The sequence below is a fragment of the Lytechinus variegatus genome, chromosome 6 (genome assembly GCF_018143015.1).
Source record: "Lytechinus variegatus isolate NC3 chromosome 6, Lvar_3.0, whole genome shotgun sequence".
NCBI lineage: Eukaryota > Metazoa > Echinodermata > Echinoidea > Temnopleuroida > Toxopneustidae > Lytechinus > Lytechinus variegatus.
In genome coordinates this window covers 40,220,687-40,364,865 of record NC_054745.1, presented here as the reverse complement: position 1 = coordinate 40,364,865, position 144,179 = coordinate 40,220,687, and the positions used below count along the sequence as shown (strand labels likewise).

Below are 144,179 nucleotides of genomic sequence, written 5' to 3'. Positions count from 1 at the left end.
TTTCATTTTTTCACATCAGTGCAATTCAATAGATAGCTATTTGTGACGTATGCATTGTACATGTTGTAAGCAGACCGAAAACTATTTTGTGCCTCTATTATAAACAAGCTGGCGTACAAATATTGGGATCTAGAGCAAAAAAAAATGCAAAATTAGTTGAAGGAACAAACCATTAGAAGTATACGATAGTTTCCTAACTCGAATGACGCAAAATGTGAGCGTGTGCAGATGTGCAGATGGAGATGAGGTGGGTGTTTCATAAAGCTGTTCGTAAGTTAAGAGCGACTTAAAGAACGACTGGTGATCCTTTCTTGTGGTAAATGATATATTCATGGGCGATGGTTAAGGACGTACGATAGGAATTACCAGTCGTTCTTAAAGTCGCTCTTAACCTACAAACAGCTTGATAAAACGGTCCCCAGCAGTGGTTGCAAGACAATGAGCTTTTCCTTTTCTTCTTTTTTTTGTTGAGTTGGCAAACAGTAAAAAATACTACTTTCAGCCTCTAAGACGCTAGTCTTAATCTCAACGTTAGAAATTATTTGTTTAGAAACCCCTACCTCAGTCCTCTTTGAGAGAGGACTGATGTAGGGATTTCCAAATAAATAATTACTAACGTCCAGATCTAGACTACTAATGTGGCGATCCGATGACATCAATGCGCATTTTTTATCTTATCCGACATATTTACCATGGCAACAGGCATCTCAGCCATCAAAATTAAACCAACGATATCAGACATCTAAAAGGATGCGAAATGTATATTCTGATATTTAACCCAACTTCTTCTTTCAGATCTGCAATGCAATGTCGAAAAATATGATATAAAATGTACAAGCCCGATTACAATGATATGACCAAATAAAACAATATAAAGAGAGATTTGCAATTTGAATGAAGGCTTTAATTGTATAAATAATAAAAAAAATAAGCAGCTCGTTTCGCTGTCCTTATTTCTCATAGCGTTAAAACTCCAATTTCCAATCGGGTCATAAATAGAAGAAAAAGATTACACCTTATGAGAGTGTATATCAACATTCAGGCCGTCCCTCAACCTCTGGCTTTTTGCCGCCTATTCCCTAGGATTTTAGATGATTCCACCTATGTCGAGCAAAAAGAAAGGCAATGGACAGGAACACCAATTCGAAATGAAATTAAGGTCGCCAACTACCCCCTGGCTTTTTGCCACCTCTTCCCTAGGATTTTAGACGAGTCCATCTATGTCGAGCAACAAGGAAGGCTATGGTAAGGAACACTACTAGACAGTTAATAAATCCAAGGGTCAGGAAGACTGACGTGTAGGATCCCGTCTTGTCTTTGATCGCACCTGCAAAAACGACAGAAACACATCCATATAGTTAGCTAGGTAATATGTGAATAGGTAATACTTGGAAACTGTTTTTTCAAACGTTTGAATATTTCGTCGGCGTTCATCCGAACTGTCGTATCAGTCAATTTTGGTCAAACAATCGATTTTGAGATTTTTGCAGAAAATGAATGTACACGTCCTATCCTATTCGGAACTAAATTTCTAGACAGCAATCTATTTTAGTTTCTTAGATATGAGAGGATTTTCACTGCGATGCCGTACAAACCTATTGATTCATTTTATCTATTAATTCATATATTCATTCGATATCTTTCTGTTTTGATTTTATTGAACATATATTTGACCTACCATCCCCAAACCATGAATTACTCGCCAGGTATAAGGTTGTCTGTAAGTAGCCAAAATAGAAATTGAGTCTAAAAAATGGCAACAAAAGCTTTTCTGGAGGAGCAATTCCAAGGGTATGAAGAAGAACTTCATACTGTGGAAAGTCGTAAAGTTGAATAAAAAAAAAAAGATACAAGAGTTTCTTGGACACTACTTTTTTCGGACTGCTTGTAACTGTCACTGAGATTACACAGTATGCGCATCTCATGCTTGAGTGTACCCTAAACTTAAAAACCTATTTCCCCCCCTTATTTTCCAACTTCTAGCTGAACTTCTTCTGCATTCAATCAAGTGCCTGTAATGGTCATTGTTGTTCAATTTTAACATATTGTATATCCTTTTAGAGCATAGGGAATTAATTTTCAAGCTCAGTAAAAATATCAATATTCATTTTGGTCGAATTATTCTTGGTTTTTGGATGGCAGGTAACATATGAATAAGAATAAGAACAGGATCAGTATTGTTTTTCAATCTCGTGTAGATGCAACAGCACAAAAACATGCAAAATTTTAATAATTATGAAGTAGTCATCAATAGCACACTGAATAATAATTTAAATTGTATGGAAATGAAATATTAGAAAATATGCAAATTTAGTAGTATTGAGAATAGTTTGAATTATGTGTCTAATTAAGTACTAATAGTGTCATCATGGTTACATTTTTTAAAATTATCTTTTCAATTTAGGTTCGTGGTCAGCCATCGAATTCGCCCCCAATTAAAACACACCAGATTAGTAATATCATTAAGAAAACCTTAAAGATCCAGACCGGACCCCAAAATTAAACTGACAAATTATATACCAATCGAAAGCTTATAAGCTACTAAATACAGAAAGGTATGCTTTATGCATTTTCACCGCTTCCCAGCTGAGTATTTTGCTTAAGAATATTCCAATTATCGGGCTTCGAACCCCGTTTAGAAAATAGGCTTTATTGTGCTTTTCACCTGCCTCGAGACCGTGACGTCACGTTGTGTAATAAGCGTCGTGATTCCATAGGTTTGTACACAAAAAAACCGGGTGATTTTTTTTGCTTTCCAGATAACAGATGGATATCACATATATTTTTTCCCACAAGCTTGAATTGATAAAATCTACAATTTTGAACTAGTTTTTGCCATATTTTATATCCTGCTTATTTTGCGCAGATTTCAATTCTATCTGCATTTAGATTATGTATAACAACTTTTCCTGACATAGCAATTTAGGCCCAATAAGAGCCAAACAAAGAAATAAAAAAGGTAGTGAATAGTTGTAGGTTTAGAACAATTTGAACAGTGAATAATTTTGAGTTCCATTTTCATCTGAAAACGAAAAAAAATGGATTCATAACATGGAAATGGAAGAAATACCCAATGCTTTTGTACACAAACCTATGGAATCACAACTCTTCAGACACAACGTGACGTCATCATTTCCAGGCGACGTGGGGGTGCTAAATCGAAGCGTAATTTGAGGAGCTGTTTCTTTGATTTTTATTAAATATTTGTCAGAAATGGAAGGAGATATATGTAATACCTTTGGTATATTTGTATGGTATGAATCATTACCTTTATTTTGATATACGATTGTTTTTACACCGGTCAGGGTCTTTAAGAAACAAGTTGACGATGTTACCGGAATAGTTATTTCTCTGATTTATTCGTGCTCCATATATGTCTCACCTGACATTAGACTCCCGAGGTTGCCACCAAGACCTGCAACAAAACCAAAGATTCCAGAGCCAACCGTAAAGTTCTCATTGGAGACGGAACCCTTGAGGAGTGCAGCGTAAGAAATCACGAAGTTGAAGATACATACTCCCTGAAGGAAGGCAGCGACGCACATGACAGAGAATGACGTCAACAGTGGATCGAGTAAGAAAACAATTGTTGAAATCGATGCGATGATCATAAAAACTATGATGAAGTCAATTTTGAAAAAGAGAGCTATAATGGAGATTATCCGTCCGATGAACCCTCCTGCGCCGGCTAGAGATGATAGTAAGACGGCCTTTGAGACAGGTATTCCATGCCATACTGCCCGAGGAACAAGGAATAGAATCCAGGAATTAACAACAACTGCTGAGAGTAGAAGGCACGGTAATGACAGTAATAGGGGCGGTTCTTGGACGATAATGCATCCTTGAAGCGAATGCCAAAATTGAACCACCCGACTCTGCTTTCGTTGATTTTGCAGATCGTCTGTTTGTGGTAGAATGCTGCATGATTGTTCATCGTCGGTTGAAATCACCTCAATGCTCTCACGATCGCTGTCATCACCATCGACTAAAGGTTTTTGGCAAGAGTCGGTTGTCTCTGCCATCTTTACAGATGTCTGTCGGCCATGTTCAGTGGCTCTTGTGGACTGTCTAGGAGAAACAGGGGTTCTTTTCGCGCTCTTTGTGGATGTCTCAGAACCCTCTCTAATTGCTCCTGCGGACTGTCCGAAATAGACTCTGCTCTTCTTCGCAGTGCTTGTAGATGTCTCTGTAACCGTTCGCACTGCTCTTCTAGTCTGCTTGAGATAAACACTGGCAGGAATGGCATGCATGCTGATACCCCCAAGAATAAGCATGGCACCGCTGAATCCATATGCACACAGCGCCCTCTCGACGATGAATGGTACGACCAGGGCACCTACCGTGCTTCCGAGATGGCCTATCGTATTCACAAGAACGAAATTATCCGGAAAGTGGTCGTTGAGTAAGACTTTGACTGTTATGTATACCATTGAGAGTCCTAATCCTAAGATTGAGATTGGCAGAAAAAAAAATAAAGAGATATAAATATATCAATTTAAGAAGGTTAAAGTAATGAACATTGTATTTGTAAACATTGTTTACAAAACGCTGAAATGGAATACAAGGTTTGGGACAGTGGTCTCATTCTTTCTATTCGTAATCATTATGGAAATAGCGATCTCATTTTATAAATGTTTATAACTGACATTTGAAAAAAAATACTGAAGGGGAAATGCTACAAGATTTCTGTAAGAAAAATATCTGAAATCATAAGATTCGGAATGAATATTCGATTGAGGTTAGATTTGTTGTTGTTATTTTCAATCAAAATTCGGGATTGGTCCCTCGTATCAATCTGAACAAGTTAAAATATCAAAAGTGTTCTTATATATATATATATCTGTTTCCGTATTTACCTGTTATCGAAAGGGAGAATCCCAGAGCAAATACAGAAGTCAGATAACCAGAAATTATGATTCCTAAAGACGATGTAAAAGCTCCCGTAACAGCCATCGCTCGAGGTGAGACAAATGAACTCTTCAGTACATATGCCATTGGTAGAGCTGCAATACGTGAAATGAGAAATCAGAAGTGTCGATGCCAAAACACCCTTAACACCATATTTTTCCGCATCGCCTGCGCGCTAAAAGGTCAAGTCCACCTCAGAAAATTGTTGATTTGAATCAATAGGGAAAAATCAGACAAGCACAATGCTGAAAATTTCTTCACAATCGGATGTAAAATAAGAAAGTTATGACATTTCAAAGCTTCGCTTAGTTAAAAAAAAATACATGTAGTTATATGAACGAGCCAGTTACATCGAAATGAGAGAGTCGATGATGTCACTCACTATTTCTTTTCGTTTTTATCGTTTGAATAACGCAATATTTCAATTTTTAAGAATTTGATGATTAGGACCTCCTTGCCTGAAGCACAAAATTTTATATAATGAAATTCCACGTGTTCAGGGAGGAATGAAACTTCATTTCACATGACAATGACGAGAAAATCAAAATATTTCATATCAAAAAATACAAAATAAATAGTGAGTGATTGCTGTCATCAGTTCCCTCTTTTCCTTACCGAACAAGATGTGCATATAACTGTGTTGTGAAATGAAGCAAAACTTTGAAATGCTATAAGTTTCTTTTTTTACATCCGATTTTGATGAAATTTTCAGTGTTATGCTTGTTGATTTTTTCTCTTTTTATTCAAATAAAGTTTCTGTTGGGGTGGACTTGTCCTTTAAACCCCCATGGCAGCAGGCAATGTATTCGGTCATTGCGTAAATTCGTTTCTGCACCAATGGGGTGCACGTAAACCTTTTGATAATGGCGTTTTGCACCGACCTGAAGGTTATTAGGATAATAATAATAATAATGATGATAATAATTATGATGATGATAATGATAACGACAACAACAACAATAATGATGATGATATAATAATATGTATTTGCATAGGGCCATCTATCTAGAAATAATATATTCTGCGGCGCATTGTTGTTATTATAATTATTATTTTTAATATTATCCCGGCCTAGACTCGAGCTGCCTTTCAGGGCTCGTGCATTCAAGAAATTAATCCTGCTGGGTACCCATTCACATCACCTGGGTCGAGTGCAGATAGATTTACTGCTGACGGAAAACACGCAATGGCTAGGATTCGAACCCACGACTCTCTGGCTGAAAGGCGACAGTCAGAACCACTAGACCACGAGGCGCCCATATAGGAGTAGAAGTCAGGAATTGATTTACCGGGAGGAGAGATATTCACCCCAAGTACATTTCACATTCCATTTCATTACTAAACCATATTAATGCATGAGCTCCTAAACGGTTGTGCTGTGAAGAGAAATAAACTAAAACTATGTTTTATTGGATAAATTTACCGAGTTCAGATTAAAATTAAATGTGATCGGGCGCCCGAGCACAAGTGTATTCTTATTTTTGTCTTGTTCATAAGTACAGCGTTCATAAGTGGAGCGTTGTGGCCCAGTGGATTAGTCTTCGGACTTTGAAACAGAGGGTCGTGGGTTCGAATCTCAGCCATGGCGTAATTTCCTTGAGCAAGAAACTGATCCACGATGTGCTGCACTCGACCCAGGTGAGGTAAATGGGTACCGGTAGGAAGTAATTCCTTAAGAAGCTGTGTGCGCTATGAACGCCTAGCTTAGCCGGGTAATATAGGAGCGCCTTGAGCACCTAACAAGGTGGAAATGTGCGCAATATAAATATCCTATATTATTATTATTACATGTACGACCTTCTCAAGCATTGGATTGCTAAAAATTCGGGATGTTTTCAGTAAATATCTGATATATAATATAAAGTGGTTGTTAGATTTAAAATCTAAATCATAAAATTGTTTGAGTAAATGAAAATTCCAAAGTAAACTAGACTTGATATTTTGAAATGAGCTATCACTTTTTTTTTAATTTCACTTGCATCGAAATGCCATCATAAAAGCGGGCATGCTACGCGCTACGCCCAATGACGAAAAATGGTAAATGCGAATTCAAATACGTTAAATAACTAAAAGTTTCGAACAATGCCATGCAGAGTTGAACATTTGAAACGCTTTATTTCGAATATCTGTTTCCTTTTGTTTTTTAAATAATGATAATAATGGTTATATGCAAAATTTATAAAGAGATGTATGATACGATGTTTATAATCGCTGCGTACTGCCGTTAACACGTCCTTATTATTAATAGCACAGTTACTCTTATTGGGCGCTAGAGCATTTATGAAAATTTGCCTACCATGTACCCATACTACACCGAATGACCGAGTGGCAAATGTATATCAGGTACGACTTATACATCCCTCAATCTTTGTAACCATTGTTGCAAGTCACTAGTTTTCCAATGCGTTTGTCTTTGATTTCTTTTACATTAACTTTTTTGCTTTGTTTTGTAGGTTTGTATCTATCTGCAATGTTTACTCTTCTTTGTACTGACAGGCTGTTACGCTATGTTTAGCATAGTTCATGTCATCATTTGGTGTTTTGTGTGCTAGTGTGTATGAAGTATTTGTGAGTTTGGTGTGCTTGCAATGTGTGCTTTTGCTTGAATAATACTTGCTGTGCTTTCAACTATGATATCATTTATGTAAGTCTCTGTGTTATCCACAGTACTTTCTGTTGGGTAAACGGACAATATTTGCATGGTGATGTAAATGTTTAGTAGACGATTGTACCTTAAATGTAAATTCATTATAAATATTTTCTGATACACGTCAATGTTATGAATTCATTTTGTTCAATTATATGGTAGTGGTGGCAATAGAAAATCAATAGTTGGTTGTGTGTACAGACAACTGATTGGCAACAGTGTCTACACCACTTACCAGGCTACCCTGGATAAAGAAGACAAATAAATTAAAATAAAACATGTAGATAAGTTTCTTGCTGAAGGAAATTACGCCATGGTTGGGATTCGAGCCCAACACCCTTTGTTCCAAAATCAGAAGACTAATCCACTGGGCCACAACGCTCCACAGAGATATAGCTAGGGTTGTTCCTGCTAAAAAAATGATTAGAGGATGAAGAACATCCTTCATTACGACCTTTATTTGTTTGTTAATATTGTCAACGATTTAGGAGAGAATACAGTGTAAAAACATATTGGGCAAGGTGTTCACCACCACGCATTATGTGTCCAAACAATTTGTGGCAGTAGTTACCCAATACGCGAAACATATTGTCGAGGAAGGTTAAAAAATAAGCAGCAATTACTTTAGAATGGGCATAATTTTCATTACACTGGATGAAATAAGGATACCCAAAAGAAATGCCCAATGTTTGGTGGACACATAATTACCCTCGTGGACCACTCATACCCAATATACTAGCGTTATCCCTCAATTAGCACTTTGGTTTCCGTAAACACTTTTCTGCTAAAATGGGTGTTTTCAACTTATTGATGTTGCATGGGCCTAATCACACAGGCAAAAGATATTCATTCGACCCAACCGATTGCTCAATTTTTTAATTTGATATTTCTGATTGACAAAAATTAATGAATATGACTGATAATCTAACACTGATTCTAGGGAGGGAAAGATATATCACCGCTATGGAACTATATTTTTACTGGCGGAAGAATTAGAGTCATTTTACTCTCTCAAGTGATAAATTCTACCCCCGCATCCCCTCATGTGTAGTCCTCATAAATGCTGATCTATTTTTAAAATGAGCCGGTCGAGGTACCCTTCTCTGGTCAGATATGGAATGTCAGACATTTATCCTATCCACTGGTAGTAATCATTCAACCCTCGAATTTCGTCCTTATGTTTTATCAATTCTTTTTAAGTGCCAATTTAACTCACGAATCTATGGGAAATGAATATAAGGCATGTGAGCCCTTGATTACTATTATATAATCATGTTATGATGGTAACTTTCCCTTGGAATTTCCCTTGTCCAGGGCATTTGCCACAATTGACCACGTCATTTTTTCTAGTAATCTTGAACACTATGTAGTACGCGGAGGAGCATTGGCTTGTTTCCAAATCTACCTACGACAGTACGAGATCGTATATGGCATGGTTCATGGTCTTAAACTGTTAAATCGCAATTTGGCATCATTCACTAGGTGTGCAAACAGGTTCGTTACTTGGTCCTCTGCTTTTTAATCTATAATTTCAATCAACTATATCATTAACTCACCAAATTTGTTTTTGTATTATTTGTTTGGTGATGACACTAGCCTAGTCTGTTGGGCAAACCCTTCCCACGAGTTAAGGGTCTGAATGTGCAGCCTACTCATGCCTTGTGTACTGAAGAACAGCAAGTTTTGTATGTGCTAGTCTTTGCGTGGATGCACACTTGTTGATCAAAGTTCCAATTAGTGCCTGAAGCCTAACACTAGTCTGCTCATGTCTCATACAAAATATTGAAACACTAATGCCAGTCACGAATGTCAAAAAAATCAAAAAGTTGCCAGCATTGTTTTGTTGTAACAAACTTTCGTTGAATTAAAAAATAGGATATATATATCTTTTCGATCAAGAGGCAAGATTATTTTTAAAATGTCGGTATTCTCGATGTTCTATTCCTTAGAATATTTATCGATGAGCATTTGACTTGTAAACCTCATTGAGGGTAAGTGTGTACAAAGTTTTATCGAGGTGTAGGTGACCTATGTAAATTAAGATTAAGTTTTACATGAGGCTATTCAGAGAACTTTATGTAGCAACATTTTGCTTCCCTACATTACTTACTGTAATGTTGAAGACTTGCATTGGCAAACTAATAGTTTTACAAAACAAAAAATTGAGTCTTTTTGCCAAATTGAATTTGAGACATCCTAGTAAACCCTAAATAATTCAGTTAAAGTTGCTTTACTTGATGAACAAGTTGCACTTAATAGTTTGATTTTCATGTTGATCTTTGTTTTTGCTCCAAAATTTTCCACGTAAAAGTCATTTTTCCTTTTAACTGCCAGATGCATAATTACTATACACGTCAACAAAACCTCCACCGGCCTTAGTAAAAAAAATAAATGTTTCCTTGAACTTTTTCATAGCAACTTGTATTAAGCAGTGAACAAATTTCCTGTTGAAATTAGCAACAGTACAACTCTTAATTGGATTGAAGTGCAATATAAAATATACCTCTTTGATAATACTCTTCCAAGCTAAGAATTTTAGCGTAGTTGGCCAGCCTAGATATGTTTTTTTTTTTACTCATTGTTAAAATGAGTACCCGAATAATGCCTATGTGTATAGTGTTTATTTGTATAAATAAGTTGTTTTGTTATACTTTGTTTTGATTTTGTTTTTGTTTTGTTTTGACAAAAAGACTATTTTGTTTTTGTTTATCTGTTTATATATATATTTTCTTGTTTTGAAGAAAATGTTGGCTTTTGCCAGTGACGTTCTGTAATAAATCTAATTCAATTCAATTCATGTATGCTTGCGTGTGCGTAGGTGTCTGTTGCATAATTTTTTTGATACGTATCTGTATTGGTTGTCTTTGCTTTTTATGTATATATGTTCCTTCATTGTTAACCTTCATACAATTATGACAATAAGGGTAAACAAAACGTATAACTATCTCGATTTAACATCTGCAAGGTTGTTTCTATTTATATTTTAAGTTGAGGAAATTGAGGGATCCACTGAATAGCGTGACCTGTCAAATGTGGACTTAAGTTAAGTTAAACTTAACTTAACTTAATTAATATCATTTAATATATAAACCCATGATTGTTTCATTGTGTGCTGAATAAAACAATGATAATTCACCCCACATGAGTAAGTTAAGAATTAATGAATTAATGAAGAGATTTGAGGTTCAAGCCCTGCCTAGCTGGGTCACATCTTTCGGATATCATGTTGATGTTCGGTTCAGACGTAAATTCTAGCACCCTTTTCTTGATTCATTTCAGATGTGATATCGGTTCAGATCAAAGCCTCAGAAGACCTACCATACAATTCATACACACACTTACACACCCACACTCAGATTCTTATGAGCAGCCACAGAGACAAATGTAGATAAACGCCTTGCCAAAACACGCGAGTGCTGCGTTGGGATTCGAATCTCGAACCTTGTGATTCAAAGTCCTGAAACATATCCACTGAGTCACAACACCGCCACAACACCTCTACCGAAACCTTGAAATAGCTTACATCCCCCGGTGGGCCACTTACATTGACCAGTGGATACCATGCGCGACCCAAAAAACACGTAAAAAGGATGTCCTTTTCACGATAGGGCGCGTTACGTACGTAACGTGAAAAGGGTGTCAAAAACACAAAAATAATGAAAAAAGGGTATCTATTTCGCTAGGAAAATTACGTGTTTAGGGTCGAATTTGCGAGGATGATAAAACAAAATTAAAATGTTTTATAAAGGATGTCCTTTTTGCCCCAACACTACGTGTTTAGAGTCGTATTTGCGCGAGGTGTAGAAGGTGGGGTCGTACTAAACCAAAAAGGTAAAGCCGACAACCAAAGGACCCGTAACAATAAAACATTCCTGTACTTGTTTAGGGGTTCATTTCAGGGAATATTTGCCAAGAGTATCGTTTTGTTTCCAATACTTGCTAAGGGTAGGGTTTCACACGCCAATACTTGTTATAAGGGGTGCATTTTCAGAATATGGAAATTACGTGTTTAGGGTGCTTTTCGAGACCCCATGGTCGCGCATGGTATCCACTCGTGAATGGAAGTGGCCTCCGTTACATCCAAACGCCGTCATGGCAGCTGGCATGCTACACGCGAGTCCCACTGACGAGGCATCAAGCCCCAGTCACATATAAACACGGATCCTCACGGATCAACACGGCAATGCCGGCATGATCCGGGGAGGTCCTGGATAGTTTTGCCCCGGATGACTGTAAACACGGCATCAACACGGCAGCTTCACACGGATCTACACGGACCATGCCGGCAGAGCACGTCGTCAACACGGACCAACACGTCAGCAACACGGACCAGCACGTCAGCTACACGGACCAACACGTCAGTAAACACGGACCAGCACGTCAGCGACAAGGACCAACACGTCAGCAACACGGACCTACACGTCAGCCACACGGACCAACACGTCAGCTACACGGATCAACACGTCAGCTACACGGACCAACACGTCAGCTCAAGGATGAACACGTCAGCTCAAGGATCAACACTGCAGTTATATTGACCAGCATGGCAAATTAATTTTTGCTCATAATAATGAGCTGATATTTATTTATTTGTTCATTCATTTTTTTCTCATCCTTGTCGCAATATTATATTATGTTTTTAAAAAATGATATAAAAACTCCTTAACCAGTAAAACACTGTTCTTTACGCAACACAGTTTAGTGTTTTAACAGTATAGAGTGTGAAGTACTTCAAATCTTGAACGCCAAATTTAATTTCGATTTGATTTACTCACCTACGGGGGGGGGGGGGCAGAGGGGGCTGTCTGCCCCCTGACGAGCCACCACCCATATTTGTGATTGAAAACCTTTTTTTTTGCATGTCAATTTTTTTTCGGGTGCGAAATCCTTTATTTGTGATTGAAAACCGTTTTTTAATTTTTATTTTTTGGCTTGTCAAATTTTTTGGCGGACGATTTCCCCCCCCCGTGGAAAATCCGAGGTACGCCACTGATTTGATATCACTTTATTGAAATCACAATAAAGGAAAGAAATTTACAAAGTCAATAGAAAACATAATAAAAATTAAGATAGGCCCAGGTCATGACACATAACTGTCGATGAAGGGCAGTAGTATAAAACTTAAAGGTATTGTTTAACTTTGTGAGCAGCCGATTTAAAAAATTATCAAACCAAGATGAAACATGTGTTACAAGTGCATGTATTAGAACTAATAAACCCTGAAAACAACCATTATTGAGAGTAAAAAGCTAAAACTACAAGGCAAATCCCTATTTTGTAAATAGGCGTTTTATAGACACCTAAATAGTACACATAAGTGTATGGGATGAAATTAAGATGGTGTTTCCGGTCACTTTATATTTCAATTTTTGAAGCACTAAATAATCATTTTCGAACACAATTTTTTCTGGGCTTCATTTTCAGAACATATCACAGACACAGGTGACAAGTGTGACCTAGCTCAGACCAATGTTAACCAATCACTTTAGTGTACAATTTCGATGCAACAGGTACATAACATACACATATTTAAAAAAATGAAATGTGAAATAATAATAACAAAGTTGGGGTGAATATTAGAAAAAAGAGAAAACTAATTATTCATACATGCACTAAGTTTACAAATATTAGGTTGGGGCCAATCTCCAAAGCGTAAGAAAAAGCCTGAATCATTTAATCATCCGTTAATCATAAATAAATTAAGCGTGGTTGTGTCAACTGTTTGACAACTAATGAAAAGTTCATAAAATAAATAGCGTTGTAATGATATGATGGGGAAAAAGAACACGGACTGCCAAGGATACTCCAGGCAGCCACACGGACCTACACGGCAGCCACACGGACCTACACGGATGGCTTTGCCAACCCGGCAGTCCAGGGATGACGCCGGATGTTTTTGACAGTCAAAAACTGCCGTGTTGGCCTCCCGGACGTTCAAGGACCAACACGGACCACCCCGGACCTCCAAGGATGCCCAAGGCGCCAACACGGATCTCTCCCCGGACCACCCCGGATCAGATCCGGGATGGTCCGGGCTCTATATGTGACTGGGGCTTCAGTTGAGAACACAACCAACATGGTCGGGATCAATACCCCGAACGACTTCATTGTGGCTACCTCAACCATCTGGACGACGAATTTAGTCAATACGACCATGTACTTCCGTTTATCTTGTGACTCTCGTTTATACTCCATCTAAACAATATTCACCTCTGCTAAAGTGCAGCACGTTTGCTCATGGAAATATAAAACTATTCTTGAATTGCAGCGGAAAGGTTACATGTATATCTACCGTAAATGAGGTATTTCATCCACACCGAGTGTCTCCGCTTCAATACATTGCCGTGGCGAAACTATCAAAGCATTGTATCGTGACATTGGTTGTTTTGTAAAAAGTCTTCAATGATGATGAAAATATATGCTTCTCGCATACCCAATAGACCATCCATACAGGGCCCTGTGAACAATTTTCTGTTCTCATTGGGGGTGCTGACCTGTGCTGAAATCTCTCTTCAAAGATTGGAGGGGGAGCACAAGTTGAGTTTTCCGCTGTTCTTTTATATACAATCACACATGCAAGGATCCCCCCCCCCCTTTAGCACACAAACACACATAAATGCATATAAACTTCTCAAAAAAATTGGAAATATAATTTTGATCGTTAATCACTCTTCGGATTTAGTACATGTTAATGCGTGATTGATACCAATAAATAGATCGTTTAATTTTCTTTAAAATGATACCATACATGATATAATGATGGTTCACAAGGAGGTACGGGTCTACATTGAGAAGTTGCAAAATGACGCAATATTTGAAGACAATGTTGTTTTTCCAGTGGTGATGAGTGAGTTTCTAAGCGGTTTCATTTAATTTCATGCACCTTAACATTAACATGTATATGGAATCAAACACACCTCTGCACAAGCAAACACACAACAAACAAACAAACATGCATGTGTATTTAAAACCACGATTCAAAGCATGTTATCTCACAGAACCTTTATCATTTGAGCACGTTTTGAATAAATAATCATCATAATAATAAAAATCAAGTTGCGTATCTGAAAAATCATGCGCGTGCGTGTTTAAATATATATCTAGAATCTTGGCATTCTAAATACCATTTTATTATAAGAATCAATGCGAGAGCAAAGGAAAATATTTGATATTCCGATCTGGAAAAAAGTAAATTTAAGCACTCTTTCAAACATTTTGTACGAATACTTTGAAGGGAAATTCCTTCAAAATCGTTGTTAATTTTCAGCATCCCACTTCACAGGTCCATGTATTCATGCCACTGATGGACTCAGCGGGGTGAACAAAACAACCCTACTTTGTCAAAAGTGGAGCAATTTTATAATAACCAAAATATTTTTAGGGCTTGCACGCTGATAAATCAATAAACGCAGGTTTGACCCTTGTCTAAACTAAATTCTTAAACCTAACTTCTTCGTGTGGTGATTCTTCCGTATCCGTAGATAATTAACCAAGTAATTCATTTAAAGTTTGTTATATTTTCGATTTTCCAGTGATTCCAATTTCATGACACAGATATTTTGGAAAAAAATATTGCTGTAGGACTGAATGAGGTTTTTTTTACAACTGGCACTCTATAAATGTGTGTAATAAAACAAAAAAAAAATATCAAAACTGTCCTTTGTGCATGTTCAAATTTTCATTGGTCTTTATGTTTTTTATGTTGAACTTTAAATTCAGAAACCAACCGATGTGAGAGGATATAGCCCTCCCCCTGAAAATGACCCTTGACCTTACCATGTGGCCTCTGACTGCAGCATAACATGCAGGTCCCCCAAGTTCATCTACCAACAGTTTGGGTGAAAAGTGACTTGCGTTTGCAATTTTATGTGTCATATGTTTCTTGCACGTAAAATTTAACGTCGATCTGAAAATGACATTTTACCTTACCATTTTGACCTCCCACTGCATAATATGCAGGTCCCCCGAGTAAGAGAGTATTACATGTAAACTTGAAACGTTGACCTTAAAATGACCTTTGAACTTCCCATGTGACCTCCGACTATTACATAACATGCGCATCCCCTAAGTACATCTACCATCCAAGTTTAGTTGAAAAGTGATTTACGGTTGCAATTTTATGTGTCATATGTGTCTTGCACGTAAAATTTAACGTTGATCTGAAAATGACATTTTACCTTACCATTTTGACCCCCCACTGCATGCAGCATAATATGCAGGTCCCCCGAGTACAGGTGTCGTAGAGATTGCATGTATCCGACTGCAGCATAACAGCAGGTCTCCCAAGTACATCTACCATCCAAGTTTGGTTGCAAAAAGTGGCTTACGGTGGCGGAGTAAGGTGACAAAAGAGAGTCTTGCATGTAAACTTTAACGTTGACCTGAAAAAGTCCTTTGACCAAATCATGTGACCTCGATCTGTTACATAACATTTACGTCCCCTAAGTACATCTACCATCCAATTTTGGTTGAAAAGTAAGTTACCATTGCGGAGTTATGTGTCATAAGGTTTGCTACGGACGAAGTCTCGCCTTCACCTCTGGTGGGCGAGACAAAAGTAACCTTAAAGGGGAATCCAACCCAAATAAAACCTTGTTTTTATAAGAAAAAGGAAAATCAGACACGTTGATAGGTGAAATTTTGAACAATATTGGACAAATAACAAGAAAATTATGATTTTTTAAAGTTGTAAATATTGGTAATCACTATACCCATTGAGACTTCAAATTGGCCGCTTATGTGATGTCATAGTGATGTAAGGCAAGGACTACTCTTCCATGTACTCCAATACATATTATGGCTAAAATTTCATTTTCCCCAAAAGTTTTATTTCAAATTATATTTATCTTTCATGAGGACATTAAACAATATACTACCTGGGTTATATTTAGAATACTGCCCCAGGGGAATGGGTACTTAGGAGAAAACCACAAATCCCTGATAATAAAGTACATGGCCTATGGGAAAGTTGTCCTTGCCCCTTGTCATAATTTACTTACCCAGTTGCCAATTTGAAATCTACATGCCTTAGTGATCTCAATTTTAAAGCAGTTATATTTTTCTTATTGCTTGTCCGATTTCTTTCAAACTTTCACCATTCTGTTAAATTAATTTTTATCCTTCCCAACACAACATTCTATGGCCAAGGCTGAATTATGAAGAACACAGGAACTTTAGTTAGCCTTGCCAAAAACACTTCACACAGTGCCATTTCCCACACCCCCTTCTCCCACACCCAGGCAGCCACAAATGTGTGGTCTTCGCCTGATCAAACGTATCTGTTGCGTTCAGTATAACAGCATAGACAATAACTGCAGCCTCCGCCTCGATTACAGGGTAACTTAGATCTTGAGTCTACTCCTTACCTCTAACATGTCTGAGCTAACGTTAGAATATCACGACAAAATTACCTAACGTTGTAGTTTGTCATGCCTAACGAGTAGTCTAGACTCTAACATCACTTAGATCTATAAGTCTAGTTTAGAAAGTTCAGTGACCGTCTTATTTTTTTTATCCGACTCGCCTTTTGCGACCATGCATTTGAACTGCAACAAGACTTGATGATTAATACAACCGTTATGCCCTTAATAAGTTAGTCTTCTTTTCAATAATGCCATGATATTTTAACAGGAATAAACATGCATAAATCAAAGATGGGCATCGTTCCATCGATATGTCATACAAGTTGCGCGCACGTGCGCAATAAGTGCGTAATTGCCCGAAATGTCTAATACTTTCGATCATATTGCGCGGATATTTATGGTATCCGCAATCACCACAGAAAATAATATTTTGCATGCATTAAAATGGGGATCTCAGCCAAACGGGCCAAACTATGCCCGTTGATGAAATTTTCGGCATTTTGCTAAGTGAATTCTACTCTACTGATTAAGCCATTCATACTTTCAGCCTGGTCCATCCCTTTAAACGGAATAACTAACGTTAGATCCGAAGAAGTTAGATATAACGCTATACTCTAGATCTTGATCTACTCCATTATTAGTCATAACATTCCCTTATGTAACTTAGATCTACCCGAACTCAAATTTTGCGAGCATAATATGACTTGAACAACTATAACACGGCTTGATGGTTAAATGATTTGATTCAGTTTTATGCAAGAATGGATATAGAAAAGATTGTCACTCGTCCAACCTTTCTATTCTTGATTAATGATATTAAAAAGAGTGTAGGTCCCATATTTCAAATGGCGAACAATGAATAGGTTCGAGGTTCTAACTCTAGCTGGTTCAAGTCTTTCCGTGAAGTTAAAGGTCGGCCCAGACGTAAATCATTTATATCTGATTGATATGATGTCGGGTCAGATTGTAGCCTGTGAAAACCTAATATACGATACACAAAAAATGTAGACAAACACCTTGCCAAAGCAAGTGAGTACTGCGGTAGGATTCGAACTCCAAACCATTTGGTTCAAAGTCCGAGACTTTTCACTGAATCACAACAACTCTACAAAGACCTCTAGATAACTTACCTCCAAACGCCATCATGGAAACCGGCATGCTACACGCTAGGCCTAGTGACATGAGTGACGAGGTATCAGTTGAGAACACATCTAACATCGTCGGGATCAACACTCCGAACGACTTTATTGTCGCTACCTCAACGAACTGGACGACGAATTTACTCAAAACGATCAGATACTTCCATTTATCTTGTTCCTTAAGATTATCCCCCATCTCAAACAACAATCACCTTTTCCAAGCAACCTTGGCACGTTTGCTCTTGAGAAATACAAAATGAATTTTTAATTGCAGAGGAATTATATATATATTATATGTGTCTACCCGCACTTAGATATTGGTCACACAATCAATGTTTCCGCTTTGAAATATGGCCCTGAGCTTCTGAGCTATAAACGTTTGATATCACGTATATTGACACAAGCCTTTTATATATTATTAATCTTTTGATGAATTGAATATTTCATACGTTTTTTTAGAAAGCCTATTCACTGAACCCTGTTATGCTTTGATGATTCACGAATCCAGAATAACGGCCATTTATTCCACTCAGGGGCACAGTGGGGTGAACTTAACAGCCCTACGTTGGCAAAAGGGGGTCAGGTTCATGATGACCAAAATTATTTTAGGGCTTGGTTGCTGATAATTGAACCTTTATCAAACTCAAGTACGAAATAAAATCTTAGATGAAGTTACATCAAACCTCTGCGAAAACATGCGTGTCATATTTCTTCCTTATTCATTTCATAGTTTTCAAAGTGACTGATTTGAAATCCTTCATATTTTCCTATTTTCGAATCATTCCCATTTAAAGGCAAAAATTAATGAAGAGGTCACTTGCAAAACGGGTTAGGTCAATTTTTCATCGATTTTTTTTTGTCTTAATGTAGCTGTATAAGATGATACCAAAGATTAGTTGAAATTCCAATAAAAAAATGATCTAAAATGGCAAAGAAAGATCACTTTTTCTCAAAAGAGGTTAGGTCCATTTCAGTTTAGTTGCAAAAGGGTTTAGGTCCACACAATTTTTTTGGGGGAAACGAATGTTTTAAAAAATATGAAGACAGGTAGATTTCTTTTTTACCAAATGTTATGTTCTCATGGTGGAACATCATAAAAATGAATACTCTTCCATTTAATGCAATACATAAAATGACTAAGTGTCATTTTTATAAAGTTTTACTTAAAATTGTATTTTTTATTTCATGAGGAGATAAAGTAATATACTACTTGAGTTATATTTAGACTACCGCCCCAGATAAATGGGTAAATAGGAGAAACCACAAATCGCCTATGGGAAAGTTGTCCTTGCCCCTTCTCTAATTTACTTACCCAGTAGCCAGTTTGAAACCTACATAGTCATTGGGATCTCAATCGTAACCCTAAAAAGACTGGGGGGGGGGCTGATTCAGCCCCCCCTCGACATTTTTCATGATAAATCCGCCGTGCAAATTTTTTTGACCGCGTTGCTCGCTGACTTTTTACTTTCAAGTCTCGCACAACTTTTGAAACCAAAATTGTGACCCCTGGGTACGTGGTTACGAAATTACGCAACATTTCGTAAGTGCATGCAGACCCCAAAATACTCAAAAACATGAATTTGTGTACAAATCCAATGCTAATAGTGTTTTTAGCAAAAATTCATAAATGTATCATTATTTTTCCTTTTACTGCTTAAATTCAATTAATTTTATCTTTTTTATGGTCAAAATGAAGTCCCCGACAATGTCCATTGAAAAAACAATAAAAAACAATAAGTCAAAAAACAAAGAAATACATAAGAATTTAAAAAAACAATAGAATACATTAGAAAAAAAATGTGATGTTGAAATGTTTTTGAGATGAATTTTATCAGATGCCTATATAGAGCATGTGAAACAAAAATTAGCATTTCAGGGGCATTATTTTATGAATTAGGGCAAATTTATGAGTTTACGCATAAATTAGCATAATTAATGAGACGTGAGATATTTTGCAGAATTTGATGTCATAGTTTTGTAGATAATGCCATGGTTAATGCGTGTGCCAATTTTCGTCGCGGTCGCGCAATCTACGGCCGAGATCATAAGGGGGGGGGGGGCTGAATCAGCCCCCCCCAGTCTTTTTAGGCGTCAAAATAGCCCAGTCTATTTAGGGTTAAAGCAGTCATAATTTTCTTATTACTTGTCCGGTTTCTTTCAAACTTCACCATTTATATTTCTCCTTTCCCACAAAACACTTTATGGCCAAGGCTGGATTCCCCATTAAAATCATTACCTCCCCCACCCCCACCTTTCCCTTCCCATTCGCTTTCATCACATGAACACTATCGTGTATCTTTACCTATCTCCCAATTAAAACGTTTATGATGAATAATATTGTAGTACACCTTACATCAAATTTCTCGAATTGTTTTCCCCTGCACAAGCAGCCATTTACTTTCATAATACACAACCATTTCCAACATATCATTTACTAGTACATTACCACAATCCCCCGCCTTTACAAATAACCTTAATCTCTCCATGGCACAATCAATTTTAATCTGAAAGTGAATAAAGTAAGTATATCTTATTTTAGTTTAATTTCTGCATCCAGCAATAACTGTGAACACAGAGACACATTGAGTGCTAGAGAAAAAAAAGTAAGTAGTTTTTTTACCGATACGACACCTGTATAACAGTACATTGTTGTTGCTTTTTAAGTAGATCGAAAGTCATTTATATGATACAAAGAATAAATTTACTGTCTACATTTATCACCATGAATGAAAAGTAACTCTAAATAAAAACATAAAAATAATGGATTGAAAAAAGCATAATACCACAAGCAATTCGTGAAATATTTTTCTGAAAAAAATTAGAGAAGGATGATTCAATCATAATAATAGTATTATTAAACAAAAGTATATCTAAGTGCCTTTGAAAAAGGCTGAAAAATAAAAGGATATTCACCAAAATGAAATCATATGATTTAAATTTGACGCATATGGAGCTGCATAAAGGCAAATGCCTATTTAATGAACAAATAGGTCTTAAAATTGAAATCATGATGATTTAAACATAGACTTGAATAATAAGAATGACCTAAGTCATTCTCTTGATAAAAATGGTTAAGCATGATAAGATTCGTGCTTATCAGCCCATTCTGTGTGTCATTTATATCCCGGAATTCCCACCCAGAAGTACCAAACATATTATACATACCAAAATATTGTGAACTTGGGTTTTAAAAAGCAAGATGGTCATTGATCACTATTAAAATACAGAAAAGCATGTATTAGATCTTGTGTTTCATTTTCCTAAAAATTTTCTTAATACGCAGCTTAAACTGACTTGAGAACTGAAACAACAAGTTTATATGTAAGTCTTGTGAGAAACCCATTAGGGTCTACGCATGCAGACTAACCTTAGAAACACTGCGATCCACCTAGGCTATATAAGAAAGAGGCATACGTATAATTTGACAAGTATCTATAAAAATACATAATATTATCATAACATGCAAAAGATAAAAACGACTCAAACATGATAGGATAAACCCATGAAAGCAAGAGGCCCTGTCTCATCGTTCCGTGCAAGCATTGCGGTTGAGTTGCGGACAAATATCTTCCAGCCCGCAACAAAGTTTCTGCGGGGCAAACAACAATTTTCAAAAGTTCTACCGGCGGGATTTTACTTACTTACTGCAATTTACTTTCGACTTGCGTGCATTGCGTTGGCCCTGCGGGCGAGGCGAGAGGATAGCGCGTGCATGCTTCTGTGTAAATTTTGACGACATGCGTGTCCTGCGTGTCATTCACTGCTAGCCTACGTCTAGTCTGCGAGTTACTTGCGTGCAAGTTGCGAGTGGGTTGCCTGGTGATATGACCATCTCGATTGCCAGAGGTATTCAACAAACGTAATTATCTTGGCCGTAATTGACCCGCAACTGACCAGTAGAGAGGCAATAGGTCACCCTCAACATACACACGATTTCCACGCGCCCTTTCCGCAGAATTCACCAGCGACACTTATGATGGCAGTATCATGATCGTTCCTTGCCAGTAACTCCCCCTTATTTTGCACGCAGAATGACGGCAGATGGCACCCCTTTTCAGCGCATAGCCAGTGATCCATCGACAATTTGCATACTTTAAGCGGGTTAAATGCTTGTGACTTGCTGGTCTCTGACTGGTGCTCTGCGTGGAACTTGCGAACAATAACCAGCAACTCACCCGGGACAATTTTTGAGCATGTGCAAAACTTTTCTGCGGGAAGATTAGACTTACGTGTGTTCATATGGGCAATATGCCTATACGAGGTAGTGCTAATGCGGATGACTTGTGGGTAGCAAAAATAGTTACCCGCAAGGCTTGCATGTAACGTTGCGTCAGGGCCTTAAAACGTTTATTTCCAATCGGGTCATAAATAGAAGAAAAAGAAAACCATAAGAATATGCATTGCAAAGCATCATAAAAATTGATTTGAAATAACACTCAAGTCGTCCCCGAACCCCTAGGATTTTGCCTCCTCTTCTCTAGTATTTTAGATGATTCCACTTATGTCGAGAAACAAGGAAGGCAATGGCCAGGAACATCAATTTGTAATCAAATTGAAGTCATGAACTACCCCCTGCCTTATTGCCTTCTCTTCTCTAGATTATGTCGAGCAACAAGAAAGGCAATGGTCAGAAACATCAATTTTGAATAAAATTCAGGCCGTCCCCCAACCACTGGCTTTTTGCCTCCCTTTCTGCAGTATTTTTAGATGATTCCACTTATGTCGAGTAAGAAAGACAATGGCCAGAAATATCAACTTGTAATCGTATTGAATTCGTCAACTACCCCTCGCTCTTTGCCTCCTCTTCTCTAGGACTTCAGATGTGTATGTCGAGCAACAAGAAAGGCGATGGCCAGGAACATCATTTTGAAATAAAATTTAGGCTGTCCCCCAACCCTTTTTTTCCTCCTCTTCCCTAGTATTTTACATGATTCCACCTATGTCGAGTAACAAGAAAGGAAACGGCCAAGATTTTCAATTTGAAATAAAATTAAAGGTATTGTTTAACTTTGTGAGCAGCCGATTAAAAAATTCTCAAACCAAGATGAAACATGTGTACAAGTGCATGTATGAGAACTAACAAACCCTGAAAATAACCATTATTGAGAATGAAAAGCTAAAACTACAAGGCAAACCCCGATTATGTAAATAGGCGTCTTATAGACGCCTACATAGTACACATAAGTGTATGGGATGAAATTAAGATGGTGTTTCCGGTCACTTTATATTTCAATTTTTGAAGCACTAAATAATGATTTTCGAACGCAATTTTGTCTGGGCATCATTTTTGTAACATATCTCAGACACAGGTGACAAGTGTGACCTTCTAGCTGAGATTTTTTAAAAGTCAAACCAATGTTAACCATTCACATTTAAGGTCGCCAACTCCCCCCTGGCATTTTGTCTCCACTTCTCTAGGAATTTAGGCGATTCCACCTATGTCGAGCGACAAGGAAGGCGACGGTAAGAAACACTACTAGACAGTTAATAACTCCAAGAGTGAGAAAGACTGACGTGTAGGATCCCGTCTTGTCTTTGATAGCACCTGCATAAGGGTCACAAAAGAAAGAAACACATCCATACATTTCGCAAATTAATAGGTAAGTTTGATATAGTTACATAGTGATTTTTCTATCATTTGAATATTTATTCACATTTTTTTCATTAACTTTTTTATTCGTTTTATTATTCATTTCTTCATTCAAAATTTCAGTCTACGGTAGCTCCCGTAGGAACTCGGCAGGACAGCATTGGCTGGTAAACGTCAAGATGGTATAACCAATTACCTAGGAAACATTTTACGTCTAGGTTAATAGGTCATAGCGGCTGACCTTTTAGACGACAGATATTCCGAACTCACAAACTTGCAATTTTGAGTCCAATGCTCTATTCACTGGACAATACGACCCTACATCTTTCCATTTGTCAACAGTTTTGATTCATGCAATACATATGCATAGGATAAGTACATGATCAGTATTAATACCCATTTCTGGTGCAGATGGAACAGCATAAAAAACATGTAATATTTTAATATTTATCAAGTATAAATCAATAGCACATTTGAATTATCAGTTTATGGCAATACAAATAATATTCACATTTAGTAGCATTAAGAGCAGTTTGAACCGTGTGTATACTAAGATACTATTAGTATCATCATGGTTATATTTTGATCATTTTTCAATTTGGGTTGGTGGTCAGCCTTCGAGCTCACCCCACTTAGATATACACCAAATTTAGAAAAGCATTAAGAACACATTTAGAAACAAGTTGATGTTACCGGAATAGTTGTTTCTCTGATTTATTCTTGCACCACACATGCCTCACCTGACATTAGACTCCCGATGTTGCCACCAAGGCCTGCAACAAAACCAAAGATTCCAGAGCCAACCGTAAAGTTCTGATTGGAGACGGAACCCTTGAGGAGTGCAGCGTAAGAAATCACGAAGCTGAAGATACATACTCCCTGAAGGAAGGCAGCGACGCACATGACAGAGAATGACGTCAACAGTGGATCGAGTAAGAAAACAATTGTTGAAATCGAGGCGATGATCATAAGGACTATGATGTAGTCAATTTTGAGGAAGAGAACTATGATGGACATTATTCGCCCAATAGACCCTCCAGCGCCTGCTAGAGATGATAGGAAGACGGCTTTTGAGACAGGTATTCCATGCCATACTGCCCGTGGAACAAGGAATAGAATCCAGGAATTTACAACAACTGCTGAGAGTAGAAGGCACGGTAATGACAGTAATAAGAGCGGTTCTTGGACGATAATGCATCCTTGAAGCGAATGCCAAAATTGAACCACCCGACTCTGATTTCGTTGATTTTGCGGATCGTCTGTTTGTGGTAGAATGCTGCGTGATTGTTCATCGTCGGTTGAAATCACCTCAATGCTCTCACGATCGCTGTCATCACCATCGACTAAAGGTTTTTGGCAAGAGTCGGTTGTCTCTGCCATCTTTACAGATGTCTGTCGGCCATGTTCAGTGGCTCTTGTGGACTGTCTAGGAGAAACAGTGGTTCTTTTCGCGCTCTTTGTGGATGTCTGAGAACCCTCTCCAATTGCTCCTGCGGACTGTCCGAAATAGACACTGCTCTTCTTCGCAGTGCTTGTAGATGTCTCTGTAACCGTCCGCACTGCTCTTCTAGTCTGCTTGAGATAAATACTGGCAGGAATGGCATGCATGCTGATTCCTCCAAGAATAAGCATGGCACCACTGAAGCCATAAGCGTGAAGCGCCCTCTCGACGATGAATGGTACGAACAGGGCACCTACCGTGCTTCCGAGATGGCCTATCGCATTCACAAGAACGTAATTGTCCGGGAAGTGGTCGTTGAGTAAGACTTTGACTGTTATGTATACCATTGAGAGTCCTAATCCTAAGATTGAGATGGGTAGAAAAAAAATAAGAGGAGATATAATATATCAATTTAAGAAGGTAAAGGTCATGGGCATCTTAAATTAGCATTGTAAACAATGTAAACAATACGCTTAAATGGAATACAAGCTTTGGGATAATGGTCTTATTCTCTCTATTCGTCTTTAGTATAAAAATTTCGATTTTATTAGAAAATGCTTTAACTGACATTTGAAAAATACCGAAAAAGGGAAAATTTCGGTGAGCGAAATACCTGAAACTTGTAGATTGACAGAGAGTAAATTGTCATGAACGTGATGGGAACCAATCCAAAATGAGATTGAGTTGGATTTTTAAAATACTTTCAATCAAATTCTGGATTGGTCCCTAGCATCAATCGGAAAAAAGTTTGAATATAAAAGGTCTTCTTAAATATCTGTTTCCGTATTTACCTGTTATTGAAAGGCAGAATCCCAGAGCAAATACAGAAGTCAGGTAACCAGAAATAATAAGTCCTAAAGATGATGTTGTAGCTCCCATAACAGCCATCGCTCGAGGTGAGACAAAAGCACTCTTGAGTACATACGCCATCGGGAGAGCTGCAATACGTGAAATGGGAAATCAAAGTTTTGTGTAGATGCAAAATCGTCCTTAACACCACAATTTTTACATGCGCGCAAAAACGCACACTTGGCACCAGGCAATGTATAAGGTAAAGGCTTTTATACAGCGATATGAACGCTTTTTTTTTTTTTAGATATTTATAACAATAATGATAATAATAACTTCAACAACAATAATAATAGCAATAATGATAATAATAGCAATACTACTGCTACAACTAATAATAATAGGCATTTGCATTGCGCCATCTATCTAGAAACAATCTATTCTGAGGGCGTTGTGGCCCAGTGGATAAGTCTTCAGACTTTGAAACAGAGGGTCGTGGGTTCGAATCCCAGCCATGGCGTTATTTCTTTCAGCAAGAACCTGATTCACAATATGCTCCACTCAACCCAGGTGAGGTAAATGGGTACCGGTAGGAAGTAATTCCTTAAAAAGCTGTGTGCGCGATGAACACCTAGCTTAGCCTGGTAATATAGGAGCGCCTTCAGCACCTAACAAGGGGAATATGAGCCTATTATAAATGCTATATATTATCTTTATTATTACTATTGTTATTATGATTATTATTATTATTACTATAGTTATATATAAACTAGAAAAGTGTTTAATTGGATAAATTTACCAAGCTTAGATTAAAATTAAAAGTGACCGGGACAAGCACAACAAGTATATCTCTATTTTTGTCTTGGTTATATGTAATACCTTCTTAAGAATGAAATGGCTAAAAATTCGGGATGTTTTCTTCGACAGTAGATTTCTGTAATAAAGTGCTTAAGTGGATATTTCGAATAAGAATTTAAAGCAAAAAACTTTACGGAGGGTGGTTGCTAGATTTAAAACTTAAACCAGAAGATTGTTTAAGTTTCAGAGAAAACCAGAGTTGATATTTTGAAATGATTAAAACCTTTTTTGTTATTTTACTTGCATCCAAATGCCATCATGAAGGCGGACATGGTACACGCTATGTCAAATGACGAGAAAAGGTAAATGAAACTTCAAGTATGTTAAATAAATGAAAGATTCGAACAATGCCATGCAGAGTTAAAATTTTGATACTTTGAATTGGAAATATCTGTTTCTTTTATTTTTTTTAATGACGATAACAATGGTATTTTGAGAAATTCACATAGAGCTGTATGATACGATGTTAACAAGCGTACTGTTGTTACATGTCTTTTATTGGCACAGTTACTCTTATATGGCGCTCGAGCATTCATGAAAATTTTGCTATCCTATTTGACCCATTTACTACACCCATGGAGATATTGTGATGAGTCCATGCTACACCCAATGATCGGGTGGCATACATATATCAAGTACGATTTGCCAAAATGAAGCGAGTGTTGCTCTTTTATTAACTTTTATATTTCTCAATCATTGTAACCACTGTTACAGGTCACTAGTTTTTCAGTGCTTTTTGTATTTTTTAAAAAATCTATCTGCAATGTTTACTGTTCTTTGTTCTGACAGGCTGTTATACCATAGGCATATACCATGTTTAGCATAGTTCATGTCATTATATTGCTGTTTTATGTGCTTATGTGTATGAAGGTATTTGTGAGTTTGGTGTGCTTGCGATGTGTACTTTTGCTTGTATAAGACTGGCTTTGCTTTCAATTATGATATCATTTATGTAAGTCTCCGTGTTATCCACAGTCCTCTCTGCTGGGTAAACGGACAATGTTTGCATGATGATGTAAATGTTTCGTAGACGATTGCACCTAAAATGTTTTAAAGTTCTACATGTCAATGCCAAGAGTTTGTAAAAAAAAAAATCATGATCGGTTAGTTGATTTATTAACCTTAGTGTCTCAACCATAATGTCTCGGTAATTTGCATTTCTGAAACACGGTTAAAATCTACTTCTGATAATAATTCATTCCTCTAGGTCACTCCATCAAATTAAGAAAGTGATTCATAGCAGTTTCACACAGTTATTCCACTGGTAAATAGATAAACAAATAAATAAATACATAGATAAATATCTTATCATTATACCTACAAAGCCAGTGACTGTAATGTCCATGTAATATCGAATATTCTCTGATCTTAGTGTAATTATTTTTACTTTCTGAATTTACATTTGTGTAGCAAGAAATGACAAGTGTGTGAAATTATCCGTTTTAGCAGACACAGTAAATGGAATGAAATGAAAACGAAATGTTTTTCGATATGACAATTAATATGTTTTTTATACGGGTGCAATTCTCAATTGAAAAAAGAAATAATTTTGGAGTTCAACAGGGTAGTCTTTTACGCCCGATTCTGTTTATAATTTATATTAATGATTTTTGTAGATCATCAGATGTTCTTTCTTTTATTCTCTTTGCGGACGACTCTTACTTATTTTTTCACATACAAATCCTCTTTACCTTGCTAAAATAATCAACTCTGAACTAGAAAATGCCACCCAATGGATAAGGGCAAATAAATTGTCAATAAATCGTCAAAAAATATATGTTGTTTATGAACTCTATTAATAAACTTAAGTTTCTTGGAATAACAGTTGATAATAAGCTCTCATGGAAATTCCACACAGATAACATACGTAAAAATATTTCACGCAACATTGGTAAAATTAATAAGCTTAGATATTGTTCACCAATATCGTCCCTGCTTACATTATATTCATCCCTGATATTGCCTTATTTAAATTATGGAATCTTAGCGTGGGGGTAATACAAAACAAACACTCTTAGACAAATTACTCCTCTTACAAAAGAAGTCTCTTCGTATCATATGTCACACAACAAACTTGTCTCATACTGACTCAGTATTTTTTTAAACATAAAATATTGAAAATTAAAAACTTTTATTTGTTTAATCTCGGTCAGTTTATGTATAAATATAACAAAAACAACAATCCCCAAATGTATTCAATTCAATGATTCCAAAAAATCAGTCCATTCATAACTATTCAACAAGGCGATTGTGTGAATTCCATTTACCACTTTTAAGAACTTTGCTGACTTTGCTTATAACAACTGCAAAATCTTTGAACTCTTTTAGGACTAAATTCAAATTACCTCTATTAAAATCTTATAATGTACTCTCAAATTTAATCTAATTAATCATCTCTGTCAAGTCATCATTATTATTATAAAGACTATAATTAAAACATAAATTAATCATTATCCTTTTTTATTGAAAAAAATCTGACACAAGTCCTTCGCAGATGTGCTCGGTAGTGAACCTGATACATTATTGTTTCTATCCTCTGACCTCTATTTTCTGTTTTCGGGGGGGGGGGGGTGAGGAAGGGTGGATATATTTTGGAATGGGTCGTTTTGTCCTATACCAACTATATTTTTAAAACTTCGTATTTATTTTGTAAGTATTATTTCTCTCTCATTAATTTTTTTGTTCATTTGATTACATATATCTGTATTTATACTTTATTTGTTGTGTTATCTATTTTTGATGGGCCCACATTGTACAAGCATTGCTTTTTAGTGGGTCCCTCCATTTCCATCATAATTTAATTTCTATTGAAAACTAGTATACTTATTTAAAACCTCCAATGTGTTGCCCAAATTGTCGAAGTGGTTTTTTTTTCACAACATATGTATTATTTTTATTCTTTTTTCTTTGCAATGGATACAAATATTTATGTTTATATATGGTATACAATTCGTTGTTGTTTTATACAAATATTTATGTTTATATATGGTATACAATTCGTTTCTGTTTTATGGAAGTGAAATAAATAAATTTGAATTTGTAATGAGGTGGAGTGGCCTTGTAAGAGAGGGCTGGACTATGCAGCAGAATTGTTAGAAATATCTGATGCACGGCAATGTTATGAATCCATTTTTGTTCAATTATCTGGTAGCATAGAAAAAACCTAGTTGTTTGTGTGTACACAGCACCAAAAAATGATGATTTTTTTTAGCACTCGTACCCCAAATCCGATTTTGATCCCCGGCCGTGGCCCCTATACCCGTGAGCAAGGAATTCCCATGACAGTGCTCTTTTATCCTGCATTGAAATAAACGAAAATACTATATACATTCTTGGTGAATTTTTGTTGAATTATCTGGTAGCATAGAAAAAAACATAGTTGTTTGTGTGTACAGAGCACCAAGAAAATGATAACAAATCGTTTTGTGCATTCGCACAATAAATCTGATGTTCGACCCCCGGCCATGGGACGTATACCCGTGAACAAGGCATTTCAATGAATGTGTTCTTATATCCTGCATTCAAATGAATGAAAATACAATAGGCCCTATGCGTTCCTGGTAAAGATTTGGTTGAATTATCTGGTAGCAGAGAAAAACATAGTTGTTTGTGTGTACAGAGCACCAAAAAATGATCTTTTTGTGCAATCGCACCCAAAATCCGATGTTTGAACCCCGGCCCCTATGCCCGTTTGTCGTTCTTTTTTAATCTATATCAATGGCAACATAAATTCATCAAACCTGTTTAGTTTGCTGATGACACTAGTCTGTTCCCGTCTCATACAAAATATCAAGACTCTAATGTCCGCCACGAACGAAATCAAAAAGTCACTAGTATGGTTCTGTTGTAACAAATTTTTGTTAAATGTAACAAAAACATAATTATACATACATATATTTTTTTATCAAGAGGCAAAATTATTTCAAAAAGAGGGGGGGGGGGGTGTATTCTTGATGTTGGGGGCCAGAATGTTGCTCGTAGTGAGCATGTTGAATACCAAAGAATAATTATCGATGAGCATTTGACTTGGATACCGCATTGAGGGTAAGTGTCAAAAAAAGTTTATCGAGGTGTAGGTATTTTATGTAGGTTTTACCTGAGGCTATTCTGACAACTTTGTATACCAACATTGTGCTTTCCCGCCCGACTCACCTTAATGTTGCGTGGGACAATACTTTGAAGACAATGGCAAACTAAAAATTTTACAAAAACAAAATTTATAGGCTTATCAATAACTCGACCTTCAGACATCCTGGTGAACCTTGATTAATTTACTTTAAAAAATTTCACGTGATTAATGATTGCATTGATAGTTTGATTTTCATGTTTAATCTTCGGTTTCACTCAAAAATTTTCCACGTTAAAAACAGTTTTCCTCTTAACTGCCAGATACATAATTAACATGAGTAATATACATGTCAACAAATCCTTCACTGACCTTATTAAAATACTAATGTTTTTCTGAACTTTTTAATATAAATTTCCATGGACCTATCCACCTATCCACGAAAGATTAACTTTTGTCACTGGGGGTGCTATGGCAATGCTCAGCACTCCCAGTAACAATAGAATAATCCTCCGTGGATAGGTCTATGCCGGTTTCCTGCTGGTATTTGCCACCTTTCGCAAACTTCAGGGACAATAACGTAAGGGTCCCATAACACAAAAGTTAACAATAAATCATACACTTGATTTTAAGACCGATTGTACATTATAGTCAAAAGAATCAAACGTAGAAAACTGTTCTACAATCATCGCTAAGCTTCGTGTTACACGCCCTATATATCTGATTTTCGTGTGCAAAATTCTTTCATGCGATACCAGCATGCCATTACAAATTTTTGAAATCCCGCTTTCGTCATCATGGTCATGTACGGCTAGTCTTCAGAACAAATTATGCCTGCCTGAGCTCGCGGCGGGACTGTACCTGTACCATGGCTATCCAATCTTCAATTGAAGTGCCCCCGGGCGGCCTTTCGGGTTCTGGGAGGAACCCAATGTGGCTCTGGAAAGTCGTCCTAAATCGGATATATCGCTGTTACCATGGTAGCAACGAGATTTTTGCACACGACCAACAAATTGAATGTTTCCGTTTCAGTTGCGGATCGGAAAAAATTGCATTGTAGGACCAGTTGCGAAACGAAAAAAATACGCATTGCAGAACAAAGTTCTACGACCATGACGACGGGCAAAAAGTCTTTTACAAAATCAACTACTGTCGTACGTAAATAAGCATTCGCGTTCTCCAACGATAGGTCAGGATTAGCAACTGTACAACTCTTAATTTGATTGAAGTGCAATGTAAAAGATACCTCCTTGATAATCTAAGTTAAATCTGTAGTGCTATTCTTCCAAGCTAAGTATTATCGCGTAGTTGACCAGCCTAGATGTTTGCTCGCGTGTGCATGGGTTTCTGTTGCATATTTCTTTTTGGGGGTACATATTTGCATTGTACATTTTTGCTTTTTATGTATGTTCCTTCATTGTTAACATCTCATTTAATGTCGGGCCCCTCTCACAAGCTCGGCTATTTAGGAATCCTAGAAAACATTTCACATCTATTATATATCTTTCTGTACCATCTGTCCTTTGATTTTTACCAATTAATGTCCGCTTTTTTACAACTTGTTCACGTTTAAGGTTTCAAGTTCCTTTATTTCATTTCGAATCAATATATTACACAAAACGTGATGAAACAATAACCATTCAAATCAATTCAAGGTAATATGTAAACACTAAGACCATATAGATAAATGCTTTCGGAAAGCAATGCCAGTACTAATAATCAGAAAATTATGACAATTAGGGCAAAACAAAATGTATAACGATCTCGATTTAACATCTGCAAGGTTATTTTTATTTATCTTTTTAAAATTTGAGGAAATGGAGAGATCCACTGAATAACATGGCTTGTTAAATGTGGACTTAAGTTTAAATACATATCTCCATGAGTGTTTCAGTGTGCGCTGAATAAGAGAATAGTAATGCACCCGACATGAGCAAGTCATTCTCCGTCCTTTGAAATCTTTCAAATTTTTGTTTGAATGTTTCATTTATAAATAAGTGATTGTTTTTAAAGAGTTTCATGTTCAACTAAACAGGAATTTTGATGACCTGTAGCAGCATTGGCAGTCTGTCTAGCATTAAGTGTTATTTCTAGGGATTTTAAATCCCCAGAAAATGATTAATCATGCTCAGAGTTAATCCACTCCAGTCTAGTACTCTATTACAAATGAGAAGAATATTTTTTTCAATTTTAGATTTAAAATTCCAATTTCATTGTGATTTGATCATGTGGTAAGTCACATTGTAACAATAAGGGATTTCCAGGATTTCATTTAATGAAGATTTTTAGGATTAAATAAAGCATTTGCCAAGATGGAAAAAAAAGAATTGATGAAGATGTTTGAGTTTGAAGCCCTGCCTAGCTAAGTCACATCTTTCGGATATCATGTTGAGGTTCAGTCCAGACGTAAAGGCATGGTCACACCGCCCGAGCGTTGTTGGAGCGGTCGTGGAGCGGAGAGAAAAAAAAAATCATCACCGATCGCTACCGTTCACCATTTTCTGTTTCGATTGTTTTTTTTTATGTTTTCGATTTTTTCCTCCAATTTTGAAAGCGAAATTCGACCCTCTTTCCCTACCGCTCCACGACCGCTCCAACGACGCTCGGGCGGTTGTCACCAGGCCTTAAATTCTAGCACCCTTTTAATTGATTCTTTCAGATGTGATATCGGTTCAGATCGGAGCCTCATACATACACAAACACACACGCACACACCCACACATGCAAACACACACATATCCGCACTCAGATTCTTTTTGAGCACCCGCAGTGACAAATGTAGATAAACGCCTTGCCAAAACGCGTGAGTGCTGCTGTGGGATTCGAACCCTGTACCTTGTGATTCAAAGTCCTGAAACACATCCACTGAGTCACGACACCGTCACAACAACTCTGCCAAAACCTCTCAACAACTTACATCCAAACGCCGTCATGGCAGAAGGCATACTGCACGCGAGTCCCAGTGACCAGGCATCAGTTGAGAACACAACCAACATGGTCGGGATCAAGACCCCGAACGACTTCATTGTGGCTACCTCAACCATCTGGACGACGAATTTAGTCAAAACGATCAGGTACTTCCGTTTATCTTGTGACTCTCGATAATGCTCCATCTCAAATAATATTCACCTCTGCTAAAGCGCAGCACGTTGGCTCATGGAAATATAAAACTATTCTTGAATTGCAGCGGAAAGGCTATATCTACTGTAAATGAGGTATTTAGTCCACACCGAATGTCCCCGCTTCAGAACATGGCCCCAGGAAACTATTAAAGCGTTGAAAATGACATTGCTAGTTTTGAAAGAAGCCTATTCAGCGATGATGAAAATATATGCTTATGTACTGAATAGATCATCCATGTGATCTAGTGCACTGGGAACCATTTTTTTTCAATGGGGGTGCTGACATGTGCTGAAATCTCTCTTCAAAGATTGGAGGGGGAACACAATTGAGTTTTCGCTGTTCTTTTATATACAATTTCTATATGCAATCATACATGCAAGGACCCACCACCCCCCCCCACACACACAGATAAATATATACAAACTCCTAAAAAAGGTATGAAATCTGAATTTGATCCGTAAGCGACCGGAAGACTTACAGGACTACCTTTTCTTCCGTATATTGCCGATGCTGATGCTGTTAATCACTCCTCGGTTTCAATAGATATTTATTAAATGCGTGATTGATACCAATAAACAGATTATTTATTTTCTTTAAAATGATACCTTACGTGATGTGATTATGGTTCACATAGAGGTGCAGTGGCTTGAACTGTGGGGCAAGGTCAACATTGAAAAGTTGCAAAATAACACAATATCGAAAGTCAATGTTTTCCCCATGGAGATGAGTGAGTTTCTCAACGGTTTCTTTTGTTCCTATGCACCTTAACATTATGGAATCAAACACACCTCTGCACAAGCAAACACATAACAAACAAACATGCATGGGTATTTCAAACCACGACTCAAACCATGTTATCTCACGGAACCTTCACTACATATTCCACAACGAAACATCAGAAATGAAGAAGCAGGGGCTGAACAAGATTCGTTCGTAGCAAATAATTACAGCGAGCGCGATCAGCGCGAGCAGAACTTTTTGATAAACCATTGAGCCTCATCGAAAAGAGACCTATTATAAGGACCGTTTGCAGCTACCATGAAGACGATACATATTTCAAAAATCAAATAATGCGAGCGCAAAGCGAGAGCTGATTTTTTTTTACAATTGGACCTAAAGACTAGAGATCCTAAACACTTGATTGCAATCAAGAACAGGGGAGGTATAAAACTATACAATTAAGGCGAGCAACAAACTTGAGATTTAGACCTTAAAATGGGACCCTCCATTCACGTTTTGTAAAATAGGAAAAGAATGGGTAATTAGGTATTTTTCTGCATTATTATTGTGAGCGCGAAGCACGGGAAGAAAACTTTTGACCTTCTAATCCGAGCACGTTTTGAATAAATTATAATGACAATAACACACAATTACGATATGTTTAGATACATATGATATTCTAATACGTTTTTATTACATAAATCAATAATGCCAGAGCGAAGCACTAGCTGAAAATACTTGTTATTCCGATCGGGGGAAAAAGAATAAATTTAAGAACTATTTCAAACACTGTGTAGGACAATTTTGAAGGAGGATTCCTTCATCATGTTCATAAACGTCGTTAATTTCTAGCATCACCGCTTCCCATTGCCGGGTGAAAAAGGCAACCCCACTTTTTCAAAAGGGGAGAAATCGTATGATAACCAATATTATGTTTTAGGGCTTGCATGCTTATAAAATCATTAAGCCTAGATTTCACCGTATAGTCTTAACTAAATTTTAAAGTTCCATGAGAGCCTGGGTGTGATGATTCTCCCGTCTCCATTTCAAAGATAATTAACCAAGTAACCAATAAACAGATTTTCGATTTTCCATTTATTCCCATTTCGTGACACAAACAGGTTGGAAAATTTGTTTTGCTGCAGAACTAAGTAAACTTTACTTGGAGAATTGGTTGGCAAATGGCACCAGAAAAATATCAAAACTTTCCATTATGAATGTTCATCTTTTCATTGATCATTCTGTTTTTTATTTTGTGACTTTGAATTCAGAAGCCAACCGATGCGATTGATTGATTGATTTTATTTGTCAGGTAACTATGAACAAGTACATGAAAATATGAACAGTAGTGTATACCTTGACAGGATTGCCCATGAAAGCCGAGATGGCTTATTTCTAATGGGGTCCTTACATCAGTTATTGACAACAATGTACATCTATGAAGAAACACCTATAGAAATTTACAAATTACATCAATTAAGTCTAGACAACTAAATTTACGAAGAATTGTAAAACTTAAAGGGGAAGTTCACCATGACAAAAAGTTTATCGTAAAAATAGCAGAAAAAATAATAAAAGATATTGCCGAAGGTTTGAGAAAAATTCATCAAATAATTAAAAAGTTATTAGAATTTCAATGATTTGATTTGTGACGTCATATGCGAGCAGCATTCCTACATAGTGAATGGTTAAAAATCAATGAAATGTCATTTTCTCAGAAAAATGATAATGGTTTTCACTTTACCTTTTGTGCATCAATAGACAAATCATTTCACACCCGATCATGAATAGAAAAAAAAACTAAGTCATCAGGAACCATACAAAATTTGAAATTCATGCATTTTATATTACATAACAAATGGGGCAGCTGCTCGTTTATGACGTCACAAATCCAAAACTTTGAACTCTAATAACTTTCTTACTCTTTAACGGATTTTCCTCAAACCTTCACCAATATTTTTTACTATTTTTTCTGCTATTATTACAACAAAGTTTTTTTCAAGGTGAACTTCCCCTTTAATATATAAAAAGACAAAAACAAATAAGTTTGCCATGAAAAACCATTTACACAAAATATGATTAAAATAATTGTAAAACAAGTTGAGTAAACAATCATTACTTCAAGGTTACATATGAAAATTATACTATAATCAGTTTTAAGTAGCGCTAAATGCATCGTAACTATAATACAAGATTCATGCATCGTAAAACCGAGGATATGAAAAAGTACAAATAAGTTTGACATCAAACTTTCACGCAAACAACAATAGATGATGAAACAATGTAAAACAAGTTGATTAAATAAATCATAACTAAAAAGTTATATATCAGACAACATGATACACATGAAATTGGAAAGAATATTTAACATTATAGAGTGGGGACATTTTTTAAGTGTTGTTTCAATAATCTTTCAAATTGTTTAAAAGTCTTAACCGATTTAACATGATTAGCATGATTAGGGAGGAAACTCCAAAATTATAATAAAATGTGTTCCTAATTTTGACCTTTTTTCATAGGTACAACAAAGTTAAACAGACTATTTCTTGTTTCATGCCCGTGAATATTAGATGACCTTGTAAAGTTTTTTGATATGTAATGATATTCGTTTGAATAGAAAATTTTATGGAAAAGGTGAAGTATAAGTTGTTGCGAACTCAAGTCTATGCGAAGAAGGCCAGCTTTTTCGATTTCATTCTTCCCAACATGTGTTCTTGGGTGTAAGCAAGTAATAAATCTAACAATCTTATTTTGAATAATTCTAGACTTTTTTGATCAACCTTTCCAAGACTGCAGTACCATGCTACATTAGCAAAATCAAATAAACACTGTATTAATGAAAAGCTTAACCCTAAATCTCCCGGGGTATTTTGATTCTTGTCATTCCGGGGGGGGGGGGCATTATGGCCCCCCTTAAGATCTCGGCCGCCGATCGCGCGAGCGACGCAAAAATTTGCACGCTGGTAGTGTGCGATGTAATCTACAAGGCTGTATGGTAAAATTTTCCAAAATAATGAGATTTTATTTTATATGAATTAATTATGCTAATTTATGCATAAATCATACTTTTTGCTCTAATTCACTAAATAAAGCTCCTAGAATGCTAATTTTTGGTAAAAATTTCTTTGTAGCATTCTTAACAATCGTAATTCAAAAAAACTTTGGTTTGGAAATAAATTTCTTATGTATTTTATTGTTTTATGAATTTCTTATGTATTTCTCTGTTTTTTTACTTTTTGTTTTTTATTGTTTTTCAATGGAAATTGTTCCAGACATAATTCTGATCATAAACAAGGCAAAATTAATCAAGTTTAATCAGTAAAAGTAGAAATAATGATACATTTATGAATTTTGGCTAAATACGCAATTTGCATTGGATTTGTACATGAAATCACGTTTATGAGCAATTTTGGGTCTGACATGCACTTGCATAATGTTGCGTAATGTCGTAACTGCGTACCCGGGCGTCACAAATTTGGTCTCAAAATTTGCGCGAGACTTGAAAGTAAAAAGTCAGTGAGCTGCGAGGTGAAAAAATTTCGCGCAGCAGATATATCGCGAAAATTGTTGAGGGGGGGGGGCCATTATGCCCCCCCCCCCCGGAGAATTAGGGTTACAATGCGTCCGGATTTTGTATTCATGCAATTTTGATACCGGTATAGAAATTTCAAGCGAGCATTAGCTTTTTTGACAATAGAGTCAACCATAGATGTACATGAGAGATCACTATTTAATATCAGGCCTAAATACTTCACGGAATTCTGTCTCTTAATTAATTGACTGTTATAGTATATATTGAAATCATCTGTTTGCTTAGACCTAGCCCGCGAACAAAACAAAATACTTTCGGTCTTAACAACATGTAAGCTAAGCTTATTATCTGTCATCCATTTAACACAATTTGATAATTCTAAGCTAAGTTTTTCACCGATCAGCTTAGGACTTGTATCAGAATAGAGTAAAACACTGTCGTCTGCATATAAAAGTAATTTACTTTCATTAACACAAATACACATATCATTCATATAGCACATAAAAAGAATGGGACCTAATATGCTCTCCTGAGGAACTCCACATTTTATAGGCATAGAATATGAGAGTACATTTTGCATGGAAACCACTTGACGGCGATTTGTCAAGTAAGACCTAAACCAATTCAAGCATGCTAAATTCAAACCCATCACTTCTAATTTCTTTACGAGTATTTCATGATTAACCGTATCGAATGCTTCTTGTAAGTCAAGAAGAACCATCCCGACATAACGGCCTTCAGAAATTTCATTCCTAACAAAATCCAAGAAGTGAATTAAACATGTTTCAGTAGAACACCCATTCCTAAAACCATACTGAAATTCATAAATGATTTGTATTCTTTAAAGCATTTCTCAATTTGAGAATACACGCATTTCTCCAAAATTTTCGACACTATGCTTAACACACTAATAGGTCTATAATTCCCAACATGAGTTTTGTCTTTCTTTTTATGCAATGGTGTAACTTTAGCGATTTTCATTTCATCAGGGAAGGTAAAAGTTGAAACAGATAGGTTAATAATGTAAGTTAAAGGATAAAGACGTTTCTTGCACCATCCTTTAAAAATCTAGCAGGAACCAAGTCAAGTCCGGTACTTTTTGATATTTTCAACTTGGATAATTCATTTAATACAAACTTTTCTGTGACAGAAGAAAAATTAAAACATCCTTTTTGTATACCTTTATTGTCGTAACGTTTTTTTAAATTAGAGCTGTCGGCCCCCAAACTCACTTCTGTCCGTAATGGGGAGCTCACAAGCTAATTTATCGGCCACTGTTGTGAAATAATTGTTAAATTCGTTGGCTATCTTTATATTATAATGACATAATTCCCCTTTAATATTGATAACACTTTTCTGTATATTTTTTGTTTGTTTTTTAAACCTAACTCTTTGAGATTCTTCCATAACTTCCTAGAATCATGTTTATTGTCTTCAATTTGATTTTGGAAATATTCGTCTTTAGCTTTAGTCACTTTCCTTTGTACTACATTTCGCAATGTAGTTTAAATTTCCTTTCGAGTTCTAAATTACCAACATCCTTTTTCATTTTCCTGAAAGCTATATTTTGTTGTCTTATCAAACAATAATTTCACTGTTCATCCATCTTTCTGTTCTTTGTTTAATTCTTACTTGTTTTAAAGGTGCAGACTTATCAACTACTGACATGAAAAAACTTTTGAAGTGTGACCAAGTAATATTCACTTCATTAAATTCAAATATAACAGACCAATTGATTTGAGATAAAACGAAATTAAAATCATTTTCACAATAGTTTTACATACAACGAATGCTTATAGTTCCATGCTGCCCGAATACAGGCCTGATAAGTTTCCTTGAACAATACGTTAAAAAGTGATCACTTAAACCAATTTCAAAGAAACCACTTTGACAAATATTTTCTTTACTACAAATTACATGGTCTATTAATGAAAAAGTGGTAGGTGTAGTTCGGGTGGGTTTTGTTAAAAGTTGGCTCAAACCATATAAATTCAAAATATTATTTTATCTTTCGGTCAGTGCTGATTGTTTTAATAGACAAATATTCATGTCCCCTAAAATAAAAACCTCATCATCTGTTGTTAATATGTCCAATATATCAGGGAGAGAATCAATAAAGTGATTGTCTCGGGGGGGGGGGGGTTGTAGACTACACCTAAAGTAATAGGCTTTGTATGTGGTAATAGAATGTCAATCCACAATGATTCAATACCATCAGGTGTAAGATCTTCTCTTATATTAAATGCGATATCATTTTTAATATAAAGGCAGAACCCACCACCATGGTCGCCTGCACGATCTCGTCTTAATATAGAATAACCATCGATATGAATTTCTTCATCATTTATGGACGAATTCAGCCATGTTTCAATAATTGCAATTACTGAAATTCTACTCTTATAGAGGACGCGTAGTTCAGGTATTTTATGTAAAATGGATCTGATATTTAAATGAAAGGCTATAGCCCCCCTTAAAGTGACCTTTGACCTTACCATGTGACCTCTGACTGCAACATAACATGGAGGTGCAGTGTGTACATCTACCATCCACGTTTGGTTGAAAAGTGATCTACAGTTAAAATTTTATGTGTTATATGTGCCTTTCACGTAAACTTTAACGTTATCTGAAAATGACCTTTGATCTTACCATGTGACCTGCGACTTAAAATAAAGGTCTCCTTAGTACAATTACTATCTAAGTCTGGGTGAAAATGGCTTCCAGTTGCGGAGCTAGGTGTCATGATAAAGTCTTTCATGTAAACTTTAACGTTGACGTGAAAATGACCTTTGACCGTACCATGTGACATCCAACTGCAGCATAACATGCAGGTACCTCAAGTAAATCTACCATTCAAGTTTTGGTTGAAAAAATGGCCTACGGCTGGGGAGTTAGAAGTAATCAGAGAGCCTTGCATGTAAACTGTTTCGTTGGCCTAATCATGACCTTTGACTTTCCCATGTGACATCCGACAGTTACATAACATGCACGTCCCCTAAGTACATCTACCATCCAATATTGGTTGAACAGTGATTTACAGTTATGTAAGAGTTATGTGTCATAAGGTTTGTGACGGATGGCGGACGACATCTGGATCCCTGTGAAGTCTGGTGGGCGAGACAAAAGTAACCTAAACATGAAGAACGCATGAACTTTAAATAACCTTGCCAAAACACTTCACAGAGCACCCCCCCCCCCTCCTCCCGACACCGAGGGCATCGTAGTGACATCTGCTTCACACGGAGCTGTGATTAACATAAAATGGCATAGGCTTGATTCTCGATCGGTTAATCGTTGTCAAGCATGGCAAAAGTATGGAGAAACAGGTATAAAATGGCAAAAATGTATTATAAACACGCTTTACCGTCGCTGTGTGATCTTTCTCAATAGATTTCTTTCAACTGAAAATTTCCTTTAGATTGGCGCTGTGCTAATGTGTGGCCCATTTTGAAAAGGGTTAATAAAGAAGACCCCGTTAATTATTGACCCATAACCCTGACTTCGCACGTTTGTATAAAGCTACTAGAAAGAATTGTTTACAAACAACTTTTTTCGTCAAATAAATGCTAACAACATCTCACATGACAATCAGCATGGGTTTCGTGAAAAGCGACCATGCGAGACTCAATCGATTGAGGTCATTCAAGACTGGAGTACCTGGTTGGACCCGAGGGTTACACTTCGTAATTCCGAAGGTTCGTAATTCTCAAACTCGTAAATTGCCTATACATGTACCTCGATGTTCGTTAATCCGAAAACGTGAAACGGTTCGTTAATCTGAATATTTGTGGCGTTATTCCGAAGGTTCGTTAATCCGAAAACGAAACAAGGTTCGATGTTCCGAAGGTTCGTTCGTCCGAAAACTAAATAAGGCTCGTTGTTCCGAAGGTTCATTAGTCTGAAAACGCAATAAGGTTCGTTAATCATTACGTTTTTGGAACTTTCGGAATTACGAACCTCATTTCGTTTTCGTACTTACGAACCTTCGGAATATCCGAACCTTCGGAATAATGAAGCTTCGGATTTACGAATGTATGCAGGACCCGGGTCGCAATGTTCACAAAGCGTTTCTAGACTTCACTAAAGCCTTCAGTAGCGTGTCACACGCACATTTAGAGTTCAAGCTAAAAAAACTATGGTATTAAGGGCTCAAATTTAAAATGGATGATTGTTATTTTTTTTTCTGCGAACACAAAGCGTGGTATTAAATAGAGAATATACAAAATGGATTGTCATGAAATCAAGTGTCCCTCAAGGGACAATCTTTGGCCTCATACTTTTTGTGTTTTATTTGGGATATATCCGATGGGATTGTTTCTGGAATGAAACTCTATGCCGATCTTATGTAGAATTTATCTTATACAGATAAATTCTACACAAGATTGAGTAATTCTGCAGAATGATCTCGACACGTTAAAGAAATGGTCAAATAAATGTTTTTTTTTATTTTGATGTGTCAAAACGTAAAATAATGAAAATGCCTCAAAAAATTAAAAAAATACACTATGCACATAAAATGGAAGGAAGCAACTTAACCATGATAAGTCTGAAAAGTATTAAGGCATTTTAATTAATGACACAGTAATGCCTCACAGCTAAGTTATGACAATTCTCGTTATATTATGTACAATTTAGAAACACACCTTAGCTCATAAAATTTTGTCATCAATTCATTATATACACAACAAAAACGTATGTCCCCCTTAAACAAACATCCAAAATTTCCGAACCAATGCGAAATTTTAATATATTTTTACATGAGCGTGTAGGTAATTTTATAGGCTACCCTCTGAGTAAATGTTAATGACTTATTTTGCGTCATGCTTCAGTGAGCACCGTCAGAAGACAAAAATGTCACTTTTCAAAAGTCACAAGCCAAATATCATGTCTTTGATTCCATTTTACTGGAACTCATTCCTCATTCTTATCATGAAAAATAGTCAGGCTTATAAAAGTTACTTTCTAAAGTACGATGCAACTTTTTTGGCTAAATTTCACGGTTGAATAAACACAAGTCCAAATTTGCAATAATTTGATTTTTTACACATTTATATCAGTAAGAATGAAATAATATGATGACAGTTATTTTTGGGAAGAGTATTTTCAACAATATTCATCTTTTCACGGTTCAAATACGTTTTAAATACGATTTTCAAATATCATAGGCAAGTATTGTTTCATTTTGGTAACTGAAAATGATCTTTTCTCAACTTTTTTGCTATGTTCACGACCATTTAACATGCTTCAATGATTCAAAGGCGTTTAATTAAACATTCACGCTTGAATGAACATGTAGAATGTGATGCTCTCTTTTTTACGTTATTGGAAAAAATGCAATTCGTAACTATGGATATCTGTTAAAAACCACCTTGCACAGTTCATTTGATTTGATTTTTATGAAAATCCCGATGTTTAATGCATCAGGTAGCACACAAAATTCGAAAATTATGCAAATAAGAAGAAAGTTCAAAGCCTTGGCCCCACTCTGTGCCGTGTTGAATGGTTATTTTGGTGTGCGCGCCTTTTGGATAGTGTTACTCTGAAGCCATGTGCGAAGTTTTATGAAATAACTGTTGGCAGAAGTAGCAAAAACCGTCCATGAAACAAACCCTCATTTCATATTTGTGAAAATGTTGACTTCTTCTCTCATAGACTTGTGTACATTATGGGTGCATATGTTTAAGAATAAGTAACCCCTCATTCAATATGGTGGAACTTTTTTTTCAAGGCTGTCTTTAGCAATGTCATTTGGCAGTAATGTTTATCAACCTATGGGCAGAATTCTGTGCAAACATGAAATCGAGATGTTTATTCATGGATGAGTGGCACGCATCAAAGTGGGGAAAATTTGTATTTTTAATGTCACAGACTCATTTTAAAGGGGAAATAAAGTGAATATTGAGGGCAAATACGGTTTCAATTTTTTTATCATCCATCATTTCTATCACCACACACTTTCCGAACATTTTCATGGTTGAGCGAGCACATTCGAAAACTTAGGAATGAATACTCTTTATACGGCATATTAATGTATTCTTTTCGTAACAATTTCTCATCATCAGTTTACTTTATGGGCAAATAAGTGGTGGACCCAGAATTTTAAAATGGGGGAGGGGCCTTTAATCGGGGGAGCCACCAACATTTTCAAATTTTAACATGATCTAGCAAGTTGTAAAGGATACTACCATAACGCCCTATGATGATACGTCACAATACAGGGGCCGCGGAACAGTTTTCAAAGTGGGGGGGGGGGTAGCTGAGCCAAAAGTGGGAGGGTGGGGGCTGACCATGGAAAATCACAATCATATGGTCATTTTTACATTTTTGTACATGCTTTTTAAAAAAAGTGGGGGGGGGGGGCTGAACCCCTTCCCCGCTTCCGCGGCCCCTGCAATACAATGTGCTCGCTCAACCATGAACATATACGATATCAAAATTGTGTGTGGAGTGGCTAAATGATGGATAGTAAACTAGTATAACACCATACAATTCACCTAAAAACAACTGTTGTCCAACATTGTACTGTAAAAGCTGTTATTTCCGCGTACAGAATTTTTCGCGAATCGCATGGGTCCCGACATTTTCGCGGGTTGTTAAATTCGCGATCGGAAGATGTATGATACATTTCCACAGCATTTCAAAGAAGCAAAACTAGTGCAATTCATGTGCAAATCTACACTTCTCAAAGTTACCATGCTGATATGTCTTTTGTACATAAATATGTCCCTGTAAAAACAGTTACAAATTGTGGAAAAAGTGGCTTAAATTTCACTTTTTTAACCTTTAGATCTAAAAATTCATCATGCCACAGGATCTATAGGGTTAAGCAATCTTTGGAATTTGTGTTTGATTCGATTCATTTTTCAAAAAGTTGGTAAAAAGTGCAAAATTGTGGAATTTTGTGAACAGAATGTTCACCTTCAAAATTCTGGTCATGTGACTTATGAATATTAATGAGTATGCAAATAGCTACCAATACGTGTGTATAGAGTCAATCAGATGACAATAAAATCAAATTGTTTCATGGAAAATACATTTTAATATTACAGTGAGTGTATAAATATTGATAATGTTAGAAAATAGTTTAGGCCCTGATTTTGTTTGAGAAATTAAAAAAAGTGAAATTCTAGCTAACTTTTTGAATCACTAACTGTACTTTCTAAGCCTATTTTTTGTACATATAGAGGTGCATATCTCCATTTTCTCAATATGCAGGATGTTTTCAATAGCAAAGCTTTGCTGTTGGGGGCATTGGCGCTGACTAAGAAATGTGTCAATATTTTCGCGTGTTGTTAAATTCGCGGCCGATCGGCAATTCGCGAAATCCGCGAAAATAACAGCTCCTACAGTATTTGCACTATCTGAAACACGACTCTTGTGACTTTCAAAAATGGTCATTTTTAATTCAATCTTTTATTACTCATGCATGACTCAATCTCATATTTCTCCAGGAGTTGCCTAATGAGTGTAGAAACCACATACGAAATATCATATCTCAAAATGATTATGTTCAAAAGTTACAGCAATTTCATTTAGGGGGACTTACTTTTTTGTTGTATACATTTTGTTATATTATCTTACGCTTGTTTTTTCTATTTTGTTTTTATTTCACATTTTTGATATTTCTAAATGTTTATGTCCTTTAATTTGGTAATTTACATTGCTTTATTTTTTCCCTCACTGTTAAACTTATGTTTTTATCTTGATGCTATTTTATTGTCATTATATCATAGGGATACTAAACTTGTACGGGTTTTTAAATCGTTTTTGTATCCCTCGACATGTTTTATTTTGAATTTTTTAATTGTCTAAATAGGTACAAATACAAAAATGCAAATACGTGATTACAAACCTAGTGAAAAAATGCTGGAGATGTCTGAAATATACATTGTTTACTTTAATTGGCTAAAAATCAGAAAGGCGAGCCCTGTGTTTGTGATGATTTGTTTACAATCGCATGCGAGCTTGGCGAATTATATTTTATTGTATAAAACTTCCAAAAGAATGATACGATACTAAATTGAAGACAAAAATAAAGAACAGAACATAACTTTTTATTTAATAAACGGAACATGTTTCGAGGTGTCGCACCTCATCCTCAGCCTGAAAATTATTAACAGTCATTTGTAATTATACAGTTAGGATGTCAAGTAAAAAATTCAAGAATGTAGTTACACAGAATTACAAGGTGTAAATTCAATTGTTAAATGGAATGAAGTAAAAAAAAATACAAAGTCTATGGATTTATCAGATAGGGGTGGGTTAAATTATTTGGATAACATTATTTGGTAATTGTACACCTGTTGGTTAAGTTGAGGTTGTTTCCTTTTGATGAAAAGCCCTTCTTTTATGTTTAGTTGAAAATCTGTTTGAGCAGTATCGAGAATTTTGAAACAGTGGGTACTGCATTTCAACAAGTATTGGGTGACGATTGCAAGTGTCTCCAGACATGGGAGACATTTTATTAAAACAATTAAAAAGAGATTTTAACATCCAAATGCACCGAAGTACAGGGCGTACGACAAGCGTGCGAAACATATAATGGACGTTATAATTGACTTCACGCAAAATTCCCGTGTTGTGGCGAACGGCGCAAAGCCTGCCGAGCAGATGCTCACTAGTTTTCCATATTTATGTAATACTTTCTTTCTAATCGCACGGATATTTACGGTATCCGCAATCACCGCAGAAAGCAACAGTTTGCATGCAATCAAATGGGGATCTCAGCCAAATTTTGTGCTATGCCCGTCGTTATGGGGCGGGTCAGGGAACAAGGGGCAGAAATTTTGTTAATTATGCCCGTTGCGCTTGGTTACCAAATTAGTTTGTTGATTTTCAGCCATGGTCGTTTACATGACCTCAGTTTTGACCAATCAGAGGAACGCATTAATCAATTCATTTTTTTTCAATTCAATTCCCTTTATTCACATTCATTAGAAAAAAAAATATACAGCATACAACATTATAAGAATAATAAAAAACAATCAATACATAAAAAAAAAAAAATCAATATAATTACAAATAAAAAGAGCAGAACCAACACGCGGTGGATGTAGGGGATTGGAATTACGAAGTGTAACCGTTTCTAGAACCTTTAGGGAAAAGTAGTGCGACTATGCCGGAGAAAAGGGTTTGGCCGGTGCAGTACCCGCCTGCCGTAAGAAACAAACATGTCTGGAGTATCGAAGCAGTCGATATATATTGCAGGGATTCTCAAATGGTGGCGCGCGCGCCACTTGTGGCGCACCGAGCCTTGCGGAGTGGCGCTTGGGAGCCGGTATAAAAAAATAAAATAAGGAAAAATTGGGGAGAAAAAATGTTTCTACCAGTAACCTGGAAAGAAGGATTTGGTGATCATTTTAATGCAAAGAGAAAACAAAAACTCTTCATTTGACACTCAATTGTTAATTGATTTCTTCAAATTTTGTCCAAGTAAGCACCGCGAGGATCAATGGTGTTCTCCTTTTTATTTATTCTATGTAAAAAGTTTATGTGCCACACAAGTGATTTGAAAACCCCGTTTTTAGGATTTCTACTTCAACGGTGAGAAATTTTGCATTTCCAGAGTATACGTTTTGGTTAAGAGTTAAACATCAAATAATATGATATTCAAAGAACATCCTGATCATAAAAGAATATGAATTTGGGACATAGCAAGCAGAAACTTTGTTTCCGGGGCCGATTAAAATCCAATGTTGTAAAAGTGAAATACATGTATGCTCAGATGTATTGCCTGTATGCACTCTTGCTTAACACGAACTGAATGAATGATACCGCACGTGAGTTGTAGAGGGAGAGGGGCAATTTGGGGCGTTAGTGCGGTGCAACGCCTAATTTTCAGCCCTTGCAAAATAGGAGAACGTAACTTCAGCCACTGGCGTACAGATTGGGCTGGGGATTGGGGACCCCCAAGTTTTTTCTTGGGGACGGCCAAGAAAAAAAAGGAAAGGGAAAGGGTTGAACATTGTATTATTTTCATAAATATTATGTCAAAATACAGAATTTTGTATTGAAAAGTTCAATATTTTTGCTTCAGCTGCCATATCTAGCCCCCTCATTTTTTTACCCATTACGCCACTTGCTTTAGCCAATATGTCTGGTGCTGAACAGTCTGAACTAGTGGTATCATTGGTATATGATGTGAAAAAATCACTGGTAATTTTCTTCTAATATTAATATTGTGTAGTTTGTTGACATTTGCATTCTTCTGTTGATATTAATTAGAGCCCCTCTGGGCAATTTAAAAGGCTTCATATTCCAAAAACTTCTGGGGGCTCTGCCCCCTCGACCCCCACTAGGGGGCCCTGGACCCACTACGCTGATACATTGCTGGTTTGCGTAATGGATAGTGGAGCATTACAGATTCTCAACAAGAAATGTGGCGCTCCAAAAAAAGTAATTGAGAATGGCTGATATATTGTATGAACCAAACTATTTTTTCCAAACCTATAGTCTACATCTACATCATATCTAAGATTTAACGGAACAACTAACGATAGATCTAGAACAAGTTAGATATAAGGCTATACTCTAGACCTTGATCTACTCATACATTAGTCATAACCTTCCCTTATGTAACTTAGATCTCGCCGAACTCAAATTTTGCAAGCATATGACTTGAACAACAAGGCTTGATGGTTTAATAATTTGATTTAATTTCATGCAAGAATGGATGTAACATATAGAAAAGATTGTCACTCGTCCAAACTTTAAATTGTTGATTAATGATATTAAAAAGAGTGTAGGTCACATATTTCAAATGACAAAGAATGAATAGATTCGAGGTTTTAACTCTAGCTGGGTCAAGTCTTTCCGGGAAGTTAATAGTCGTCAGTCCAGACGTAAATCCTTTAAATCTGATTGATATGATGTCAGGTCAGATTGTAGCCTGTGAAAACCTAATATACCATACAAACACAAATTTAGACAAACACCTTGCCAAAGAATGTAAGTACTGCAGTAGGATTCGAACCCCGAACCTTGTGGTTCAAAGTCCGGAGATTTATCACTGAATCACAACAACTCTACAATGACCTCTAGATAACTTACCTCCAAAGGCCATCATGGAAACCGGCATGCTGCAAGCTAGGCCCAGTGACATGAGTGACGAGGCATCAGTTGAGAACACATCTAACATCGTCGGGATCAACACTCCAAACGATTTTATTGTGGCTACCTCAACGAACTGGACGACGAATTTACTCAAAACGATCAGATACTTCCAGTTATCTTCTGACTCACGATTGTGCCCCATTTCAAATAACAATCACAATTTCTAAGGAACCTTAGCACGTTTGCTCTTGACAAATAGAAAATTAGTATTTAATTGCAGCGGAATCACATATATGTGTACATTTATATGGCCTATATGTCTATCCTTACTTAAATATTGGGTACACAATCAATGTTTCCGCTTTGAAATATGGCCTGATCTTCAGGGTTATAAACCTTTGATATCACGTTTATTGACAAAAGGCTTTTATATTTCATAGATCTTTTGAGGAATTGAATTTTTCATACATTTTTTTAGCAAGCCTATTCACTGAACCCTTTTCTGCTTTGATGATTCTTGCATCGAGAATAACGGCTATTTATTCCACTTGGGGGCACAGTGGGGTGAACTCAACAGCCCTGCGTTGGAAAAAAATAATCACCGTTTTATCAAAATGAATTGGATTTATTTCAGTTTACTTGCAAAAGGGGTAAGAATCACAATGACAATTTTTAAAAGAATGCATACATACAAATTGAAGACAGGTAGACTTCTTTTATATCAAATTTTATGTTCACATGATGGGGTAGTACATGAAGACAATTTAGTTTCGGGCAGTTCCACGGTTACGGAGTGACAATCAGAAGCAACTTTTTTTTGCATTCAAACAAAGATATCACCCATATTTGAATAGTTATTTGCAAAGAAATGGTACCTGACAGCAGTTGGTGAAACCCACTTTTCAAAATAATAGAATTCATTATTTTGATCCACTGAATTAATGAAATATAAATATTCATAATCATGGGTACGAAGTGACGCAAAATGGACATGCATATGAGGAGAAAATATATTGCTCAAACTCTGTGAATTTTGAATTTCTATCATAAGTTTGATTTGTTGATTGGATTTCATGTTGTTCTAACTTTGATAGGCTGCATTGCATTAAAATATTGATGTATTATTCATTAATTATGACTTAAAACGCAAACCCGTACCCGTTTACGAAGTGACGGTTACGGAGTGACATGAGAAATATCCACTCACAGGCAGCATATAATGATTTTACATTTTAAATTTTTTGTTTGATTTGATGTAATATTATGACATTCAGATTGTCCGAAAGAAAATTTAATAAAACAAGTAATAGTTTTCTGTTAAATTGAAATTAAGTAAAAAACAAGATATGTAGTCCCATGTATAGAATTTCTTGTATGTTTCAGATTCTCCTATAAGGAGATGCATAAGAAAAAAAATGTGGCTAATTATGCTCCCCTTTTGTATTTATGAAATTCCATATGAGTTTTGATAGAAAATTTTGATTCAAATTTGAAATAGAGCAAATAGAATCTTTTAGAATTGTCCACTTTTGCTTGGAGCTGCCCTTTCTCATAAATATTGCAGTGAGACTAAAAACATGGTTTTCCTCGGAATGGTCCAAAGTGGACCCAACCCCTTTTGCAACTAAACTCTTCATAAATGAGACATCTTTGAATGAATTCTATTTGAAGAAAGGGTCGGCAACGTACACTCCAAAGTGATTAATTTAAGGGGGAATCCAAACCCAAATGAAATCTTGCTTTTGGAGGAAAAAGGAAAATCAGACAAGTTGTTAGGTGAAAGTTTGAACAATATCAGAAAGACAGTAAGAAAGTTATGATTTTTTTTTAAAATTGTAAATATTGGTTATCACTATACCCATGGAGACTTCGAATTGGCCGCATATGTGATATCATAAGGCTAACACTAAGACTAAAATGTCATTTTTCATAAAATTTTACCTCAAATTATTATTTTTTTCTTTTACGAAGAGATAAAGAAATATACTACTTGAGTTATATTTACATTATCGCCCCAGAGAAATGGGTAATTAGGAGAAACCCACAAATCGCCTATGGGAAAGTTATCCTTGCCCCTTGTCATAATTTACTTACCCAGTAGCAAGTTTCAAATCTGCATAGTCATGGGAATCTCAATTTTAAAGCAGCCATAACTTTCTTATTACTTGTTTGATTTTTTTTTCAAACTTCACCATTCCGTTTTATGTATATTTCTCCTTTCCCACAAAACACTTTATGACCATGGCTGGATTCCCCGTTAATATCATTATCTAGCACCCCCCCTTCACTTCCCATTCGCTTTCATCACATGAACATTATCGTGTATCTTTACCCATCTCCCAATTAAAAGGTTTATTATGAATAATATTGTAGTACACCTAACAACAAACTTGTCTAATTGTACCCTGCACAAGCAGTCATTTACTTCCTTAATACACAACCATTACCAATATACCATTTACATTACCACCACCTCCGCCTTTACAAATAACCTTTAATAATCTCTCCGTGGCACAATCAATTTTAATCTGAAAGAGAATAAGATATTATCTTATTTTAGTTTAATATTTGCTTCCAGCAATAACTGTAGACACTGCGACACATTGAGTGAGCGAGAAAAAAGTAAGTAGTTTTCTACTGATACAACACCTGGATACAGTACATTTTTGTTACTTTTTAAGTAGATCACCATGAATGATAAGTAACTCCGAATAAAAACATAAAGATAATGGATTGAAAAAAGCATAATATCACAAGCAGTTCAATTTGTAATCAAATTTAAGTCGCCAACTACCCCCTTGGTTTTGCCTCCTCTTCCCTAGGAATGAAGATGATCCCACCAATATCGAGCAACAGAAAGGCAAGGGCCAGGAACATCAAAATTTGTAATCAAATTTAAGTTGCCAACTACCCTCCGGCTTTTTGCCTCCTCTTACCAAGGATTTTAGACAATTCCGTCTACGTGGAGCAACAGAAAGGCAATGGCCAGGAACATCAATTTGAAATAAAAATGAGGTCGTCAACCATCCCCTGACTGTTTGCCTTCTCTTCCGTAGGACTTGAAACGATTCCACCTATGTCGAGCAAGAAGAAAGGCAATGGCCAGGATCATCGTTTTAAACAAAATTAAGGTCGTCAACTCCCCTCTGGCTTTTTGTTTCCACTTCTCTAGGATTTTAGACGATTCCACCTATGTCGAGCGACAAGGAAGGCGATGGTAAGAAACACTACTAGACAGTTAATAACTCCAAGAGTAAGAAAGACTGACGTGTAGGATCCCGTCTTATCTTTGATCGCACCTGCATAAGATGACAAAAGAAAGAAACACATCCATACATCCAGCTAGTGTATAGGTAAGTTAGAAAAAAGTAAGATTCAATTTTTCAATCGTTTCTATTCACTATTTGTTCATTAATCAATTGATTCATTCTATTGTTCATTCATTTATTCAATATTCAGTTTCAGTCTATGTTTTCTTCCGTAGGAACTGGGCAGGACAGCTTTTTTGCTGGTAAACGCCAAGCTGGTATATAACCAATTACCTATGAAACATTTTTCATCTAGGTTAATAAGTCCTTGTGGCTGACCCTTGAGACGACAGATATATGTTTTACTCTTAGGCAGAAGATTTCGAACTCATAACCTTGCGACTATGAGTCCAGTGCTCTAACCACTGGACCATCCGACCTGACATCTTTCCATTTGTTCACAGTTTTGATTCGTGGAGTACATATGCACGAGATAAGTAAAGGATCAGTATTGTTTTTCAATTTCTGGTGCAGATGCAGCAACATAAAAACATACAAAAGTTTGATATTAAACAAATATGAATTAATAGAACATTTGAATTATCATTGGAAATAAAATAAAAAAAAATATACAAATAGTTTGAGTCATGTGTCTAATAAAGTATTATTAGTATCATCATGGTTATATATAAATATGTTTTCCTTTAAATTTTGGTGGTAGGTTAGCCATCGAACTCACCCCACTTAAAACACACCAGATTAACAATATTATTAAGAAAACTTTTAGAAACAAGTTGATAATGTTACCGAAATAGTTATTTCTCTGATTTGTTCGTGCCCCATACATGTCTCACCTGACATTAGACTCCCGAGGTTGCCACCAAGGCCTGCAACAAAACCAAAGATTCCAGAGCCAACCGTAAAGTTCTCATTTGAGACGGAACCCTTGAGGAGTGCAGCGTAAGAAATCACAAAGTTGAAGATACACACTCCCTGAAGGAAGGCAGCGACGCACATGACAGGGAATGACGTCAACAGTGGATCGAGTAAGAAAACAGTTGATGATATCACGCCAAAGATCAGGAAAACTAAAATGAAGTCAATTTTGAAAAAGAGAGCTATGATGGAGATTATCCGTCCGATGAGCCCTCCCGCGCCGGCTAGAGATGATAGTAAGACGGCTTTTGAGACAGGTATTCCATGCCATACCGCCCGAGGAACAAGGAATAGAAACCATGAATTTACAATAACTGCTGAGAGTAGAAGGCACGGTAATGACAGTAATAAGAGAGGTTCTTGTAGGATGATGCATCCTTGAAGCGAATGCCGCAATCGAACCAACAAACTCTGCTTTCCTTGATTTTGCGGTTTGTCTGTTTGTTTTAGAATGTTGCATGGTTGTTCATCGTCGATTTCAGTCACTTCATGATCGCAGTCATCACCGTCGATTAAAGGCTTTTGGCAACCGTCAACTGTCTTTGCCATCTTCACGGTTGTCTGTCGGCCCTGTTCCTCGGCTCTTGTGGGCTGTCTGGGAGAAACAGTGGTTCTCTCCGCACTCTTTGTTAAAGTCTGACATCTCTCGACTGTTCTTGCGGACTCTCTGAGATAATCACTGCTCTTCTTCGCAGTGCTTTCGGATGTCTCTGAACCCTTCCCAACTGCTCTTTCAATCTGCTTGAGATAAACACTGGTAGGAATGGCATACATGCTGATACCTCCGAGAATAAGCATTGCACCACTGAATCCATATGCGCGTAGCGCCCTCTCGACGAAGAACGGTACGACCAGAGAACCTACCGTGCTTCCGAGAAGGGCGATCGTATTCACAAGAACGAAATTCTCCGGGAAGTGGTCGTTGAGTAAGACATTAACTGGTATATATACCATTGAGAGTCCTATTCCTAAGATTGAGAACAAAAATAATAAGATATATAACACTGTTAGAAAATTAATCTTTGAAATAAAAGCAGTTCCTGCAGCAGAGTCTCTAGAACACCTGTAATCTTACCAGATTGCGTAATCTTACATTATATCATGTAACATTACAGGAAATTGGTATTTGGCGTATGGAACCTTACAAATTTCCTTTGATAAAACACCCTTTTCCCCTTTTAAAAAACACCTGCTCTGTTTAATTGCAGAAAAAAAATCAAAATTTATGAATTTACAGAATGATTCTCTTATTGCTTTGTGCATAATCTTTTTGTATGTAAAATCATGGCTTTTTAAAAGTTTCTTATCAATTTGATAACTTCAAGGAAAAGATCATGGGCATCTTAAATTAGAATTGTAAACATGCTTTGGGACTGTGGTCTCATTCTCTCTATTCTTCTTCAGTATGAATATGTTTATAACTGACATTTGACAAATACTGTAATAGGGGAAAAGCCACAAGATTTCTGTGAGCAAAATATCTGAAATCTTTAGATTGGGAATGAATATGACACGAATCTGGCTGGTTGGAACCAATCAAAAATTAGATTAGGGTTAGATTTGTGGGTGTTTTTGATATCTTGAATCACATTCTCGATGGGACCCTCGTATCAATCTGAAGAAGCTGAAATATCAACAGTGTACTTATGCATCTTCTTTTACCTGTTAGTGAAAGGCAGAATCCCAGAGCAAATACAGAAGTCAGGTAACCAGAAATGATGATTCCTAAAGACGATGTAATAGCTCCCGTAACAGCCATCGCTCGAGGTGAGACAAAAGCACTCTTGAGTACATACGCCATAGGTAGAGCTGCAATACGTGAAATGGGAAATCAGAGCGTCATTTCGATGGGAAACTGCCTTAACACCACACATTCGTGCATCGCGTGCACGCTAAAGCACCCTTGGCAGTAGCAAATGTATAAGGTAAATGCATTTTTGCATCGATATGAAGGTTATTTACATAATAATAACAATAATAATGATAATAATGAAGGTAATAATGATGATGACAATGATAATATTATCAATAACAACAGCAATAATACTATTAATAGTAATAATAATAATGATAATAATAATATGCATTTGCATTGCACCGTCTATCTAGAAACAATATATTCTGAGGCGCATCGGTATCCCGGCCTTATCTCGAGCTGCTTTTCAGGGCTCGTGCATTCAAGGAATTAATCCTGCCGGGTACCGATTCACCTCACCTGGGTCGAGTGCAGCACAGTGCGGATAAATTTCTTGCTGATGGCTAGGTTTCAAACCCACGACCCTCTGTTTGGAAGGCGAGGACCAGAACCACTAGACAACGGCACGCCCCTATATGAGTACAAGTCAGGAATGGATTACCGAGAGGAGAGGTATCATCGTCTCATAAAATTTTATTTTTAACATTTGGTAAATCACCCCCCAAAATTACATTTCACTATTCCATTTCATTATTAAACCATACTAATGCACAAGCTCCTAAATGGTTGTTGTGTGAAGAGAAATAAACTAAAAATGTGTTTCATGGGATAAACAGACAGGGGGAAATTTCTTAACCCAGGTGCTCCTTTTTTTAGTAGAACCATTGGTATATGTATACAATATATGTGGAGCGTTGTGGCCCAGTGGATAAGTCTTCTGACTTTGAAACAGAGGGTCGTTGGTTCGAATCCCAGCCATGGCGTAATTTCCTTCAGCAAGAAATTTATCCACACTGTGCTGGCTGCACTCGACCCAGGTGAGGTGAATGGGTACCCGGCAAGATTACTTCCTTGAATGCATGAGCACTGAGAGGCAGCTCGAGCTAAAGCCGGGGTAATAATAATAATAACAATGCGCCTCGGAATAGAATATTTCTAGATAGATGGCGCTATATAAATGCCTATTATTATTATTATTAATATACAATTCTACCTGCCTTGTCTATAATACTAGGAGGGTCAATCCACAATCAACTTTAAGAATACCTGAATGAAAACAAGATGTCAATGAACTCCCAGTCAGGTTTTAGACCTTTGCATTCTACTACTACTACTACATGTCTAACTCAAATTACAGACTATTTGTTTCATAAAATGTATCATGGGCGAATATTTGAAGATATTTTCCTGGATTCACGTAAAGCGTTTGATGTTGTACCAACCAATTTAATTCTTGGAAAACTTGGAAAGTATTATGTAGTTTAAGGGTAACGAATACGATTGGATGAAAGCTTATTTAACAGACAGGAGACAGTTTGTTAAAGTATTAAAATTAGATCAGGCGTCCCACATGGATCCATGTTGGGTCCATTGATATTTTGTATTTTATCAATGATAAATGTACCTTGAATTTTAATGTTATTTCCAAAATGTGTTTTTATGCAGATGATACTGCTCTGTTCTGTCATGATGTATTATTTAAGGAGGTTGAAAAAAATCTGCAAAGTGATTTTGATTTTATCTGTAACTGGCTCAACTTTAATGATATGCATTTGTATCCAAAAAAGACAAAAGTCATGGCATTTGGTCATACGAAAAGGTTGAGAAATTATGTTTTAATGATAAAATATATAAATGACGTGGCATGACGTGGGGAGAACATGGATCTTGTATTATTGTTAAAATATCTCGTAGGATAGGTTGTATAGAGAGAATCAAAGAATCCTTCCGCATAGGATTCATAAGAATTTATATTTTACCATGATTTTACCTTACATTGATTATTGTTGTACATCTTGACGAAGCTTTCCAAAATCGAGGGCCCTAGAAACGATATTTTGGACTGGGGGTGCTGAAGTAGGACCAAATTCAGTGGGGGATCAAGCTTTCACTAATAAGGGGGAGGGGGGGGGGGTTGTTGCGAAAAAAAAATCCACCCATATTTTCCCACTCAAAGATAATTTTTGTTTTTCAATCGCATCATTTTTCACATGAATATTCATCATTTTATTTGTTACTGTTGATCTAGTCCCAATTAACGTACACTTGGTTTTCTATACATTTATGGTTAATATATTATTGTCATCCATTGAAGTAATTTGTTTATTGGGAATTGAAGGTCGTTTTTAAGTACTGAAACATCTCTATTTTCGACAAAATAAAGCAGTGTCTTTGGCATATACACACAATTTAGAATTATTACCAAAATTTATGTTGCAAGCATCATTTATTGAGTATAATAAAGGAGAAATCATGCTACCCTGGGGCACACCTTTAAATAAAGGCCTAAAATCTGAAAAGAAAAATTAATACACTGTTCACATCCAGCCAAGTAATTTTAAAACCAAATTGCCTCTGTATCTTAAAAGCCGTATAGTTCGATAACTTAGATAATAAAAGTTTATGTGAAACTGAGTCAAATGCATTTTTTAAATCAATAAGAACAACCCCAGTCACCAGACCATCTTCAATATTGCGTAATGAATATTCATTAACATCAAGCAAAACAGTGAACTGGACGGAATCCCGACTGCAAGGGGCTGAGTAGAAAGTTTTCTGTGAAATAGTCGTAAAGTTGAGAGTGTATTGCCTTTTCAAGGATTTTCATTATATGAGGGAGAACGGAAATCGGTCTGTAGTTAACGAACTCATGTTTACTGCCGCTCTTAACTCTTTGCACGCTGAATAATTTTTTGGGATAATATTGAAAATTATTTTAATGTTATTTTCTTTATCAAAGATTTCCATACTGCACCATTTATACATATGATTGTTTTGTAGATGTTAACTAAGAACAATTAACTTCTCTAATTTGAAGGTAGGGAGAAAACTAGTTATTACAATTGGTGACTGTAATTGTACAAATATGCAAAGTTGCAACATCAGCGAGCAAAGGGTTAAAACAGGGGTTACACGTGCCCTTTTCCAATCTTTCAGAATACAACCTGTACATAAAAGACGTGTTGAAAATGTGAGCGATTACGTCACAAATAAGATGAGCACTCTCTTACAAAAGAAGTGGGTGCAACGAATCTAAACCTGGTGCTTTCTTTGTGTCTAACTTATTTAGCTCCTTAAATACGGAGTCAACCGTGATGGGCTCGAACTTGAAAGATTCGGAGGTGAACTGATCAGCATCTGCATGTGTCTATATTCTGATTATTACAACAATCTGGTGTGAAGTGATTATTGAATAAATTTGCAGCTTTTTTAGAGGATCGCTTTCTAGTTTGTCATTAATAACATCACGCATCCCATGGTAACAGGTTTGTATTTTTTTCCTTTTAAAAAAGATTATTCTTATCGATGACATCATGTTTACCATCGATAAGGGTTATTGTTTCCATATTAAAAAGATTACCCTTATCGATGACATCACGTTTACCATCGAATCTTTCTTTCAAATAAACTCGTTCTCAAGAAAGACACACATATTCATCAGTAATTATTGGAGAACGTTTGTGTCGCTGCCTGACGGATATGAGTTGTGCATGTTTATCACATCAACAAATGAACATATTTTTTATGCATTCCATTTTCCATCGATATCGCCATTTTCGAAGACATAATGCCAGTCTATTAGTGCACCTTCCTCCCTAAAAACATCACGATTAAAATTTCTGAAAGATCGAAAACGTTTAATCTTTGGAGTAATGGGTACCTTTGTCGCCTTGGTATCAACACAGATAAGAGAATGATCACTTAGTCCAATCGATACTACTTCGCAATGAAAACTGTTCTTCTCAATTGGAACTAAAATCAAATCAATGCAAGTACTGCTATTATTTGTTACTCTAGGGATTCATTCACAATTTGTTTTAATTGCAAATACGTACAAACTTTTTTTTCAGTTTTGCTGACAATGAGTTCTCGGTGAGCATATTACAATTAAAGTCTCCAAGGATAAAAACATTCGATGTATGTTGTCGAGTTTAAAAAAATTGAATTTCTGATTAATCGAAGAAATCATTTACAGAGTTTGGAGGAGGGTAAACAATAGCGATCAAATAAGGTTGTGAACGTTTACACTTTACTTCGACCCATAGTAATTTGAAGTGATATAACAAGCCACACCACCACCAGTTGAACTTCTATCTTTTCTTTCAAAATCAAGAATATAATGATCTAACCCAGTTTGCGTCAGGCCCTAACTTCAAAAGGGTCGACAAAAATGAATACTTTCACGTGATCAAATTTTCCCCTTAATACTGCAAATGTTTAGGTGAGGGAACGTGATACCTTTCCTGTTAAAATTTATTTTAGCAAGCTGATATTTTTATTATTTCTATTTTGATCTAGGTCATGGACATTCTATGGACATTATGTCAGCAAATAAAATGATGATAGGCTTTCTCCTATTCCTCTTCCTAAGCGCGAGATAATTCATTCTTAAAAAAGGGACAATTATAAGGAACTCAGGAAAATTTTATTTTTTTAATTATTAATCTAATAAGCCTATTTACAGCTCTAAATTTTTTGACATTTATTCCTGAAAAATTGACATTTTAAACATTTTTGTAATTATGAATAGGATGCATGGGTTGATATTTTTTAACAAATTAATGAGAGCGGAAATCGCAATTTCTTAAAAAGGGAAATTTATCAATTTGTTTATAGAATTGTTAATAATCATAGAGGAAATTATTGAGGTATACATTATTCGCAAGTCAAAATGCGAGCGCGCAGCGCTGGCCGACAGATTTTGACCATCAAACCTCTAAAGGGACATTATGAGAACTTTATGGAATACACGCAGAAAACGGAAGGAGAAAAAATCACTTTTGAGGCACATTTTGAGGCCTAAGATTACGAAAATGTTTCATGCAAAATAAAAGACAAATATGAAAATAATCTTTTTTCTATCTTATTGTGCAATGATATTCTCCAAAATCCCTTCTCTCATTTTATCTATATGTTTTTATACACATCTGCGTGCCGATGTGCGAATGTTTACTTACTCAACGCTAGTGGGCGTCCTTCCCAATGAACATTTATCGAGACTTTAAAAAAAAATCACCGACGTATCCGATTTCCCCTTGTAATATCGTTGATATAACATATAGAAAAAATTGTCCCTCCTCCAAACTTTCAATAGTTTTAATTGTCATTTTATAATAAAAGTATAGGTCGCATTTTTAAAATGGCAAAGAATGAAGAGGTTCGAGGTTCTAACCCTAGAAGTCTTTCGGGGATGGGGCTAAGTTAGAGGTCGGTCCAGATGTAGATCCTTTTTATGTGATTGATATGATCTCCAGTCAGATTGTAGCCTGTGAAAACCTGATAAACCATACATTCACAAATGTAGACAGACGCCTTGCCAAAGGAAGCGAGTACTGCTTTGAATCTTGTGGTTCAAAGTCCGGAGACTTATTCACCTCTAAAAATACCTCTAGATAACTTACCTCCAAAAGCCATCATGGAAACCGGCATGCTACACGCTAAGCCCAGTGACACGAGTGACGATGAATCAGTTGAGAACACATTTAACATCGTCGGGATCAACACTCCGAAGGACTTCATTGTGGCTACCTCAACGAACTGGACGACGAATTTACTCAAAACGATCAGGTACTTCCATTTATCTTGTGACTCACGATTAAACCCCATCTCAAACAACAATCACTTGTTCCAAGGAACCTTGGCACGTTTGCTCTTGACAAATAGAAAACGATTCTTGAATTACAGAGGAATTATATATTTATATGTATGTGTAGGATCTTATTCGAAACCGGATAACTCTTTTGTTAAAGTCCATGTACAGATGTAAATTGTATACTTAAGCATTCTGTAGTCATGGTAAATGTAGGTTGCCGGGCATTTCCATAGGCATGTTACCCATAGTAACAAGACTGTAGGCATGACAGGTTGCCCGGTATTTCAGCAGGCCGGGATGTCATTATATTAAAGAAAACTATAGATTAACAGGTGTGTAGGATTACGGACTATTTGTGTTACATATTTCTGTTTGATGTGCTGGCAAGAAAAGCCAATCCAGATCACTCTGACTTTTGATTTTGGAGAAGAAGGTCTCTGATTCGTAGTAGACTTGTAAAAAGGTTGAACGCTGCATTTTTAGTACAAAGGTCCCACTTGACACAAATGTTCCTTGAGTCAAAAGACAAATAAAAAAAAAAAACTTCCAAAGAGACACGCGCTGTATCTATGGAAATAAGCAAGTAATTTGCATAAATTTGCATATATTTGCATATTATGTCAACAAGGTAAAAACAAGTATTTCAGAATATATATTTTACCAAAACTGCCCTAAAATTGGAAATAAAGCCTTGGGTACAAAAGGGAAGAAAATTGTCATAAAATGACCGGGATATCCTTGTTTATTATTACCTAATTTACATAAATTATGCAAATTGTAACTCAAAACATTTTCCATGATTCCTGAACTGTTTAAAAAAAACATCAACTAATACACAATGTCAACATTCTACATGAAAGAGAATATATCGATATGCTTTCATGCCTAATTTGCTTAGAAAGAGGGCAAATATGTTAAAATGTATGACGTGATATTGCGCTAAAACGAGACCAAAACAACCTCTATGTCACAGTCACACTCATGAATCAGACAATAAAGCGATCAATGGTATGTCATTCGAGATAACACAATCCCAACACAATAGCTTCCATAGCTTCTCGCATCGCTTTTGTTGGTGTGTCTGCCACACCGTAATCTATGGTAAATACGGGCAAAATGCATTTCGGTATTGGTAAAACACTATTAATTTTTTTTATTTGTTTCTAATTTGTTTCTCTTCGAAAATTTACAGGAGACATTGCTTTGCAGGTTACTGCATTAATAAAGCTCTGGCACATGAACCATGACGAATGTATCCTCCCTCAATCCCTATTTTTTTATTTATTAAAATATGTCTCGTTTGGAGACCCCGAAGTGGCAAACTGCATTCCCCAATTTACATTTACTTGAAACGTTGACCTGAAAATGACCTTTGATCTTCCCTTGTGACTGTAACATAACATTTACATAACCTAATATAGTCAGGTCCAGATTTGAGAAAAGTAGACTGCCTTAGGCAAATCGTGTTAATGCTGACTTTAGAAGTGTTTTAACATAATTTGAGGGCGCTGAATCCAAATTTGCTGTTTGCCAACCTTGATTTTGATGTTAAAATCCTCAAATTGGCAAAAACAATATGGCCGCCATTCTACACCCATTTTTACTCTATTCTGACACCCAAAACGTGGAACAAAAATGTTTGTCAACGATTTTTGGTATTATTTGATCTCAGGAATAACATACTAAAAATTCCCCAAAATCCGGATCCTGGAAAGTGGTTATTTTTAAGATGGCGTATAAGATGGCCGCCATCAGCTGAAAATTAAAATAACCGGCACTTTCTCTACCCTAGACACGTTTTCGGTGCAAACATGCATTCAATGGTGTAGGAGGCAAAAGGAAAGAGTAAACATAAGCACCCAAGGGTACCTGAAAATCAAAGATTGCGTAAAAATGGTTGCCATATCCTAAAAATTCACAATTCATCTATTACCTATTTTAGGGTCTTTTATTTGGGTTTTATTCATTGGTGATATGCAAGGGTCAAGAAGTAAACTGGGACAAGTTACAAGGACAGTCAGCGATCCACTATGTCCAAAAATCCAAGATGGCTTTCAAAATAGGAGTTTGAAATAGGTGTTTTTATCTAAAACCCTAAAATCCGAAATAGTTTGTTTAATATCTGCTTTGGGGATATGATGTTGGTGTCTAACCCGTTGTTTAATGGGTAAAAAAATACGTTGGAACAAGTAACAAAGATGATATGGTAATTTATGTCCAAAAATCCAAGATGGTGTGCAAAAATGAAAAATAAATGTCTGTCATTAACTACAAACCGACATAGTTTGTTTGATAACCGCGTGGAGAATATGATTTTTTAGTATAACACATGATTTAAAGGGTTAAGTATTAGATTGGGACAAGTTACAAGGACAGTTACTGGTTCCATTATGTCCAAAAATCCATAATGGCTTCCAAAAATTGAGTCTATATAAGCCTTTCTTACCGAAAAAAACTGATATAGTTTGTTTAATATCAGCCTGGGGTATATGATTTTGGTGTTCAACCCATGGTTTAAAGGGTCATGTAATAAATTACGACAAGTTACATGGACAGTCAGAGGTCCAGCATGTCCAGGAATTCAAAAAGGCTTCCGAGATTGGAGTCTAAAATGGCTATTGTTACCTAAAAAGCTGACATAGTTTGTTTAATGTCCGCCTGGGGTGTATGATTATGTTTTCTAAACCTTGATTTAAATGGTCAAGTAATACATTAGGATAAGTTACAAGGGCAATCAATGGTCCCGTATGTCTAAAAATCCAAGATGGCTTCCAATTAAGGAGTCTAAAATGGCTGCTGATACTTAAAAATTGGCATAATCTATTTAGAATCCATCCGGGAGATATGATTTTGTTGTCTACACTATGGTTTCAAGGTTTAAATATTACTTTTTTATTATTTACAATGGTATGAAGCTGCCCAATTTACCTATCATTTAAAGATCGCTTTCAAAATGAGTCTAAAAAGACCTCCATCACCTAAACATAGTCAAAATTTATTTGAACAAAATCTACACTTTGTGGTTTGAAGGCTGCAATAATAAATCGGGACAAATAAAAAGGATGGTCAGTCGTAAAAAGTCCAAAATGACTGATGTCCCGTAATCTTGAAACCATAGGATAGTCCTAAGCACATAAATGACATGTCTTGAAATTATCAGTGAATTATGGAACTTTTTAGGTGAAAGTGTACGTTACTTTTTAGAATTTGTTTTTCGGATATTTACTTATTGTTGCATTACCATCTAATAAAGTCACAAATTCTTGTAAAACGTATTTTCACGATTCTTAAACAGACACACCAAAATAGTGGCACTAGATGAGATATGAAGTATTGTCGTTTTTGTATCAATGGTGGCCAATTGGAATGTAATTTTTGGAGCGTTCTTCAATTTTCTACAAAATGAACAGTGGTGTATCCATGTAATTCGTCTTCATTTGAACCTTGAAATCGTAAGAAAGACACAAAAATGTTTCTAGGTAGATAGTGTATGCACTTTGCATCCAGATTTTTTAAAATAACTATTTTTAGGTCATCATTTTTTTGCAAAACTGCACAGCTGATAAACCTTGAAATTTTTCCAATATAATTTGTTCCCTTTGGAAGCATGATTTTTTCATATGATTTATTTTATTCTCGGTAGACCCCAAAGGTATTTCTACAAGGTGTATATATAATGAATTTGGACAATTTCAAAGTTACAACGTCCTGACGTCCATTATTGACGTCATTTTCTCTGACTCTGGATTCTCTGACACACTCACTGACTATCTTGTAAACCTGTCCTGATTCATTATTTGCCTTGAAAGCCTTTTGATGAATTTGATTTCGATCTTGAGGATTTACTTTATTTTTGGAGTTGATGGTACAACGTTGTCGACGCCATGCTTTATTTCCATGTAAACTTGACGACCTTCTGTAACTATAAAACCTGTCTCAATATATTTTGTTTAATCCTAACATGCCTAAGTTTCATGAAATAGACAACTATACCCTAAAAGTTATGACATTTCAAATTCTTAACCTCAGTTAAGATTTGATGTTGATTTCGCCGCTGCCAGGGTCATCGCCGCCATTGGAAAAGCGACGTCCATGTCTTGCTTCTGCTATGCAGGCAAGGCAAAATGGCGGACACGTTAAAGATATCACAATGTAAATATGCCATCATCGCCCTCAAATTATAAAACATTTGGCCAAATTATTTAATATCAATCAGCAGCTGTGAACCATGGCAGCCATCTTGGAATTAAAGATGGCTGACGAATCAATCGGACACATTATGTTTGCAACCCTAGGTATAAAAAATAACGCGTAGATCCCAATTTCTGAAATATAATCACCCATAAAGATCGTTTAATATGGGAAACTGCATTAAATATGCCGCCATTTTGTTTTTTGCCAATTTGAGGGTGAAAACGTTGGAATCAAGTTTGGCAAACAGCATTTTTGGATTCAGCACCCCTGAATTACCGTAAAACAATTGATAAATCAGCATTAACACAAAATTCCTAAAGCACTTTTTCTAAGCACATTTTTTAAAATCTGGACCTGACTATAAGTATTTACTTATTTGCATAGACACACCGTGTCTTTTTGGATGAATATTTTTCTTTTGACTCAAGGAACATTTTTGCCAAGTGGGACATTTGTACTCAAAAACGCAGCGATCACCCCTTTTTTGCAGTTAACAAATCTACTGTTGGGGTGTTTCCTAACTAAGCAAAGGTTCCTCTCTTCTTAATGCCAAATTGTAAATAACGTTTGATTGATATATTTTAATGTTCAGATTATTCTTATGTTTAATATGGCATGTCTGTTTCCAGAAAGATAAACATATGTTCTGCTCATTTTGTCACCAAATGACATATACATCTTATTTTACTCCATTCTCCAATTTAAGTGAATATAATTATCTTTACTAAAGTGAACAAAGTTGTATTTTGCTATTTAAAGTTATACAATTCTGAGTAATTTCTAAAAAGCCTTGGTTTGGGATATTATGAATATTTCACGTGATACCTCAGGTGAAAAAAGGAGTTTGCACGTTTTTTAGAGTCGATATTTATATTTGATCTGATTCAGAGATAGATAATTTTTTTATATTATGTTTCTTAAATGTTATGTATTTTCTTGACTATCATGAATTTCATGCTAAAAGAGGCTTGTTATGTATTCACTTTGATAATGAATATGAAAGCTAATTTTGATGAGCTGATATCTTTGTAAATGGAACATTGTTAGGGCCTTTGCTGTTAAGTTTTTGGTCTATTTCTATTTTAGACGGCTGTCAACCTAGGGTTAGCCCAGAATCAAAGGGTCAGCCCAGGGTCAATGTAGAGTCAACATAGGTCAGGGTAGCACCTACCCTCTATGTCAAGGTCATGAGTCTCAAGGTCATTCAAGGGGGAATGACTCACTTCAGTCAGCCGAAGCTACTGTTCGTCAGACTCGACCGACCGTAATTCGTCCTAGTAAGACCTTCAACTCAAATCTGATTCTTCGTTCTTTAACATGTTTAAGGACACGTGTCTTCGCTGATGACGTAAGTCGAGTCTTCATCGTTCCATAATCGTTCCTCGTCTTCGTCGATCATCGGCGTACTTCGTCCATCTTCGTAGTCGTCGTGGATCGTCGTTCTCTTCTGTCTTCGCACTCCACAATACCCGATTGAGGAATGATCAACCAATTTATGAATTTTCCAAGACTTTCGAAAACATAATTCTAAACGCCTATATTTTCAGATCGATCTCCTCCCATACATAAACTTGGACAGTCAATGTATTTATACACCTTCTCTTATGCATACATATTCCATTTTATGATATCTGCATGCAAAGATTTCTTGAATATCCATTTGACAATATTCTTATTTATCAACGAATCGATGATAATGATTAGTTTATTTTGTGACATTAAACTGATCACTTCATTTATATCATCAATATCCTTTGTTCTTTTCTTCAAAGTGGTTAAGTAGCCTGTAGACTAATGAGTTAATAAGAGCAGTTTCGCTCGTGACAATATGTGTGTATATGTGTGTGTATATATATATATGTATATATATATATATATATATATATATATATATATATATATATATATATATATATATACATATATATATATATATATATATATATATATATGTATGTATACATATATACATACATATCTACCCTTATTTAAGTATTTGGTACACAATCAATGTCTCGGCTTTGAAATATGACCCTGAGCTTCCCGCTTAGGAGTTAACCATTGATACACGTATATTAACAAAAGGCTTCTATATATTATCATTCTTTTGATGAACTGAATATCTATATTGTTTTTCTTAGAAAAGTTATTCACCGACCCTGTTACGCTTTGATGATTCTCGCATCCAGAATATAGGCCATTTATGCCACTGAAGGCCACAACTTAACAGCACTGTGTTGGTAAAAGGGGGGCAAGTTCACGATGATCAAAACAAGTTGGGGCTGGTATTATGATAATTGAACCTAGATCAAATCATGAATGAATTATGAAATTAGTATGAACTAAAATCCTAAATAAAACTTTTGAGGAAACCAAGGTGTCATAATTCTTCCGTAATCATTTCAAAGATAATTTTCCAAGTAATTGATTTGACATTCATTATATTTTCGTATTTTTGTATTATTCCCATTTTAGGGTAAAAATATTTATGACAACTTTCTGCCGCAGGATTGACTGAGTTTTATTTGAAGGGTCGGCAATTGACACTCCAAAGTGAGTAATGTAACATTATCTACACAAGGCATTTAAGCAGATGAATAAATGTCATTTTTGCTCACTTCTTTCAATCCAAGACCAACAGGGTAAACATTTGCCATAGTGTCCTCTCAAGGCTTTGCCCATAGGAATGCTGTAGGCTACGCAAACAGAGGGCAACATTGGGCATATTCCAGACAGTGCGCTTGCGCAGTAGGAGCCTATTTTAACCGCTAATATCAGAGTTTGCGAAATCTGCTTGGAACCAGTTTGGGAACCAACGCATTGAGGATAATACGCGGCGCGGCCAGTGCATACCCGTAAGCATTCCCAAGCGCAAGATTTTTACGCGTTAAGTGTTTGTGCGCGCCATGCATAATGTGCGACTGCGCGGTAACACTTTTTATTACGAAATCTTTTTATTGACCCAAAATCATACTTTTTTTATTACGTAACTTACGTCGTTAAGGATCTTTTACACAAAGCCCGCTATATACATTAATAACAGCATTTTGCGCACCTAGCAGCAGTTACCCTAGTCCCGTTGAGATCGCGCACGCTTTAATAAAAACAACTGTCTTTTAAACTTGTCACAATTCACGAATCTTCCCCGAAGAAGGAAGATGACTACCGAAAATGTAAAAAGTGAATAAAAGAACTTGTTGGCAATGCAAAATTACATTAGTCGTTAATTTGTTTCGCATTTCTCAAGTCTTATCATTGCCAATACGTGGAAACCATATGTATATACAGTATGTATACTTTTATTTAACATGTTTAGGTATTGGGTCCACAATCAATGTCTCCGCTTTGAAATATGGCCCTGAGCTTCTGAGTTAACCTTTGATATCGCATATATTGACACAATGGTTTATATGTATTATCAATCATTTGACGAAGTGAATCGTTTTTTTTTTTTGAAAGCCTATTCACTGGGTACCCTTTTATGCTTTGATGATTCTCGCATTCACAATAGGCCATGCATGCCACTAAAGGCCACAGCGGGGTGAACAAAACAACCCTACTTTGCCAAAACTGGAGCAATATCCTAATAACCAGAACTATTTTTTTCTTAGGGGTGGCATTCTGATAAATTATTATAGGACAAGTCCACCCCAACAAAAAGTTGCTTTGAATTAAAAAATAAGAATTCAACAAGTATAACACTGGAGATTTCATCAAAATCGAATGTAAAATAAGAAAGTTATGACATTTCAAAGTTTCACTTAATTTCACAAAACGGTTATTTGCGCATCCTGGCAGTATGCAATGAAGAGACTGATGACGTCATCCACTCACTATTTCTTTTGTACGCGTATTTTATTATATGAAATATGAAATATTAAAATTTCTCATTATAAAGTGAAATTCCACCCTGAACACGTGGAATGTGCATTGTTTAATACAACATGGTTTGAAGTGTGTCCTTATAGTCATTTTTTTAAATGAAATTATGTATAATTCAAACAATAAAAAAACAAAAGGATTGTGAGTGATGGACATTATCGACAAACTCATTTGCATGCTACTGAGTTGTGCATAAAACTGTTTTGTGAAATATAAGCAAAACTTTAAAATGCAATAACTTTCTTATTCTAGATCATAATTTCATGAAATTTTCACCGTTATACTAAATTGATTTTTCCCTATTTGAAGAGCTCACTTGCAAAAGAAGTTAGGTACATTTTGTCATCAAATTTGATTTTTTTTTGGCTAAATGTATAGATTTTTAGTAGCTGTATAAGATGATATCAAAGAAAAGTTGAAATTCCCATTAAAAAGGGATATAAAATGGCAAAGAAAATCCCTTTTTTAAGGGGCTAGGTCTATTTCAGTTTAGCTGCAAAAGGGGTAAGGTCCACCTTTTTTTGGAAAATAATATTTACAAAAATATGAAAACAGGTGGGGTTTTTTTATACCCAATTTTATGTTCTCATGGTAGGGTATCACGAAAATTTAGTTTCGCATAAGAATAATGCAATATGGGAGAATAAAAAAATGATTTTCTTGGAGTGGACCTAACCCCTTTTGCAAACAAACTATTCAAAATAGCTCATTTGTCAAAAGGGTTAGATCCATCGTTCATATTTTTTTTTATTTTCTGTCTCAAATCCTTTAAATGTTTAGTCGTTCTGATGAAAACAACGAAAATTTGAAATTCACATGAAAACGTGAATACAAGTGGCAAAGAAAATCACATTTTTAATAAAAATAGATTGGATTCATTTCAGTTTAGTTGCAAAAGGGGTTAGGTCCACAATGATAATTTTCAAAAGAATATACAGAAAAAAATTTAAGACAGGTAGATTTCTTTTATACCCAATTTTATGTTCACATGATAGGGTAGTACATCATAACAATTTAGTTTCTCAGAGAATTGCAGTAAGTGAGAATAAAAAACATGGTTTTTCTCGGAATGGTAAAAACTGGACCTAACCCCTTTTGCAACTAAACTCTTCATTTATTGAAATCAATATCTTTTAAGAGGACTTGACCTTGAAGCGTAGGTTTGGCCTTAGCTAGTCTAAACTATAATTTTAAACCTAACTTTTTAGGTAACCTGGGTGTGATAATTCTTCCGTATCCATGTCAAAGATAATTCAATTCATCATAAAAAATCGTTATATTTTCGTATTTTCCAATGATTCCCATTTCATGACAAGAATATTTAGGAAAAATGAGCATTTATCGAGCGTTTCAAAAAATCAGTGACGTGTCTGATTTCTCCCTTGTAGTATCTTATTTTTAAGCAGATATTTCTGCATTTATTAATAAATGAAAGTTACAAATTTATAACAATGATATAATATCAAACATACATAATGATCAAATTACAAAGGTGACAGTATTAGAGTAATCAAGCAGATATAGTGTGGGCACGTCGTGGTCTAGTGGTTCTTACTCTCGCCTTTGAAACAGAGGGTCGTTGGTACGAATCCCAGCCATTGCGTGTTTTCCTTCAGCAAGAAATTTATCCACATCGTGCTGCACTCAAGCCAGGTGAGGTGGATGGGTACCGGCAGGAGTAATTCCTTGCATGCACAGAGCGCCGGTGATGGTAGCTCGAGCTAAAGCCGGGGTAATAATAGCAGCGCTTTGTATCCTCAGGCAAAAAGCGCTTAATAAATCCAGCAGTCATTGTTATTATTATTATTATTGTTATTCATGAAACAAAAACAAATAAATCTAAATGCAGAGGCCAGCTATCGTAAGCTGAAAGCTTAAAATAATAGCAGCCAGGGGAAAAAGATACGATATATAGACAATATATGAGAACAGATTGTCGCGCTTCAAAATCTCAACGTTAATTTATCATTTCATATTAGTATTGTAGTTCGCATCTTTAAAATGGCACAGAAAGAAGAGGTTCAAGGTTCTTAACCCTAGCCCATAATGGTTAGTCACGTGTATTTGAGTGTCCGAAAAGTCCACACATACAGCCTCAACACAGGGGACAGACGTTTTCACGAACGTCAATATTGCAAAAAGGCGGGTATATCTTTTGAATTACTAATCTCACACCAGATTAATATGATTATGAAAATTGTATTCACTTCGATTAATTTGATGTAAATATCATTACAATTAATTCACTATTTACGTCTCGCCGTTAATTTGAAAGTGTCCATGTTCACAACTCTTGCTATGGCAAACGGTCTGAAACCACCCATATTTTCAAGACACTGGCCCCTTTGTTTTCCAACTGAAATATCCCTAAGTGTAAAAAAGGTCGAGATTGATTGTCATCTCGATGCTAAATAGATTACCTAAATGTCGACGAATAATAACTTGTGACTGGTTTGATGGTTACATCTCATTAATCTTTTATCCAGAATTTTGAGATCGAGCAGGAAGAAGATGGCTTACTTTGTTGTACATGGTCACGTGACAAACGTATGATAGTTTCCGTTCCAAAACCATTTTCATTAGAAAAAAATAATACAGTCCTAACAATATTAATTAACGCATTTAATGTTGAAATTAACAATGTTCTTGTACTGTAAAGCTTTGCCTATGATATTTGTAATATAGCTACAGTTTGAGAAAGCAAACATTTAGTACCATCGAGTCCGGAATTGATTTTGATTCTCAAGGATCTGCGTACGTATATCATAAACTAGCAAGCTAGCATTGTCTGCTACGTAAACTTTACAAGCGAACATAACCGGAACTAATTATGGGTCAAGTCTTTCGGGGATGGGGCGAAGTTAAAGGTCTGTCCATACATTAATCCTTTATATCTGATTGATATGATGTCGGGTCAGATTGTAGCCTGTGAAAACCATATTTACCATACATACACAAATGTAAACAAACGCATTGACAAAGGAAGCGAGTGCTGCTGTTGGATTCGAACCCCGAACCTTGTGTTTCAAAGTCCGGAGACTTATCACTGAATCACAACAACTCTACAATGACCTCTAGATAACTTACCTCCAAACGCCATCATGGAAACCGGCATGCTACAAGCTAGGCCCAGTGACACAAGTGACGAGGCATCAGTTGAGAACACATCTAACATCGTCGGGATCAACACTCCGAACGACTTCATTGTGGCTACCTCAACGAACTGGACGACGAATTTACTCAAAACGATCAGGTACTTCAATTTATATTGTGACTCACGATTATGCCCCATCTTAAACAACAATCACCTTTGCTAAGGAACCTTGGCACGTTTGCTCTTGACAAATATACGATTCTTGAATTGCAGATGAATCATATATATATATATATATAAATAATTTATTGGTTGGAACTTAAGCTGGTCGTACAGACTGTTTCACCCGAAGGATCATCAGCGACTGGTAGTATGAAGAACACAATTTTTTTTTAGACAGAATAAAGTATATACAGAGCATGTGCATTAGGGTATAACATTGGGTTGACAGAGCATGTAAATATGAAAGGGTTACTGAAGGGGTACATGTGCTTTGTTTATTACATTACATTACGTACGCCATGCACAACCATACTCTCCACTCACAAAACGCTGCAACCTCTGCCTATGGGAGAAATTTTTCATCATCACTGCAAAGAAAAACAACAATTTGAACTCTCGAACTGAACTCATATCTACCTGTAGACATAAGAAAAACTCCTCCTTGCTGGATATGGATAGCCCTAACCCCCCCCCCCTCACTTGTAACCATGCAGTAGTGACCCCTAAGTACCCCTTATGTAATAAACAAAGCACATGTACCCCTTCAGTAGCCCCTTTCATATTTACATGCTCTGTCAACCCAATGTTATACCCTAATGCACATGCTCTGTATATACTTTATTCTGTCTCAAAAAATTGTGCTCTTCATACTACCAGTCGCTGATGATTCTTCGGGTGAAACAGTCTGTACGACCAGCTTTATAAGTTAAGCTTCCAACCAATAAATTATTTTTTTTATTATTTATATTATTTATTTATACTCAGCTCCTACACAGTCGAGCACTATTAGATATTGCAGTATATCACTACTCAATTGCTTACCTTTATATATATATATATATATATATATATATATATATATATATATATATATATATATATATATATATATATATATATATATATATACATGTATATGTGTCTACCCTTATTAAAGTATTGGGTCCACAATCAATGTCTCCGCTTTAAAAAAAGGCCATGAGCTTCAGAGTCATAAACCTTTGATATCACGCATACTGACAAAGGGTTATCAACCTTTTGATGAATTGAATATTTATATATATCCTTTATTTAGAAAGCGTATTCACTGTCTCGGTTACGCTTTGATGATTCTCGCATCCAGAATATAGGCCAATCATGCCACTGAGGGGCACAGCGGGGTGAACTTCATTTTTTCTTTCTCTCTCTTCCTTTGTTTCATTTTACCATTTTCTCTCTTCACTTTTTTATTTTTTTTTATTCATTCCTTTTCTCTTTTTTTTCCTACTTTCTCTCATTGGCTCTTTCCAACTTTTTTTGTTCTTTATTTCTTCATGTTATCCTTTTTATATTGTCCTTTTTCGGTTTTTTCTTTCCCTTTCCTTCTTTATTTTTTTCTTCAATCTTTTTTTATTCCTCTTTATAGCATTGATTATCGTTTTATTCATTCCTACCTTTTCTTTTTTTTTATTCATTCTTTTTTTTAAATTTATTTTTCTGGAATGTTCAATTTTCTTTAAAGTTCTTTTTGCTTGCTTTTTTTTTCGTTTACCTTTTCTTTCTTTCATTGTTTTCTGATTTGTTTCTTTATTTTTTTTATTTCTGCTTCAATATAAACCTTTTCTGTCTTCTTACTTACCTACTTACTTTCTTTCTTCCTGTTTTATTCTTTAATCGTAACTGCTTTATTTACCCTTTTTCTTTACTTTTTTTTGTGCAAGTGTCTCGAAATAATAATCTGTCATAGCGTTTAATATGCCTTTCGCGCAATGCGTCAGAAACAGTGTGCCCGCAGCGCCCATAATTGACATAAGGAACGCTTCTATTGGTTAAACTGCCAATATAAAGCGCATTTTGTTGGTAATATCTAAAAAATGGGCGTGTTGAAGATAAGAAGGAGGCAGTCCTTACAGAGATAAGATCGCGTTAAGACGATTTTCAGAATACCGCTTTGCGATGATTTTAGAGTCTTCCTATCTCAATAAGATAAAAGATAAGGACAAAGGTAAGAACGTTTTCAGAATACCACCCCTGGATTACAAGATCACTAAACAAAAGTATTAAACAGAAACATAAACTTTATTCAAAAGTTGTATAATCCGAGTTTGATCCTAATGTATAAAGTAAATATAAGAAATATAGAAATGTATATACATAGGTTCTTAGAAATGCGAACAGATTATATTATGGACAGTTGTTTGAAACGTATAATGGTAACTCAAGCAAAACATGAAAAACAGCGAATGAGTTATTGGGCAAAAATAAAATCCCAAAGGATTAGTTGAGAAACTGCAAGTTGAAGATGATTCTGGAGTTCATGAGTATAGCACACGAGATGACATTGTTGAGGTATTTAATAAATTTCTTGTGTCCATCGGCCCACAGTTAGCTGGGAAGATAGATATGTCCAAGGTTACCCATACTTATGAAAAATTCTTACGTACTCCTCCATAAGATTCATTTTATTGAGTTCCAATTTTAAGTGAAGAAGTTGGAAATATACTACTGAAATGTGATACAAAAAAGTATTGTGGACATGGCAATATCCCTATAAAACTGATAGTAGATGGTGCTCATTATCTATCACAACCACTTGCCTACATATTTATTTTTTCTCTACAATCAGGTGAGTCCTGTTTATAAGAATGGCTATACACTTGATCCATGCAATTATAGACCAAATTCGTATTGCCAGTTTTAAGTAAAATATTTTAATAACTAGTAAAAACTCGTGTGATGAAATTTCTAAATAAATTTGATTTGTTATAAAACACCAATATGGTTTTAGGGAAAACACAGCACAAACTTATCACTTATTAGTTTAGCTAACCAACTAATTTAACATCTAGATTTTGCTAAAGCTATTGACACAACAAACCATGATATCTAATATTGTTATAAATTCAGAAACTATGGCATCCGAAGCATACAACTGGATTGGTTTCGTGATTTTCTAACTAATCGCCTTCAGTTTGTTCAACACAAAAGATTCACATCTTCCCTTTCACCAATTGTTTGTGGCATGCCTCAAGGTTTTGTATTAGGTCCCACGTTATTTTTTTTATATATATCAATGATCTACAGTACCCCAATCATCAGATTACTTTAACTTCGGGTTGTTTGCAGATGATTCAAATATTTTTCATTCTTTTCCATCACAGAAAAATTGATTTATCAGAAATAACAGATAATTTAAGACCAATAAGTGAATGGTGTCATGCCAACAAAATCACTCTTGACACAAAGAAAACCGATTCCTTGGTAATAAAGCCAAAAGAAAACGTAAGTGTGGTAGGTGAGGTAAAAAAAATATATATATATAAGTTAACTGAAGTACATTATATTTGATTTGTTGGAGTATATATAGATGAGTACTTGAATTTGAGTGAACATGTTAATCACGTAAGAAATGTCATTCATAAGCAGGTAGGAATTATATATCTATTGTTAAAAAAAGTTTACTTGTATTTTTATATAATTCTTTTATTCAGTCTCATATTTCATATGGGTGGAAGTCTTGGGATGTGCCCCAGTAACAACAATGCATAAGATACACATTACACAGAAAATGGCCTTGAGAGCAACTACTTTCAATACAAGAATGACTCCATCACCACCTTTGTTTCGATCATTAGGTATTCTGGTCATATTCAAACTGTACAAACATTCTGAGGCGATGTTCATTTTTTAGCCTCGTGTATAACTAACTTCCCCAATCAGTGTACGAATATCATAATTTTTTTTGAAAATTGTTATAGTACAAGACAAAAAGAGTCAAATATTTTACTTTTGCCTAGAGTGAAAACAGAACACGGTAAAACCTAAATTTCTTTCTTGGGATCGCAAATCTCGAATAATCTTCCAGAGCATGTAAAACAGCTAAAAAGTGTCCAGTCTTTTCGCACAGAGCTTCAAGAAAAGCTTCAAACAAGAATATTGATATATATTTCCTTTACTTTGTAGTTTGTATTCCACGTAAGATTGTCTCATACAATGCACTTAATTTACTTACATGTATTCAGTTTTATTCAAGAATACCTAACCGTAAGACATAATTATTAATGTTGTATAAGATATTTCTAGTTTCTAGTATTATTTCATGCTATGTCATGCTAAATACTTCATGTGTGTTCATATTGTTAATAGTCTAACAAAGCGTCTACATCTCACTAGAAAAACTTGCTGTCTCCGGAGATTCCTTTTACCAAACAAATGTAAAACAATTCATCTCTATTATATGTTTTTATCTTGTTTGTTTTTTGGTAATAAACTGTCTTATTCATTCAACTGAACAGCCCTGCGTTGGCAAAAGGGGGTCAGGTTCATGATGACCAAAACTATTTTAGGGCTAGGTTTCTGATAATTGACTCTCGATCAAATTAAAGTAGGAACTAAAATCGTAGATCAAACTTTTACGGAAACCAGGATGTAATAATTTCTCCGTATTCATTTCAAAGATAGTTTTCAAAGTCATTAATTTGAAATTCAATATATTTTCGTATTTTCGAATTATTCCCTTTTTACGGTAAAAAAATCTATGACAACTTTCTGCCGCAGGATTGAATGAGTTTTATTTGAAGAAAGGGTCGGTACCTGACACTCCAAAGTGAGTCATTTAACATTATTACCTAGACAAGTCATTTTAGGAGATGAATGAATGCCATTTTTGGCTCACTTTTTTTCGATCCGAGATCAACGGGGTAAACATTTGCCATATTGACTTCTCCAGGCTTTGCCAACAGGAATACTGTAGGCTACAAACACAGGGGGCAACATTGGTCATATTCCTGATCGTGCGCTTGCGCAGTAGGAGCTTATTTTGATCGATATCAGAATTGGCGAAATCTGCTTGTCCCAGTTTGCAAACCAACGACCGTAGAGGGCAGCAACACACGACAGTGTTGCTATTAGGAAGGTCCACTCGATACGCGAATAGAATAAGGTGCGCAAACAATTTGGCAGTCATGCCAACGAAACCATGAACAGACGCAATACATTCAGACATTAAGAAATGTTGATAGTTCATTTAATTTGTTTTCTGATATAATTACCTCTCAACTAGATCTAAACTTACCTAAGCAAAAAATTAGGTCAAATTATAAAAAAAACACCTAAACTTTCCTGGCTTTCGAAGTCTCTACTCAGATCAATAAATCGAAAAAAATAATCTACAAATTCAAAATAAAGGGTACTAAACAGTCTAAGCAAAAATACACATACTATAAAAACACGAAGACTAGAGTTAATATTCGTTTAGAAAAATAAAAATGTTTACACATGATACACAAAATACCTGGAAAGTAATTAAGCAGGTAGGTAGATAAAAATAGGGATGTTACTAAATAAACCATGAAAATAAGATAGCAGAAGACCCCAGGGAAATTACAATCATTTTTAGTGACTATTTTCCTTCAATTGGAAATAATCTTGCTAAAACTATTTCACGAACAAATATAACATTTTGAAGATTTTCTAGGCAATCAAAATCTCAATTCCGTTTTCCTTTTTTACCAACAAATAAACAAGAAATAATAAAAATCGTTTCGGATTTGAAAAAATAAAAACACTGTATGATATGATGAAATCAACAATGTTATATCTAAATCCATAATACCTTTTATGTAGACCCTTTGGTCCATATTTTTAATCTTTAACTATCGTTGGTCAATTTCCCAATGCTATGAAAACTGCGAAAGTCATTCCACTTTTTAAAATAGGTGATAAGCTGGATGTTGGAAACTATAGACCTATCTCTTTATTTTCTTCGTTTTCTAAGTTATTGCAGAAGATTGCATATACTCGTGTAATTTCGTTATTTAAGAAGTTTGATATATTTTCTCACTTTCAGTTTGGCTTCCGAGAGAAGCACAGTACCATACACGCTTTATTGTCTTGTGTTGAGAAAGTCACTCAATTGATTTATCGTCTCACACTATAAGTATATTCCTGGACTTCTCCAAGGCCTTTGTCACCATTAACCATGACTTTTTTCTTTATAAATTGTCGCACTATGGTATGCGTGGGAAGGCCTTGGAGTGGTTCAGGAATTATTTACTGAAAAAGAAACACTATGTAAATGTCTTCACTCATCATTAAAAAAAACCCCCTCTTTACCTAAACCTGGAAAAATGGTATATGCACCTGTCTTCAACATCAATTAATTCGGTTTTATGCGTGACATAAATGCTAAAAATAGGGAGATAATGGAAAACATGGCCATGTTACGTACTGATCCGCCGGTGCCTGCCTAAACATGTAATTATTTGGATAAACAGAATGCGTAATTTTTATCCTCAATAACTGAAATTTAAACAGAAGTTACTTATTATCTGCTGAAGATACAACATATTTACAAATGTTACGGGGAAAACCTGAGGATGAGTCCATCCGCTCCCAAACCGCTGACACATGTCACGGACGACATACGGATGTAACAGAAGACTTACGGACGATACGGATAAGTTACGCTGGAGTCTGGGAATGTCGGCGTTCTCTGGCATCCGCGCCATCCACATATTAAGCCACGTGGATCTGAACTTGCTTCAGTCGCATCTCATCAACACTGAGAGCCAGAGTAGTCTGTTTTTATAAATGTTTGCCACATTAAATGTGCTTTGATATATTTGCAGACTGTTTGCAGATATACATATTTTGTTTTCAAAGAAAGTCTTTATTCAATAGTACATTACAAGCACTATTGTACATGAATGTATAGGAAACAAAATATAGACCAAATTTAATATTCAGCTCGCTATGCATCGACCAATCAAGATGTACAATAAACTTCATCTGTTGCGTGTTCATAATTTTATTATTTAACTTCTTTTCAAAATGGTAAAATCAGAAATATGAAAATAGATGAAGAATAATATACAGCTGGTACGCCTTATATAAAATAATTGAAAGATATGTTTTATCACTTTTGAGGGTGTATTTTTTTTTAATAATCGAAAATCTACCAGTAAAGGGGCATTCCCAAAATAAATTGCGAACGGGAGACTTGTTAATACCAAGGATGTTATGAAGAATATTATACTGTAAATATCTATATTTTTTTTATAAAGATCATTAAACAAATCATATAAATTTTGTTTCAAGTAACAATTGGTTTTGAAAAAATGTTCCTCCATTTTTTGTGAAATAAGAGATTTAAAGATTTGTTGACGACCAGCCATGCATTAACTTTTTTGTTACCGTGCGATAGCTTCTTAGGGAAACTGGTGAAAACACATTTATTTAATGAAATTGTGGAAAAACAAGCATTGTTTCGAGGGATCCTAACTTTTTTACTTCTTGACCATTTTTTGTGTTTAAGGTATCAAAAAAGAGCAGATATTGAACTTTTTAGTCATGTGACTTTTAAAAAAAATTTAGATACCCCCGCCAAATGAGTTTTTGGCATCCTTTCTTTGAATTGTTTTTGCTCACTCATGCGTGAATGAGGAATAATCTAAGTAGTATTAGATGAAAGAGGAGATTTACGTTTTATAGGTCATTTGTCTATTTCATTTATGATTAAGTTATGATAAATCATCACTAAATCTCGGTTTCGTTTTTTCTGAGACGCATTGTATATATTTATATATATATATATATGTCAATATATATGTAGTCCCATGTATATAATTTTGTGTATGGTTTGGATTCTACTATAAGGAGATGCGTAAGAAATTTGATTTGTGGCTAATTATGTTTCCCCTTTGTATTTATGAAATTCTATACGAGTTTTGATAGAAAAATTGATCTTGATTTGAAAAAGAGGCAATATAATTTTTTTAGAATGTCCACTTTTGCATGGAATCGGCCATTTTTTATATTTATGCGGGTTGGCACATATCACAAGTTTGGTGGTGATACATGTAGTCCTGTTAACAAAAGAACAACAAATAATATTAATAATGAAAGTATTAGGTAAGTAATAAACAAGATACAATACACGTACAGTAATAACTATGTACAGGCGCACAATATAATTATGTAAACATGTTATTAAAGGTCAAGTCCACCTCAGAAAAATGTTTATTTGAATCAATAGGGAAAAAGAAGACGAGCATAATGTTGAAAATTTCATCAAAATCGGACGTAAAATAAAGTTATATTAAACATTTCAAAGTTTCGTTTATTTTTAACAAAATAGTTATATGAACGAGCCAGTTACATCCAAATGAGAGAGTCGATGATGTCACTCACTCACTATTTCTTTTTTTTTTTGAATTATACAATTTTTCAATTCTTACGAATTTGGAGATTAGGACCTCCTTGCCTGAAGCACAAAATTTTAAAATAATGGAATTTCACATGTTCAGGGAGGAATGAAACTTCATTTCACATGAAAACGAAAAATATTTCATATTTAATATGATAAAATACAAAAGAAATAGTGAGTAATGTCATCAGTTCCTCATTTGCATACCGACCGAGATGTGCATATAACTATTTTGTGAAATGAAGCGAAACTTTAAAATGCCATATCTTTCTTATTTTACATCCGATTTAGATGAAATTCGCAGTGTTATGCTTGTTGTTTTTTTCTCTTTTTATTCAATTCAAGTTTTTGTTGGAGTGGATTTGTCCTTTGAATAAATTATTGGTATACTAGAAAACACGTGCATTTGAGAATCAAGTTTGACAATTTGAATAAACTAAATCTAAATTTTGAAGGTAGAGCATAACAACGATTAAAGAACGAAAAATAAATTGCCAAATATGAAAAACGAGATAATGATTACCAGTCAACACTGATACCAATGTTTTATATATACATATTTACATTTTTCCCTACATTTTCAAACAATTCATTAGCTGCAGCAGTCATTTTGCTAAAGCAGCACAAAATTTGTGCAATCCATGTATTTTTTTACAATTAGATTAGGATACATTAAACATATATGCGTGAACAACTCTTTGACATCGTGCAAGAATGTTGCAGCTGAATGCTATTGTTGGGATCCAATGCACTGTCATGGTTTTGTTCATTTATTTTCGAGGAATCCTGAACCTCGCCGTCGGGTGATTGCGATGAGCCTGCCTCCTTGACGTCCTCAAAACCATGATTCGAGCCCGTATCTTTGTCTGTCGACATTGAGGACTGACCGGCATCACGAGGCTGCGTCTGCTGGGCGCAGTTTGAATCGTTCATCGTCCTACAGGGAGCCCGAGTTAAGAAACAAAAATAAAAATATAAAGAAAATAATCAATATGCATATATTCTGTTTTCTTACCCATCAATCTTTCATGGTGACAACCGTTAACATTCCTTCATATATAAAGTAACAATACCCGATACTTACTTTCGTAGCTGGAGGATGTGTAGACTTAACGCAATAACAACCACCATTAGAATAATGATGACAATGCCTTCGCCAACTCCAGCACTGATACCTGTGCCAATACAAAGGGACCACACAATGTCAAATAGTAACAACTTGCTTAGAACTCAATTGATTAGATTGCTATTTGGCTGCTATCTTCTTTATTGGTCTTCTGTGTTTTCCATATTTTTTACTGTTCGATCTAGACACCAGACATGAAATACATGTACTCCGTAAATTTGTTTTGCCCAATTGATCGTGGGCCCGGCAGCCGCTGCCGCCAGATCGACGAGGCTCTATCCCTTTATTATTGAATGCCAAACAGGGTAGCAGCAACTCCCATCTTTTAACGTCTTTTGGTCTGACACGGCCGGGGTTTGAACCCCGAACTCCTTGTGAGACGGACGCTTTACTAACTGAGCCTACATACTGGTTTTGACATGAATCTTCACTCATAATTCAACAGTCCCTTTTTAAGATATTTTCAATGACATTTTGCAATTTTATCCTGTAGTTCCTTCCGGAAGAAAGAGTCTTGTAGTGCTTCTTGGAAGACTATTAATATGGAATAAATATCCATCATCATATAAAATATAGCGACCAGTCGACGTCCCATTTTTTGTCTTGGGAAATTATAAATGATATCAAGAAACTTATCTAGAATATACGAAATTCCCCCCCCCCCCTCCAAAAAAAAAAAAAAAAAAAATCGTATATACTTACACGGAAGGGAACCAGTTTCCACGAGTGCTGGTGACAAGTTTGTCATGGTTGTAGTCGTTGGCGAAGACGTCAAATCATTTTTCGTATTACTTGTAACCTCTAAGGTTGGTTGATTAGTTATCAAGGCACTTTCGGTGCTCCTTTCTTGTACTTTCTCAGTTGACAAGAGGGTGCCAATAGTAGGTGCGGTTTCCGTGGTTTCGATGTTAACTACAAGGTTACAAATACCAAATTAATTCCCCAAAGACTGGAATATTTTCGACTCGATATAAAACAGGGGCTGATTAAGCCCCCCCCCCCCCCTTATGCTCTTAACCGTCAACCGCGCGATCGCGACGAAAATCTACATGCGCGTTACCCATGGCATTATCTACATGTAAACAACTATACGATCATTTTCCCCAAAAAATCCCATTGCTAACTATTTATGCAGATTTATTGGTAAAATCACAGAATTGCTCTAATTAAATCAGGCTTCACAACTTTTTTAATGACACTTTTTTTCTTATGAATTTTATTTTGTATACATATATCTTTCTTTTTTCCACTCTTTTATTTTTTCATATTTTACTATTGAACTTATCGACTTCTGTCTGACCATAAGCATTATGAAGTTGATTTGTTTTTAAAGGTTGCGCAAGTCTTGCCGAGAATAAGAAAAATGGACCAGCACGGCGCAAACTATTCGCCTGACAGATTTATCGCGAGAAATGTCGAAGGAGCTGACTCACTCCCTCTCCAGTCTTCGGATATTGGCGAAAATAACCCAAAACACACTATAAACAACAGCCTCCATTTACGAATAATGTATTTGAGTAACTGTAAACGTAGAAGTAATACGATTAACGTAATAATAATAAACGCACCGATTCCTTTGAGAATTGTGTGTTGTCAGAACCCTGTTCAATTACTTTATAATTATATTGACGACTACGGAATATAGTACTGATTTTATTTTTTAGTTGATGCTTATATGAGGTTAATGGCAATTGTTATAACACCAACAGAAAAATGGTATTGATGGGGATATGGGAGGTGAGACCTACCAGAGGCTCTTCGAACCGTCACTGTAAATGTGCATGTATCGCTGTTTCCTGCAGCATCTGTGGCTTGGTAAGACACCTGAGTTGCGCCAATAGGGTAATCCCCGCCATTTGATCCTGGTCCTAGGAAGTCCATTCTGGGACAGCTGGACAAACTGTTTAAAACAGGTTCAGCCCAGTGGACTGGCAATGTGTTGACAGTGTTGGTGGCGTTGTCGTCAATCTCAGCTTCGATGTTCTCAGGACATCCTTCTATGGCAACTGGTTCGTCATACAGAACTGTTTCACGAGTAAAATAAAATCCTTTACTTAATCATAATACGCCTATTAGGCATGAAATTTCATCTACATAATCTAGTAAGCCTTCATGACATACTATCAAACATTCTACAAGCAATAAATCCACGTTGACTTTTAAATTGGCTTTCTGTTTAAGTTCAATTTTTTTAACAAGCCTCCAATTATACAGTCGTTTTCGATCCACCGTGGAACATTTATTTTAACTTTGATATAGGACAGAAATAATATATAACAAAACTATAATTGTGTGGCAGAATTGTGTGCAATTGTACCTTAGTTGTCAGTACAATTGTGCTTGGTATGTGATTTCTTGGTCTAATCAGGGATTTGTTGGTGACTAACAGCAGGTTATATTTCACAATTGTCACTGTTGTACATCATGAGCCGCATATTAACTAAATGCTCTGTCTATCACATTGATAAGTTTAGTTTTTCTACAGATATCCTGAAGTAAAATCCATAAAATTGTCAAAGAAATAAAAAACTTAATCATTCAAATACCCCCCCCCCCTCGAACTTTTCTAGTAGGCCTTTCATGATGTACATATCTGCATGAATGGTATGTCATTCGAGATAACACAATCTCAACACAGTAGCTTCCATCGGCTTCTCTTATCGCTTTTGTTGGTGTGTCTGCCACACTGTAATCTGTGCAAAATACGGGCAAAATGCATTTCGGTATCGGTAAAACACTGTTAAGTTTGTTTTATTTGTTTCTAATTTGTTTCTCTTGGAAAACTTACAGGAGACATTGCTTTGCTGGTTACTGCTTAAATGAAGCTCTGGCACATGAATCATGACGAATGTACCCCACCTCAATCCCTATTTTAACTTTGTTAAAATATATGTCTTTTGGAGACCCCGAAGTGTCAAAACTGCATTCCCCCGCGGCATTCCCGCTACTTTACAAACCAGTTTGACTTACATTATCGACTTGGAAAAGACAGATGTATGAGACATCAGTTAACATGTTTCCTGAAGATAGTTTTTTTTTTGGTTTATTAAAGCCTACGTCCACGGGAGCCCTCCGAATTTATTCCATCCCCTCTCTGTATTTCGACACTAAATAAAAAATGTCTTGTTTAAAAGCCACCGGCAAGGCAAATTACGTTTTTGGTATAATAAAGCAACTTTTATATCTATATTTCATATTTATCTTTATTATTATTGTTGTTGTTCTGCAGTTTGTAATAATGCTCTAGCACAGTAAATGCTATAAACCAACAGGAGCATGCCTAGGATACCCTTTTCCCTTTTGGTTTTATGTATTAAAAAATTGTTTGTCTTTAGAACTCTTAAAAGATTACTTTTGTTTGTATTGATATCTTGGAATAGATTGAGAAGAAAATACTCTACAATTGGCATGCAGAAGAGCTGTAGTACATTGAAAAAAGAAGCCACACGTAAGCTCTATAATACTCAAACCCCGTTATTGCTTCCACTCTATTTTAAATTTAAATATTTTCAGAGCCCATTCGGAAGAAAGATACATTTCTACTACACAGAGTAAAAGCCTCTTTACTTTCTCCTCTTGAAAAAAAAAAACATAGAAGACATTGTTTTAGATCTTATAAAATAAGTTCGTGTACATGACGGTGGCCTGTCGAAGTTGCCCAACCCTTTATTTTGTTTTGACAATATCGTCTAAATGAAGCCCTCATCTGGAAAAGGGCACTTATTAAAGGCAGCATCTACATTATATAGACATGATAGAGGAGGCCCTGGTACTTGGAAGCGGGGGCTGAAGCACCCGCAAGATTTTCCGGAAGAGGGGGGGGGGGGGGGGTGCTGCGTGTATTATTCTCGACAGATAGCACCCCCTGGAATTCCGCCAAATGTGACCAAAAAAAAAGAAACGTTACCCAAAAAACTTCATTTTGTAGTGCAATCCTTTTTGTTTATTTGCCTGTAAAATTAATTGATGTAAATTTGAAAGTAATAAAAAAGGTTCAATGTAAAATTTTGGTCCCAAGAAATTAAACAAGCTTCAGTCCCCTCTTCCCAGTCCAAGGCCTCCTCTATATAATGTAGATGCTGCCTTTAATAAGTGCCCTTTTCCAGATGAGGGCTTCATTTAGACGATATTCTAAATATATATTGTCAAAACAAAATAAACGGTTTTGGCAACTTCGACAGGCCACCGTCAGGTACACGAACTTATTTTATAAGATATAAAACAATGCCTTCTTTGTTTTTTTTTTCAAGAGGAGAACGCAAAGAGGCTTTAATGTGTGTAGTAGAAATGTATCTTTCTTCCGATTGGGCTCTCAAAATATTTAAATTCAACATAGAGTGGAATCAATAAAGGGCCGTGTGGCTGTTCTTCAATTTACCACAGCTCCTCTACATGTCAGTTGAAGAGTATTTTCTCCTCAATCTATTCCAAGGTATCAATACAAACAAAAGTAAGAGTTCTAAAGACAATAAACTATTTTTAATACATAAAAGCAAATAGGGAAAGGGCATCCTAGGCATGCTCCTGTTGGGTTATAGCCTTTACTGTGCTAGAGCACTATTACAAATGGCAGAACAATAATTGATTGATTGATTGATAACGAATTTATTCATTCCAAAATTTTAACAAAGTTACAAAGTAAAGCAAAATATAATATAACATTTTGAAATGAAATAGGAACCTTCTGGAAAGCAAAGCTTGTTATCGAAGGTTTCCTTCAATAAATAAGACATATTAATGCAAAAAAACAATATATATCTATATATAATATACAAATCATATCGTACTTGTTGAAGTTCAAAATATATATAATATACAAGTCATCATAACTTTCTTGTAAAAATTAAATGTAAATCCTTGTTAAATATGTATATTTTTTACATATTCTTTCAAGTAGAAGATAAACAAGGCTGGATTATATTACAAGATATGAAGAAAAGTGAAAAGGACACACAAGACAAAAACGTTGCGAAAACAGGACGTGACAGAACGGTACAAGAACAAGACATGACAAAAAGTTATACCAAAACAAGACAGACGAAATATCACAAGAACAAAAAAAGACAACAACAACAAAGGACAAAAACGAGTAAAAGAAAAAAAAACAAAAACAAAAACAAAACAAATCTGCACAGGTAGAGCGAATGAAAGGAGACAGGAAAAGAAACGAAATAAAGGCAGGAGGTGGGGGGGGGGGGAAACAGAAGATCCATAAGATATCCTAAGTATGATGAATGATGTGAGTGTTATAGTTATTGGTTAGATTTTTTTTAAGTGCTCTATTGAAGCTATGAATAGTTGGCTTATTTCGTAAAGTTTGCGGAAGTGAATTCCAAAGTTTGATACCAGAAGATATGAACAGTTTGTTTGTGAATAATGTCCTTGTTCTAGGTAAATGAAAAAGTCCAGCAGATCTTGTAGGGTAGTGATGTACATTTATATTTCGTGTGAACATAGAATAAAATACGTCTGGTAGTTCATCTTTACTAAGGTTGAACATAAAAGATCCAAGATTATAATGGTAAAGATCATGTATCTTAAGAATTCCATGAGTTTTAAAAAGCACATTCGTATGTGCCCGATAATGAGAATGGCAAATAACGCGCAAAGCTTTTTTCTGAAGTAGTAAAAGTCTATTCAAATGAAAATCAGCACAACTCCCCCATGCAATAATACAAAAGTTCAAATGCGGGAGTATCAGCGTAGAGTATAAGTTTAATAATATACGAGTCGGGAAATAGAATTTAACTTTATTTATAATTCCAATATTTCTTGAAATTATTTTGCATGTCTAATCTATATGTTCTTTCCAGGACAGTCTGTCGTCGATAGTTACTCCTAGAAATTTCGTACTTAATACTCTTTGAATATTAATATTATCAAAAGTAATGTTACCTGGGAGTTCATCAATGATATTGCTGAAGAGCATGTAATTGGTTTTAGTGAGATTAAGCGATAATTTGTTGGCTTTGATCCACTCTGAGACTAGTTTTAATTCTTTATTGAGTGTGTCAAGTAAATGTTTGGGGTCCTTATGGGAAAAAAATATATTTGAGTCGTCGGCAAAAAGAATGAATGATAAAGTACTTGATGATTTATAAAAATCATTGATGTAGACCAAAAAAGAAGCGGACCCAAGATTGAGCCTTGAGGGACTCCACATGAGATAGATTTTGGAGGAGAATTTACATTTGCTATGGAAACATATTGCTGCCTACTGCTGAGGTAGTTCCTGAACCACTCCAAGGCTATCCCTCTGATTCCATAATAATTAAGCTTGTATAAAAGGATATCATGGTTGATTGTGTCGAAAGCCTTGGAGAAGTCCAGGAACACCCCAACAGTATGCTCATACTTGTCAATTCCATTGGCAATCTTATTAATCATTGCCAACAGGGCATGAGAAGTACTATGTTTTTCGCGAAAACCAAACTGCAGGGGATAAAACAATTTATGTATATTAAGAAACTTTGTCGTGCGTATAAAAATTACTTTTTCCAAAACCTTAGAAAGGCATGTCAATAATGATATGGGGCGATAATTTCCCAACACGGTGTTGTTGCCTTTTTTAAAAACAGGGATTACTCGGGCTTGCTTCAATGATGAAGGTACAACTCCTGTAGAAAGAGACAAATTAAAGATATAAGTCAAAGGTTTAATAATATGTATCAGGTTTCTTTTCAGGAGAATGTTACTTATATCGTCACATCCTGAACTCATTTTATTCTTTAGTCCAGAAATTATATCAGCTAGTTCATTTACGTCTGTTGGTGTGAAATATATCGAATTTGGATTAGGGACATTAAGAAAAGATGTGAAGTGTTTAGAAGAGGCAGGGATAGTGCTGGCAAGATTTTGGCCTACGGATGCAAAATAGTCATTAAAAACATTTGCCAAGGCAAGGGGATCCTCTACCAGTTCACCATCAACATTTATTTTCGCGGGCGTAGACATTTTGAAGCTACCTTGTATAACGTTTTTTATAACTTTCCATGTATTTTTGACATCGTTTCTATAGAGGTCAAATTGATTATGAAAATAATTCTTTTTACATCTTCTCAGTATACCTGTCAAAATATTTTTGTAGTCAGTGTACTTTTTTCTATTACTGTCGCAAGGCTTTGAAATAGTTTTTAAGTAAAGGTTGTTCTTTCTGTTTATTGAGCGCAAAATGCTAGGTGTGATCCATGGGGACCTTGGAACCTTTTTGTAATTAGAGCGTTTGAATCGCACCACGGGAAAAGAGCTATTCATTAATTGATTCATTTTATTCATAAAAGCGTCAAATGCATCCTCGGCATTTTGAATACTGTAAATTCCTGACCAGTCAACATTTCCTATCTCTTCATTGAACAGATTCATATTATTTTCAGAAAAATCACGTCGAGTATTATGATCAACTTTGTGTTCAGTGGCGTTGGTATCTAGTTTAAAATGCGAAAATATGGGTAAATGGTCCGACAAATCAGAAAGAATTATTCCCGTAGAGAGGGTACTTCTGGTATTTGTAAATATATTGTCGATGAGAGTGGCCGATGTACCTGTAATTCGAGTTGGCTTGGTTATCAAAGGAAGGAAACCTGCTGTCATTATTACATCCGAAAAAGTTTGAACAAAAGTATCAGTATCGTATTTTAGTAAGTCAATATTGAAATCGCCGAGTAAAAAACATGTTTTATTGACCATCTCATGGAGTGCCAATAAGCCATGGAATGTATTTAAAAAGTCATCATGGGAGGAGTTAGGCGGTCTGTAAATCGTTCCAACAAGAATATTTTTGTCGTTGGGCATAACAATTTCAACAAAAAGTGTTTCAATAGCATCATTCATTAAAGTAAGATCAGGCCTTAACCTGTAGTCGAATTGTTGGGATACGAGAAGAGCAACGCCTCCACCTGATTTCCCTATTCTATTATTTGTGACCAAATTATAACCTGGCAGCGTATAAAAGGATAGTTGAGTACAGTGGGAAAACCACGTTTCTGATAAACCTATCACAGAACAAAAGAGCTTAGAATTCAATAAAAGGGAACGAAGTGATTCAAAATTTTTGTTGGCACTGCGAATGTTGCAATGTAGCATTAGAAAGTTACTGTTGTCAAGTTGTTTCGACGCTATCTGTTTATCAGTAAAATAGAGCGAGGGGGTATGCTGATACGTATTATTATTAGGATCAGAAAGAGAATCAAGATTAGCTTGTGCATTCAGAGTTTGAGCTACGGAGTCATGAAAAACAGAATGTTTACATTCATCAATAATAGTAATAATAATAATAATAATAATAATATTAATGATAATTATAATAATATCAATAATGGTGAATGTAAATATAAGAATATTGATATAAAATTTGCTTTATTATACCAAAAAACCGCAATTTGCCTTGCCGATGGCTTTAAAACATGATATATATTTTTTTTTATTTAAAGTCGAAATGCGGAGAGGGGATGGGGTGAATTCGGAGGGCTCCCGTGGGCTTATATAAACAAAAATAAATAACTTTTTTTTTTTCAGGAATCATGTTGTCTGATGTCCCATATATCTGTGTTTTCCAAGTTGATAATACAAGTCAAACTGGTTTTGTAAAGTAGCGGGAATGCCGGGGAGATGCAGTTTTGCCACTTTGGGGTCTCCAAAAGATATATTTTAACAAAGTTAATATATGGATTGAGGTGGGGTGCATTCGTCAGGATTCATGTGCCAGAGCTTCATTAAAGTAGAAACCTGCAAAGCAATGACTCCTGTAAATTTTCCAAGAGAAACAAATTATAAACTAATAAAACAAAATTAATAGTATTTTACCGATACAGAAATGCATTTTGCCCGTATGTATCATAGATTACGGTGTGGCAGACACACCAACAAAAGCGATACGAGAAGCCGATGGAACCTATTGTGTTGAGATTGTGTTATCTCGAATGGCATACCATTGATCGCTTTATTGTCCGATTCGTGAGTGTGACTGTGACATTGAGGTTGTTTTGGTCTCGTTTTAGCGCAATATCACGTCATACATTTTTACATATTTGCCCTCTTTCTAAGCGAATTAAGACACTAATACTGTCATGAAGCATATCAATGTTTTCGCTAATATATTCTCTTTCATGTAGAATGTTGACATTTTGTATTAATTGCTGTTATTTATAAAACAGTTCAGGATTCTTGACAAAATACTCTGTTTTAAATTATGATTTGCATAATTTATGTAAATTAGGCAATAATAAACAAGGATATCCCAATTATTTTATGACAATTTTCTTCCTTGTCTTACCCTAAGTCTTTATTTCCAATTTTAGGGCAGTTCTGGTGAAATATATATTCTGAATTACTTGTTTATAGCATATTGACATAATATGCAAATTTATGCAAATTACTTGCTTATTTGCATAGATACAGCGTGTCTCTTTGGATGAATCTTTATCTTTTGACTCAAGGAACATTTGTGCCAAGTGGGACATTTGTACTCAAAAATGCAGCGTTCAACCTCTTAACAAGTCTACTAAAAGGTTGAAAACGCATTTAAGGGCTATACGCTCCTCTCCCAGAGATAAAAGTTACTTGTATAATAATTTCAGCCAAAAACCCTCTTCATAGTAAAACATTCGTGGTGTTATATGATCTTCGTTTTATCCAAGTATACCGCTTGGTAAAGCACGGTTAACATTATCTTTCAGATTTTTAAGTATTTTTAATCTAATGATCATTTTGATGCCATAAAATTATTTTCAGGATCTCATACACACTTTTAAGGCATGTGAGAAGCATAAACTAACATTCATTCGGGGGTCAATCTTAAAGTAACACATAACACAAAGTTTATAAACTGCACATTGTCTAGCGTAATTTGTCTTTTCACAGTTTTAAGTAGCCAGTCAAAATTTGGTATCAAAGTGACGTCATTTCGGCTTTTGATTATGTTCAGTCGATTATCCGCGCAATATTACCCTAAATCAACATGTTGAAGTAAAACTATAACAAGGGATGTATTTTTGGCGCACTTTCAACTCATTCTGGCCCACTGTGCGACGGTAGTTGATTTTGGAAGAGACTTCTGGGCCCGTCGTAAAAGGCTGTCTTGCAATTTAAAGTATGTGACATGAGGATTTTGTTTAAACTTTCGCATCTGCAATGGAAACATCAATCCGCGGTTCGTGTGCAAAATACTACGGTAACAGCGACATATCCGATTTAGGACGACTTTCCAGAGCCACATTTGGTTCCTCCCAGAGCTCGAGAGGTCGCCCGGGGGCCCACTTCCATTGACGAGTGGATACCAGGCGTGAACACGCGTAAAAAGGGAAAGAATGGGCAAGTACGTTACGTATAGGCCTGTATGTAACGTTTAGGGTGTCGAAAACGATGTTTAAAATACTGAAAAGGGGATTCATTTCCAATACAAGTCTTGTGTGGTTTTCTTGTTAAGGGATGCATTTTCATAATCTGGAAAGGACTTGCTTCCCTTGTTTAGGGTGCTTTTCGAAACCCTATGGTCGCGCCTGGTATCTACTCGTTAATGGAAGTGGTGCATCCCCCCCGAAAATTTGAATATAATGACCCATTTCAGGGGAAAGTAATACATGTACATAATGCCCATTACATTGTATGCTAGAGGCATATCGTTTGTGTAGGAGGGGCAGGGGAAGTGGGAAAAAAAACGCAAAGTTTGGTGGGTTTCAGACGAATAAGCCTATTGCATAATGCTGTGTAGATATCAGCGCATGCAAAATGGTTCAGCTTGAGAGGTGATCTGACCCATGGAATCAATTGCCACTGATCCACCAATAATCCACATTAGATGCAACATCGATTCGACGGACTAAATGATTTATATCTAAGTCTGAATTCAGTAAGTTTTCTTCACTCAATATTATGTACTCGATCTGTTTGAAAAAACACTTTCTTATCCATGTCACAATTTACATTTCGCATGTCTCCAGCCAGCTGGAGTCATGATAGTACAGTCCCGCCGCGAGCTCAGGCAGGCAAATGGCATTGCATGGCATGTTGGTATTGTATGAAAGAATTTTGCACACGAAAAGCAAGATCTATAGGGCCTGTAACAAAAAGCTTAGCAATGATTGTAAAACAGTTTTCTACCTTCGATTGTATTGACTATAATAGACAATCAATATAGAAAATCGAGTCTATGATTAATCGTTACCTTTTGTGTTACCGGACTCTAATGTCGCGTTGTAGAGTTTGCGAAAGGTGGCTAGTGTAATCATCCAGGCATTTTAAGGGGACCAGACATTGTGAATGGGGCATATCTTTCTAAGCAGATGCGTGAGCGAGCGGAGTGAGAGAGCAACAATTGACCTTTGGAATACAAATATCGAAATATGTAAGATACTTTGACATAATGTTCAGAAAATGATATAATATTTAAAACATTTTCATTCGTTTTTTTCTCATTTCTGACTTGGCCGTGAAACTTTTTTTATTGGGGGGGGGGGGGATGTCCATGATTCTCAAGCTCCGCCCCCGCGCCATCTGTACCCCAAGTGTTCCGAACAAACTGTTGACCTTACCATTTGAAATAATCCTTATTGTGCTTGGATAGGAGATGGTACGCTGGCTGCCATCATTCATTGTCACTGTCTTGTTGAGGAGCCTGAAGGAAGAAAACTTTAGATCGTACTCGTATATGCCTACTCCTACATCTTCTAAACTCACTCCCAGCCAGAATAACTTGCTCCCATGCTTGCTGATCGGTGAGTAGCCATAATATTGGGTGGAGAATACCTCGATTGTCCGATCCGCGCTCCCGTCAGCATTCATTACGCCCAATCTAGTGAAGTTCGTGTAGTAAAACAGGCGGGCTGTTGCAAAAAAAAATTGCACAGAGTCTACAAATAAAAATTTTGCATAGATATTTTACATGGAAGCTTTACAATGAAAGGGTTCTACAGGCTGAGGAAAATATGAATATATCAGATGAAGAATAATATGACAAACAAAGCACTGAATATTTTGTTCCCTTTTGGTAATACAGTTCTATGCATGTCTTGATGAATATTCAATGAGCAAACTGATGATGTAATATCCGCACTTGTTCTTTGTATTTTATTACATGAATTTAGGATTGTTCTTTTTTTCCATTCAAAAATTAAAATAACACAGGCAACTGATTTGATATATTTGATAATATTGTTGCAAATTATTTCATTATAAGGGAGAAAACTCATTTAATTTCTTATGAATTTCGTTTAAAGTACCATTTTAACACACGAGTCTATAGGAAATGATTACGCTCATGAGACCTTAACCATATTAGCACCCGAAAATGCAGTCATTTATATACCACGTGGTCATCAGTTATCACAGCTCTCCGAATGAGTGCGGACATGATCATTCATTTAATTTAATTTGAAATGTTAGGCCTATTGCATGAAAATAACATGAGTCCCGGGTATTATCTAAACAAAATTATAATTGATGCGCATAATTTTGAGGGCTAAATACCCATTTTCCATGATACACGTGTTTTACAAGACCATTTCAGCCAAACTCTCCTAACATGACTAAGTGATGCACGTATGGTTTTATATGATTTGCATTTCGACCCTTCATCGGAGCTTGCTACAATCCGCTTTATATAGAAATAATTTAAAGTTGTTTTTAATTACCTTTTGATGGCAAATAATCATTTCATACACATTTGTTAGACACATGGGAAGCATAAACCAATGTTTTGTAGGGCTATTCTCGAAGTAACACCCTTAACAAAGAGCCCAAAGTGTTTCCGTTACCCCCCTTCACAGAGTGGCAGTACTTAACCAGTAAAAACAAATGAAGAGCTCACTTGCAAAAGGGGTTAGGTTCATTTTTCATCAATTTTTTTTTGGTCTCAATGTGTAGATTTTTAGTAGCTCTATAAAGATGATACCAAAGTAAAGTTGAAATTCCCATTAAAACGTAATCTAAAATGGCAAAGAAAAAAACACTTAAAAAAAGGGGGGGGGTTAGGTCCATTTCAATTTGGTTGCAAAAGGGGTTAGGTCCACACGGTATTTTTGGGAAAAGAATATTCTAAAAAATATAAAGACAGGTACATTTCTTTTATACCCAATTTAATGTTCTTATGGTAGCATATCATGAAAATTTAGTTTCGCATGAGATTATTGAAATATGGGAGAATAAAAAAAAAAAAATCTTGAAGTGGACCTAACCCCTTTTGACAACAAACTATTCTGGAGAGCTAATTTGTAAAAAGTGGTTAGGTCAATTGTTCATAATTTTTAATTGTTTTCTGTCTCAAAACCTTTAAATTTTTTGTCAATCTGATGAAAACAACGAAAATGTGAAATTCACATGAAAACGTGAATAAATGTGGCCAAGAAAAAAATCACTTTTTTTAATCAAAATAGATTGGATTCATTTCAGTTTAGTTGCAGAAGGGGTTAGGTACACGATGATAATTTGTAAAAGAATATATAGAAGATAATTGAATACAGTTAGATTTCTTTTATACCCAATGGTATGTTCACATGATAGGGTAGTACATCATGACAATTTAGTTTCCAATAAGAGCATTGCAGTAAGTGAGAATAAAAACGTTGTTTTTCTCGGAATGGTAAAAAGTGGACCTAATCCCTTTTGCTAAACTCTTCAAATGATGGCGTCATATGGGTTAAAACTGTGACCTGTCGACTCTACGCCAATAATTACCCCCAATTTTAAATAATTTGGTAAAAGAACAAAAACAAAAAGCACGAAATAGAATTTGGGCGCACTTAGGGCTCATTCTTGGCCAATGTGCGTCAAGGTTTAGTGGTTATGTAACGGTCTCGTCGTTCGACCAAAGGAACGTGGGTTCAAATACCAGCCATGGCGTGTTTTCCTTCGAGAGCAAATGTACCCACACTGTGGTGCACTCGACCCAGGTGAGGTGAATGGGTATCCGGTAGGATTTATTCCTTATTGCAAAAGGGGTAAGGTCCACTCCAAGGAAGTATTTTATTTTCAATTTTCCTATATTGCAATATTCTTATACGAAACTGAATTTTCATGATACCTACATGACAACATAGAATTGGGCATAAGAGAAATCTACCTGTTTTCATATTTTTTAAAGATATCCTTTTCCAAAAATATTCTGTGTGGACCTAACCCCTTTTGCAACTAAACTGAAATGGACCTAACCCTTTAAAAAAAAAGTTTTTTTTGCCATTTTAGTTCATTTTTAATAATAATTATAACTTTTCTTTGGTATCATCTTATATAGCTACTAAAACTCTATACATCGAGACATAAAAATCAAATTTTATGAAAAATTGACATAACCCCTTTTGCCAATGAGCTCTTTATCATATAGGAAGGAAAATACGCAATGGCTCGTATATACATATATATATATATATATATATATATTGATTGATTGGCCGATATGGCCTTTTATTTGCATCCAAGATAAAATCATGCATTTAACATGATAAAACCATATTTACAAATATTATAAAGAGGCAAAGGGATAAAAAAGCAAAATACAATTTTACACACAACAATTACAACAAATATACATGTATATACCGTATATATATATAATTAAGCACATACAGTGCTTGTATAGTTACTGCACTACGAGTGCTGATTTTCTACTGTAGTTTAAATTTGAACTAGAAAATCAGCACTCGTAGTGCAGTCACTATACACGCGCTGTAAGTGCTAAATTAGCCATGTTAGCACATCATTATTACAGCGTATATATATATATATATATATATATATATATATGTATATACATGTATGTGTGTGTGAGGGGTTGTGATGGTGTGTATGTACATATTACTACTAGTAAAATTATTATTATCAATGGGTTATTACTTACTGGTATCATCCGCACATCGCTCTAGTCCCATTGGCTCTGCTTTAATGGGTTTTACAACCTCCTTGTCACCAGAATTTAGATGTACTTTCGCAATTTCTGCTTCACCAGCACGTGTTGTCCAGAAGAGGTACCTTATGAATGAAAGCAAAATAATGAAAACACCCGGGGGCGCCACTTCTATTGACGGGTGGATACCATGCGCGACCATGGAATCTCCAAAGGCACCCCAAACACGTATTTTCCATATTTTGAAAATGCACCCCTTAAAAAGTGTTGGCGTGTGAAGCCCTACCTGTATTGGAAACAAAACGATACTCTTGGCAGGTAGTCCCTGAAATGAACTCCTAAACAAGTACAGCGATATGTTATTGTTACGTCACAGGTCCGTTGGTCGTCGGTTTTTACCTTTACACATCATCATTTACACATCACCTCGAGCAAATTGGACTCTTAACACGTAATGTTTGGGGCAAAAAGGACATCCTTTGTAAAACATTTTAACTTTGGTTTATCATCCCCGCAAATATTACCCTACGCACGTAGCTTTCCTAGCGAAATTGATCTCTTTTTTCATTATGTTTGTGTTTTTGACACCCTTATCACGGTACGTACATAACGTGCTCTATCTTAAAAAAGACATCCTTTATACGTGTTTTTTTTTTGGTCGCGCATGGTATCCACTCGTCAATGTAAGCGCCCCCCCCCCCTCCGGATGAAAATGTCAATTATTATTGAAAATGTTGATCTAATCGTATGATTAGGAAGGTATCGTGTTCAACAAATAATGCGAGTGAGAAGACTCTGGACATCTTTATGTTTATAAATAAAGAACAATCTGTGTCTCTCAATAATTAATGCGAGCGCGAAGCCTGAGCTGAAGAAACGCGCTTTTATAGCTCTCTTATCTCGCTCAACCAATGGAAATCCATTCCGCCAGTGAGATTTATTGACTTCAAATACGCATGCACTATACGCTTGTGCGTCTTTACTGAGATTTATCTTTTTATGACAATAATCTCGTCTTTTTTAAAAGTTTATATCGCATTTTTCAAGCATCATTTCAAAGACAATATTAGTCAATAGACGTCTTATGAAATAATTCCTGATTGCACAGCAATAGAATTAAGATGAAATTCTCAATAAATCATTTTTCTTCACTTTCATGCCAATTTTTGGAGTTAATTCACCTAGGAATATTGATGAAATCAGCGTCACGGAGATAAAGCAGCCACTACCCTCTTTTAAGTTTATTTCATCTTTTTTTTCAAAGTAACATGGACGAGAGCACATCATTTCATGTCATTTTTTTACGACAAAATTAAGATATATACAAAGCAATAATAATAATAATAATCCGCTTTTATATAGCGCTTAATCCATCGGAACGACGTTTCTAAGCGCTTTACAGATACATTATTACCCCGGTCATCGGATTCAATCAGTCATTCCCGCACACAATGTGTGCACATCCTCCACTCCCTGGGGAGTATTCCAGTCAGTCGCCTGTGAGGCGCACACAATACTGGACAAGCTACAATGACTTTCACATCTTACCGGGTACCCATTTAGCACCTGGGTCGAGAGTGGCAAAGTGTGGATTAACGCCTTGCCAAAGGACGCCAGACCGCGGTGGGATTCGAACACACGACCCTCTGTTTACAAGGCGAGAGTCAGAACCACTACACCACGGCTCCTCCACAATATACAAATACATTTTCAAATAGTGGTGGACCAAATGAAAGCTCATCAGGAACATAGTGCGTAATACATAATACATAAAACATACACAGTGTTTAAGATTATATTATACAATATTTCCATTTTTATGAATTTGACGATTAGGACCTCCTTGCCTGAAGCACAAAATGTTAAAATAATGGAATTCCACGTGTTCAGGGAGGAATGAAACTTCATCTCACATGCAATGAGGAGAAAATAAAAATATTTCATATTTCATATAATAAAATACAAAAAATATAGTGAGTGAGTGATGTCATCAACTCTCTCATTTGGATGTAACTGGCTCGTTCATATAACTATTTTGTTGAAAATAAGCGAAACTGTAAAATGCCATAACTTTCTTATTTTACATCCGATTTTGATGAAATTTTCAGTGTTATGCTTGTTGAATTTTTCTCTTTTTATTCAAATCAAGTTTTTGTTGGGGTGGACTTGTCTTTAAAGTTCACTCGTATCACTTTTTTGTAAATTGGGTTACTCTGGCTATTTTCATTAAGTCAGGATATTTGCCAGTAGATAGACTACAGTTAAAAATATATGCAAATGACTGGTAAACGAATTATTTTCTTGACAACTTTGATATCGATAGAATCTTGACCAGAACTTGTATTGCTTTTCATTTGTTAAAACTATATCAAATATTTCACTTGGTTTTATTGGTTTGAGATATAACGATTGCGAATTTGGGTCATCTAGATAAGAAGCAAAATTAGCGTTAGAATTATTAATGTGTTGAGGAAGATAATTCAATAGCAAAAAAATGAAGGCATTTGCAATTGTTTCGTTACCAGTTAGAGTGTTATCATTCAATTTTATAGAATCAATACTTGAAGATGAGCTTTTGTTTTTCCCCAAAAAATTCTATTAATACATTGCCAAGTTTTTATTGTATTGTCTTTTGAAATCATTGAATTTCTTGAAATAAAAATTACTCTTAGCTTGCCTAAGCTTTAAGGTAACATAATTTCTGAATCTTTTGTATGCTTTCTCACGATACTGTGTAGGATATTGTAAAAACTTTTATAAAGTTGTGATTTTTTTCTGGCAGAGCTTTTTTTAAATCATGCGTCATCCATAATCTTTTATTACATATCTTTTTCTGTTGACTTTCGTTTTTCATAAAGCATTTATTATATAAATTGGTAAAATTTGTGATAAATGAACTGTATGAACTATTGACATCATCAGTTAGACTAAATGACAGATTTTGAACTTCACTAGTAACATATCACTTGTGTCATCATTAATACAGCATACAGTATAAGTATCATTCGCGTTGCAATGGTAAAATACGCAATTGGTTAGTCTACGCAGGCACTGCTCAATCATCTATAGATACGCAAGATGAAATTTATACGCAATAGATAAAAAGGAATTTTAATTGAGAGATAAAATGCCATCTCAGAATACCAATTTCATTTTAAGAGATAAGATAAAATGACCTCAGACCATCGCCCCGAGTATGTGGCAACATTGTAAAAGGATATGGCGAAAAATATTTTTCTACACTGTAAAAAATGAAGTGCTAATTTAGCACTGACAGTTCTTGTATAGTGACTGCACTACGAGTGCTGATTTTCTAGTTTAAATTTGAACTAGAAAAACAACACTCATAGTGCAGTCACTATACAAGCACCGTAAGTGCTAAATTAGCACTTCATTTTTTACAGTGTACTTACTCAGAGAAGGGATCGAACAATGTAAAAGTAGGCTGCACAGTTGCGTCATACGTGTAGATTCGATTAACGGAGCTACCGTCTAGATTGGCAGATGAGATAGCCCCACCCTGATTGTACCCAGCCCAGTAGATTTTTCCATTCCGAAGATCAAGAGCGATGGATGTAGGTTCTAGGACAAAAAAATAGAGCAAACCTCTTTGAAGATAACATAGCTTTACTTGGTTAACGATGGTAACTTTTAGCAGATGTGCTAAACAATTCCTTACAATAACAAACAATCCTTATTTCATAAAATCATTTTCAAATTAACTGGGCTCGCGCGGAGTAATCATGTAATAGTCTCTCTGAAATGTGCCACTTGCATGTCTCGAGAGAGTTTCATTAACATCATCTGACAAGGTCTCAAATCTAAGAACTTAATGGGTTGAGATTGCCATAGAAGCACCAGTGTTACTGTCAGGAAAGAAAATACACTTACATTCATCAATGCTACAGCACTCTTTGCTATGTATGACACCTGTATGAAAATGCCTTGTCTAATAAGTAATATTGAAAAGGTTTGATTTAATCTTTCATAACTGTTATCCTCAGTTTTTACGTATTCCTTATTTGGTTTTAAGCAGCAGTAGGTAAATAAAAAATAAGTCACTTTCCACGTGACAGTTACTTTGGTAAGTCCCAATAAAAAAGGACAACTTTCCTGAAATGGTCCCTTGAAAGTACAAATCATATTTACATAATACATGACTAGGCAGTACTATAGCAGTAAGTACGGGGGGGGGCAAGGAGGGCAGTCTGCCCCCCCCCCCTCCCCGATGAGTCACAACCCATGCAAACAACGTACGTATCTATGCCCCCCACTCCCTGACGAGCTTAAAGACCCTTTTTGCCCCCCCCCCCTGACGATCTTGAAGACGTTTGTTGTTGTTTTTTTGCTTGTCAAAATTTTTTTCTGGTACGAAGTCCTTTATTTTTTAGTGAAGACCTTTTTTTCTTCGTTATCAATTCTTTTGGCCCACGGTTTTGTCCCCCTGTTGAAAATCCTAGGCAGCAACATACTTTAGTTTCTGAGAAATACGCGGATTTCCACGGCGATGCCACACAAATTGTTGAAAAAAAACCCGCCAATCCAATTCAATTCAATTCAATTCTTTTTTATTTCATTTCCATTCAAAACATAATACAAAGTAATATAAAACAATACAAATCAAATACAATTTTACAGAAGGGCATTCTTACTTCGTAAAAAAAAAACAGTATAATATAGAGCATAAATGGATATGGAAATGAGGGGGATCCACTTAAAAGCAAAGCTTGTAAAATTGTGGATCCCCCTTGGAAAAGAAGAAATTATAGTCGACTTACTATATGCGTACATGCATGTATTACAGGACAGAAAAAGAGAAAAAGAAATCATATTGACGGAAACATAAAAACTGAACAAATGCAAAGCTTTTCACACAAAGATGTCTTCGTTGCAAAGGATATGTTGCGCAAGACAGGAAAAAAACAGAGAGAGGTGATGACAAGACGTAGAAGACAAGACAAAACAAGAGACAGGACAGTACAAGACAACTAGTTTTTTTTAAAAAGGAGTAAAACTAAGAATGGGAAAGGGCTGACCATGAACCAGCTTGATCTGGTGAAATAACAAAGGATATGACTGGACAATATAGATGAAAAAAGATAAAATAAAAGTGAAAAATGTAAGGATTATAATCAAGATAATGAAGTGTTAGTTCCGTTGAGAATTATAGGAATTAAGCAGGATACGTTTGAGTTTACGTTTGAATGAATTCAAGGAGACACTGTCTTTAACATTATTAGCGAGTGAGTTCCAGAATTTAGGACCGTTGAATAGGAATGTATTTTTGGCCAGTAAAGTTCTGTAAAGTGGGATGTGAAGTTCGTCAGAGTGTCTCGTGGGGTAGTTATGATAAAATTGATTTTTAGGGAACATGGCATCAAAAATATGGGGAAGTGCATTATTATTATAACTATACATGAAGTGCCCTAACTGCAGGAAATACAGGTCTTTGACTTTCAACAGTTTACTTTCTAGAAAAAGTGGGTCCGTATGAGAACGGAAACATGTACTATGAATAATACGAAGTGCTTTCTTTTGCAAAAGCAACAATTTATCTAATAAATATTGATGGGTATCACCCCAAATAAGAATCCCATAGTTCAAATAAGGCAAGATTAAGGATGAGTAGAGCATGATTAATGATGTGGAGGGAATGCAAAATTTTAGCCTATTAATAATACCAATATTTCGTGAAATTATTTTGGATATATTTTCAATATGATTTTTCCAAGAAAGTTTACTGTCAACTGTTATTCCAAGAAATTTGGTGTAAGGTACCATTTCTAATGGGGTATTATCAAATATAATGTTCATCGGTAACTTGTCTATGGAATTACTAAATAACATGTATTTTGTTTTGTTAAGGTTCAAAGATAATCGATTGGCTCTTATCCACTCAGTAACATTAATAAGTTCAGAATTAATAACATCAACTAAAGTTTGTGGATTCTGATGAGAAAAAAATAAGGTCGAATCATCTGCAAACAAGATAAGGGATAATATTTTGGATGATCTACAGAAATCATTTATATAAATTGTGAAAAGAAGTGGGCCCAATAAGCTACCCTGGGGGACTCCACAGTTAACATATTTCAAATTGGAGTTATGATCTTTAACAAACATGTATTGTTGTCTATTAAGTAGGTAGCTCCTGAACCACTCCAAGGCCTTCCCTCGCACACCATAGTGAGATATTTTTTTAAGTAGGATTTCATGATTAATGGTATCGAAGGCCTTGGAGTAGTCCAGGAAAATACCCACAAGGTGACTAGATTTGTCTAGAGCATTGACTACTTTGTTGACAAAATTCATCAGGGCATGAGTGGTGTTGTGCTTGTCGCGAAACCCAAATTGAACGTCAGATAAAATATTATGCATTGACAAAAAATTTTCTGTTCTGACGTATACTATTCTTTCAAGGATCTTAGAAAATGTGGACAAAAGAGAAATAGGTCGGTAATTACCGGTAATTATGTCAAATTGACATTTGACAAAAGCGCTTTTACCTTTCTGTTACAAAGCGACGCACACACACTACTCTATGTTTGAGTCATAAACACAGCTTAGTCACCTTAGTGTATGCCATCCACTGTCCATACAGCAAAAAAGATGGAATTTAAAGGTTTTCTTAAACTGGTCACTAGGGGGGGGGGGTGTCTTAAATGCAACTGCAGGTAGATGATTCCATGCACAGGAAAGGACATTCAAACAGCATGATGTGGATAAATTTCTTGCTGAAGAAAATTTCGCCACGGGCGATATTCGAACCGACGACCCTCCGTTTCAAAGTCAGAAGACTTATCCACTGGGCCGCAACAATCCACTCTCCCTTAAAGTACCTCCATGCCGCCCTGCGGATCTATTTGAAGCGTGTTCTTCTATACTCACGGCCTGTGGTTATAACGGTTTCTTGGGGACTCTCTCCATCAATGGAAATTCGACATATTTGATCATAGTAGTAATCGTTCCAGTACACCAATCTATTCCCTGGGTCGTAGTCGATTCCGTCTACATAACTACCAAAAGACAGACTTATCAGATTGAAGCGCGATTCCAAGATGTTGCTGTCATCACTTGGTTCCGGCAGAGGAGCATGGAAAATGGCAGGTATCGTGTTATCGCCGATAAATATATGACCAACGTCTGTATCAAGATAAAAATCATGAAGAATATAATAAATCATAGATTAATAAATCATAAAATATCCAAACAGTTTTTGTTTCTGTTTGTTTCTGTTTGTGGTAACTCCCGTAGGAACTCGACAGGACAGCATTTTTTGCTGGTAAATGCCAAGCTGGTATATGACCAATTACCTTGGAAACATTTTACGTCTAGGTTAGTCAGTCATAGTGGCTGATGTAATAGACGACAGATATAACTTTGGGGCCTTTTTTTCATCAAAGTGGAGACAATGGCAGAGTTTGGGTTCGAACTCACAACCTTGCGATTATGAGTCCAATGCTCTAACCACTGGACCACACGACCCGTAAAAACAGTAAAAAAAACAATTACAAAATCACAATTTATCAAAAATAAAAATATAGTGTTGTAAAAGTAATCGAACTGAAATATTCTATAACTTTCCATTTTTTTTCTTTTCCTTCTCTCATTTCCCTTACTTCCGTGGCCGTAAAAGTTATTGGGGGGGTGCGACTGCTTAACTTTACCAAAAAGAAAAAAAAAAGTATCAGAAACTTGGAGGAGAGGGACATCTCTCGCAAGCCCCACCAGTAGTAGTCCTGTCTGTGCACTTAATGTTATGTTTGAATTGACATAAGGGCCCGGAACCATTATCACATTCATGAATATTAGAACAACAAAAGCAAGAAAACAACACGAAATAATTTTTATATCATTATTTCAAATTATTTATTTGGTCCTTGCATACAACCACATAATCAACTGCTCTGCGATAGCCTGCAGACACAACTCGTATAGTAGGCAGAAAGTGGCTGTTCTAATACGCGACTACCTTCCTAACACACACACCCATATATATATATATATATATATATATATATATATATATATATATATATATATATATACGTTTTTGTTGCTATAAATCAATCAAATAATCAGATGGCGTAGCACGACAAGAAACTAATTCATATTCAGCACTTTTTTTTATTAATTATGAACATGATGCGTATATCGCTGAAACAAATTTTTTATTTATCCTCTTAAGCACATTATTATCTTTTTCAAGATTAGCCAAATCCGAGCGAGATATTTTCTTAATAATGAAATAATGAGCTCTCTTTTCTTAACTTATCTTTTCCAATTATTCCCCTCCCCTTTTCCTTTACTTATCTCCTTTTTTCTTCCCTCCTGTCCTTCCCCCTTTTTCATCTTTGTTTCTTTTTTTAAATGTAAGTTGGCAAGGGGGTGGGTGGCAGCCAGATCCCCGAAGGACCCCTCCCCCCGGCTACTTGCAAGCTATTTGTTCTGTTTTGATATGTTTATGCTGTTAATTGTTTTATTGTAATGTGGAAATAAATCTTTAAACTTTCATCAAATAAACACACCCAACCTCAAAAGCACACAATATCAATATCAATAACAAGTAATAAAAATAACATCAATGATCATACTAATCATAATAATAATAATAATGATAATTATAAGAAGAATTATGATAATTATAAGAAGAAACACAAACACTTGCATGCACGCACCCTCACACAAACATACACACACGCATTGATTTATATGAACAGTTCAGATGCAAAAGGGTCTAAATCCACAATTCCTCATTTATTTTCATTAATCACATCATTTTTTTTTTATTCAGCCAAATTAGTGTTTCCATTACAGGTAACAGAAATGACAATTAAAAAATCACGTTGACTTATTTTTCATAAGATGATCTTTCACATTTATAATTATCAGGGAATATGTACATTTTGAATATAATTAAAGATGTTGCTATATCAGACAAATGTTATATGTGTTATTAAACAAAACAGTAAACCACTTTAACATCTACACTGTAAAAAAATGTATACTTAAAACAAGCAAAAAATCATGCAGCAGAGTTTCCAGAACACCTGTGTGAAAATCTGCAGGATTTTTAGCAGAATATTTTGTTACCTTTATGGATGATTCAGCCCTTTTTGATAAGGCTATTTCAGACCACCCCCCCCCCCTTCCTTTCAGATGTCTGCCGCCGATCGCGCAAATTACACGCGCGCAGGCCCAGATGTAAACTGGAAGATATTGTTATATTTTTTACAAAAAAAGTATTTATACATATGTTTGTTATATATTCATATTGTATAATAAAGTAATTATGCAAAATGATTGCAAATAACTCTATGAAAAAAAGGTTTCCGGTTTTAACTCACTTTAAATGCCTAGTAGAATGTTTAGGATAAAAAAATTAACGTTGACATTTCTAAACAATACGTACACAAAAACATAATTAATTCCCTATATGGATTTTTTTTTTGTTTTGTGATTTCTTTATTCATTTAAAACGGTTTATTGAAACAAGGGTATCTATAGCGTCTGAAAAGCGGAAGTGTATAACACTTTACCAACATTTTATATAAAATACATTCAACAATTAAATACAAAAGCTCAATTTTCACGAATTCTACATCGTAAGAAATATTAACACACATAGGAAGATTTTTTATCACGTTGGGGACGAATGTATCAAATTGTGACATGCATCTCCATCATGATATACCAAAATTAGAAAATATTGAAAATACATGCGGCCAAATCCCGGAGGGGCCACTTACATTGACGGGTTGATACCATGCGCGACCAAAAAAACACGTACATGTAAAAATGATCTCTTTTTCACGATAGGGCACGTTACGTACGTAGCGTGATAAGGGTGTCAAAAACACAAAAATAATGAAAAAAGGGTATCTATTTCGCTGGAAAAATTACGTGTTTGGGGTCGAATTTGCGGGGATGATGAAACAAAATTCAAATGTTTTATAAAGGATGTCCTTTTTGCCCCAACACTTCGTGTTTAGAGTCCGATTTGCGCGAGGTGTAGAAGATGGGGTCGTACTAAACCAAATAAGGTAAAGCCGACGACCGAAGGACCCGTAACAATAAAACATTCCTGTACTTGTTTAGGGTTTTATTTCAGGGAATATTTACCAAGAGTATCGTTTTGTTTCCGATACTTATTATATAAGGGTAGGGTTTTACACGCCAATACTTCTTAAGAAATGCATTTTCAGAATATGGAAATAACGTGTTTAGGGTGCTTTTCGAGACCCCATGGTCGCGCAAGGTATCCACTTGTGAATGGAAGTGGCCCCCGGGGGCCAAATAACATAAAACAATGAGTTCTGATTAACCAGAGTTTAGCATGGAAGAGAAGGTAATAAAGAAAGGAAAAAAAATGTGTGCGTGAGTGTGTGACTCAGTGTAAAAATGAAGATATCTACTATTATAGATCCTGGTAGATTTGACTGGATCAGTATAATGGGTACATTATTGGAGTTTGTTCCCGCAATGAGATGAAGCATACAATACATATATACACTTATAATATTATATCAATCAACATAAATACTGATAGTACATGCATTTAGAGATAAAAATGTGTTTTAAAGTTGTGAAAAATGTATGAGGTTCTTATTATCTATGTATTTAATTATGTTTGTATTATTTCTTTTTTTTTAATTTATTTATGAACGTGGACATCTTCTACAATTAAAAGTTGCATTATAATCAAGCCATTGAAACCAGCAAAAGTAAAAACAACCCCCCCCCCAAAAAAAAAAATGATGGAAACACATTTAGCACGAAATGCTCTTTTCAGTTGTGCAAGTTTGAGTATGACATTCGATTAAAAAATGTTATGTACGTTTGGAACCGCGTACCAAATCGTAAAAATAGGTTTCAAAGGATGCGCAAAACATAATAAAAAGTCAGCGAGCGGTGTGGTCATGCATATATGTGGTCATGAAGTAATAATAATAGCTTCATTTATAAAGCGGCTTTTGCCTGATGATACAAAGCGCTGCTATTATTACCCCGGCTTTAGCTCGAGCTACCATCACCGGGGCTCAGTGCATGCAAGGAATTAATCCTGCCGGATACCCATTCACCTCACCTGGGTCGAATGCAGCACAGTGCGGATAAATATCTTGCTGAAGGAAACCACGCCATGGTTAGGATTCGAACCCACGACCCTCTGTTTGAAAGGCGAGAGTCAGAACCACTAGACCACAACGCGTCCGAAGTGTAAAAAATAGTAAAGGAGGAACTTCGTGAGTTGAAAACAAAGATTTGGGTGAATAGAAAAAGCTTATATTTGAAGAACGAGCAAAAGTGGATGTAGTCCCTTTTGCATGAAAACAATATTTGAATTTAGTCTGCCCTGCATGAAAAGTTTGCAGTTCGTAGGAGTTGGTGCTTATGGGTAAATGAGGAAGGAAATAAGGAGAAAAATCCATATCAGAGGTAAATTTGAAAATAGCAGAGGTAAAAAAAAACAGTCTGGAACCCCTATGCAAGAAAAAATGCCAGAGTAAATCCAGCACGTATAGATAGCTATTTTTGGATTAAAAGATGAGATGAGATTTTAAATAATAATATCGGACTATGGCAAGAATGGAAATGATTATATTTTCATATATATAATTGTTTTCTTTGTTTATACTGCAGGGTAGGCCTGTTCGGTTATGTAAAACTGCTTTAATGAAAATGGATTATAGATAGATCATCTGCACCAACTTGATGATCCGTGGGTTAGTACGTTTTATTCAACACCTTCCAATGTCAAATCGCTTTACTAATATGTTCGCATTTTGCTCACTTTGGATCCAAAGTTTTGTACTTAATTTATAGGACAACGATAAAAAAAAATATCAATGGAGATTTGAGGTGTCCACCAGACAATAAAGCGATATTGGATTTTTATTTTTTGCGACATTTATTCGAGCAGTTTGCTTATTTTTATCGCATAGTCAAATACGATTTAATGTCATTTTCAAAAATAAAAATAAAAATAGAACGGGTTTTTGTATTCTACCTTCAGCATATCAACACATAAATGATTTCACATCCCACTTTCTAGACTTGTTATTTATATATATATATATATATATATATATATATATATATATATATATATATATATATGCATATATATACTATATGTAGCAAAAACACAATTCTATAAAACAAACTCTAATAAACATCCAATCGAAACGAATAATATCAATAGGCTTTCAACCTTTATTGCAAACTTATTACCATAACTGATTTCATGAAACGGGTATCCTAACTTACCAGGTGTTCCATGATCTTGGGCAGCAACCATGCCAATAGCATGACAGCAAATAACCAGTCCCAGAAAGGAAGTCATCTTTGAAAAAAAAGACAACCGTCCTCATTAAAAACAAACAGCCAACTGATTAGAAATTGATGTTGGAGACTACTATACCCAAATGTGAATGATAATGGCCTTGTTGATGTCAGCCCCTGAAATACTGACGCTAATGTTGAGAATAATACGAGTAGCTTTTACGCCCATGTAAGATCTGGATGTGTGTGGCCTGAGCTGGCGAAAAGTAGACTCTTTTTCAGGGGGATCAATGTCATTCAAGAATGGATATTTCCCGCGAAATTCTTCCGGAAAAGGGCTCTCTAAATACGGATTCTGTGCAGATGTTCCAGATTTGCACAATTGCGGATAATTGTTTAATGATATTTGTGTTAATATGACTCTATTCGTGTTAGTTCGTGTTTTTCGCTTACTTCGAAAAACACGGGGTTGTATATGCAGGAACCAACAGCGCACTGGTTGAGCGCTCACCGAAGTTTTTGATAAATGTTTGTCTGCTTGGACGGGGGTGTCACTCTCATTCAATGACTGGACTTGGGAACGACAACTGTGGGCAACTGCCGCAAGCACTAAACATACGACACGTTTTGAAATTTTCCTCTGTTTCGTTCAGATGATATCCAAGCCTAGATGGGCTTACCGTCACATTCGTTGCAAATTGCATCGTGATTTGATAATAATAATGATAAATAGTAATTTATAATTTACTTAGAGTACGTATGACGTATCCACCTTGTTAGGTGCTCAAAGCACCCCTTTATTACCCCAGCTTACCTAGTCTCGAGTAGCTATTCCGGTGCACACAACTTTTTTAGGAATTACTTCCTGCCGGTATCCATTTACCTCACCCGGGTTGAGTGCAGCACAATGTTGGTAGATTTATTGCTGATTGAAAACACGCAATGGTTGGAAATCGAATCCGCGTCCCAAGATTGAAAGGCGAGAGTCTTAACCACAAGACCACGATGCCCCCACGCCCCCCTGATTATTTAGGGGACTTTTCTCACTATGGGAGTTTTTAACACTCTATTCGACTACCTGCGAAAACACTCCTTTTCCTGCGTTTTCTTTATCTCGATCGCATTCTATTATCCAATGGTAGTGATACCAAGTCGAACGAACGAACTTAATTATGATTATACATACATGATTTATATCAGTGTAGACAATACAATGTTGATAATAATATTTAATACAAATTGGGTGGTAACGATAATTTATTAAAGAGGGACGGAACAGGGTAGTTTCATATATTTTTCTATAGCTATACTAATCATGCTATTCGAAAATTACAAATTCGTCTATTGCCAATTCCAAACATGACATTGTGTACATGTACCTTTATTTAGTCTAATGCCATTCCTTCCATCAACTTTCCGTCTAAAGTAGCTGTAAGACCATTTGGATAGGAGACGAACTGATGTTAGACTTAATGATAGCAAACGAGTTGGTGATTGGTCATTGACCATAAACCATGTTTGTATTTTAGTACCTGGACGAATTTTGTCTTTATCACGCGAGCATCAAACCTCTGACATTCTTCTGCACTGACCACGCTAACAGATGGGGGGGGGGGCTTGGGGCGATCGCCCTCCCCCCCAAAAAAAAATAAATAAAAAAAGGAATAATAATAATTAAATATATATATATATATAAATCACGACCAAGAAATAAAAAAGTGAAAAGAAAAGGACAGAGAGATGGGTGAAATATGATTATATTTTCAAAATATCATAAAAAATCTACCACTAAAATTAGACATTTGTAAATTTTTGCTCACTCGCAAATGTGAAATGAACTTTAAGACTGAGAAAAACAAACGACGCCCCAAATAATCTAACCAATATCTAAAAGACCTTAAAGCTCTTACTTCTTTCCTAAAATGTATTTGCTGGTACATGATGCTGTTATGAAAGATCATTTTCAACCTGCTATAAGATCCAGGCCTAGCCACCCACTGGGATTTGGCCAGGTGGTTACATTTACAGAATAATGATAAAATACAATTGGTTCCACAACATTGGCTCAGGCGACAATTGCTCCAAAGGGAAACTACATGTAAAGCCAAAACCAAAACATTCAATTATTTTTAGCCCCAAACCCTATTTCAATCCTACACTGCAGAAACTCAGGTGTTGCTTTAACACTAGCCCCGAATCTTTATATTTCCACACCAGGGAAGTATTAAAACAACACCAGTTTGGAATCAAACCGATGATAATTGGTAATACTAATAGTGTTGTATAAACACCTATCTGTTATTAGACCAAAACCAAACAGGTGTTGTTTAGCACTTCTCTGGTGTGGACATACAAAGATTTCGGGCTGGTGTTAAATCAACACCGGTGTTTTTGCAGTTTAAATCTAATCCTGTACCCTCTAAGTTATTAAGACCGGAGCAAATGTCGCAGGAGCAAATAAAAATCATACTACATTAATTGAGTATTACGTAACTGTATGATATTAGCTTTGAAACTGAATGATGTATAATCACGATATATCAAGATTACAACGATAACAACGCATAAAGTACAATATTTAAATTTTCATGTTATTAGATAATTCTACACAATATTAGAATACACATGAACTTGAACCTGGAGACTTGATATTCCTCGTTTTTTCGGATCCCCCCCAAAAAAAATAATAATAACAATATTAAAATAACTAAATAAATGAATATATTTTCAGACACAAATGAGAGAAACGACCGAAGCTTTTATTCTCTAGATTTTCAACAATTTCAAACCTCTGTAACATATGTTCGGGAAGGAAAAAAAAAAAGTTTTGCATCAAAATACTTACATTTCAATGATTAATTGCTTGTGCTCTTATCATGTGTGTTTATATATCAATTCTTTATTATTTACAGATATGTTCAATCGAATTTACTAATCAAAATCTAATCTAGATATTGGCTAATTTCTCTCGATTTTACTCGTTTGCGGTAATGAATTTCGTATTATCATGGTATATCATAATTGTATAAACTGTTATAATATACCCAGGGTGTCAACTTCAACTTAATATGGTAGCTCGAGCTAAATCCGGGGTAATAATAGCAGCGCTTTTATCCTCTGGCAGAAAGCGCTTTATTAATCCAGCTATTGTTATAATTATTATTATTAATATTAACCGGGCCGGGCATTAACATCGATACGGCCCTTCATGGTATCTTATGAGATCACAGGCTTTATCCATTTAATACCACCTTAGAAACTTCGCTTTAAAGCATGGAGGATTTGTTTGGCCTTGAATCGGTAGTATACCCAAATGGGTGGCGGCTCACACTCTTGATAAACTTCCAGTTTGTGACGATTTTACTTCAAATAGAGACATTCAGAGCTATGCAACTAGATACATTCATTTCTTTTTCATCTGATCACTCCAAGGAGTGCCTCAGTCCATAAATGTATAAGGCATTTACATGTAAGACCTAACATTTGGAATTCATTACCTTTATATACAGGATTCTGTAACAATCATTCATGAAGAATTTCAAGTATTTACTTGTCTCAGAATACTGCGAATGATTTTTTCCCCACGTAGTTGGGATAATGTACGCCAATGATGTTCTTTGTTATTAAGGATGCAAATGATGACTATATATTTACATATTTACTATAGGGGCATTATTGTAGACTTTGTTTTTTTATGAATGCTTATTTTGGGTCATGTTTTGGTTCAAACAAATTACTTATCTTTGATGTTATTTAAAGGACTGCTTGCTTCAAACATGCTTTCTTTATGCTTAGTTCCTACCATGTATCAGTATCAATGTAGCACTATCTTCAGTTAGATTTCTTTTTTTACGCATGGTATAAAAAATAAATAATAAACATTAATCACCAGAAATTTGTATTGTTGATTTTCATTAACTTTTCTTGTTCGGACCCCCAAAATCGAGGAAATCATATTTTGTAACAAAATAAAATCGTCAAAACGACCACAGTAGTCCTGGCTAAAGGAGGCATGACCTTGATATATGTAATTGTTTTGTTGTCAGTTCGAGGATGCTGATTCCAAATTTGAAAGATGCCTCTCGCGCAACATCGAGCATTTTCAAAAACATTGAAAAATCCACTATTGACCCGTGATTCTCACTTTGCTGTTTATATTCTGATATGTGTAATTTATTTAATTTGTATATTTTTACCATTTGTATATACGTTTTGGTCTTTATGCTTTTAGGGCCCCTTTTAATACCGGCTTTTGCTTTTAATTTTTATTTTCAATTTTCATTTTATTTCATTTTCAACAGAAGAAACAAATGTTGTCGAAATAATTACAATAAACTTATACAGACAAAAAATATTGAGACACGTACAATATATGATATTTATCTATAAGTAAAAGTAAAACCAAAACAGAGTAATATATATAAGCAAAATATCATAAACATTAAAAAATGAAATTATGAGAAAATGGAGGGATCCGCTAAGAAGCGGTGCTTGTATTGTGTGGACCCCTCTAAAATGCTGAAAGTGCAGCCTGTTGTAATGTGGTTAAAATGAATAAATACATGAATAGATATGCACGCTTTCCATGGAAACCACACACCTTTCACCTATATTGACTATAGCATGCTTGTAATAGCGACCTAGGAGTGGAATAATGCTTGGAAACATTACTTTTTATTATTATTATTCATTATTATTATTATGTTTTTTCTTTTTACAAAATAATGATTTCCTGGATATTCAATATAACTACTACAAACCCCAGTCCTGTGTTATCACATGTATGTACAATATGAATGGCCAAAAAAATATATTTCACCAAATTGAGCACTAGAATGAATGTAATATCGATCTATAAGTTAAGTACTGTCTGAAAACAGGATTGCTAACGAAAGATAATGACTGCATTTTCATATTCCAAATGGCTGCCATACGTCCCTAACTATCATAAACACTTGGAGTTGGGAAAAACAAGTTTGACACCATTTGTCTTTGCTTGACCTCAAAATGCCTGAAATTGTCATGTAAGATGTAAACGTGATATATACTGCCGGCAACATGTTTCCACAAGATATACCATTTATTCTAACACAAATTTTCAAAAACTTAGATTAGGATTTTGTTTAGGGAAATCAAAATAGCCATCGTAATCCGTACCATTATTTTTTTCACAAGAGTGCGTTGGCCACCAGAAATACATTCAATCAGATCACTGAGTGAAGTAGTATCTGAAAAAAAGGATTTCTATTAAAGTGATTGGTTAACATTGGAATGACTTCTAAAAATTCTGAGCTAGAAGATCACACCTGTCACCTGTGTCTTTGATATGCTCTAAAAATGAAGCCCAGAAAAAAATTGCGTTCGAAAATGATTATTTAGTGCTTCAAAAAATTGAAATATAACGTGACCGGAAACACCATCTTAATTTCATCCCATACGCTTATGTGAAATATTAAGGTGTCTATAAAACGCCTATTAACAAAATCAGGGTTTGCCTTGTAGTTTTAGCTTTTCCTTCTCAATAATGGTTGTTTTCAGGGTTTATTAGTTCTAATACATGCACTTGTACACATGTTTCATCTTGTTTCATGTTTCATGCTTCTTGTTTCATGTTTCATCATGTTTGAGAATTTTTTAAATCGGCTGCTCACAAAGTTAAACAATACCTTTAATGCAGGTATATATTTCCTTCTGGCGTGTAGGTAAAAGTGTATTTTGCACTTCAAAATTGTCGTTATTAGCCCCAACCGTGTTATTTACAGAGTGAAAGGGACAGATTACTATTAGAGGTGCGATTTGTGATCTGCTTGATTATACTGCTGCTACTATTAGTAATAATAATAACAATAATAATAACAATAATAATGACAATGGTCTTTATTGATACATCAAAGACATTCGTTCGACTATGATATTGGTATGACTCTGTTCAATGAGTGAGCAATTGAATTGAAACATGATTTAAATTATTTCTTTATTCATTTTTTCCTGCTGCATATACTGCCTTTGGAATTTGGAATCCTTTCCATAAGCCACAGCGGAATCATATGCAGTGCGAATGGAGAAAATTGTTTTACCATACATACTAAGAAATAAAGGTTCAAAATTGAACCCGGAAAGGTAAATGCAAAATCAGCACCATATATGGGTTCAAAAATTGAAACCCTGATTTGGGGTTGAAAAAATTGAACCCGACGTTTGGGGTTAATTTTTGCACCCTGCGGGTTCAAAACTGCACCCCCAGGGGTTCAATTTAAAATTTAGGGGTGCAATTTTGAACCCGCAGGGTGCAAAAATGAACCCCAACCGCAGGGTTCAATTTTTTAACCCCAAATCAGGGGTTCAATTTTTGAGCCCAAAGTGTGCTGATTTTGCATCAACCTTTCGGGGTTCATATTTGAAATTGTATTTCTTAGTGTGTAGCATGCATAGTGAGCATTATATCCGTCATAATGATAATCTGACTCAGGTGATTGGACTAAACCCCGTAATTTAACCAAAGATAGTTCCAACCAATTGCCACGAAATTGGCAAAATTGCAATGAATCTCGACATTTCACGTCACAACCCGGGAAAAGTATCCCGGCCGAGGCGTCAGACTAAAGTATTCATGATAAAAAAGAAAACTACGGCTATCATAACTATAGGTGGGGTTTAAACCAAAGGCATGCGTGCAGTTACAATGTGCGCATGGGATCATTAAGGGATTAGTCGTGTCACCAAAGCTAATCAATGAATTAATTAATTCTCTCTCAAAGATTGTTATTCAGTTCAGTTTGGTTTTCAGTTCCAGTTTAGTTTATTTTCATTTCAACTCAAGTCAATTCAACAATAAAAGAAATCATTACAAAGATATATATGAATATACAAATACATACAATATGACTGAGATAAATATTTACACTTGCCACTTAACAATATGATAATCTTATCAATAGTGGTATTTATATACAATGAACTAGATAATTGTGAAAAAAAAACAACGATAAAATATCTATGATAAAGCATTTTGCATACAACTTCTTTTATTCATCTTTCCTGTTTAAATACATTTAAAAGTTGACGAAAGGGAGGGATCCACTAAACAGCAGGGCATGTTGAGTGTGGATTCCTCAATTCGTTCAATTAGATCTATAATCCTATCTGATATATTTGATACGGCTACTCAATCCGAGGTTTAAAAAGTTTAACCTTTGGCTTTAAAAATGACATTTTACTGGTTATAAAAAAGAATTTTACCAGAATGGAACTCGCTCGACATTTTTATTTTCGTACTTTCGGCTGCCAATTTGAATTGAGAAAAATTACGCGAAACTTACAACAAACTTACTATTATTCGGCCTCTTATAACGGTCCCATGCAAACATGGAAAATGTCGCGGGAGCAATTGTCGTGTCAGCCTTATGGTTAGCCAATGAAAGTAAAGGGTTTAAGTTGTTAAATCTTTAAGAGCTCCAATTTTACAGATGAGCATTCTTACTTCCTAAAAAAGTATATTGAGCATGAATGGAAATGAAGGGGTCCACTAAAAGCAAAGCTTGGAAAGTGTGTATCACGCAGGCAGATTACAAACGATAAATATTGAGGCATATCAGAAATGATTTGCGCAGAAACTCACGGGTGAATCTGACTGAATCCACTCACATGGATCAGAAAGAGAATCTTAACAAAGAATAGAAATAAATGCTGATGAGCCAATCGTTGGATAAGCACTGTCGTATCAATAACCAATTATTTCCAGTTTTCTGCGCAACCTGATTATTTACATTGAAAATTCAAACTCCCCTTGCTCATTAATGCGTGAAGTTTTCGTTTCATATTCATTATCAAACTAAAAAAAACAATTTATTCATATGATTACGTAAATGAAATACCATAGTTCATTTGCCTTTGAAGAAAATATACATGGGGATTCCGAATTTCATTTTTTCTGGGACACATTGTATTCTACCACAGGAAAGGTTTCCTCAAAATTAATAGTTGCAAAATTTGTACCGATTAATTAAAGCATTGACATTCATAATATTTCAAGCTACCAAATATTGCTCCTTTTCAAGAATTCTAGAAAAAGAAATGTAGTATGCACTCGTAATAATGATTGGTGCATGAACAGTGTCTTAACCCGTATTAATAAGGTTTCAAAAAGAATATTTCAACTAAATTTGATGTAATTTTTCATTTCATTTATTGGTTTCGCTACATTTTTCATCACAAAGATCACAAAAAGAAAATACATATTTTGAATTTGACGTAAAGATAATGAAGAAATTACACAACAAATGAAATGGATGCTATGGTCGTCACACAATAAGGGACTCAGGCCCATCTTTGTGGAACTTTCTTCCCTCATCATGCTCATCCATGATTGATTTACATCATACGATTATACATTCTATAAATAAAACAAATACACAATTGAAATCCTTATAAAATTATCTGAAGCCTTTGACTCAATAAACATGATATTATGGTTAAAACAAAATATCCATATACGGAATCCGTGTCAATCCTTTACTCTGCTTAGGATATTTCCTTTTACATAATGTAGATTACAATATTTTATGTCTCCTTCAATAAACCCCTTTCTGATTCACTCCCGATTTATAACGATATCCCTTAAGGTTCAGTCCCTGTGCCACTTTTCTATGAATGAATTATGTTATTATTGCAATGATTGGCAGACAATACGACTCTGTTAATATCTTAAGAAAAAATACCAACTAATTGAATTGCAAATTTTCAGTGATTATAAAAATATATTGTAAATAGACTTGAATTGGTCACGGTTTTTATTTTTGCACCATTAAATAAACTGTTACTTGGAGAAAATCTGCTTTATCCGAAATTTCTCAATCCGCTTGTATCCTCAGACACTATGATATTTTATACAATGCTATTATCGTATCCCCACTTGACAGGCTCTAATAGTGTCTGGGGCAATACATGCAAACCATGTTTACAGAGCATCTATTAATTACAAAAGAGAGTTATTCGAAAACGAACCCGTAAACAAGGTAGAGCCCCATCGAAACCTGGTTTATATTATTTAGCATGCTAAACATTTAGTATAGATTTAGATTCGGAATTATTTATTTCAACTAAATTTCAAAATATAATCAATGTAACAATACGTATTCAATATAATACAGACAGATCAACTACGTTTCGTAAAAAAAATATTTACTCCAAATTACACAAAGCTACAGTGTATTGAAATAATTTTATCTATGAAAAGAATGTAGAAATGAACGGAGGGACTTGCCAGGAAAAGCAAAGCTTGTATAGAAGGCAAGCCCCGAACTTAGTTTCAATAGTGATTATAAGCAAAGTCTACAGTGCGTCCCACAAAAAACGAAACTGAGATTTATCGATGATTTATCATAACTTAATCAAAAATGAAATAGACAAATGACCTACTATTGTAAAGCTTATAATTTTTTTTCATCTGAATTTACTTAAATTATTTTTCATTTACGCATGAGTGAGCAAAAACAATTTAAAAAGGGGATACCAAAATTAATTTGGCGGGATGTATCAGGGTTAAAAAAACCCACATTTTTAAAAAGTTCAATATCTGCTCTTTAAAATTATACCTCAATTACAGAAAATGGTCAAGAAAAAACAAAGTTCTGGTTATTTGAAATAAGGCTTGAAGTCCATTAATTTCATAAAATGAAGAGGTTTTACAGGCTAACGTTCAAACTCACTTGACACTCCGCTTTGTTGACGATCAGCCATGCATTAATGCTTTTGTTAACCGTGCGATAGCTTATGTGGGAAACCGGTGAAAACACGTTTATTTGATGAAATTATGGAAATACCAGCATTGTTTCAAGGGCACATAACTTTTTTTACTTCTTGGCCATTTTTTATGATTAAGGTATCCAATTAAAGAGTAGATATAGAACCTTGTAGACATGTGATTGTCGTTTTGAAAGTCAGATATCCCCCACCAAATGAGTTTTTGGTATCCTTACTTCAAATTGGTTTTGCTCACTTATGCTTGAATGAGGAATAATCTACGTTATATCAGATAAAAGCGGAGATTCTAAGCTTTTCATTGGTAGGTCACTTGTCTATTGTATCTGTAATTAAGTTATGATAAATCATTGCTTAATCTCGGTTTCGTTTTTTTCTTGGACGCACTGTATCGTCGCACGCACCACGAACTGAACTCTCTGTGCACTTCGATGGGAAAGTTAATTTTGCAGAAAACGCATTTAAAGAAAAGCTTTTTTAAAACCAGCAATAAGTGCACCTACAAGTGCAGCAAATTGTTTACCTTTGGCTTCGTTCAAAAGTTCAGGTTCCAAAGTTTCATCCCGTATCTAAATATTTTATTGAAGTTATTTTTTACGCCACAGTGGGCATCGTAATAGAGAGGACGGTTCGTGGAATAGATACAGTCCGCTATCGCGCCTCGCGATTTCACCACGAACCATCCGCCCTCTTACGATGCCCAATTTAGCGTAAATAATATTTTGAAAAAGCCTTTCTTTAAATGCGTTTTCTGACAAACTAACTTTCGCATCGAAATGCGCAGAGAGGACGGTTCGTGGTGTGTGCGACGGTATATACAATTATACACAAAAATCGAGACGGACACTAATATCAAAAATAAGAGAAAGTAGTTCAAATAATAATAATTGCAGTGATAACAAAACTAATAAATAAATCAAAGAACTTGAAAAATTATAATACGGAGGGAAATGGCAAAGGAAAGGAAGAGGGAGATAAGGTAGGTGCAAATAAAAAGTGCAAATGAAGAGGAACATGGCAGGTGCTCAGGTGGTAATGTATTGTATCATGTTGTAGTGTCGTTTTTTTTTTAGAATAAGTAAGGTTTGACAAATTTATTGGTAGTTTAAGTGTTTTTTTATAGTTTTAGTTTAGATTATGTGTTAGCTTGACTTGTTGGTGTGGAGTATTGACAAATAAGCACCTTTTTAAGTTTATGTTTAAAAAAATTAAGGCTTGTAGATTCTTTAAAGTTGTCGGGCATGGAATTCAAATACACATGTCCAAAAAAATATAAAAGATTGTTTTGCTAATATAGTACGGGTTGGGGGTAGGTGATAGCAGTTACGATGTCTCGTTGGGTAATCGTGTATAGAGGAATTTTCAAAGAACATATTTGAAAAAAAAATGTTGGGAGATCATCTTTGCTTAGTTCATACATAAATTGGGCGAGTTGGAAACGATATAAATCGCTTACTTTAAGAATATTATTCTGTAAGAATATCATATCTTTGTGTGATCTGAATTGGGTTCGAAAAAATATTCTAAGAGCCTTCTGCAGCAACAGTATTTTTTGTAATTGGGTTTGGATTGCACAACCCCATGCCAAAATGCCATAATTAATGTAAAATAGAGTGTTAGTAGGGTGTGAGATGGGAGAAAGTGTTTGAGTTTGTTGATAATTCCGACGTTTTTTGAAATTGTTTTGTAGATATCATCAATGTGTGGTTTTCATGAAAGCTTATTACCAATAGTAACCCTCAAAAATCTAGTTTCTAAAACATTTTCAGGAACAGTACTATCAAAGTAAGGTTATCAGATAATGCATTTATTCTGTTACTAAAAAGCATAAAAATTCGTCTTTTGTAAGTTAAGTGATAGTTTGTTCGCCTTAATCCAGTCAGTGACATGTATGAGTTCTGAGTTTACAATTCTTATAAGTTAGTTTCGTTATCATGAGAAAAGAAAATATTCGAATCGTTAGCAAACAATATAAATGTTAGTAAATTTGAACTTCTTTTAATGTCATTAATGTATGTATTAAAAAGAAGAGGACCAAGTAAACTACCCTGTGGTACTCCACATGTAATATGAAGAGTAAAAGAACATGGAGAAGAAAAAAAAACTTTCGCCCGCGTTGTCTGGTGTAATGTATGATTTGAAATGTTGTTCTGTGAAATAATGTGATGTAGTGAGCTGTCCGAAGTGATCATTTGCATCCACGTTGTAATTAAGATCGGATGAATTATTGTCCATAAAATTTCGTATGTGTGTATCATAGTTGGGGTTATCACGATTATCTGATGTACGAGTAACTTCATGTTGCGCTTTGAGAGACAACAAGTCATCGTAATTTAAGGAGCTAAATGGAAACCTAGAAAAATCCGTCATTAGCAGGGAGATGGTGGTTAAATGAAACCTAAGGGAAACAATTCACTATGCCATAATTTATCCAATCGATGAAGGCTTTTCCCCCAAGGCATATTATAAATGTATGCATGGACAGCTTCAGTTACATCATATAAGAGTGTTGCAGCTGGATGCTATCGTTGGGATACAATGCACTGTCGCGTTTCTGTTCGTATATCTTCGAGGAATACTGAACCTCGCCATCAGGTGAGGGTGACACGGTTGATTCCCTGAAATCCTGAATATCATGATAGAAACCCGTGTCTTTGTCGGTCGGACCTGAGGACCGGACCACATCCAAAGGTTGTGTCTTCTGGTCGCTGTTTGAATCTTTCATCATCCTATAGGAGACAAATGTTTAGAAAGAAAATAAAAATGAAAAGAATAAGCAAGCACACTGTGTCTTCTGAACCATGTTAGGGACGTTCATCATCATGTATACAGAACCAAGGTCTAGAAAAAAATAATGCAATAGGCATGGTAGGACGAACCTAGATAACTCACAAGGCGATTTTCATTATATTCTGATTAAGTTGCTAAAAAGATGAGCTGGTTTATTGATTTCTAGTGATGGTGTTATTTACTAGATATTAAAACAAGTGGATTCAAACTTGTCAAATGTATACCCTGATGAGTCATGGCGAAATTGATACTGATGTTGTAGCTGTATAGAATGCGGAAGCTAATTTCTATCGTAGTCCCGTACTCGGCGCCATCTTCATGATGGCATCTACCATGTCTAAGTAAGGATTGTATAACAATATGGGGAAATGGTGCCGTCCGTGGCACGTACGTAAACTGCAAAAACTTCGGTGGTGATTTAACAGCAGCGCGGAATCCATAAATGTCCACACCAGAGAAGTATTAAAATCAGTTTCGTTTTGCTCTATAACACCAGACATGCCAGAGAGGTGTTTATACAACACCAATTAGTATTAACACAGCATCGGTTTGATTCCAGACTAGTGTTGTTTCAATACTTCTCTGGTGTGGACATGTATAAATTTTTGGCTGGTGTTAAATCAACACCGGAGATTTTGTAGTGTATGTCCTGACAGTGTCCAAGGAATACGTGGATTGAGCACCTCCAACTGGTACTGACGGAATCAACGTGCCGGTTGAAATTTGTCCAATACATCCGGTTGATTCCATAGTACTATCTTCCATATTGAAATCGATTTTCTAAACTGGTGTCAATTCAAATGGTAAAAGAAAGGACGTACAGAGCAACAAGTATATAACAAAAGTAAACGAACATTGAGACATTTAACAAAACTTTGCTACTAGTTTTTGCATAATATTACGAAACTTGAAGCATGTTTCCCCTTTTCCTTTCATAATTATGTAGCTTTTCTCCTGATATCTCCGATTTGCAAGTATCCCCTTAAACCAGCAGATTTCAAACGGTCCCAATCTCTCTTGTTTTCTACCTGATTTTGGGTGTGCTAGCCGTGAATATGTTTTATGATCATCGGCTCTATTGTTTTTCAGACATTATTATCAGTAATAATTATTGGTACTTACTTTCGCATTCGGAGGTTGTTTAGTACCAATGCAATGACAATTACTACTAGTAAAATGATGACAACGCCTTCGCCGATACCAACGCCAATACCTGTGGCAATGAAAAAGGACCACACATTTAAAATAAGTGGTAAAATCTTGTTTAGAATTCATTTGAATTTGGTACATCATTGTTCAGATTCAGATTCCTTTTTTGTTTATCATTTTTTTTATATGAATTCATATCTTCACTAACAAATTCAATATAGAGCTTTGTTACAATAATGTAGACAACATAGCAAAAGAGACGTGAGGTACTTTGGAGCTAATATACATGTACATCAGTAGGTTTATTCACGCAAGACAAGCGGCCGTGGTAGCAAGTTGAAGTGTGTCGACATGATTCTATTATCATAACACCTTTCTCAAATTTGTTCAATGTCATTTGTTACTTCCGAAACAAAGAAGCTTGTCGTATTTCTTAGAAGACTTTTTCTTAAACAAATATCAATCATCATATAAAATATAAAAACTAAATCGACATCCCTTTTAGTGTCTTGGGAATTGCAAACATAATAAATGGTACAAATCGTATTTATTTACAAGAATTGGAACCAGTTTGTAGGAGTATTGATGACAAGGTTGTAGCCGTTGGTGAATCATTGTTTGGATCACTGGTCATCTCTGAGGTAGGTTGATTGGTTATCAAGGCAGATTTGGTGCTCCTTTCTTGAACTTTCTCAGTTGACAAGATGGTGCCGATGTTAACTACAAGGTTACAAAATACCAAATTAATCCAAGAAACTGGAATATTTTTGACGCCATAGACGCGACGAAAATATACATGCCCGTTACCCATGGCATAATCTACAAAAATATAAGGTCACATTTTTTTTAAATATTACATTACCTATGAACTAATTAACTAATTAAGCTGATTAACTAATTAGGTACTAAACTAATTTGTGCGTAACATATGATATATTTTTTATTGAATAAGGCCTCCAAACTGTTTATTGACAATTATTATATCACCTTATTTCGCTTAAAATTTAGTGTTGTTTTTCGACTTTTCTTAATTGAACTTCTCAGTGACTTGATTCTGGCCATACACAAGATCAAAGTAATTAGTTATCAAAGGTTTCGCAAGTCTTGCAAAGAAAAAAACAACAACGGCACGGTGCTAGCTTTTCGCGTTACATATTTATCGTGAAAATGCTAAGGGGGCTGAATCCCCTCCCTCCCCCACCGGTCTTCGGATATTGGATACTGAAGTGGGTAATAAAAAACATATTATACACAGCTCCAATGACGAATAATGTATTTTAAAAACTGTACACACTGAAAAAATATTAATGAGTATTACTGTTGGTTGAATCGTGGCCTAGTGGTTCTGGCGCTCGCCTTGGTAGCAGAGGTTCGTGGGGTCGATCACAGCCATGGCGTGTTTTCCTTCAGCAAGAAATCTATCCACCCTCTACTGCACTCGACCCAAGTGAATTCAATGGGTACCCGGCAGAAATAATTCCTTGCATGCACTTTAACTAGAGCTAAAGCTGGGGTAAAAATAGCAGCGCTTTCTAGCCTCAGGCAAAAAGCGCTTTATAGATCCAGCTTTTATTATTATTATTATTATTATTACTACAGAGGAGCTGCACACTCTCCAATATTCCCCTTTCCCTACCTTTTCTGTTCATTTATTATTATTATTATTATTATTGTTATTATCTATCTATTTATTTATTTATTTATTATTATTTTTTTTGGGGGGTCTCTTAAGTTATTTTGTCCTCTCCCTACAAATAAGCCTTCCTTGCATCACCTCTCTCGGCTGTTATCATCTTGTTATCAGATAAATACACTATACATGTATGGTTAAGTGGAGTACCTTAACAATTCACGAGTATCTGTATCTATACTCACTTCTAAAGACAGCTATGTACCCTACCCCTCCGCAGCTCTCAGTTGAGTCTCCTTGGCATGGTGATTGACATTCCCTATCCGATGCAACCCCGTGCCTAGTGTAGTTATCACCGGCTGCACCACAGTAACATTCATTCCCATTATTAACCCCCGCGTATTCATAGATAGATGATGTTATGTCGTTACAAAACTGGATGCAGTAGGAGATGGTCATGTCTGCATCACTTAGTAAACTGTCACCAGGGAAAACTCGATCATTCAGTCTGTCGACATAGCATCCAAGATAATTAACACCTGCATAATAAACAACACGAGTATAAAAACAGTGTACATACCAAAAAGAATATTTTATTGATATTAGAGGTATGTTGCATTGTTCCTTCTTTCTGCACTTTCTTCTGGATAAAGTAAAAGTTTTTCAAAACCAGTGACATCTTTCATTGTGTTATGATATCAGTATGTGACATTATTTACTTTGATCAAGCAGCACAAGATTTCATCATTTCACAGATATCGGACTATTGCATTACTCAAAAAAAATGATTCTGGGATAACGAGACAACGTCAGGTAAATTTATCGGGATTGACAGGTCAACCGTCAATTATCAAGATTGTTCTACATGTAGAATTGCTTTTCATCACGGCAAAGCTGCTATCAATGCCAATGGCGAGACCCATAGAGCCAAGCCTCCGAGACCAGATTGTAAAAGCTACAGCATTCATGGTATTGAGAACAAATAAATTCGGTGTTCACCTTTAGACATGAACGTAACAAAAAAGGACAAGTTTAAGTTTTACACCAACGGTTTATAAATCACAATCATGAAATAAACACTAGTGTAGAATGGCGTGGGTGTGTGAAGACCAATTGCATATTTTCATAAAGCTGTTCTGTCAGTGCAAATGTTAGAACCTTATTCATCAGAATGTCTTAAAAAATATATATGTTATGTCTTCTGTTGACTGTAGCCTACCATGACACGAAGCTGCTCCAGTGAATGGCCAACATTGTTGCTGAAAAATTGGGCATTCAGCTAAGTCGTCTTCTCCTGGAAAGATGGAAAGAAAAGCCTCTTTTAAATGTAAATTCGAAGTATAGTGGTTTTTATGGGTGCGTATGTGTTCGGGGCCCGGGGGGGGGGGGCACTTCCATTGAAGAGTGGATACCATGGGGTCTCGAAAAAGCACCCTAAAAATGCACCCCTTAACAAGTATTGGCGTGTGAAACCTTACCCTTAACAAGTATTGGACACAAAACGATACTTTTGGCAAGTGTTCCCTGAAATGAACCCATAAATAAGTAGAGAGATAGTTTATTATGTCACTGGTCCGTCGGTCGTCGGTTTTACCTTTTCACATCATTTGGTTTAGTACAGCACCACCTTCCACACCTCGCGCAAATTGGACTCTAAACACGTAATGTTGGGCAAAAAGGACATTCTTCATAAAACATTTTTATTTTCTTTTATCACCCTCGCAAATTTGATCCTAAACACGTAGCTTTCCTAGCGAAATAGATACATTTTTTTCTCATTGTTTTTGACACCCTTATCACGTTACGTACATAACGTGCCCTATCTTGAAACAGACATCCTTTTTACGTGTTTTTTTTGGGGGGAGGTCGCGCATGGTATCCATTCGTCAATGTAAGTTCGGGGTTGACAAACTATCTAAAATAGGATCAATTTGAGAAACGATGACAATGTCAATTAAAAGGACCCTTCTTGTAGCTACACAATTTAACAAAATAATTCCATATTGATGCAATATGTGTCAGTGGTTCGATATTCGGTTCCCCACTCATGCCAACGGCAAAGTTTTAATCAATTCGTGTACTCCTTATCCACGCATTGAATTAATGAAAATTGTAAATAGGACTTATTTGTCTCTGTTTTTATAAAGGACCGGGCAAAGAAGAAATACATCTTTATCAAATTGTTCCATGTTTTCATCATTTAAAAGAAATCCTGATATAACAGATTAAATTTCGTGAATTTTAATCTAAGAGTCCTTGCATTTTTTTTTATGCAAATAGAATAGATGGGCGTCGTCTTATTTTATATCAGTATTGAAAACCTTCCAGCAGGTCGGCCTAAAAATCATCCTCAGCTGTAACCTCAAGATCGTGAACTTCCTCGACATCACTCTCAACTTGAGCAACGGCAAGTTCTACCCGTACCGGAAGCCAAATGACCAACCCATGTACGTCCACAGACAATCCAACCATCCACCATCAATCATCAAGAACCTACCAGCTTCCGTAAGCAGACGAGTATCAAATCTCTCATGAGATGAAGAGACCTTTAAGAAAGCTAGCCGCACCAATGCATGACAACGCCCTGAGATCCAGTGGATATGATGATGATAGCCTGTCCTACACGAATGACCAACCAAGAAAAACCAACATCGGCTGCATCTTCTTAAAGCTGGTCAACAAATACTTCTCAAAGAAATCCAAACTCAATCGCATCTTCAATAGAAACACGCTCAAAGTGAGTTACAGCTGCATGCCGAACTTCGCCAGCATCATCCGTTTCTGAAACAGTCGTGAAAAACAGAAACGGATTTTGAATTCTCTTTTTTGTCACATCATGGGCAATGACGAAGAGTGTGACTTTACCTTTCATTTTTGAGAGCTATGCTCCTTTTAAATCTATGATTTTATTTCTACGGCATTTACTATACCATTTATGATTATTTTATTACATAATGCCGAAGCAGACTCTTTCTATTTTACTCAGGTACATTTTACTGCTAAATTTTGGCTGTTGGCGGTGAGGCCCTTTTCTGATTTTCCTGTTTTGGAGCCGGAGATTCGCCATTGTCATCTTGAAGTCATGGCAACGCGTCTTTAGATGCGTTTTTTACAGTGCGCTTCCTCCATCTTCAGCGCATTTATTTCTTTGAAAGGTGCGTTTCACAATCCGTATGCCCATGAACAGACGTGTTTTTCACGACTGTTTCAGAAACGGATTTTGAATTATCTTTTTGTCACATCATGGGCACTGACGAAGAGTGTGACTTTACCTTTCATTTTTGAGAGCTATGCTCCTTTTAAATCTATGATTTTATTTCTACGGCATTTATTATACCATTTATGATTATATATATATATATATATATATATATATATATACAGCGCGTCCCAAAAAAAATGTCCCTCTGATATGCGGCTGAATAACTTCCAAAAATAAAAATCATTCTCAATGAAATGTATGGATATAGGAAGCCCATCTCTTGTTCTAACTTCTATAAAAATTTCATTGGTCTCGCTTCAGTGGTTTTGAATACACAGCCTATTATGCAACAGTGGTGCTTTTCAGCCCATTCCAAGTTTGCCTGCATGCAGCACTGCTCTGTGTTTTGCATTTTCTTGCATATCAACCACCTTTGACCATTCTGACCAAGGAGATATTCTCTATCTCCTTGTTCTGACCAAGGAATTCCCTGATCTGGCCAGGGAAATCTCCATGATCTAACCAGGCTCGTCAAATCACAACCTGGAGCATGTTCAGAAGGGCAAAACCAGTATTTGACAGTACATTTCATGTTTGATAAACAGGATATGCACAATGATTGAGACAACAGGTCATGTCTGTTTCATGCATAATTCCAACAATACTGCATTTTTGTTTTAATTTATTTTTTTAGTTAATAAGCTACTGAGGTCAAGTTTAGTAATTCAATGTAACTTTTTAAAAGAAAAAAAGTCAAATTTTTTTATGGTAAAGTTCGTTTGTAAACGCAAAGGGTGATTAACTTGTGGATTCCCCCCTTTTTTTAGCTTATTTTACTCATCCATCATTCACATTTTCTTTCAAGTTGGTGCACTGATTCCCCTTACCAATCATCAAACAAACTTAACTTTTTATGTTTCTTGTCCTTCTGAACATGCTCAAGTCTATGATTTGATGAGCCTAGATATGATTAGGGAAATATCCCTGCTCAGATCCTGGATATAAGAACAGGGGTTAACATGCTACAGACAATGAAGAAATGCATCAATACTGCAAACTTGGAATGGGCTAAAATGCACCACTGTTACGTAACAGAGTGTGTATTCAAAACCACTGAAGCGCGACCAATGAAATTTTCATAGAAGTTAGATCATGAAATGAGCTTTCTACTCATGAACATTTATTTGAGAATCCTTCCACATTTTAGAATTAATCCAGTCCAATGACAGAGGGACATTTTTTTGGGACGTGCTGTATATATATGGATGATATGGGTTAATTAACAGTTACACATTAAAGAAAAGAAAATAATTAAAATGTGTTAATAGAAAAGTGTGTATACACGTACTTTGGGAAAAGAATTTATCGGAGCATTATACCAGTTAAGCAACGTGACAAGCTTTTCAATACTGTTGAAAAAAGTGATCTCTCGGTGAGTAAATCTGTATCCGGCGCTTGAAAGAAAATAATAATGAAGATGTCAATTGTTCTATTTTAAATAATGTTTGAAACTATATGAATTCATCTTCTCATGCTTACCGCCATTACAACTTAGCCCAATCTTAGACATGTTAGGTGAAGTTGAATCATGTCCATACGGCGTGCTTTGTATTGCCCTGTTTGCCCCTGTATATCCCAACTGCTTACAAATGACAATGACGTCATTGATGTCAAGATTTATTCCACATGTTGTCTCCCATATGCCATTATCTTGCATTATCTGTACCGTTCCTTTATCAGGAGATGGACCGCCATCAAGACGTACATCTGCAGATGAAATGGGAAAAAAATATTCATGGTTAATGTTGCAATTAATTTCAATATGGGTTGCAGATACTTTTTTTTGTAATTATGTGTTTTATTTGTATTCAAAATCACATATAATCACAATATTTACAGGTAATTGAATATTATTGGAAACAGTTCAAAAGTAGTAAAATCACAAAACAGAGATAAAATTAAAAAAACTAAATGGAAAAATAAAAAGGGTGACATAAATCAAAATCAAACATTGGACGACACAGGTTACTCCATAGGAAATACACATCGAGATTAATTTACATGTATAATCATTTGTAGCATATTACTCTGTGCATTGTACAAGTCTCAATTTAAGATACAAAAACAAATAGAATGGAAAAGGGGGAACTACCTGTATCTAAAATAAAAATCATATATCAAATCGCCACTTCATAAAGTGTACAGTGAGTTTATTTCTTTTTTTGGATAGGTGATGCTCAATTTCCTTTTGTTTCTTCACAAAACTTTTAAATAAAAGGGTTGCAGAAACTTAATTTTACACACTTAAAATAGAAATGCAGATGATTCTCCGAAAATAGGGGCGATTCCAAGCATAAGTAGATATTTTCCAAATTCGTATATAGGCTCCATTGAAAATTTGGATTACAGTTTTTAATCAAAATTAATTTGGAAATCAATAAATTAGGAAAGGAATCATTATCAACATAAAATATATTTTAACGCATCTCATTATAGGAGAATCTATGGAAGCTTAAAAGTGCCACCGAGATGTTGAGATAATTATCTCGGGAAGTCGACATCTTGATAGCAAAAGATAAGATGACGAGATCCCAGATCTCATCATGTTGACATCTTTTAGAAGAAATGATGAGATGACAAGATCCCGAATCTCATCATGTCAACATCTTTAAGAAGAGATGATGAGATGACAAGATCCTGGATCTCATCATGTCAACATCTTTAAGAAGAGATGATGAGATGACAAGATCCCGGATCTCACCATGTTGACATCTTGTAGAAGAGATGATGAGATGACAAGATCCCGGATCTCATCATGTTGACATCTTGTAGAAGAGATGATGAGATGACAAGATCCCGGATCTCATCATGTCAACATCTTTTAGAAGAGATGATGAGATGACAAGATCCCGGATCTCATCATGTCAACATCTTTTAGAAGAGATGATGAGATGACAAGATCCCGGAACTTATCATGTCACCATCTTTTAGAAGAGATGATGAGATGACAAGATCTCGGATCTCATCATGTTGACATCTTTTTGAAGAGATGATGAGATGACAAGATCCCGAATCTCATCATGTCAACATCTTTTAGAAGAGATGATGAGATGACAAGATCCCGGATCTCATCATGTCAACATCTTTTAGAAGAGATGATGAGATGACAAGATCCCGGAACTTATCATGTCACCATCTTTTAGAAGAGATGATGAGATGACAAGATCCCGAATCTCATCATGTCAACATCTTTAAGAAGAGATGATGAGATGACAAGATCCCGGATCTCATCATGTTGACATCTTGTAGAAGAGATGATGAGATGACAAGATCCCGGATCTCATCATGTCAACATCTTTTAGAAGAGATGATGAGATGACAAGATCCCGGATCTCATCATGTCAACATCTTTTAGAAGAGATGATGAGATGACAAGATCCCGGATCTCATCATGTCAACATCTTTTAGAAGAGATGATGAGATGACAAGATCCCGGAACTTATCATGTCACCATCTTTTAGAAGAGATGATGAGATGACAAGATCTCGGATCTCATCATGTTGACATCTTTTAGAAGAGATGATGAGATGACAAGATCCCGAATCTCATCATGTCAACATCTTTTAGAAGAGATGATGAGATGACAAGATCCCGGATCTCATCATGTCAACATCTTTTAGAAGAGATGATGAGATGACAAGATCCCGGAACTTATCATGTCACCATCTTTTAGAAGAGATGATGAGATGACAAGATCTCGGATCTCATCATGTTGACATCTTTTAGAAGAGATGATGAGATGACAAGATCCCGAATCTCATCATGTCAACATCTTTAAGAAGAGATGATGAGATGACAAGATCCCGGATCTCATCATGTTGACATCTTGTAGAAGAGATGATGAGATGACAAGATCCCGGATCTCATCATGTCAACATCTTTTAGAAGAGATGATGAGATGACAAGATCCCGGAACTCATCATGTCAACATCTTTTAGAAGAGATGATGAGATGACAAGATCTCGGATCTCATCATGTTGACATCTTGTAGAAGAGATGATCAGATGTCATGATCTCGTAACTCGTCATGTCTACATCTTTAAGAAGAGATGATTAGATGACATGATCATGGATCGAAGATCTTGTCATCTGACCATTTCTTCTAAAAGATGTCGGCATGACGAGATCCGGGATCTTGTCATCTGATCATCTCTTCTAAAAGATGTCGACATGATGAGATCCGGGATCTTGTCATCTCATCATCTCATCTACAAGATGTTGACATGATGAGATCCTGGATCTTGTCATCTCATCATCTATTCTACAAGATGTTGACAAGATGAGATCCGGGATCTTGTCATCTCATCATCTCTTCTAAAAGATGACGACATGACGAGATCCGGGATCTTGTCATCTCAACATCTCTTCTAAAAGATGTCAACATGATGAGATCCGGGATCGTGTCATCTCTTCTAAAAGATGTTGACATGATGAGATCTGGGATCTTGTCATCTCATCATCTCTTCTAAAAGATGTTGACATGATGAGATCCGGGATCTTGTCATCTCATCATCTCTTCTAAAAGATGTTGACATGATGAGATCTGGGATCTCGTCATCTTATCTTTTGCTATCAAGATGTCGACTTCCCGAGATAATTATCTCAACATCTCGGTGGCACTTTTAAGCTTCCATAAGAATCCGAACAATACAAAAATTTATATGGGACATCTATTTTTTCTACTTTCAATTTAACAGAAAAAAAAAATATTTTTCTCTGGTTGGATTTTCTGAGAGCCGTCATTCTTCATCTTCTTAAAAGAGAATAATAATAAATCTGATTCCCTGTCATTTTTCTGATAATTTTGCTTTTCACACACATTTCAAGAGTAATGTTGTGGAACCAAAATCTGTTTAATTTCTGTAATTTGAATGAGTATTCAGCATTGGCGGCGGAAGCCAAAAATTTTAGGAGGGGACAAAAAAAAAATTTTGACAAGCAAAAAAAAAAAAAAAAAAAAAAAAAAAGGTCATCTCAACAACAACAAATTTAGGGGGGACCGTCCCCCCCTCCTCAAATTTAGGGGGGACACGTCCCCCCCCCCGCTTCCGCCGCCTATGGTATTCAGTGAATGTGACTAACAGTCCATTTACCTGTTATGATACCATTAACAAAGTTGTCTCCACAGTGAACCAGAAGTAAGGTTAATAGCATCCAGTCCAACTTGACAGTAGCCATGCTCCTTTCTCAAATGCTCAAGGCTATCCTCAAAGACTGTCAGTAAACTGGCGAGACTTGTAGAAAATAAAGCATGGAAAAAATAGCCCTATCGTGATTGTCATATAAATTAAGCATCGTTTACACCTTAATGGATTAAAGGCAGATCATGCCAATGTGAATTCCGAGTAATCGTTGCACAGTCCGGGATGGTAAATTGCAAATACGACTATCGTCAACTCGTCCACCCATCTAATGGTCTTACCTTTATTATTTAGTATCATGCCTTTCCGTCCAACAACATTTCATCTAACAACCATTTCTTCCAATAACAATTTGATGCAACCATCCCTTCGGGAGAAAAAAAAATTGAACACGTTAAAATTTTATCCCGTAACATCCTGTAATATTTCGTCTGTCTTGTTTTGGTATAACTTTTTGTCATGTCTTGTTCTTGTACCGTTCTGTCACGTCCTGTTTTCGCAACGTTTTTGTCTTGTGTGTCCTTTTCACTTTTCTTCATATCTTGTAATATAATCCAGCCTTGTTTATCTTCTACTTCAAAGAATATGTAAAAAAATATACATATCTAACAAGGATTTACATATAATTTTTACAAGAAAGATATGATGACTTGTATATTATATATATTTTGAACTTCAACAAGAACGATATGATTTGTATATTATATATAGATATATATTTTTTTTGCATTAATATGTCTTATTTATTGAAGGAAACCTTCGATAACAAGCTTTGCTTTCCAGAAGGTTCCTATTTCATTTCAAAATGTTATATTATATTTTGCTGTACTTTGTAACTTTGTTAAAATTTTGGAATGAATAAATTCGTTATCAATCAATCAATCAATCAATCCCGTACAACAGGGGTAGACTCAGATACCGCCCGCCTAGTGAATTTTTGGAATCCTGTTTTTTTTTCTTCAAATTGTTTCAACTCACTCATGCCTGAATGAGGAATCATCAGAGTTATACCATATGAAAGAGGAGATAAGCTCAATTGTAGCTCTTTCGTCTATTTTCCCTGTGATCAGTTATGAAAAATCATCGGTAATCTGTTATTCAGACCTATAGGCTTTGTACATGGATCACCTGGTTCAAGTAACAAATGGGTTAACCTGTTGATTACTGAATTCTGCAGTTCATGTAGGTTTTGTATAGTGTCCCCCTACCGAGGAGGGCAGGGGTGGCGATCCCGGGGGCCAGGCAGACACAGTGCCCACCGCTTTTTTAAGCACTGAAAATATGTCCCTTTTACGCAGGTAAAAATGGCCCTCTCACGAACGAGTACATTGCCATTTTTACCTGAGAAGGACCCGTTTTATGTGTAAACAAGTTCCCCATTACCTTCTTGTAAGTGCTCTTTGTCAAATCACTACCCCTTTTTAATTTTACCCGAGGAAAGTGCCCCTCACCAAGTGTGCTGTATCCCTTCCACCCTTTCTCATGAGAAGGACCCATTTTATCTTAAAGAGGGCCCCTTTGAAAAAAGACAACTATATTCTCATAAATTGTGCATATGTTTATACGAAACTTCTAAAGATATTTCTTAAGTTTTATGGTTCATGTGAGTGGGATAGGTAAGCAGAGGCGTACATGTAGGTGGGTGGGAGGGGGCTTTTGCTCCCTCGCCAATTTTTTAATTACCAAGAAAAAAGAGAGAAAAGGGTGAAATGTGATATTATTTCCTGAATATTAGTTGTCAAAATCTATCACGAAATTGGAATTCGTTAAAAAAGTGTGTTTTTTTGGGCTCGCTCGCTTCGCTCACTCGCAACTTATAGATATACGTGATACGACATATCTAGCCCCTTAAAGATTTTGGCCCATTACGCCACTGACGATGTCATTTTTTTCTTTGAAAGTGCCCTTTTTGAAAGAAAATATACCCTTTTCCCCTGTGCCCCTTCCCCACTGTCAACTTCACTCCGTCGACCCTGCAGGAGGCTCCTAGAGAGTAAAGATCATTCACTAGCGTGTGCTTACTCATGGCAGACATCTGCGGTCCTCTACATATGTCTCGTGGCTAACCTACGTGTAGGCCTGCGAACAAAGGGAACAATATGGCCATGTAAACATCGACAAGTTTTTTACGTCTTCTAACTTTTTTTTTCTAAAATGAATACACATGCAGTTGCTTAACAATGAAATCAATATTGAGTGTCGGAATTCGTTTATTTAAGTTCTAGCCCATTTGCATGATTTAGGGATAGATCTTTCCGAGGAAAAGTAAAAATCTTGGAGGTGAAAATTTCAAATAGACTGTGGTAAACACAACATCATAAGGGCGCAATCCTTGGCTCCGTGGAGAGAAAGCACACGTTTGTTGCACCACAAATCGTCGCCCCTCGACAATTTGTGCAAGAAAGGACAACACAAATTGTCAACCCTGCACAAATTGTCGCCTCGCAACAAGTTGTGCTGCACGTGCCGGTCGAAATATTAGGGTTATTGTGCCAATTTGTACATGTGTCGGCAAAAAGAATGCTAGAATCACATTTTCTCGCCCATTTTGCAACCACCAATCTGGTGTGTAGTATGCCTTCTGGTACATGTGTCGTTGTTTGTGGGAAGGGTATGTGCATTGTGGTGGAGCCCAGATAGCAAGGCGACGTTGGGCCAACGTCGGCAGTGGTCGGGTTGGTCGCGGTTGTGAAGCCAACGTTGAGCCAACGTTGGCATTTTGACTTTGCGCGACGTTGGATTATGGTCAGCTATGTAACGTTGGCCCAACGTCGGCAGTGGTCGGCTTGGTCGCGGTCGTAAAGCCAACGTCGAGCCAACATTGAACCAAGGTTGGCATTTTGAGTGCGTGCGACGTTGGGGAATGGTCATCTGTCTAACGGTTACCCAACGTCGACATTTGGTCTTGTTGGTCGCTCGTAAAGCCACCGTCGCGAGCTAACATTGGGTAAACGTTTGCATTTTGAGTGCGCGCTACATTGTGTAATTTCGTTTCTGTACTATGTAACGTTGCCCATAAATGCTCATCCTAAAAAACATTTAAGAGGTAAGTTTTTCTTGCATGACAGTCATGCTATTTCTGATTAGTTGTAAATGATTTTTCAATATATGATTGAACAATACAATTTAATCAAAATCAACCTTTAAGACACTTGGGAAAATATGGGTGTAAAACCTTTTTATGCAGCCCCCCTCCCCCTTCATTCATTAATACCAATGAAATAATGATTTATCGGAATTTTTTTCCGCAATCGCTATTGCCGACGTTTGCCCAACGAAGTTGCTATCGTGAAATTCATTATCGATTATAAACGATCGTGTTTATAATGCAATTTTTGAAGAATTTATATTTTAAAAATTTCTATGATATTCTTGTCATTGAATAAAATGTATTTAAGTATGAATAAAAAACTATATGAAATGTTATGAATATGATTTGAAGGCCAATGATTTCAGAATCTAATTAAAATCCATCTTTTTGCAAATACTATGAAAAACATACTCGCAACGAGAATGTGTATATATATATATATATATATATTTCACCGATTATCGTTGTTATTAGAGTAGGATAGGATAGGATTGTAGGTGTAGGAATGGGTATTATAAACTAAGAAACCTAATGTCTACAAGTAGGATCAAATTTATAATGTACAAGATGCTATTAGTATGAGTGATACGGAGAATATATATTTTTTATTGGCTTAAAAATGGTTGTTGGTTGGCTATACGTTTGCTAAACGTTGGTTTAACGTTGGCTTAACGTTGGACCAACATCATACCTTTGACGTTGAGCCAACGTTGGCCCGACAGCAAAAATAACGTTGGCCCAACGTTACACCTCCGACATTGGCCCGACGTAACTGCAAAGGTTGGCCCAACGAAACATTGTTATCTGGGAGGTGAGTCTTGTGTTGGTATGTGTGTGTGCGTACGTGTGTTTTATCATTATTTTTTTTTTTTTTGGGGGGCGGGGTATATCCACTTGGTCTAGCAGTAGCAGCTGGTCAAAATTTTTGATCGTCAAATAGCATACGAGCCAAACCCATTTGTCCTAGTAACCGTTTGGTCTAACGTACATGACTTGGTCGAATATAATTGTTCGGTATAATTGCCGAATCATCGAAGAGTCAATGGTCTAATCAACTTTTCGTGTAAACCCAAAATAGATATTTTCATTCTGTTGCAGGAATCGACCAAGTGGTGCTAGACCAATTAGGTATTAAGCCAAATAGAAATTAGACCAAAATAGAAACAGCACGGAAGTGGTAAATAGTCATAATGACAATGGGACCAAAGGGTAAACTGGTTAAAGACGAAAAGTGCCGAGTGATGGGGCGACAATTTGTAGTGTCCCTGCCTCCACAGACGACAATTTGCGCAGGGGTCGCAATTTGTGGTGAAACGACGTTAGTGAGTGATTTTTACTCTCTACAGGAGCCTCCTGGTTAGGTCTACCCGGTTTGAGTAGATAATAAGTTAAAATAATGTGGAAAGAAAGAAATAGAAATTAGGTCGAATTACCTTCTTGCAGTACGTGTTTCTTACACATTCATCGTTCCAACATTCAATCATTTCTTATGCATGACCATATCAGCATTTCAATGCACGTTCTATTGTCGCTCAAGAATCACTTTCAAAGTTGATGGCTACTACCTATAATGCAGCTTATTTATTAGGAGATACTATGTAAACCAACGAAGCCTCTTCCTAAACTTGCTTGAAGTCTGCATAAGCAGTGCGTACTTCGATTCTCATAAGTTTCGATTTCGAAAGTTAAACGCGTATTAGAAACTTGTATCAGTACGTTGAAATACAAACCCGGCGTACGGAATGAGTCTGCGAACACGGAAAAAACACACCCAAAGTACATCATATACATATCCATGCATTATTGAGAAATAGTGCACTTTTTTTATTGTTCAGTAAAACCTGATAGATTTCAACGGAGGCCTGTCAGTCCCTACGGAGATAGGGAACATGAGAAAAGAAAAAAAGTAATCAGACACGGATGTAGACCGCTGACGTCACGCTATTCAGGTCAGGGGTCGAAACAATCGAAGTAGCGAAAGCCCAATATACCGCTTGAATGTACCAAGGAGATATCTGTTAGATGTGATATCTCCTTGCATGTACGGACTATAGGAGATCTACATTGCAATAGGTTATTTGCGCTAATCATATGGTAAAATACACATTCAACCGTATCTCATGGTACAAGCATTTACAAGGGGCTGGTTACTTTTGCATACTCATCGCTTTTGAATGGAGCCTTAATTCTCGAGGATAAAAATACATAAAACTGGTGATTAGGAATCTATACAAAAAAGAAAGTCCCCCTAAACAAACATCAATAATTTCCGAACCAATGCGAGTTTCTGATTTTTTTTACATGAGCGTGTAGGTAATTTCATAAGCTACCCTCTGAGTAAATGTTGTGGACGTATCTTACGTCATGCTTCAGTGAGCACCGTCAGAAAGCAAAAATGTCACTTTTCAAAAGTCACAAGCAAAATATCACGACTTTGATTCCATTTTATTGCAAGTAATTCCACATTCTCATCATGAAAAATAGTCAGAAGGCTTGTAAAACGATACAACTTTTTTAGCTAAATTTCACGGTTGAATAAACTCAAGTCCAAATTTGCTATAATTGGATTTTTACACATTTCTTTCAATAAAAATGCTAGAATATGATGACAGTTATTTTGGGGAAGACTATCTCCAACAATATTCACCGTTTCACGGTTCAATGAGCATTTATTGGAAACAAAAAATGCGATTTTCAAATATCGTAGGCAAGTATTGCTTCATTTTGGTAACTGAAAATGATCTTTTCTCAACTTTTTTGTTATGTTCATGACCAATTAACATGCTTCAATGATTCAAAGGTGTCAAATTAAACATTTACGCTTGAATGAACATGTGGAATGTGATTAGCTCTTTTTTACGTTATTGGAAAAAAATGCCATTTGTAACTATGGATATCTGTCACACAACTCCTTCCACAGTTCATTTGATTTGATTTTTATGAAAATCCCGATGTTTAATGCATCAGTGAGCACACAATATTCGAAAATTATGCAAATGAGAAGAAAGTTCAAGGCCTTGGCCCCACTCTGTATCGTATCGAATGGTTATTTTGGTGTGCGCACCTTTTGGATAGTGTTACTCTGAAGCCATGTGCGAAGTTTCATGAAATAACTGTTGGCAGAAGTAACAAAAACCGTCCATGAAACAAACCCTCATTTCATATTTGTTAAAATTTTGACTTCCTCTCTCATAGACTTGTGTACATTATGGGTGCATATGTTTAAGCATACGTAACCCCTTATTCAATATGGTGGAACTTTTTTTCAAGGCTGTCTTTAGCAATTTCGTTTGACAGTAATGTTTACTAACATATGGGCAGAATTATGTGCAAAAATGAAATCGATTTGTTTATTTACGGATGAGTGAGCACGCATGAAAGTGGAAAAATTGGTATTTTCAGTGTCACAGACTCATTTTAAAGGGTAATAAAGTGAATATTAGGGGCCAATTTGGTTTCAAATGTGTCTTTAGTTGCTGTTGTTTTTATCATCCATTATTTCTATCACCAAGCACTTTCCAAACTTTAACCATTTCATGGTTGAGCGAGCACATTCCATTCGAAAATGATACTCTTTATACTGTAAAAATTGTTTTCTTTTCCTAAGAATTTCTCAGGATCAGTTGAATGTATGGACAGATCAGTGGTGGATCCAGAATTTTAAATGGGGGAGGGGCCTATAATCGGGGGAGCCATCAACATTTTCAAATTTTAACATGATCTAACAAGTTGTAGAAGATACAATCCCCAAAACCCTACAATGATACGTCACAATACAGGGGCCGCAGAGCAGTTTCAAAGTGGGGGGGGGGGGGGGGGGCTGACCATGCCGAAAATCACAATCGTATTACATTTTTGTACTTTCTTATGGAAAAAAGTGGGGCTGAAGCCCCCCAGCCCCCCCCCCCCCCCCCCCCCGCTTCCGGGGCCCCTGCAATACATCATGCTCACTCAACCATGAACATACGATATCAAAATTTGGTCTGAAGTGGTTAAATGATGGATAGTAAAACAGCATAACACCATAAAATTCACCTAAAAACAATTTTGCCCAACTTTGTACTTGCACAATCTGAAAAACGACTCTTGTGACTTTTAAAAATTGTCATTTTTAGTTCAATCTTTAATTACTCATGCATGACTCAACCGATCAATCTCATTTTTCCCCAGGAGTTGTATAATGAGTGTAAAAAACCACCCATGAAATATCATATCTCAAAATAATTCGGTTCAAAAGTTACAGCAATTTGATTTAGGGGGACTTACTTTTTTGTTGTGGATAGTTTAAATGCTAATTTACGCCAATTATATGACAAACTATATACATAATCGTTAAATCAGTTGTTAGTGCAGACATATAATTTACAGACATATTCTTTTTAAACAAGTGCACACCTAGCTACCAAAAATGCACAGCATTTCCATTTATTCGAAAGCAGGATAAAAGAGCATTGTAGATTAATTAATGCCTTGCTTACGGGCATATGTGCCGGGATCGAACCCCGGACTTTTAATGTATAGCCAGGCAGGGTGACCAGACGTCCCGTATTTTCCGGGATTGTCCCGTGTTTTGCTTCTTTGTCCCGGGTCCCGACAAACCCTTCCCGGGACGCCTATTTGTCCCGTATTTCAGAATATTGAACAAAATGTATTTAAAAGTGACGAATTTTCATCAAAATAACCAACAGATGACGAAGCAGAGACAACAATAAAATCGATAAATAAACTTTTGCAAGTTCTGCGGTGATTTTCTTGCTAACCCAATACATCGCAAACGAACTGGCCTCCTGCCATTGTGTGGCAGGCTACTAGCTAGGCATGTAGGATCTGAGCAGATTCTCTCCACCAAACATGCCAAAATAATCACAAAATCGGCGGGAAATTTGTATGACTATATTATGGGTTCTCAGATTACTGATTTGGAGATGTAATCTCGGAGGAACAAGAGTTTTCATAACTAGATCTAGTTGTTTCAGCTTTCGTTTTGAGTCTTGTGTATGATGTCGCGATGTTTCATCTAATTTTTAAGTAAAATAAATCACTTTGAAATTGTATTCATTTCTAAAACATTTTTTTTAATTCTAAAATTATATTTGAAAAACACCAAATATCATTATGATTTTTTTTGTTAGATGATTGGCTTTTTTTGCTTGAAGTTTGAACTTTATTCCTCTTTCTTTTCTATCCTTCTTTCTTCATCCTTCTATCCTTCCTGCTTGCCCGTTTTTGTTCCATCTATCTTTATTTCCTGTTTGTCTTTCCTGATCCTTTCTCCTTTTCTTTCTTTCCTCCTTTTTCTTACCCGTCTTCTTTATCAAATTTCCCTTTTTATATTCTTTCTTTCTTAAAACCTTTTTTTATCCCCCCTCCCTTCCTCTCCTTTTCTTTAAATTCTTTCTCTTCTTCCATTATATTTTCATCCCCTCCTCAAAATTCTTTCTCCCTCTCTTTCCTCCTTTCTTTCATTCTTCATTTTACTTTTCCTTCTAATTCTTTCCCTTATTCTTTATCTCCCTTCCTCCCTTAATTCCTTCCTTCCCTCCTCCCTTCTTTCTCTGTTTGCTTCTTCCTTTCAAAGAATGAAGGAAAAAATTTCCTTTTCTTCATTCTATCATTTGAATGGAAATGAAATAAAAAAGAATTGAAATTCAAATTTAAATATCTTTCCTCCTCATTTTTCTTACTTTTTTTCTTTCTCTCCTTTATGTTGTCTGTCACACATTGTATTTTTCTTCCATTCCTTTCTTTTTTCTGTATTCAATTCAAAGAATGACGGTAACATTTTTCTCTCTTTTATTCTTTCTTTTATTCTAACTTTCTTTTATTCTTTTTTTTATTTTCCCTTAATTTTTTCTTTCTTTCTTCTCAATTCATCTCTTTCAGGCTTTCGTCTTTTCTTTCTCTCCATTCTTTCGTTTACCCACCCTTCCAATTCTTTATAATTTTTCACAGATATAACACTGTGTAGCCTTCCATGTCGATCTTTTTTTGTCGATTGTCCCGTATTTCATTTTGTGAAATCTGGTCTCCCTGTAGCCAGGCGCCATAGACCACTCGGCCACGGCACCCCCAGTCACACCCCAACCATACCTGTGGTATTTATCAAAATAATACCGCCATCTGTAGTCAACCAGGGTTCAACTAAGGAGCTGTGTAGTAATTTGACCTTCAACTTCTCTATAGGGCACACATGAGTATTACAGACCCCCATTCACTCACGTGTTATATCATAGCTCATCAAAAAATCATTAAAAATCAATCCCTCGATAGATTTTGCTTTAATTCACTGACATTAGTCACAATTAACAGTACATTAAGACTTGATATGTTAATCAGGTACTTGACCAGCTCAATCAAAAGTTAAATGGCCTGAAATAAGACTAACCATAATTTCGGCCAGTAAAATATTCACTACTGAATGACACGCGCCGTATAAGCTAAGCGAACAACAACAACAACAACAGTTCATTGCCACAAAAACCAGAACTGCATTGTGGGTAATAATAATTAAAATGAAATACAAAAATGCAGTCTAGCCTCCCCAAACGCCTTGATTATGAAAGAGTATGAACATAGCATTATGTCTATCGTTTTTCTTTTGATATACAAACATTTGATCTATTTTTAATGAATTATTTTAATCAATAAAGTCATGTGATCTTTACTTGCGCCTGTCCGGCATGCTTTGCGCGCGGTTGAATTACTCTCATGTGCCCTATAATGTGGGTCAAATGACGAAAAGTTGAAAATTTTGGTCTCAAAAGAAAGAGTGGGTTCTCCTAAAGAGATTGATACCTTGCATTCAATACCTAATCTGATTAAACGTGTTAAAAGAAAAGAAAACGTCTCATTATACACCCCTCATTTTAATGTAAAAATGCAGTGTTCCATTCATATATTTTGTGCGCTTCCTATGGAATTGCAGCTACATTGCAGCTACAAGTTCTACTTGCTTGATGTCCATCAATGGGCTAAATATGTATTGTGTGGATTTACAACTTTTTGTTTACATGTTTAATTTCGTTCGAGGTGATTTATTACCTATGTATTCGCATAAGAATAAACAAAGTAAATAAAAGAAAATTGATAACAAACAAAGAGTGTAAGCATTTCTTTTGCTCATTTCGCCTCTCTTCCCTATTATAACCGTTAATTTGGAGGAAGAAGGGGGGGGTGTTATAGGCATCAACCCCGCCCTGCTTACAAGCCAGGAGGATGGGAGTATGTACCCCGACTCAGCACCCCCCCCCCCCCCTCCTGTAGCTTTCAACGAAGTGAATAGTATTCAAGTGCGCAATCTATGATGTTTTACATCTGACTGAGACAAGTTTATGTATTTTAATGTTTTGTTCATCTTTCTTTCTCTGCGTGCTCTAAATATTGAAAATAGGAATCCTGATGATAATTAGAAGTTCTTTATCATTTTGAAGTTCCTTCTAGTACTTGTTTCATTTCACACTCTCAAACCAACCAGATCTCCTATTGGCAGTAGAAACTCGCATTTCTGCATGATAAATGATAAGCATTGAATATACATTTGAAAGCGTCATTTCAGCATCGTAGTCGATAAATGCACTAAATGCCGAGTTACATACTTATCAAATGTTGTTAAACATAACCTATCACTTTGCATGAAACTGTTTGAAGCATTCTCACCACCGATTTCTAGCAGACGACGCCCAGCCATAGCAACGACAGTGTAGAAGTGTAGTCGCGATATAGGGCACACATGAGTATTACAGACCCCCATTCACTCACGTGTTATATCATAGCTCATCAAAAAATCATTAAAAATCAATCCCTCAATAGATTTTGCTTTAATTCTCTGACATTAGTCACAATTAACAGTACATTAAGACTTGATATGTTAATCAGGTACTTGACCAGCTCAATCAAAAGTTAAATGGCCTGAAATAAGACTAACCATAATTTCGGCCAGTTCATTGCCACAAAAACCAGAACTGCATTGTGGGTAATAATAATTAAAATGAAATACAAAAATGCAGTCTAGCCTCCCCAAACGCCTTGATTATGAAAGAGTATGAACATAGCATTATGTCTATCGTTTTTCTTTTGATATACAAACATTTGATCTATTTTTAATGAATTATTTTAATCAATAAAGTCATGTGATCTTTACTTACGCCTGTCCGGCATGCTTTGCGCGCGGTTGAATTACTCTCATGTGCCCTGTATGCGCGTTTCCGTTTTACACCCTGGCGAAGGCATTTTCCGGAAAAGTAGCCAAAAAGCGACTAGTGAAGAGTCTACGTCTACGTTTGTTTACATTATCAGCTGGGCGCGCGATCCAAAGTCCGCACCGAAGTTATCCGCAGAACATACTTGCAAATGCAGCTGAGCTTATACTTTCCAGGTTCAATACGAATTTTGCCTTGATCATTTGCCTTGCCGATTTGCTGATGTCTGTCTTTCTCTCTATCTGTCTATATATCTATCTCTCAAATTCTATCTCTATCTATCTATGTAACTGCAGTATCTATCTATCTAATAATCTTCTCTGTCTCTCTCATTCTTTATCTAACATCTATCTATCTCAAATTCTCTATCTCTCTCTATCCATCCATCTGTCTGTCTATACTCTATTTCTCTCTCTCTACCTACC

The 144,179-nt window shown here is 35.8% G+C and overlaps 5 protein-coding genes across 5 annotated transcripts; all 5 read right to left on the bottom strand.

Annotated features, from left to right (window-relative positions):
* Positions 1-746: 746 nt before the first annotated feature.
* Positions 747-18,366, bottom strand: LOC121416647. The gene is made up of 5 exons (XM_041610126.1): positions 18,048-18,366; positions 4,857-5,003; positions 4,203-4,444; positions 3,383-4,034; positions 747-1,327 (listed from the first exon to the last, which is right to left on the bottom strand). The coding sequence occupies exons 1-5, from the start codon at positions 18,250-18,252 to the stop codon at positions 1,197-1,199; spliced, it is 1,377 nt and encodes a 458-aa protein (XP_041466060.1). The 5' UTR covers positions 18,253-18,366; the 3' UTR covers positions 747-1,196.
* Positions 18,367-23,470: 5,104 nt separating this feature from the next.
* On the bottom strand, positions 23,471-33,913 carry LOC121417820 (monocarboxylate transporter 4-like). Its single transcript, XM_041611554.1, has 5 exons — positions 33,718-33,913; positions 25,879-26,025; positions 25,207-25,448; positions 24,387-25,038; positions 23,471-23,601 (listed from the first exon to the last, which is right to left on the bottom strand). Exons 1-5 carry the CDS (start codon positions 33,911-33,913, stop codon positions 23,471-23,473), a joined length of 1,368 nt encoding a protein of 455 aa, XP_041467488.1.
* An 18,219-nt stretch (positions 33,914-52,132) lies between these two features.
* Positions 52,133-72,367, bottom strand: LOC121417480. The gene is made up of 4 exons (XM_041611201.1): positions 72,080-72,367; positions 55,071-55,217; positions 53,327-54,376; positions 52,133-52,523 (listed from the first exon to the last, which is right to left on the bottom strand). Exons 1-4 carry the CDS (start codon positions 72,282-72,284, stop codon positions 52,393-52,395), a joined length of 1,533 nt encoding a protein of 510 aa, XP_041467135.1. The 5' UTR covers positions 72,285-72,367; the 3' UTR covers positions 52,133-52,392.
* Positions 72,368-80,104: 7,737 nt separating this feature from the next.
* Positions 80,105-108,750, bottom strand: LOC121417819 (low-density lipoprotein receptor-related protein 5-like). Its single transcript, XM_041611553.1, has 10 exons — positions 108,720-108,750; positions 103,341-103,595; positions 99,866-100,034; positions 96,447-96,577; positions 93,148-93,438; positions 83,368-83,643; positions 82,322-82,531; positions 81,578-81,668; positions 81,286-81,430; positions 80,105-80,152 (listed from the first exon to the last, which is right to left on the bottom strand). Exons 1-10 carry the CDS (start codon positions 108,748-108,750, stop codon positions 80,105-80,107), a joined length of 1,647 nt encoding a protein of 548 aa, XP_041467487.1.
* Positions 108,751-120,796: 12,046 nt separating this feature from the next.
* Positions 120,797-137,261, bottom strand: LOC121417479. The gene is made up of 8 exons (XM_041611200.1): positions 136,990-137,261; positions 132,418-132,558; positions 128,804-129,031; positions 125,282-125,356; positions 124,308-124,601; positions 122,988-123,152; positions 122,406-122,496; positions 120,797-121,222 (listed from the first exon to the last, which is right to left on the bottom strand). Exons 2-8 carry the CDS (start codon positions 132,500-132,502, stop codon positions 120,985-120,987), a joined length of 1,176 nt encoding a protein of 391 aa, XP_041467134.1. The 5' UTR covers positions 132,503-132,558; positions 136,990-137,261; the 3' UTR covers positions 120,797-120,984.
* Positions 137,262-144,179: the final 6,918 nt, after the last annotated feature.

Bases quoted from the DNA above. Each gene is read 5' to 3' on its own strand.
- LOC121417820 (XM_041611554.1), bottom strand. From the start codon at position 33,913: ATGGAGCATTATCGAGAGTCACAAGATAAACGGAAGTACCTGATCGTT. The intron at 25,449-25,878 runs GTAAATACGGAA...TCTCAATCTTAG, and splicing joins ATTCTGCCTTTCAATAACAG to GATTAGGACTCTCAATGGTA. The intron at 23,602-24,386 runs GTGAGGCATGTG...ACCCTTATGCAG, and splicing joins CATCGGGAGTCTAATGTCAG to GTGCTATCAAAGACAAGACG.
- LOC121416647 (XM_041610126.1), bottom strand. From the start codon at position 18,252: ATGGGGGATAATCTTAAGGAACAAGATAAATGGAAGTATCTGATCGTT. The intron at 4,035-4,202 runs GTGCGAACGGTT...CATGGCCGACAG, and splicing joins TCAAGCAGACTAGAAGAGCA to ACATCTGTAAAGATGGCAGA. The intron at 1,328-3,382 runs GTGAGACATATA...TCGTTTTTGCAG, and splicing joins CCTCGGGAGTCTAATGTCAG to GTGCGATCAAAGACAAGACG.
- LOC121417479 (XM_041611200.1), bottom strand. From the start codon at position 132,502: ATGGCTACTGTCAAGTTGGACTGGATGCTATTAACCTTACTTCTGGTT. The intron at 125,357-128,803 runs GTAAGCATGAGA...CCATCTTTCCAG, and splicing joins TGGGCTAAGTTGTAATGGCG to GAGAAGACGACTTAGCTGAA. The intron at 121,223-122,405 runs GTAAGTACCAAT...TGTCTCCTATAG, and splicing joins AACAACCTCCGAATGCGAAA to GATGATGAAAGATTCAAACA.
- LOC121417480 (XM_041611201.1), bottom strand. From the start codon at position 72,284: ATGGGGCATAATCGTGAGTCACAATATAAATTGAAGTACCTGATCGTT. The intron at 54,377-55,070 runs GTAAAAGAAGAT...TCTCAATCTTAG, and splicing joins ATTCTGCCTTTCACTAACAG to GAATAGGACTCTCAATGGTA. The intron at 52,524-53,326 runs GTGAGACATGTA...CATCTTATGCAG, and splicing joins CCTCGGGAGTCTAATGTCAG to GTGCGATCAAAGATAAGACG.
- LOC121417819 (XM_041611553.1), bottom strand. From the start codon at position 108,750: ATGGTTGCTGCCCAAGATCATGGAACACCTG. The intron at 83,644-93,147 runs GTAAGGTCAACA...CTCGTGAAACAG, and splicing joins AATAAGGATTATTTCAAATG to TTCTGTATGACGAACCAGTT. The intron at 81,669-82,321 runs GTAAGTATATAC...GTATTGGCACAG, and splicing joins GGAAACTGGTTCCCTTCCGT to GTATCAGTGCTGGAGTTGGC.